Here is a 115,409-nt window from a genome sequence, read left to right on the forward strand (position 1 = left end):
CAGCAGCTAGGTGCGCTGCTTGCCTGCAGTAAATAGGATGTGTCCATCCATGGAACACTGTGATAGGAATCATGCCATTCATAGCACACAATGCTTGGATGTGTTCGACCACGTCTCACAATGGGACCACGTGTCACAATGGGCAGCCCACAGTCTGTAGCAGCTGCGCAGTAGTATTCAGCTTCAGTCTGCTGAGTGAGCCTGAGCAGACAGGTGGGCCATGCTCGCCTCCTGGTTACAATATCTGGCACCAGGAGAGTTAGGCCACGTTCACACGCTGCGGATTCCGCTGCGGATTAATCCGCACGGATTTAGCAAAAACCGCAGATAATCCGCAGGTCCAAAGACCTGCGGATTATCTGCGGTTTTGCCTGCGGTTTGGTCCTGCGGATTCACTATCTCCACAATGGTGGAGATAGGAACCCGCAGCGTTTTCCACAGAAAGAATTGACATGCAATTCTTTCTGCGGATTCAAAACCGCAGCAAATCCGCGCGGTTTTTTCCGCAGCGTCGGCACAGCGTTTTTTTTTTACCCATTCAAATGAATGGTACTGTACACCGCAGCTAAAACTGCTGCGTGTCTGTAGCGGCCAATCCGCAGCGTGTGCACACAGCCTTAAAGCAAGACCTTTCATTTAGGGAGGGTAGTAGAGGGGGCGGTGTAGGAGCAGTGCTCCTCTGGCCTCTTTCCTAGTACTGAAGCGCGTTTGACCGTGAGGGGAGGGTGGCCTAACAAAAAAGGGGTTGGCCTATGCAAATTAAAAGCGCGTGGAGTGGAATCCTGGGGGGAAAAAAAAAAAAAAAAAAACAGCCGCCTGCGCTTTTGTTATGCGCCCAGACTTGGTTTGAATGTCTTCCTCAGGGTGGTGTCTGTGTCATTCTCCACAATGGGTGCCTGTCTTAAGCCCTGTGGCCTTGCAAGCGGCAAACCATTTCTGGTTATCGCTTCTCGGCCTTTTGGCTAAGATCAAGTGTAGTATCTGTTCTTATCAGTTTAATATCTGATACGTCCCTATCTGGGGACCATATATTAAATGGATTTTTAGAACAGGGAGATGGAAAAAGAGCTTGCTCACTTCACTCCACGTATCAGCCCAGTATGGCAGTTTCTCTGGGAATGGTGCACTCACTCTCTTAAGCGGTTTCCAAAGACAGATTGAATTGAAATCGGGATAAGCAAGTAGTGTTTTCAAAGCATGATTTGAATGCTTTTTTCCAATGTCGCCGCTCTGCAATTAGTTTTTCTTGGTCCAAGTTGCACATTTCCAATTCCTTAGCCTTGATTTAACTTGACCAACTCTTCTACTACTACTACTACTACTACTACTCTTATTCACCGCTATATGGGAGGCATTGCACTGTATTCAATGTGTCCGTAAAATAACGATCTATCTTGGCCTTTGCTGTTTGGTAGGTATAGGTGTGACAAGCTGCAGTAATGTGTTTGGCTTTGGATAGCTACATTTCTGCACACCCACCTGCTACAAGGCCTGCAGCCCCTTCGCCTCAGAACTTCCCCAGTCTTAATTCAAGCATTCAATTCCTACCACATCCCTCATGCAATGATATGTCGCTTCATTTTTGAAACATTGTCCCCCTCTTGTGGCCTTCCAACTTTGAAATTTACTGTTCAATTTTGAATTAATTCATATATGAATAAAATGGAAAAGCAACGATTTATCTGGCGAGTTATTTGAATGTTCTGCCTACGTCCACCTGTCTGACAGACGGACGGTATTCTAGTGGCTTGTAGCAGCAGCAGCAGCAGCTAGGTGCGCTGCTTGCCTGCAGTAAATAGGATGTGTCCATCCATGGAACACTGTGATAGGAATCATGCCATTCATAGCACACAATGCTTGGATGTGTTCGACCACGTCTCACAATGGGACCACGTGTCACAATGGGCAGCCCACAGTCTGTAGCAGCTGCGCAGTAGTATTCAGCTTCAGTCTGCTGAGTGAGCCTGAGCAGACAGGTGGGCCATGCTCGCCTCCTGGTTACAATATCTGGCACCAGGAGAGTTAGGCCACGTTCACACGCTGCGGATTCCGCTGCGGATTAATCCGCACGGATTTAGCAAAAACCGCAGATAATCCGCAGGTCCAAAGACCTGCGGATTATCTGCGGTTTTGCCTGCGGTTTGGTCCTGCGGATTCACTATCTCCACAATGGTGGAGATAGGAACCCGCAGCGTTTTCCACAGAAAGAATTGACATGCAATTCTTTCTGCGGATTCAAAACCGCAGCAAATCCGCGCGGTTTTTTCCGCAGCGTCGGCACAGCGTTTTTTTTTACCCATTCAAATGAATGGTACTGTACACCGCAGCTAAAACTGCTGCGTGTCTGTAGCGGCCAATCCGCAGCGTGTGCACACAGCCTTAAAGCAAGACCTTTCATTTAGGGAGGGTAGTAGAGGGGGCGGTGTAGGAGCAGTGCTCCTCTGGCCTCTTTCCTAGTACTGAAGCGCGTTTGACCGTGAGGGGAGGGTGGCCTAACAAAAAAGGGGTTGGCCTATGCAAATTAAAAGCGCGTGGAGTGGAATCCTGGGGGGAAAAAAAAAAAAAAAAAAACAGCCGCCTGCGCTTTTGTTATGCGCCCAGACTTGGTTTGAATGTCTTCCTCAGGGTGGTGTCTGTGTCATTCTCCACAATGGGTGCCTGTCTTAAGCCCTGTGGCCTTGCAAGCGGCAAACCATTTCTGGTTATCGCTTCTCGGCCTTTTGGCTAAGATCAAGTGTAGTATCTGTTCTTATCAGTTTAATATCTGATACGTCCCCTATCTGGGGACCATATATTAAATGGATTTTTAGAACAGGGAGATGGAAAAAGAGCTTGCTCACTTCACTCCACGTATCAGCCCAGTATGGCAGTTTCTCTGGGAATGGTGCACTCACTCTCTTAAGCGGTTTCCAAAGACAGATTGAATTGAAATCGGGATAAGCAAGTAGTGTTTTCAAAGCATGATTTGAATGCTTTTTTCCAATGTCGCCGCTCTGCAATTAGTTTTTCTTGGTCCAAGTTGCACATTTCCAATTCCTTAGCCTTGATTTAACTTGACCAACTCTTCTACTACTACTACTACTACTACTACTCTTATTCACCGCTATATGGGAGGCATTGCACTGTATTCAATGTGTCCGTAAAATAACGATCTATCTTGGCCTTTGCTGTTTGGTAGGTATAGGTGTGACAAGCTGCAGTAATGTGTTTGGCTTTGGATAGCTACATTTCTGCACACCCACCTGCTACAAGGCCTGCAGCCCCTTCGCCTCAGAACTTCCCCAGTCTTAATTCAAGCATTCAATTCCTACCACATCCCTCATGCAATGATATGTCGCTTCATTTTTGAAACATTGTCCCCCTCTTGTGGCCTTCCAACTTTGAAATTTACTGTTCAATTTTGAATTAATTCATATATGAATAAAATGGAAAAGCAACGATTTATCTGGCGAGTTATTTGAATGTTCTGCCTACGTCCACCTGTCTGACAGACGGACGGTATTCTAGTGGCTTGTAGCAGCAGCAGCAGCAGCTAGGTGCGCTGCTTGCCTGCAGTAAATAGGATGTGTCCATCCATGGAACACTGTGATAGGAATCATGCCATTCATAGCACACAATGCTTGGATGTGTTCGACCACGTCTCACAATGGGACCACGTGTCACAATGGGCAGCCCACAGTCTGTAGCAGCTGCGCAGTAGTATTCAGCTTCAGTCTGCTGAGTGAGCCTGAGCAGACAGGTGGGCCATGCTCGCCTCCTGGTTACAATATCTGGCACCAGGAGAGTTAGGCCACGTTCACACGCTGCGGATTCCGCTGCGGATTAATCCGCACGGATTTAGCAAAAACCGCAGATAATCCGCAGGTCCAAAGACCTGCGGATTATCTGCGGTTTTGCCTGCGGTTTGGTCCTGCGGATTCACTATCTCCACAATGGTGGAGATAGGAACCCGCAGCGTTTTCCACAGAAAGAATTGACATGCAATTCTTTCTGCGGATTCAAAACCGCAGCAAATCCGCGCGGTTTTTTCCGCAGCGTCGGCACAGCGTTTTTTTTTACCCATTCAAATGAATGGTACTGTACACCGCAGCTAAAACTGCTGCGTGTCTGTAGCGGCCAATCCGCAGCGTGTGCACACAGCCTTAAAGCAAGACCTTTCATTTAGGGAGGGTAGTAGAGGGGGCGGTGTAGGAGCAGTGCTCCTCTGGCCTCTTTCCTAGTACTGAAGCGCGTTTGACCGTGAGGGGAGGGTGGCCTAACAAAAAAGGGGTTGGCCTATGCAAATTAAAAGCGCGTGGAGTGGAATCCTGGGGGGAAAAAAAAAAAAAAAAAAACAGCCGCCTGCGCTTTTGTTATGCGCCCAGACTTGGTTTGAATGTCTTCCTCAGGGTGGTGTCTGTGTCATTCTCCACAATGGGTGCCTGTCTTAAGCCCTGTGGCCTTGCAAGCGGCAAACCATTTCTGGTTATCGCTTCTCGGCCTTTTGGCTAAGATCAAGTGTAGTATCTGTTCTTATCAGTTTAATATCTGATACGTCCCCTATCTGGGGACCATATATTAAATGGATTTTTAGAACAGGGAGATGGAAAAAGAGCTTGCTCACTTCACTCCACGTATCAGCCCAGTATGGCAGTTTCTCTGGGAATGGTGCACTCACTCTCTTAAGCGGTTTCCAAAGACAGATTGAATTGAAATCGGGATAAGCAAGTAGTGTTTTCAAAGCATGATTTGAATGCTTTTTTCCAATGTCGCCGCTCTGCAATTAGTTTTTCTTGGTCCAAGTTGCACATTTCCAATTCCTTAGCCTTGATTTAACTTGACCAACTCTTCTACTACTACTACTACTACTACTACTCTTATTCACCGCTATATGGGAGGCATTGCACTGTATTCAATGTGTCCGTAAAATAACGATCTATCTTGGCCTTTGCTGTTTGGTAGGTATAGGTGTGACAAGCTGCAGTAATGTGTTTGGCTTTGGATAGCTACATTTCTGCACACCCACCTGCTACAAGGCCTGCAGCCCCTTCGCCTCAGAACTTCCCCAGTCTTAATTCAAGCATTCAATTCCTACCACATCCCTCATGCAATGATATGTCGCTTCATTTTTGAAACATTGTCCCCCTCTTGTGGCCTTCCAACTTTGAAATTTACTGTTCAATTTTGAATTAATTCATATATGAATAAAATGGAAAAGCAACGATTTATCTGGCGAGTTATTTGAATGTTCTGCCTACGTCCACCTGTCTGACAGACGGACGGTATTCTAGTGGCTTGTAGCAGCAGCAGCAGCAGCTAGGTGCGCTGCTTGCCTGCAGTAAATAGGATGTGTCCATCCATGGAACACTGTGATAGGAATCATGCCATTCATAGCACACAATGCTTGGATGTGTTCGACCACGTCTCACAATGGGACCACGTGTCACAATGGGCAGCCCACAGTCTGTAGCAGCTGCGCAGTAGTATTCAGCTTCAGTCTGCTGAGTGAGCCTGAGCAGACAGGTGGGCCATGCTCGCCTCCTGGTTACAATATCTGGCACCAGGAGAGTTAGGCCACGTTCACACGCTGCGGATTCCGCTGCGGATTAATCCGCACGGATTTAGCAAAAACCGCAGATAATCCGCAGGTCCAAAGACCTGCGGATTATCTGCGGTTTTGCCTGCGGTTTGGTCCTGCGGATTCACTATCTCCACAATGGTGGAGATAGGAACCCGCAGCGTTTTCCACAGAAAGAATTGACATGCAATTCTTTCTGCGGATTCAAAACCGCAGCAAATCCGCGCGGTTTTTTCCGCAGCGTCGGCACAGCGTTTTTTTTTACCCATTCAAATGAATGGTACTGTACACCGCAGCTAAAACTGCTGCGTGTCTGTAGCGGCCAATCCGCAGCGTGTGCACACAGCCTTAAAGCAAGACCTTTCATTTAGGGAGGGTAGTAGAGGGGGCGGTGTAGGAGCAGTGCTCCTCTGGCCTCTTTCCTAGTACTGAAGCGCGTTTGACCGTGAGGGGAGGGTGGCCTAACAAAAAAGGGGTTGGCCTATGCAAATTAAAAGCGCGTGGAGTGGAATCCTGGGGGGAAAAAAAAAAAAAAAAAAACAGCCGCCTGCGCTTTTGTTATGCGCCCAGACTTGGTTTGAATGTCTTCCTCAGGGTGGTGTCTGTGTCATTCTCCACAATGGGTGCCTGTCTTAAGCCCTGTGGCCTTGCAAGCGGCAAACCATTTCTGGTTATCGCTTCTCGGCCTTTTGGCTAAGATCAAGTGTAGTATCTGTTCTTATCAGTTTAATATCTGATACGTCCCCTATCTGGGGACCATATATTAAATGGATTTTTAGAACAGGGAGATGGAAAAAGAGCTTGCTCACTTCACTCCACGTATCAGCCCAGTATGGCAGTTTCTCTGGGAATGGTGCACTCACTCTCTTAAGCGGTTTCCAAAGACAGATTGAATTGAAATCGGGATAAGCAAGTAGTGTTTTCAAAGCATGATTTGAATGCTTTTTTCCAATGTCGCCGCTCTGCAATTAGTTTTTCTTGGTCCAAGTTGCACATTTCCAATTCCTTAGCCTTGATTTAACTTGACCAACTCTTCTACTACTACTACTACTACTACTACTCTTATTCACCGCTATATGGGAGGCATTGCACTGTATTCAATGTGTCCGTAAAATAACGATCTATCTTGGCCTTTGCTGTTTGGTAGGTATAGGTGTGACAAGCTGCAGTAATGTGTTTGGCTTTGGATAGCTACATTTCTGCACACCCACCTGCTACAAGGCCTGCAGCCCCTTCGCCTCAGAACTTCCCCAGTCTTAATTCAAGCATTCAATTCCTACCACATCCCTCATGCAATGATATGTCGCTTCATTTTTGAAACATTGTCCCCCTCTTGTGGCCTTCCAACTTTGAAATTTACTGTTCAATTTTGAATTAATTCATATATGAATAAAATGGAAAAGCAACGATTTATCTGGCGAGTTATTTGAATGTTCTGCCTACGTCCACCTGTCTGACAGACGGACGGTATTCTAGTGGCTTGTAGCAGCAGCAGCAGCAGCTAGGTGCGCTGCTTGCCTGCAGTAAATAGGATGTGTCCATCCATGGAACACTGTGATAGGAATCATGCCATTCATAGCACACAATGCTTGGATGTGTTCGACCACGTCTCACAATGGGACCACGTGTCACAATGGGCAGCCCACAGTCTGTAGCAGCTGCGCAGTAGTATTCAGCTTCAGTCTGCTGAGTGAGCCTGAGCAGACAGGTGGGCCATGCTCGCCTCCTGGTTACAATATCTGGCACCAGGAGAGTTAGGCCACGTTCACACGCTGCGGATTCCGCTGCGGATTAATCCGCACGGATTTAGCAAAAACCGCAGATAATCCGCAGGTCCAAAGACCTGCGGATTATCTGCGGTTTTGCCTGCGGTTTGGTCCTGCGGATTCACTATCTCCACAATGGTGGAGATAGGAACCCGCAGCGTTTTCCACAGAAAGAATTGACATGCAATTCTTTCTGCGGATTCAAAACCGCAGCAAATCCGCGCGGTTTTTTCCGCAGCGTCGGCACAGCGTTTTTTTTTTACCCATTCAAATGAATGGTACTGTACACCGCAGCTAAAACTGCTGCGTGTCTGTAGCGGCCAATCCGCAGCGTGTGCACACAGCCTTAAAGCAAGACCTTTCATTTAGGGAGGGTAGTAGAGGGGGCGGTGTAGGAGCAGTGCTCCTCTGGCCTCTTTCCTAGTACTGAAGCGCGTTTGACCGTGAGGGGAGGGTGGCCTAACAAAAAAGGGGTTGGCCTATGCAAATTAAAAGCGCGTGGAGTGGAATCCTGGGGGGAAAAAAAAAAAAAAAAAAACAGCCGCCTGCGCTTTTGTTATGCGCCCAGACTTGGTTTGAATGTCTTCCTCAGGGTGGTGTCTGTGTCATTCTCCACAATGGGTGCCTGTCTTAAGCCCTGTGGCCTTGCAAGCGGCAAACCATTTCTGGTTATCGCTTCTCGGCCTTTTGGCTAAGATCAAGTGTAGTATCTGTTCTTATCAGTTTAATATCTGATACGTCCCCTATCTGGGGACCATATATTAAATGGATTTTTAGAACAGGGAGATGGAAAAAGAGCTTGCTCACTTCACTCCACGTATCAGCCCAGTATGGCAGTTTCTCTGGGAATGGTGCACTCACTCTCTTAAGCGGTTTCCAAAGACAGATTGAATTGAAATCGGGATAAGCAAGTAGTGTTTTCAAAGCATGATTTGAATGCTTTTTTCCAATGTCGCCGCTCTGCAATTAGTTTTTCTTGGTCCAAGTTGCACATTTCCAATTCCTTAGCCTTGATTTAACTTGACCAACTCTTCTACTACTACTACTACTACTACTACTCTTATTCACCGCTATATGGGAGGCATTGCACTGTATTCAATGTGTCCGTAAAATAACGATCTATCTTGGCCTTTGCTGTTTGGTAGGTATAGGTGTGACAAGCTGCAGTAATGTGTTTGGCTTTGGATAGCTACATTTCTGCACACCCACCTGCTACAAGGCCTGCAGCCCCTTCGCCTCAGAACTTCCCCAGTCTTAATTCAAGCATTCAATTCCTACCACATCCCTCATGCAATGATATGTCGCTTCATTTTTGAAACATTGTCCCCCTCTTGTGGCCTTCCAACTTTGAAATTTACTGTTCAATTTTGAATTAATTCATATATGAATAAAATGGAAAAGCAACGATTTATCTGGCGAGTTATTTGAATGTTCTGCCTACGTCCACCTGTCTGACAGACGGACGGTATTCTAGTGGCTTGTAGCAGCAGCAGCAGCAGCTAGGTGCGCTGCTTGCCTGCAGTAAATAGGATGTGTCCATCCATGGAACACTGTGATAGGAATCATGCCATTCATAGCACACAATGCTTGGATGTGTTCGACCACGTCTCACAATGGGACCACGTGTCACAATGGGCAGCCCACAGTCTGTAGCAGCTGCGCAGTAGTATTCAGCTTCAGTCTGCTGAGTGAGCCTGAGCAGACAGGTGGGCCATGCTCGCCTCCTGGTTACAATATCTGGCACCAGGAGAGTTAGGCCACGTTCACACGCTGCGGATTCCGCTGCGGATTAATCCGCACGGATTTAGCAAAAACCGCAGATAATCCGCAGGTCCAAAGACCTGCGGATTATCTGCGGTTTTGCCTGCGGTTTGGTCCTGCGGATTCACTATCTCCACAATGGTGGAGATAGGAACCCGCAGCGTTTTCCACAGAAAGAATTGACATGCAATTCTTTCTGCGGATTCAAAACCGCAGCAAATCCGCGCGGTTTTTTCCGCAGCGTCGGCACAGCGTTTTTTTTTACCCATTCAAATGAATGGTACTGTACACCGCAGCTAAAACTGCTGCGTGTCTGTAGCGGCCAATCCGCAGCGTGTGCACACAGCCTTAAAGCAAGACCTTTCATTTAGGGAGGGTAGTAGAGGGGGCGGTGTAGGAGCAGTGCTCCTCTGGCCTCTTTCCTAGTACTGAAGCGCGTTTGACCGTGAGGGGAGGGTGGCCTAACAAAAAAGGGGTTGGCCTATGCAAATTAAAAGCGCGTGGAGTGGAATCCTGGGGGGAAAAAAAAAAAAAAAAAAACAGCCGCCTGCGCTTTTGTTATGCGCCCAGACTTGGTTTGAATGTCTTCCTCAGGGTGGTGTCTGTGTCATTCTCCACAATGGGTGCCTGTCTTAAGCCCTGTGGCCTTGCAAGCGGCAAACCATTTCTGGTTATCGCTTCTCGGCCTTTTGGCTAAGATCAAGTGTAGTATCTGTTCTTATCAGTTTAATATCTGATACGTCCCCTATCTGGGGACCATATATTAAATGGATTTTTAGAACAGGGAGATGGAAAAAGAGCTTGCTCACTTCACTCCACGTATCAGCCCAGTATGGCAGTTTCTCTGGGAATGGTGCACTCACTCTCTTAAGCGGTTTCCAAAGACAGATTGAATTGAAATCGGGATAAGCAAGTAGTGTTTTCAAAGCATGATTTGAATGCTTTTTTCCAATGTCGCCGCTCTGCAATTAGTTTTTCTTGGTCCAAGTTGCACATTTCCAATTCCTTAGCCTTGATTTAACTTGACCAACTCTTCTACTACTACTACTACTACTACTACTCTTATTCACCGCTATATGGGAGGCATTGCACTGTATTCAATGTGTCCGTAAAATAACGATCTATCTTGGCCTTTGCTGTTTGGTAGGTATAGGTGTGACAAGCTGCAGTAATGTGTTTGGCTTTGGATAGCTACATTTCTGCACACCCACCTGCTACAAGGCCTGCAGCCCCTTCGCCTCAGAACTTCCCCAGTCTTAATTCAAGCATTCAATTCCTACCACATCCCTCATGCAATGATATGTCGCTTCATTTTTGAAACATTGTCCCCCTCTTGTGGCCTTCCAACTTTGAAATTTACTGTTCAATTTTGAATTAATTCATATATGAATAAAATGGAAAAGCAACGATTTATCTGGCGAGTTATTTGAATGTTCTGCCTACGTCCACCTGTCTGACAGACGGACGGTATTCTAGTGGCTTGTAGCAGCAGCAGCAGCAGCTAGGTGCGCTGCTTGCCTGCAGTAAATAGGATGTGTCCATCCATGGAACACTGTGATAGGAATCATGCCATTCATAGCACACAATGCTTGGATGTGTTCGACCACGTCTCACAATGGGACCACGTGTCACAATGGGCAGCCCACAGTCTGTAGCAGCTGCGCAGTAGTATTCAGCTTCAGTCTGCTGAGTGAGCCTGAGCAGACAGGTGGGCCATGCTCGCCTCCTGGTTACAATATCTGGCACCAGGAGAGTTAGGCCACGTTCACACGCTGCGGATTCCGCTGCGGATTAATCCGCACGGATTTAGCAAAAACCGCAGATAATCCGCAGGTCCAAAGACCTGCGGATTATCTGCGGTTTTGCCTGCGGTTTGGTCCTGCGGATTCACTATCTCCACAATGGTGGAGATAGGAACCCGCAGCGTTTTCCACAGAAAGAATTGACATGCAATTCTTTCTGCGGATTCAAAACCGCAGCAAATCCGCGCGGTTTTTTCCGCAGCGTCGGCACAGCGTTTTTTTTTACCCATTCAAATGAATGGTACTGTACACCGCAGCTAAAACTGCTGCGTGTCTGTAGCGGCCAATCCGCAGCGTGTGCACACAGCCTTAAAGCAAGACCTTTCATTTAGGGAGGGTAGTAGAGGGGGCGGTGTAGGAGCAGTGCTCCTCTGGCCTCTTTCCTAGTACTGAAGCGCGTTTGACCGTGAGGGGAGGGTGGCCTAACAAAAAAGGGGTTGGCCTATGCAAATTAAAAGCGCGTGGAGTGGAATCCTGGGGGGAAAAAAAAAAAAAAAAAAACAGCCGCCTGCGCTTTTGTTATGCGCCCAGACTTGGTTTGAATGTCTTCCTCAGGGTGGTGTCTGTGTCATTCTCCACAATGGGTGCCTGTCTTAAGCCCTGTGGCCTTGCAAGCGGCAAACCATTTCTGGTTATCGCTTCTCGGCCTTTTGGCTAAGATCAAGTGTAGTATCTGTTCTTATCAGTTTAATATCTGATACGTCCCCTATCTGGGGACCATATATTAAATGGATTTTTAGAACAGGGAGATGGAAAAAGAGCTTGCTCACTTCACTCCACGTATCAGCCCAGTATGGCAGTTTCTCTGGGAATGGTGCACTCACTCTCTTAAGCGGTTTCCAAAGACAGATTGAATTGAAATCGGGATAAGCAAGTAGTGTTTTCAAAGCATGATTTGAATGCTTTTTTCCAATGTCGCCGCTCTGCAATTAGTTTTTCTTGGTCCAAGTTGCACATTTCCAATTCCTTAGCCTTGATTTAACTTGACCAACTCTTCTACTACTACTACTACTACTACTACTCTTATTCACCGCTATATGGGAGGCATTGCACTGTATTCAATGTGTCCGTAAAATAACGATCTATCTTGGCCTTTGCTGTTTGGTAGGTATAGGTGTGACAAGCTGCAGTAATGTGTTTGGCTTTGGATAGCTACATTTCTGCACACCCACCTGCTACAAGGCCTGCAGCCCCTTCGCCTCAGAACTTCCCCAGTCTTAATTCAAGCATTCAATTCCTACCACATCCCTCATGCAATGATATGTCGCTTCATTTTTGAAACATTGTCCCCCTCTTGTGGCCTTCCAACTTTGAAATTTACTGTTCAATTTTGAATTAATTCATATATGAATAAAATGGAAAAGCAACGATTTATCTGGCGAGTTATTTGAATGTTCTGCCTACGTCCACCTGTCTGACAGACGGACGGTATTCTAGTGGCTTGTAGCAGCAGCAGCAGCAGCTAGGTGCGCTGCTTGCCTGCAGTAAATAGGATGTGTCCATCCATGGAACACTGTGATAGGAATCATGCCATTCATAGCACACAATGCTTGGATGTGTTCGACCACGTCTCACAATGGGACCACGTGTCACAATGGGCAGCCCACAGTCTGTAGCAGCTGCGCAGTAGTATTCAGCTTCAGTCTGCTGAGTGAGCCTGAGCAGACAGGTGGGCCATGCTCGCCTCCTGGTTACAATATCTGGCACCAGGAGAGTTAGGCCACGTTCACACGCTGCGGATTCCGCTGCGGATTAATCCGCACGGATTTAGCAAAAACCGCAGATAATCCGCAGGTCCAAAGACCTGCGGATTATCTGCGGTTTTGCCTGCGGTTTGGTCCTGCGGATTCACTATCTCCACAATGGTGGAGATAGGAACCCGCAGCGTTTTCCACAGAAAGAATTGACATGCAATTCTTTCTGCGGATTCAAAACCGCAGCAAATCCGCGCGGTTTTTTCCGCAGCGTCGGCACAGCGTTTTTTTTTACCCATTCAAATGAATGGTACTGTACACCGCAGCTAAAACTGCTGCGTGTCTGTAGCGGCCAATCCGCAGCGTGTGCACACAGCCTTAAAGCAAGACCTTTCATTTAGGGAGGGTAGTAGAGGGGGCGGTGTAGGAGCAGTGCTCCTCTGGCCTCTTTCCTAGTACTGAAGCGCGTTTGACCGTGAGGGGAGGGTGGCCTAACAAAAAAGGGGTTGGCCTATGCAAATTAAAAGCGCGTGGAGTGGAATCCTGGGGGGAAAAAAAAAAAAAAAAAAACAGCCGCCTGCGCTTTTGTTATGCGCCCAGACTTGGTTTGAATGTCTTCCTCAGGGTGGTGTCTGTGTCATTCTCCACAATGGGTGCCTGTCTTAAGCCCTGTGGCCTTGCAAGCGGCAAACCATTTCTGGTTATCGCTTCTCGGCCTTTTGGCTAAGATCAAGTGTAGTATCTGTTCTTATCAGTTTAATATCTGATACGTCCCCTATCTGGGGACCATATATTAAATGGATTTTTAGAACAGGGAGATGGAAAAAGAGCTTGCTCACTTCACTCCACGTATCAGCCCAGTATGGCAGTTTCTCTGGGAATGGTGCACTCACTCTCTTAAGCGGTTTCCAAAGACAGATTGAATTGAAATCGGGATAAGCAAGTAGTGTTTTCAAAGCATGATTTGAATGCTTTTTTCCAATGTCGCCGCTCTGCAATTAGTTTTTCTTGGTCCAAGTTGCACATTTCCAATTCCTTAGCCTTGATTTAACTTGACCAACTCTTCTACTACTACTACTACTACTACTACTCTTATTCACCGCTATATGGGAGGCATTGCACTGTATTCAATGTGTCCGTAAAATAACGATCTATCTTGGCCTTTGCTGTTTGGTAGGTATAGGTGTGACAAGCTGCAGTAATGTGTTTGGCTTTGGATAGCTACATTTCTGCACACCCACCTGCTACAAGGCCTGCAGCCCCTTCGCCTCAGAACTTCCCCAGTCTTAATTCAAGCATTCAATTCCTACCACATCCCTCATGCAATGATATGTCGCTTCATTTTTGAAACATTGTCCCCCTCTTGTGGCCTTCCAACTTTGAAATTTACTGTTCAATTTTGAATTAATTCATATATGAATAAAATGGAAAAGCAACGATTTATCTGGCGAGTTATTTGAATGTTCTGCCTACGTCCACCTGTCTGACAGACGGACGGTATTCTAGTGGCTTGTAGCAGCAGCAGCAGCAGCTAGGTGCGCTGCTTGCCTGCAGTAAATAGGATGTGTCCATCCATGGAACACTGTGATAGGAATCATGCCATTCATAGCACACAATGCTTGGATGTGTTCGACCACGTCTCACAATGGGACCACGTGTCACAATGGGCAGCCCACAGTCTGTAGCAGCTGCGCAGTAGTATTCAGCTTCAGTCTGCTGAGTGAGCCTGAGCAGACAGGTGGGCCATGCTCGCCTCCTGGTTACAATATCTGGCACCAGGAGAGTTAGGCCACGTTCACACGCTGCGGATTCCGCTGCGGATTAATCCGCACGGATTTAGCAAAAACCGCAGATAATCCGCAGGTCCAAAGACCTGCGGATTATCTGCGGTTTTGCCTGCGGTTTGGTCCTGCGGATTCACTATCTCCACAATGGTGGAGATAGGAACCCGCAGCGTTTTCCACAGAAAGAATTGACATGCAATTCTTTCTGCGGATTCAAAACCGCAGCAAATCCGCGCGGTTTTTTCCGCAGCGTCGGCACAGCGTTTTTTTTTACCCATTCAAATGAATGGTACTGTACACCGCAGCTAAAACTGCTGCGTGTCTGTAGCGGCCAATCCGCAGCGTGTGCACACAGCCTTAAAGCAAGACCTTTCATTTAGGGAGGGTAGTAGAGGGGGCGGTGTAGGAGCAGTGCTCCTCTGGCCTCTTTCCTAGTACTGAAGCGCGTTTGACCGTGAGGGGAGGGTGGCCTAACAAAAAAGGGGTTGGCCTATGCAAATTAAAAGCGCGTGGAGTGGAATCCTGGGGGGAAAAAAAAAAAAAAAAAAACAGCCGCCTGCGCTTTTGTTATGCGCCCAGACTTGGTTTGAATGTCTTCCTCAGGGTGGTGTCTGTGTCATTCTCCACAATGGGTGCCTGTCTTAAGCCCTGTGGCCTTGCAAGCGGCAAACCATTTCTGGTTATCGCTTCTCGGCCTTTTGGCTAAGATCAAGTGTAGTATCTGTTCTTATCAGTTTAATATCTGATACGTCCCCTATCTGGGGACCATATATTAAATGGATTTTTAGAACAGGGAGATGGAAAAAGAGCTTGCTCACTTCACTCCACGTATCAGCCCAGTATGGCAGTTTCTCTGGGAATGGTGCACTCACTCTCTTAAGCGGTTTCCAAAGACAGATTGAATTGAAATCGGGATAAGCAAGTAGTGTTTTCAAAGCATGATTTGAATGCTTTTTTCCAATGTCGCCGCTCTGCAATTAGTTTTTCTTGGTCCAAGTTGCACATTTCCAATTCCTTAGCCTTGATTTAACTTGACCAACTCTTCTACTACTACTACTACTACTACTACTCTTATTCACCGCTATATGGGAGGCATTGCACTGTATTCAATGTGTCCGTAAAATAACGATCTATCTTGGCCTTTGCTGTTTGGTAGGTATAGGTGTGACAAGCTGCAGTAATGTGTTTGGCTTTGGATAGCTACATTTCTGCACACCCACCTGCTACAAGGCCTGCAGCCCCTTCGCCTCAGAACTTCCCCAGTCTTAATTCAAGCATTCAATTCCTACCACATCCCTCATGCAATGATATGTCGCTTCATTTTTGAAACATTGTCCCCCTCTTGTGGCCTTCCAACTTTGAAATTTACTGTTCAATTTTGAATTAATTCATATATGAATAAAATGGAAAAGCAACGATTTATCTGGCGAGTTATTTGAATGTTCTGCCTACGTCCACCTGTCTGACAGACGGACGGTATTCTAGTGGCTTGTAGCAGCAGCAGCAGCAGCTAGGTGCGCTGCTTGCCTGCAGTAAATAGGATGTGTCCATCCATGGAACACTGTGATAGGAATCATGCCATTCATAGCACACAATGCTTGGATGTGTTCGACCACGTCTCACAATGGGACCACGTGTCACAATGGGCAGCCCACAGTCTGTAGCAGCTGCGCAGTAGTATTCAGCTTCAGTCTGCTGAGTGAGCCTGAGCAGACAGGTGGGCCATGCTCGCCTCCTGGTTACAATATCTGGCACCAGGAGAGTTAGGCCACGTTCACACGCTGCGGATTCCGCTGCGGATTAATCCGCACGGATTTAGCAAAAACCGCAGATAATCCGCAGGTCCAAAGACCTGCGGATTATCTGCGGTTTTGCCTGCGGTTTGGTCCTGCGGATTCACTATCTCCACAATGGTGGAGATAGGAACCCGCAGCGTTTTCCACAGAAAGAATTGACATGCAATTCTTTCTGCGGATTCAAAACCGCAGCAAATCCGCGCGGTTTTTTCCGCAGCGTCGGCACAGCGTTTTTTTTTACCCATTCAAATGAATGGTACTGTACACCGCAGCTAAAACTGCTGCGTGTCTGTAGCGGCCAATCCGCAGCGTGTGCACACAGCCTTAAAGCAAGACCTTTCATTTAGGGAGGGTAGTAGAGGGGGCGGTGTAGGAGCAGTGCTCCTCTGGCCTCTTTCCTAGTACTGAAGCGCGTTTGACCGTGAGGGGAGGGTGGCCTAACAAAAAAGGGGTTGGCCTATGCAAATTAAAAGCGCGTGGAGTGGAATCCTGGGGGGAAAAAAAAAAAAAAAAAAACAGCCGCCTGCGCTTTTGTTATGCGCCCAGACTTGGTTTGAATGTCTTCCTCAGGGTGGTGTCTGTGTCATTCTCCACAATGGGTGCCTGTCTTAAGCCCTGTGGCCTTGCAAGCGGCAAACCATTTCTGGTTATCGCTTCTCGGCCTTTTGGCTAAGATCAAGTGTAGTATCTGTTCTTATCAGTTTAATATCTGATACGTCCCCTATCTGGGGACCATATATTAAATGGATTTTTAGAACAGGGAGATGGAAAAAGAGCTTGCTCACTTCACTCCACGTATCAGCCCAGTATGGCAGTTTCTCTGGGAATGGTGCACTCACTCTCTTAAGCGGTTTCCAAAGACAGATTGAATTGAAATCGGGATAAGCAAGTAGTGTTTTCAAAGCATGATTTGAATGCTTTTTTCCAATGTCGCCGCTCTGCAATTAGTTTTTCTTGGTCCAAGTTGCACATTTCCAATTCCTTAGCCTTGATTTAACTTGACCAACTCTTCTACTACTACTACTACTACTACTACTCTTATTCACCGCTATATGGGAGGCATTGCACTGTATTCAATGTGTCCGTAAAATAACGATCTATCTTGGCCTTTGCTGTTTGGTAGGTATAGGTGTGACAAGCTGCAGTAATGTGTTTGGCTTTGGATAGCTACATTTCTGCACACCCACCTGCTACAAGGCCTGCAGCCCCTTCGCCTCAGAACTTCCCCAGTCTTAATTCAAGCATTCAATTCCTACCACATCCCTCATGCAATGATATGTCGCTTCATTTTTGAAACATTGTCCCCCTCTTGTGGCCTTCCAACTTTGAAATTTACTGTTCAATTTTGAATTAATTCATATATGAATAAAATGGAAAAGCAACGATTTATCTGGCGAGTTATTTGAATGTTCTGCCTACGTCCACCTGTCTGACAGACGGACGGTATTCTAGTGGCTTGTAGCAGCAGCAGCAGCAGCTAGGTGCGCTGCTTGCCTGCAGTAAATAGGATGTGTCCATCCATGGAACACTGTGATAGGAATCATGCCATTCATAGCACACAATGCTTGGATGTGTTCGACCACGTCTCACAATGGGACCACGTGTCACAATGGGCAGCCCACAGTCTGTAGCAGCTGCGCAGTAGTATTCAGCTTCAGTCTGCTGAGTGAGCCTGAGCAGACAGGTGGGCCATGCTCGCCTCCTGGTTACAATATCTGGCACCAGGAGAGTTAGGCCACGTTCACACGCTGCGGATTCCGCTGCGGATTAATCCGCACGGATTTAGCAAAAACCGCAGATAATCCGCAGGTCCAAAGACCTGCGGATTATCTGCGGTTTTGCCTGCGGTTTGGTCCTGCGGATTCACTATCTCCACAATGGTGGAGATAGGAACCCGCAGCGTTTTCCACAGAAAGAATTGACATGCAATTCTTTCTGCGGATTCAAAACCGCAGCAAATCCGCGCGGTTTTTTCCGCAGCGTCGGCACAGCGTTTTTTTTTACCCATTCAAATGAATGGTACTGTACACCGCAGCTAAAACTGCTGCGTGTCTGTAGCGGCCAATCCGCAGCGTGTGCACACAGCCTTAAAGCAAGACCTTTCATTTAGGGAGGGTAGTAGAGGGGGCGGTGTAGGAGCAGTGCTCCTCTGGCCTCTTTCCTAGTACTGAAGCGCGTTTGACCGTGAGGGGAGGGTGGCCTAACAAAAAAGGGGTTGGCCTATGCAAATTAAAAGCGCGTGGAGTGGAATCCTGGGGGGAAAAAAAAAAAAAAAAAAACAGCCGCCTGCGCTTTTGTTATGCGCCCAGACTTGGTTTGAATGTCTTCCTCAGGGTGGTGTCTGTGTCATTCTCCACAATGGGTGCCTGTCTTAAGCCCTGTGGCCTTGCAAGCGGCAAACCATTTCTGGTTATCGCTTCTCGGCCTTTTGGCTAAGATCAAGTGTAGTATCTGTTCTTATCAGTTTAATATCTGATACGTCCCCTATCTGGGGACCATATATTAAATGGATTTTTAGAACAGGGAGATGGAAAAAGAGCTTGCTCACTTCACTCCACGTATCAGCCCAGTATGGCAGTTTCTCTGGGAATGGTGCACTCACTCTCTTAAGCGGTTTCCAAAGACAGATTGAATTGAAATCGGGATAAGCAAGTAGTGTTTTCAAAGCATGATTTGAATGCTTTTTTCCAATGTCGCCGCTCTGCAATTAGTTTTTCTTGGTCCAAGTTGCACATTTCCAATTCCTTAGCCTTGATTTAACTTGACCAACTCTTCTACTACTACTACTACTACTACTACTCTTATTCACCGCTATATGGGAGGCATTGCACTGTATTCAATGTGTCCGTAAAATAACGATCTATCTTGGCCTTTGCTGTTTGGTAGGTATAGGTGTGACAAGCTGCAGTAATGTGTTTGGCTTTGGATAGCTACATTTCTGCACACCCACCTGCTACAAGGCCTGCAGCCCCTTCGCCTCAGAACTTCCCCAGTCTTAATTCAAGCATTCAATTCCTACCACATCCCTCATGCAATGATATGTCGCTTCATTTTTGAAACATTGTCCCCCTCTTGTGGCCTTCCAACTTTGAAATTTACTGTTCAATTTTGAATTAATTCATATATGAATAAAATGGAAAAGCAACGATTTATCTGGCGAGTTATTTGAATGTTCTGCCTACGTCCACCTGTCTGACAGACGGACGGTATTCTAGTGGCTTGTAGCAGCAGCAGCAGCAGCTAGGTGCGCTGCTTGCCTGCAGTAAATAGGATGTGTCCATCCATGGAACACTGTGATAGGAATCATGCCATTCATAGCACACAATGCTTGGATGTGTTCGACCACGTCTCACAATGGGACCACGTGTCACAATGGGCAGCCCACAGTCTGTAGCAGCTGCGCAGTAGTATTCAGCTTCAGTCTGCTGAGTGAGCCTGAGCAGACAGGTGGGCCATGCTCGCCTCCTGGTTACAATATCTGGCACCAGGAGAGTTAGGCCACGTTCACACGCTGCGGATTCCGCTGCGGATTAATCCGCACGGATTTAGCAAAAACCGCAGATAATCCGCAGGTCCAAAGACCTGCGGATTATCTGCGGTTTTGCCTGCGGTTTGGTCCTGCGGATTCACTATCTCCACAATGGTGGAGATAGGAACCCGCAGCGTTTTCCACAGAAAGAATTGACATGCAATTCTTTCTGCGGATTCAAAACCGCAGCAAATCCGCGCGGTTTTTTCCGCAGCGTCGGCACAGCGTTTTTTTTTACCCATTCAAATGAATGGTACTGTACACCGCAGCTAAAACTGCTGCGTGTCTGTAGCGGCCAATCCGCAGCGTGTGCACACAGCCTTAAAGCAAGACCTTTCATTTAGGGAGGGTAGTAGAGGGGGCGGTGTAGGAGCAGTGCTCCTCTGGCCTCTTTCCTAGTACTGAAGCGCGTTTGACCGTGAGGGGAGGGTGGCCTAACAAAAAAGGGGTTGGCCTATGCAAATTAAAAGCGCGTGGAGTGGAATCCTGGGGGGAAAAAAAAAAAAAAAAAAACAGCCGCCTGCGCTTTTGTTATGCGCCCAGACTTGGTTTGAATGTCTTCCTCAGGGTGGTGTCTGTGTCATTCTCCACAATGGGTGCCTGTCTTAAGCCCTGTGGCCTTGCAAGCGGCAAACCATTTCTGGTTATCGCTTCTCGGCCTTTTGGCTAAGATCAAGTGTAGTATCTGTTCTTATCAGTTTAATATCTGATACGTCCCCTATCTGGGGACCATATATTAAATGGATTTTTAGAACAGGGAGATGGAAAAAGAGCTTGCTCACTTCACTCCACGTATCAGCCCAGTATGGCAGTTTCTCTGGGAATGGTGCACTCACTCTCTTAAGCGGTTTCCAAAGACAGATTGAATTGAAATCGGGATAAGCAAGTAGTGTTTTCAAAGCATGATTTGAATGCTTTTTTCCAATGTCGCCGCTCTGCAATTAGTTTTTCTTGGTCCAAGTTGCACATTTCCAATTCCTTAGCCTTGATTTAACTTGACCAACTCTTCTACTACTACTACTACTACTACTACTCTTATTCACCGCTATATGGGAGGCATTGCACTGTATTCAATGTGTCCGTAAAATAACGATCTATCTTGGCCTTTGCTGTTTGGTAGGTATAGGTGTGACAAGCTGCAGTAATGTGTTTGGCTTTGGATAGCTACATTTCTGCACACCCACCTGCTACAAGGCCTGCAGCCCCTTCGCCTCAGAACTTCCCCAGTCTTAATTCAAGCATTCAATTCCTACCACATCCCTCATGCAATGATATGTCGCTTCATTTTTGAAACATTGTCCCCCTCTTGTGGCCTTCCAACTTTGAAATTTACTGTTCAATTTTGAATTAATTCATATATGAATAAAATGGAAAAGCAACGATTTATCTGGCGAGTTATTTGAATGTTCTGCCTACGTCCACCTGTCTGACAGACGGACGGTATTCTAGTGGCTTGTAGCAGCAGCAGCAGCAGCTAGGTGCGCTGCTTGCCTGCAGTAAATAGGATGTGTCCATCCATGGAACACTGTGATAGGAATCATGCCATTCATAGCACACAATGCTTGGATGTGTTCGACCACGTCTCACAATGGGACCACGTGTCACAATGGGCAGCCCACAGTCTGTAGCAGCTGCGCAGTAGTATTCAGCTTCAGTCTGCTGAGTGAGCCTGAGCAGACAGGTGGGCCATGCTCGCCTCCTGGTTACAATATCTGGCACCAGGAGAGTTAGGCCACGTTCACACGCTGCGGATTCCGCTGCGGATTAATCCGCACGGATTTAGCAAAAACCGCAGATAATCCGCAGGTCCAAAGACCTGCGGATTATCTGCGGTTTTGCCTGCGGTTTGGTCCTGCGGATTCACTATCTCCACAATGGTGGAGATAGGAACCCGCAGCGTTTTCCACAGAAAGAATTGACATGCAATTCTTTCTGCGGATTCAAAACCGCAGCAAATCCGCGCGGTTTTTTCCGCAGCGTCGGCACAGCGTTTTTTTTTACCCATTCAAATGAATGGTACTGTACACCGCAGCTAAAACTGCTGCGTGTCTGTAGCGGCCAATCCGCAGCGTGTGCACACAGCCTTAAAGCAAGACCTTTCATTTAGGGAGGGTAGTAGAGGGGGCGGTGTAGGAGCAGTGCTCCTCTGGCCTCTTTCCTAGTACTGAAGCGCGTTTGACCGTGAGGGGAGGGTGGCCTAACAAAAAAGGGGTTGGCCTATGCAAATTAAAAGCGCGTGGAGTGGAATCCTGGGGGGAAAAAAAAAAAAAAAAAAACAGCCGCCTGCGCTTTTGTTATGCGCCCAGACTTGGTTTGAATGTCTTCCTCAGGGTGGTGTCTGTGTCATTCTCCACAATGGGTGCCTGTCTTAAGCCCTGTGGCCTTGCAAGCGGCAAACCATTTCTGGTTATCGCTTCTCGGCCTTTTGGCTAAGATCAAGTGTAGTATCTGTTCTTATCAGTTTAATATCTGATACGTCCCCTATCTGGGGACCATATATTAAATGGATTTTTAGAACAGGGAGATGGAAAAAGAGCTTGCTCACTTCACTCCACGTATCAGCCCAGTATGGCAGTTTCTCTGGGAATGGTGCACTCACTCTCTTAAGCGGTTTCCAAAGACAGATTGAATTGAAATCGGGATAAGCAAGTAGTGTTTTCAAAGCATGATTTGAATGCTTTTTTCCAATGTCGCCGCTCTGCAATTAGTTTTTCTTGGTCCAAGTTGCACATTTCCAATTCCTTAGCCTTGATTTAACTTGACCAACTCTTCTACTACTACTACTACTACTACTCTTATTCACCGCTATATGGGAGGCATTGCACTGTATTCAATGTGTCCGTAAAATAACGATCTATCTTGGCCTTTGCTGTTTGGTAGGTATAGGTGTGACAAGCTGCAGTAATGTGTTTGGCTTTGGATAGCTACATTTCTGCACACCCACCTGCTACAAGGCCTGCAGCCCCTTCGCCTCAGAACTTCCCCAGTCTTAATTCAAGCATTCAATTCCTACCACATCCCTCATGCAATGATATGTCGCTTCATTTTTGAAACATTGTCCCCCTCTTGTGGCCTTCCAACTTTGAAATTTACTGTTCAATTTTGAATTAATTCATATATGAATAAAATGGAAAAGCAACGATTTATCTGGCGAGTTATTTGAATGTTCTGCCTACGTCCACCTGTCTGACAGACGGACGGTATTCTAGTGGCTTGTAGCAGCAGCAGCAGCAGCTAGGTGCGCTGCTTGCCTGCAGTAAATAGGATGTGTCCATCCATGGAACACTGTGATAGGAATCATGCCATTCATAGCACACAATGCTTGGATGTGTTCGACCACGTCTCACAATGGGACCACGTGTCACAATGGGCAGCCCACAGTCTGTAGCAGCTGCGCAGTAGTATTCAGCTTCAGTCTGCTGAGTGAGCCTGAGCAGACAGGTGGGCCATGCTCGCCTCCTGGTTACAATATCTGGCACCAGGAGAGTTAGGCCACGTTCACACGCTGCGGAGTCCGCTGCGGATTAATCCGCACGGATTTAGCAAAAACCGCAGATAATCCGCAGGTCCAAAGACCTGCGGATTATCTGCGGTTTTGCCTGCGGTTTGGTCCTGCGGATTCACTATCTCCACAATGGTGGAGATAGGAACCCGCAGCGTTTTCCACAGAAAGAATTGACATGCAATTCTTTCTGCGGATTCAAAACCGCAGCAAATCCGCGCGGTTTTTTCCGCAGCGTCGGCACAGCGTTTTTTTTTACCCATTCAAATGAATGGTACTGTACACCGCAGCTAAAACTGCTGCGTGTCTGTAGCGGCCAATCCGCAGCGTGTGCACACAGCCTTAAAGCAAGACCTTTCATTTAGGGAGGGTAGTAGAGGGGGCGGTGTAGGAGCAGTGCTCCTCTGGCCTCTTTCCTAGTACTGAAGCGCGTTTGACCGTGAGGGGAGGGTGGCCTAACAAAAAAGGGGTTGGCCTATGCAAATTAAAAGCGCGTGGAGTGGAATCCTGGGGGGAAAAAAAAACAGCCGCCTGCGCTTTTGTTATGCGCCCAGACTTGGTTTGAATGTCTTCCTCAGGGTGGTGTCTGTGTCATTCTCCACAATGGGTGCCTGTCTTAAGCCCTGTGGCCTTGCAAGCGGCAAACCATTTCTGGTTATCGCTTCTCGGCCTTTTGGCTAAGATCTGTAATGGATCCTGTCAATTGGCCAAGGTGATCTGGGTGGACCTCATACACTCGGCCTTTTGGACTTTGGTCTGATTGTTGCTATTGGGTGCAGAGTAAGCCTGAATTACCTTTTTTTCCTGGATATCGTGTTTCGAGGTCCGTGGAGTGGTGGTCGTTGGACGGTGGAAAGCGGAATCTGGGAGGAACTGCGATCAATTTGCGTATTTTCCTTTTGGCATCGTTGAGAAGGAGAAGAATCATGGAGGAAAGGAGGAACTTTGGAGGAAGGAGGGAAAACCAGGAGAGCAACCCGAATGACTATTTTTCGGAACATTATGCGCTGAAGGATACCATCAGGTTCGTGGTTAGTCCTGCTTTTCGGCAGGTGAAGGACTCTCAGTATATTTTTGAAGTTGTGTGCAAGCTCTTGGAGATAGAGAAAGAGCAGCTATTTTGTTTTCAATCCTTTTTTACACGAGGAATGTATGATGTTACACTATACAGTTCCTCACAATGTGAAAAGGCCTTCTTTCTCTATGGAGCTAATAGAGAAAAGGAGGAACTGGAGGGAGTGAGGGTGATCCCCTCTTTCCAGTTAACAATGAAACTGTTGACCATTCATGTTTTTAATCCTTTTGTCACAGACTCTGAGATAGAAACTTACCTTGAGAGATATTGTGAAAAGGTTATCCCTAGAAAACGTGTGGAAACAAGTTTCGGAGTTTGGAATGGGAAACGAGTGTACCTGGTGCAATTTAGGAGAGACTTGGACGAGGAGGGCGGGGTGAGCAGACCGCCGCAACAAGTCTACATTAATCATAGTCGTGGATACTTGTTTTTTCAAGGGATGCCGGATTATTGCCGCAGGTGCAAGAAGTATGGACATCGAGATGAGCAATGTAAAAAATGCCATAGTTGCGTCGGAGCTACGCATCAGGCAAGTGAGTGTCCAAAAAATAAAAGGGACGAAGAAAGGATGGACACATCGTCAGAAGAAAAACAGCAAGAAGCTAATGAAGATGTGGAAGTAGGAATGGCTGCAGAGGAAGGAGAAGAAAATGAGGGAAGTGAAAATAGAGAAAAGGAGGAGACAGAGAGGAAGAAGAAGAGGAAAAAGGAAGAGAAGATGATGGAAGCATTGAAGAAGAAAGAGGAAAGGGTGAGGAAGGCACAGGAAGAAGAGGAGAGGAAGATGCAAGAGAGAAAAATGAGGAGGGAACAGGAACAACAAAGGAGAGAAATAGGAAAAGAAGGGGAAAAGGAACAGAAGAAGGAAGAGAAGAAAGAAGAATGGAAGACAGAAGAACTGGAGAAAGAGGAAAAGGAAACGGAAGGGCAGAAAGAAACAGTAATAAAGACGTTGAGGCAAGTGGCGAGGAGAAATAATCCATCTGGTAAAGGAAGTAATATAGGGGGTGTAGGGGAGAGGAAGGAAGGAAAAAGTGATACCCCTACAATGGTGGAGCCCACTCCATCTAGTTCCCTGTCACAAAGTTTACCATGTGCACAAGAGGAAATGGACTGCTCAGGGAAGTCCCTGAAAAGAAGTGTTGGGAAAAATGAGGAAGGTGAGGGTTTTCCTTGTGGTGGGAAAGTCAAAGCGATGGAAGCAACGGAAATACTGGGGGTTATTTCAGAGTCAGACACGTCAGATTTGGAGATGGGACCATCCTCTCCAGAGCAAAAAAATGAGGGCAGGGGGAGTTGCCCTAAAATAAATGGTGATAAATGATCCGCTTAATGTCCCTGAATGTTCAGGGGTTTAATGATTTGTATAAGAGAACAGCCTTTTATGATTATTTAAATAATGAAAACGTTGACTTTATTTTTTTACAAGAATGTAATTTAACCAAAAAATTAAGTTATGAGTATCTACAGGGGATATGGAAGGGGAATTTTTGTTTTTCTGGTGGGAATGAGTCAAAAAGTGATGGGGTGGGCTTTTTGTGTTCAAAGGACTGGGAAATCATAAGTTATGAAGAAATATACCCTGGGAGAATATTAAGAGTGGATGTGGAGAAAGATGGGAAAAAAGTGAGGTGTTTTAATGTGTATGCAAATACAGAGAAAGCCTTGAGATTGCATCTGTTTGAATTGTTGAGTTTGTTTCTACCTGGAGTAGGTCCATTAATTTTAGGTGGGGATTTTAACTGCCACTTGAAGAGTGTAAAAGATGGTTCAGCCTCATGTCTTAGGAGTGTTTTAGCGGCTTTTAATCTTAAAGATGCATGGTTCTTAGGTGGACAAAAAAAGGAACATGAAATCACCTGGGTAGGGAGGGGTTTGTCTTCCAGAATAGATTATTTTTTTATATCCCAATCACTAACATGTTCAGTTTTTAAAACGTATGCGACACCTTTCTCGGACCATAAAATAATAGAATGTACAGTAGTGATGGAGTTAGGTGAGGAAAAAAGGCCTTCACATTGGAAACTAAATGTATCACTTCTACAAGATGAGGATGTTATGGAAGGTTTCAAAAAAGTATATGCAAAATTAAAACGCCAAAAACTGGGCTTTCAGTCTATTTTTAAATGGTGGGATTTTGTGAAGGTGGAGGTAAAGAAATTTTTTTTAAGAGAGGGAAAAAGGAAAGCTGCTGCAAAACGTCGGTTTTATAGTGATCTTAATGCCAGTCTTCAATGTTTTTATCATCTCATGGATAATGGATGCAATATGGATGAGGAGATCAGAACAACAAAAGAGAAGATCCAAAAATGCCTGAAAGAAAAAGGTAAAGAAATTATTTTTAATTCACGTGTTAAAGTTTTAGATGAGGATGAGAAATGTACAAAATTCTTTTTTAAGAAAATGTGTGACAAAAAGGATTTTATAAAGATTTTGGAAGGGGAAAGAAGTTTGGAGGGAAAGAAGAAAAAAGCGATGGAGTTTTACGATAACTTATTTTCGGTTAAAAACATAGATATATCACTAAAAGGGCATTTTTTGGAAGGATTGGGAAAGTTTTTTGATACAGATGATAAGTCATGGTTATTAGAGAATTTTTCGAAAGAAGAAGTTTTTAACACGATCAATTCATTACAAAATGGTAAAACACCGGGGGCGGATGGACTACCGATTGAATTTTACAAGTGTCTGTGGGGGATCTTGGGTGATGATTTTTATGAAGTTGTTGTGGAAGCAGAGGCATCTGTTAGTGTCCCAGAGTCTTGGTGGGAGGGTCTGATTGTTTTACTTTTTAAGAAAGGGAATAAAGAAGAAATTAAGAACTGGAGACCAATTACACTTTTAAATGCCGATTATAAAATATACGCAAAATTACTGGCCAACAGGCTGAAGAAGGTGATTAGTTCGGTAATAGACATGGATCAGACGTGTGCAGTGCCGAATAGGAGAATCAGTGACTCGCTGATTTTAATCAGGGACATCTTATGGGATGTTTCAGACAGAAAGCAGAAACTTGCATTGATAACTTTAGATTTTGAAAAAGCGTACGACAGAGTTGCTCATGATTTTTTATTTGCAGTTTTAGAAAAAATGGGATGCCCGGATGTTTTTAGTAAACGTATTAAATCCTTATATAGATCGTGTTTTAGCAAAATTTCTATCAATGGTTTTTTATCTGAGAAAGTGGGAATAAATTGTGGTGTTAAACAGGGGTGTCCTTTATCCCCTATTTTATTTATTTGTGCAATCGAGCCACTTTTAGCAGCTCTAAGGAGAGATAAGGTGATCAGCGGCTTCTTTATCCCGGGGAGTTGCAATGAACAAGTAAAAGTGGTGGCATATATGGATGATGTGACAGTGTTGGTGAAAGACACCAGAAGTATGAATAGAGCCATAAGAACGGTGGAGTGGTTTGGGGGAGCATCAGGTTTTAAAATTAATATGGAGAAATCTGGTATTTTAACTATTGGTGATTTTATTTTAAATTCAGAGTGTAAACTGGGAAAAGCCAATGAAGTTAAAATCTTAGGTATTTACTTCTCTGAATCAGGAGGTAATGTGAAAAATTGGGAGTCTCTGTTGGAAAGAGTAAAAAAAAAGATTTGTTTTTGGCAGATGAGAGAGCTAACCATGGAAGGAAAAATCTTAATTATAAAACAAGTCCTACTTCCAATGTTTTTATATGTGGCAATAGTTTTTTTTCCTTCAAATAATATGATGAAGAAGATTATTAAGGTATGTTTTAATTTTTTGTGGAATTCCAAGATGGAGAGAGTAAAGAGAGAGGAGATGTATAAGCCGAAGAACAAAGGTGGGAAAGGGTTTCCAGATATTAGGGCCTTTTTATATTCAAAATATATGGCTAACTGTGTAAGCACTTTGCTTGGATCAGATTCAAAGCTGAAACAATTCTCTATATATAACTTAGGTTTTTATATTAGAAATTATAAATGGTTGGTGATGGTTCTAAATAGGCCCTACAGTTTTTTGCCCCCAGAAAATTACATTGTTTTGGAAAAAATTTTAAGAGATTTCAAATTAAAAACAGTCGAGTTAAATGTTCTTAAATGCCATAAGAAAATCCTAAAAATTCTGGAAGACAGAATAGGCACTAGCCCTGTGGAACGTTTTTCGTGGAAAATTGTAGAAGAAGTTTGGAAAAATGTAAATTTTAGCTTTTTATCTAATGAACACAGAGATCTACTGTGGTGTATTGTGAAAGATTGTCTGCCAACTCGTGAGTTCCAATATAGGAGAGGTTTGGTGAGATTTGAAGTGTGTCCAAGGTCTAGGTGTGGTGACAGTGAAACACCCATGCATGTGTTCTGGAATTGCAAGTTTGCACAGGTAGTGTGGCGGAATGTGTGTTCTTTGGTGAAGGCTGTAAGTGATGTTAATTTTTTAGATTTTAATAGAATTTTTTATGGGATGGGCATAAAAAAAGAAGATTTTAAAAAGGTATGGGTAATTATAACATGTGTGAAAATGGCGTTATGGAAAGCAAGAAATATTCTGATATTTAAGCATAAGGAGATAACAATTGACCAATGTATCAAACTCTTTTTAAGTTATTTGTATGTGTATTTTTGGAAGGATAAAATGTTATTTGGTATGGAGAAAGCAAGTGAAATATGGAAACAGTCTGAATGGAATGTACTTACTGTGTAAACTTTGTCTTGATAAAAGCTGTTGCAGAGATATTGAAAAAAAAAAAAAAAAAAAAAAATATATATATTTATGTATACATATATATACATATATATGACAAATGGAAAGTTTTAAAGGAAACGAGGCAATGGGAACAAAAAATGTAACAACCTACATGATTAGAAATACACAATGATGGATTTGGGTCTTTTATTCTTCTTTATGGAATCTGAGACTTTGTAATCTGAGTGGAAAAAAAAAAAAAAAAAAAAAAAAAAAAAAAAAAAAAAAAAAAAAAAAAAAAAAAAAAAAAAAAAATCTGTTCTTATCAGTTTAATATCTGATACGTCCCCTATCTGGGGACCATATATTAAATGGATTTTTAGAACAGGGAGATGGAAAAAGAGCTTGCTCACTTCACTCCACGTATCAGCCCAGTATGGCAGTTTCTCTGGGAATGGTGCACTCACTCTCTTAAGCGGTTTCCAAAGACAGATTGAATTGAAATCGGGATAAGCAAGTAGTGTTTTCAAAGCATGATTTGAATGCTTTTTTCCAATGTCGCCGCTCTGCAATTAGTTTTTCTTGGTCCAAGTTGCACATTTCCAATTCCTTAGCCTTGATTTAACTTGACCAACTCTTCTACTACTACTACTACTACTACTACTCTTATTCACCGCTATATGGGAGGCATTGCACTGTATTCAATGTGTCCGTAAAATAACGATCTATCTTGGCCTTTGCTGTTTGGTAGGTATAGGTGTGACAAGCTGCAGTAATGTGTTTGGCTTTGGATAGCTACATTTCTGCACACCCACCTGCTACAAGGCCTGCAGCCCCTTCGCCTCAGAACTTCCCCAGTCTTAATTCAAGCATTCAATTCCTACCACATCCCTCATGCAATGATATGTCGCTTCATTTTTGAAACATTGTCCCCCTCTTGTGGCCTTCCAACTTTGAAATTTACTGTTCAATTTTGAATTAATTCATATATGAATAAAATGGAAAAGCAACGATTTATCTGGCGAGTTATTTGAATGTTCTGCCTACGTCCACCTGTCTGACAGACGGACGGTATTCTAGTGGCTTGTAGCAGCAGCAGCAGCAGCTAGGTGCGCTGCTTGCCTGCAGTAAATAGGATGTGTCCATCCATGGAACACTGTGATAGGAATCATGCCATTCATAGCACACAATGCTTGGATGTGTTCGACCACGTCTCACAATGGGACCACGTGTCACAATGGGCAGCCCACAGTCTGTAGCAGCTGCGCAGTAGTATTCAGCTTCAGTCTGCTGAGTGAGCCTGAGCAGACAGGTGGGCCATGCTCGCCTCCTGGTTACAATATCTGGCACCAGGAGAGTTAGGCCACGTTCACACGCTGCGGATTCCGCTGCGGATTAATCCGCACGGATTTAGCAAAAACCGCAGATAATCCGCAGGTCCAAAGACCTGCGGATTATCTGCGGTTTTGCCTGCGGTTTGGTCCTGCGGATTCACTATCTCCACAATGGTGGAGATAGGAACCCGCAGCGTTTTCCACAGAAAGAATTGACATGCAATTCTTTCTGCGGATTCAAAACCGCAGCAAATCCGCGCGGTTTTTTCCGCAGCGTCGGCACAGCGTTTTTTTTTACCCATTCAAATGAATGGTACTGTACACCGCAGCTAAAACTGCTGCGTGTCTGTAGCGGCCAATCCGCAGCGTGTGCACACAGCCTTAAAGCAAGACCTTTCATTTAGGGAGGGTAGTAGAGGGGGCGGTGTAGGAGCAGTGCTCCTCTGGCCTCTTTCCTAGTACTGAAGCGCGTTTGACCGTGAGGGGAGGGTGGCCTAACAAAAAAGGGGTTGGCCTATGCAAATTAAAAGCGCGTGGAGTGGAATCCTGGGGGGAAAAAAAAAAAAAAAAAAACAGCCGCCTGCGCTTTTGTTATGCGCCCAGACTTGGTTTGAATGTCTTCCTCAGGGTGGTGTCTGTGTCATTCTCCACAATGGGTGCCTGTCTTAAGCCCTGTGGCCTTGCAAGCGGCAAACCATTTCTGGTTATCGCTTCTCGGCCTTTTGGCTAAGATCAAGTGTAGTATCTGTTCTTATCAGTTTAATATCTGATACGTCCCCTATCTGGGGACCATATATTAAATGGATTTTTAGAACAGGGAGATGGAAAAAGAGCTTGCTCACTTCACTCCACGTATCAGCCCAGTATGGCAGTTTCTCTGGGAATGGTGCACTCACTCTCTTAAGCGGTTTCCAAAGACAGATTGAATTGAAATCGGGATAAGCAAGTAGTGTTTTCAAAGCATGATTTGAATGCTTTTTTCCAATGTCGCCGCTCTGCAATTAGTTTTTCTTGGTCCAAGTTGCACATTTCCAATTCCTTAGCCTTGATTTAACTTGACCAACTCTTCTACTACTACTACTACTACTACTACTCTTATTCACCGCTATATGGGAGGCATTGCACTGTATTCAATGTGTCCGTAAAATAACGATCTATCTTGGCCTTTGCTGTTTGGTAGGTATAGGTGTGACAAGCTGCAGTAATGTGTTTGGCTTTGGATAGCTACATTTCTGCACACCCACCTGCTACAAGGCCTGCAGCCCCTTCGCCTCAGAACTTCCCCAGTCTTAATTCAAGCATTCAATTCCTACCACATCCCTCATGCAATGATATGTCGCTTCATTTTTGAAACATTGTCCCCCTCTTGTGGCCTTCCAACTTTGAAATTTACTGTTCAATTTTGAATTAATTCATATATGAATAAAATGGAAAAGCAACGATTTATCTGGCGAGTTATTTGAATGTTCTGCCTACGTCCACCTGTCTGACAGACGGACGGTATTCTAGTGGCTTGTAGCAGCAGCAGCAGCAGCTAGGTGCGCTGCTTGCCTGCAGTAAATAGGATGTGTCCATCCATGGAACACTGTGATAGGAATCATGCCATTCATAGCACACAATGCTTGGATGTGTTCGACCACGTCTCACAATGGGACCACGTGTCACAATGGGCAGCCCACAGTCTGTAGCAGCTGCGCAGTAGTATTCAGCTTCAGTCTGCTGAGTGAGCCTGAGCAGACAGGTGGGCCATGCTCGCCTCCTGGTTACAATATCTGGCACCAGGAGAGTTAGGCCACGTTCACACGCTGCGGATTCCGCTGCGGATTAATCCGCACGGATTTAGCAAAAACCGCAGATAATCCGCAGGTCCAAAGACCTGCGGATTATCTGCGGTTTTGCCTGCGGTTTGGTCCTGCGGATTCACTATCTCCACAATGGTGGAGATAGGAACCCGCAGCGTTTTCCACAGAAAGAATTGACATGCAATTCTTTCTGCGGATTCAAAACCGCAGCAAATCCGCGCGGTTTTTTCCGCAGCGTCGGCACAGCGTTTTTTTTTACCCATTCAAATGAATGGTACTGTACACCGCAGCTAAAACTGCTGCGTGTCTGTAGCGGCCAATCCGCAGCGTGTGCACACAGCCTTAAAGCAAGACCTTTCATTTAGGGAGGGTAGTAGAGGGGGCGGTGTAGGAGCAGTGCTCCTCTGGCCTCTTTCCTAGTACTGAAGCGCGTTTGACCGTGAGGGGAGGGTGGCCTAACAAAAAAGGGGTTGGCCTATGCAAATTAAAAGCGCGTGGAGTGGAATCCTGGGGGGAAAAAAAAAAAAAAAAAAACAGCCGCCTGCGCTTTTGTTATGCGCCCAGACTTGGTTTGAATGTCTTCCTCAGGGTGGTGTCTGTGTCATTCTCCACAATGGGTGCCTGTCTTAAGCCCTGTGGCCTTGCAAGCGGCAAACCATTTCTGGTTATCGCTTCTCGGCCTTTTGGCTAAGATCAAGTGTAGTATCTGTTCTTATCAGTTTAATATCTGATACGTCCCCTATCTGGGGACCATATATTAAATGGATTTTTAGAACAGGGAGATGGAAAAAGAGCTTGCTCACTTCACTCCACGTATCAGCCCAGTATGGCAGTTTCTCTGGGAATGGTGCACTCACTCTCTTAAGCGGTTTCCAAAGACAGATTGAATTGAAATCGGGATAAGCAAGTAGTGTTTTCAAAGCATGATTTGAATGCTTTTTTCCAATGTCGCCGCTCTGCAATTAGTTTTTCTTGGTCCAAGTTGCACATTTCCAATTCCTTAGCCTTGATTTAACTTGACCAACTCTTCTACTACTACTACTACTACTACTACTCTTATTCACCGCTATATGGGAGGCATTGCACTGTATTCAATGTGTCCGTAAAATAACGATCTATCTTGGCCTTTGCTGTTTGGTAGGTATAGGTGTGACAAGCTGCAGTAATGTGTTTGGCTTTGGATAGCTACATTTCTGCACACCCACCTGCTACAAGGCCTGCAGCCCCTTCGCCTCAGAACTTCCCCAGTCTTAATTCAAGCATTCAATTCCTACCACATCCCTCATGCAATGATATGTCGCTTCATTTTTGAAACATTGTCCCCCTCTTGTGGCCTTCCAACTTTGAAATTTACTGTTCAATTTTGAATTAATTCATATATGAATAAAATGGAAAAGCAACGATTTATCTGGCGAGTTATTTGAATGTTCTGCCTACGTCCACCTGTCTGACAGACGGACGGTATTCTAGTGGCTTGTAGCAGCAGCAGCAGCAGCTAGGTGCGCTGCTTGCCTGCAGTAAATAGGATGTGTCCATCCATGGAACACTGTGATAGGAATCATGCCATTCATAGCACACAATGCTTGGATGTGTTCGACCACGTCTCACAATGGGACCACGTGTCACAATGGGCAGCCCACAGTCTGTAGCAGCTGCGCAGTAGTATTCAGCTTCAGTCTGCTGAGTGAGCCTGAGCAGACAGGTGGGCCATGCTCGCCTCCTGGTTACAATATCTGGCACCAGGAGAGTTAGGCCACGTTCACACGCTGCGGATTCCGCTGCGGATTAATCCGCACGGATTTAGCAAAAACCGCAGATAATCCGCAGGTCCAAAGACCTGCGGATTATCTGCGGTTTTGCCTGCGGTTTGGTCCTGCGGATTCACTATCTCCACAATGGTGGAGATAGGAACCCGCAGCGTTTTCCACAGAAAGAATTGACATGCAATTCTTTCTGCGGATTCAAAACCGCAGCAAATCCGCGCGGTTTTTTCCGCAGCGTCGGCACAGCGTTTTTTTTTACCCATTCAAATGAATGGTACTGTACACCGCAGCTAAAACTGCTGCGTGTCTGTAGCGGCCAATCCGCAGCGTGTGCACACAGCCTTAAAGCAAGACCTTTCATTTAGGGAGGGTAGTAGAGGGGGCGGTGTAGGAGCAGTGCTCCTCTGGCCTCTTTCCTAGTACTGAAGCGCGTTTGACCGTGAGGGGAGGGTGGCCTAACAAAAAAGGGGTTGGCCTATGCAAATTAAAAGCGCGTGGAGTGGAATCCTGGGGGGAAAAAAAAAAAAAAAAAAACAGCCGCCTGCGCTTTTGTTATGCGCCCAGACTTGGTTTGAATGTCTTCCTCAGGGTGGTGTCTGTGTCATTCTCCACAATGGGTGCCTGTCTTAAGCCCTGTGGCCTTGCAAGCGGCAAACCATTTCTGGTTATCGCTTCTCGGCCTTTTGGCTAAGATCAAGTGTAGTATCTGTTCTTATCAGTTTAATATCTGATACGTCCCCTATCTGGGGACCATATATTAAATGGATTTTTAGAACAGGGAGATGGAAAAAGAGCTTGCTCACTTCACTCCACGTATCAGCCCAGTATGGCAGTTTCTCTGGGAATGGTGCACTCACTCTCTTAAGCGGTTTCCAAAGACAGATTGAATTGAAATCGGGATAAGCAAGTAGTGTTTTCAAAGCATGATTTGAATGCTTTTTTCCAATGTCGCCGCTCTGCAATTAGTTTTTCTTGGTCCAAGTTGCACATTTCCAATTCCTTAGCCTTGATTTAACTTGACCAACTCTTCTACTACTACTACTACTACTACTACTCTTATTCACCGCTATATGGGAGGCATTGCACTGTATTCAATGTGTCCGTAAAATAACGATCTATCTTGGCCTTTGCTGTTTGGTAGGTATAGGTGTGACAAGCTGCAGTAATGTGTTTGGCTTTGGATAGCTACATTTCTGCACACCCACCTGCTACAAGGCCTGCAGCCCCTTCGCCTCAGAACTTCCCCAGTCTTAATTCAAGCATTCAATTCCTACCACATCCCTCATGCAATGATATGTCGCTTCATTTTTGAAACATTGTCCCCCTCTTGTGGCCTTCCAACTTTGAAATTTACTGTTCAATTTTGAATTAATTCATATATGAATAAAATGGAAAAGCAACGATTTATCTGGCGAGTTATTTGAATGTTCTGCCTACGTCCACCTGTCTGACAGACGGACGGTATTCTAGTGGCTTGTAGCAGCAGCAGCAGCAGCTAGGTGCGCTGCTTGCCTGCAGTAAATAGGATGTGTCCATCCATGGAACACTGTGATAGGAATCATGCCATTCATAGCACACAATGCTTGGATGTGTTCGACCACGTCTCACAATGGGACCACGTGTCACAATGGGCAGCCCACAGTCTGTAGCAGCTGCGCAGTAGTATTCAGCTTCAGTCTGCTGAGTGAGCCTGAGCAGACAGGTGGGCCATGCTCGCCTCCTGGTTACAATATCTGGCACCAGGAGAGTTAGGCCACGTTCACACGCTGCGGATTCCGCTGCGGATTAATCCGCACGGATTTAGCAAAAACCGCAGATAATCCGCAGGTCCAAAGACCTGCGGATTATCTGCGGTTTTGCCTGCGGTTTGGTCCTGCGGATTCACTATCTCCACAATGGTGGAGATAGGAACCCGCAGCGTTTTCCACAGAAAGAATTGACATGCAATTCTTTCTGCGGATTCAAAACCGCAGCAAATCCGCGCGGTTTTTTCCGCAGCGTCGGCACAGCGTTTTTTTTTACCCATTCAAATGAATGGTACTGTACACCGCAGCTAAAACTGCTGCGTGTCTGTAGCGGCCAATCCGCAGCGTGTGCACACAGCCTTAAAGCAAGACCTTTCATTTAGGGAGGGTAGTAGAGGGGGCGGTGTAGGAGCAGTGCTCCTCTGGCCTCTTTCCTAGTACTGAAGCGCGTTTGACCGTGAGGGGAGGGTGGCCTAACAAAAAAGGGGTTGGCCTATGCAAATTAAAAGCGCGTGGAGTGGAATCCTGGGGGGAAAAAAAAAAAAAAAAAAACAGCCGCCTGCGCTTTTGTTATGCGCCCAGACTTGGTTTGAATGTCTTCCTCAGGGTGGTGTCTGTGTCATTCTCCACAATGGGTGCCTGTCTTAAGCCCTGTGGCCTTGCAAGCGGCAAACCATTTCTGGTTATCGCTTCTCGGCCTTTTGGCTAAGATCAAGTGTAGTATCTGTTCTTATCAGTTTAATATCTGATACGTCCCCTATCTGGGGACCATATATTAAATGGATTTTTAGAACAGGGAGATGGAAAAAGAGCTTGCTCACTTCACTCCACGTATCAGCCCAGTATGGCAGTTTCTCTGGGAATGGTGCACTCACTCTCTTAAGCGGTTTCCAAAGACAGATTGAATTGAAATCGGGATAAGCAAGTAGTGTTTTCAAAGCATGATTTGAATGCTTTTTTCCAATGTCGCCGCTCTGCAATTAGTTTTTCTTGGTCCAAGTTGCACATTTCCAATTCCTTAGCCTTGATTTAACTTGACCAACTCTTCTACTACTACTACTACTACTACTACTCTTATTCACCGCTATATGGGAGGCATTGCACTGTATTCAATGTGTCCGTAAAATAACGATCTATCTTGGCCTTTGCTGTTTGGTAGGTATAGGTGTGACAAGCTGCAGTAATGTGTTTGGCTTTGGATAGCTACATTTCTGCACACCCACCTGCTACAAGGCCTGCAGCCCCTTCGCCTCAGAACTTCCCCAGTCTTAATTCAAGCATTCAATTCCTACCACATCCCTCATGCAATGATATGTCGCTTCATTTTTGAAACATTGTCCCCCTCTTGTGGCCTTCCAACTTTGAAATTTACTGTTCAATTTTGAATTAATTCATATATGAATAAAATGGAAAAGCAACGATTTATCTGGCGAGTTATTTGAATGTTCTGCCTACGTCCACCTGTCTGACAGACGGACGGTATTCTAGTGGCTTGTAGCAGCAGCAGCAGCAGCTAGGTGCGCTGCTTGCCTGCAGTAAATAGGATGTGTCCATCCATGGAACACTGTGATAGGAATCATGCCATTCATAGCACACAATGCTTGGATGTGTTCGACCACGTCTCACAATGGGACCACGTGTCACAATGGGCAGCCCACAGTCTGTAGCAGCTGCGCAGTAGTATTCAGCTTCAGTCTGCTGAGTGAGCCTGAGCAGACAGGTGGGCCATGCTCGCCTCCTGGTTACAATATCTGGCACCAGGAGAGTTAGGCCACGTTCACACGCTGCGGATTCCGCTGCGGATTAATCCGCACGGATTTAGCAAAAACCGCAGATAATCCGCAGGTCCAAAGACCTGCGGATTATCTGCGGTTTTGCCTGCGGTTTGGTCCTGCGGATTCACTATCTCCACAATGGTGGAGATAGGAACCCGCAGCGTTTTCCACAGAAAGAATTGACATGCAATTCTTTCTGCGGATTCAAAACCGCAGCAAATCCGCGCGGTTTTTTCCGCAGCGTCGGCACAGCGTTTTTTTTTACCCATTCAAATGAATGGTACTGTACACCGCAGCTAAAACTGCTGCGTGTCTGTAGCGGCCAATCCGCAGCGTGTGCACACAGCCTTAAAGCAAGACCTTTCATTTAGGGAGGGTAGTAGAGGGGGCGGTGTAGGAGCAGTGCTCCTCTGGCCTCTTTCCTAGTACTGAAGCGCGTTTGACCGTGAGGGGAGGGTGGCCTAACAAAAAAGGGGTTGGCCTATGCAAATTAAAAGCGCGTGGAGTGGAATCCTGGGGGGAAAAAAAAAAAAAAAAAAACAGCCGCCTGCGCTTTTGTTATGCGCCCAGACTTGGTTTGAATGTCTTCCTCAGGGTGGTGTCTGTGTCATTCTCCACAATGGGTGCCTGTCTTAAGCCCTGTGGCCTTGCAAGCGGCAAACCATTTCTGGTTATCGCTTCTCGGCCTTTTGGCTAAGATCAAGTGTAGTATCTGTTCTTATCAGTTTAATATCTGATACGTCCCCTATCTGGGGACCATATATTAAATGGATTTTTAGAACAGGGAGATGGAAAAAGAGCTTGCTCACTTCACTCCACGTATCAGCCCAGTATGGCAGTTTCTCTGGGAATGGTGCACTCACTCTCTTAAGCGGTTTCCAAAGACAGATTGAATTGAAATCGGGATAAGCAAGTAGTGTTTTCAAAGCATGATTTGAATGCTTTTTTCCAATGTCGCCGCTCTGCAATTAGTTTTTCTTGGTCCAAGTTGCACATTTCCAATTCCTTAGCCTTGATTTAACTTGACCAACTCTTCTACTACTACTACTACTACTACTACTCTTATTCACCGCTATATGGGAGGCATTGCACTGTATTCAATGTGTCCGTAAAATAACGATCTATCTTGGCCTTTGCTGTTTGGTAGGTATAGGTGTGACAAGCTGCAGTAATGTGTTTGGCTTTGGATAGCTACATTTCTGCACACCCACCTGCTACAAGGCCTGCAGCCCCTTCGCCTCAGAACTTCCCCAGTCTTAATTCAAGCATTCAATTCCTACCACATCCCTCATGCAATGATATGTCGCTTCATTTTTGAAACATTGTCCCCCTCTTGTGGCCTTCCAACTTTGAAATTTACTGTTCAATTTTGAATTAATTCATATATGAATAAAATGGAAAAGCAACGATTTATCTGGCGAGTTATTTGAATGTTCTGCCTACGTCCACCTGTCTGACAGACGGACGGTATTCTAGTGGCTTGTAGCAGCAGCAGCAGCAGCTAGGTGCGCTGCTTGCCTGCAGTAAATAGGATGTGTCCATCCATGGAACACTGTGATAGGAATCATGCCATTCATAGCACACAATGCTTGGATGTGTTCGACCACGTCTCACAATGGGACCACGTGTCACAATGGGCAGCCCACAGTCTGTAGCAGCTGCGCAGTAGTATTCAGCTTCAGTCTGCTGAGTGAGCCTGAGCAGACAGGTGGGCCATGCTCGCCTCCTGGTTACAATATCTGGCACCAGGAGAGTTAGGCCACGTTCACACGCTGCGGATTCCGCTGCGGATTAATCCGCACGGATTTAGCAAAAACCGCAGATAATCCGCAGGTCCAAAGACCTGCGGATTATCTGCGGTTTTGCCTGCGGTTTGGTCCTGCGGATTCACTATCTCCACAATGGTGGAGATAGGAACCCGCAGCGTTTTCCACAGAAAGAATTGACATGCAATTCTTTCTGCGGATTCAAAACCGCAGCAAATCCGCGCGGTTTTTTCCGCAGCGTCGGCACAGCGTTTTTTTTTACCCATTCAAATGAATGGTACTGTACACCGCAGCTAAAACTGCTGCGTGTCTGTAGCGGCCAATCCGCAGCGTGTGCACACAGCCTTAAAGCAAGACCTTTCATTTAGGGAGGGTAGTAGAGGGGGCGGTGTAGGAGCAGTGCTCCTCTGGCCTCTTTCCTAGTACTGAAGCGCGTTTGACCGTGAGGGGAGGGTGGCCTAACAAAAAAGGGGTTGGCCTATGCAAATTAAAAGCGCGTGGAGTGGAATCCTGGGGGGAAAAAAAAAAAAAAAAAAACAGCCGCCTGCGCTTTTGTTATGCGCCCAGACTTGGTTTGAATGTCTTCCTCAGGGTGGTGTCTGTGTCATTCTCCACAATGGGTGCCTGTCTTAAGCCCTGTGGCCTTGCAAGCGGCAAACCATTTCTGGTTATCGCTTCTCGGCCTTTTGGCTAAGATCAAGTGTAGTATCTGTTCTTATCAGTTTAATATCTGATACGTCCCCTATCTGGGGACCATATATTAAATGGATTTTTAGAACAGGGAGATGGAAAAAGAGCTTGCTCACTTCACTCCACGTATCAGCCCAGTATGGCAGTTTCTCTGGGAATGGTGCACTCACTCTCTTAAGCGGTTTCCAAAGACAGATTGAATTGAAATCGGGATAAGCAAGTAGTGTTTTCAAAGCATGATTTGAATGCTTTTTTCCAATGTCGCCGCTCTGCAATTAGTTTTTCTTGGTCCAAGTTGCACATTTCCAATTCCTTAGCCTTGATTTAACTTGACCAACTCTTCTACTACTACTACTACTACTACTACTCTTATTCACCGCTATATGGGAGGCATTGCACTGTATTCAATGTGTCCGTAAAATAACGATCTATCTTGGCCTTTGCTGTTTGGTAGGTATAGGTGTGACAAGCTGCAGTAATGTGTTTGGCTTTGGATAGCTACATTTCTGCACACCCACCTGCTACAAGGCCTGCAGCCCCTTCGCCTCAGAACTTCCCCAGTCTTAATTCAAGCATTCAATTCCTACCACATCCCTCATGCAATGATATGTCGCTTCATTTTTGAAACATTGTCCCCCTCTTGTGGCCTTCCAACTTTGAAATTTACTGTTCAATTTTGAATTAATTCATATATGAATAAAATGGAAAAGCAACGATTTATCTGGCGAGTTATTTGAATGTTCTGCCTACGTCCACCTGTCTGACAGACGGACGGTATTCTAGTGGCTTGTAGCAGCAGCAGCAGCAGCTAGGTGCGCTGCTTGCCTGCAGTAAATAGGATGTGTCCATCCATGGAACACTGTGATAGGAATCATGCCATTCATAGCACACAATGCTTGGATGTGTTCGACCACGTCTCACAATGGGACCACGTGTCACAATGGGCAGCCCACAGTCTGTAGCAGCTGCGCAGTAGTATTCAGCTTCAGTCTGCTGAGTGAGCCTGAGCAGACAGGTGGGCCATGCTCGCCTCCTGGTTACAATATCTGGCACCAGGAGAGTTAGGCCACGTTCACACGCTGCGGATTCCGCTGCGGATTAATCCGCACGGATTTAGCAAAAACCGCAGATAATCCGCAGGTCCAAAGACCTGCGGATTATCTGCGGTTTTGCCTGCGGTTTGGTCCTGCGGATTCACTATCTCCACAATGGTGGAGATAGGAACCCGCAGCGTTTTCCACAGAAAGAATTGACATGCAATTCTTTCTGCGGATTCAAAACCGCAGCAAATCCGCGCGGTTTTTTCCGCAGCGTCGGCACAGCGTTTTTTTTTACCCATTCAAATGAATGGTACTGTACACCGCAGCTAAAACTGCTGCGTGTCTGTAGCGGCCAATCCGCAGCGTGTGCACACAGCCTTAAAGCAAGACCTTTCATTTAGGGAGGGTAGTAGAGGGGGCGGTGTAGGAGCAGTGCTCCTCTGGCCTCTTTCCTAGTACTGAAGCGCGTTTGACCGTGAGGGGAGGGTGGCCTAACAAAAAAGGGGTTGGCCTATGCAAATTAAAAGCGCGTGGAGTGGAATCCTGGGGGGAAAAAAAAAAAAAAAAAAACAGCCGCCTGCGCTTTTGTTATGCGCCCAGACTTGGTTTGAATGTCTTCCTCAGGGTGGTGTCTGTGTCATTCTCCACAATGGGTGCCTGTCTTAAGCCCTGTGGCCTTGCAAGCGGCAAACCATTTCTGGTTATCGCTTCTCGGCCTTTTGGCTAAGATCAAGTGTAGTATCTGTTCTTATCAGTTTAATATCTGATACGTCCCCTATCTGGGGACCATATATTAAATGGATTTTTAGAACAGGGAGATGGAAAAAGAGCTTGCTCACTTCACTCCACGTATCAGCCCAGTATGGCAGTTTCTCTGGGAATGGTGCACTCACTCTCTTAAGCGGTTTCCAAAGACAGATTGAATTGAAATCGGGATAAGCAAGTAGTGTTTTCAAAGCATGATTTGAATGCTTTTTTCCAATGTCGCCGCTCTGCAATTAGTTTTTCTTGGTCCAAGTTGCACATTTCCAATTCCTTAGCCTTGATTTAACTTGACCAACTCTTCTACTACTACTACTACTACTACTACTCTTATTCACCGCTATATGGGAGGCATTGCACTGTATTCAATGTGTCCGTAAAATAACGATCTATCTTGGCCTTTGCTGTTTGGTAGGTATAGGTGTGACAAGCTGCAGTAATGTGTTTGGCTTTGGATAGCTACATTTCTGCACACCCACCTGCTACAAGGCCTGCAGCCCCTTCGCCTCAGAACTTCCCCAGTCTTAATTCAAGCATTCAATTCCTACCACATCCCTCATGCAATGATATGTCGCTTCATTTTTGAAACATTGTCCCCCTCTTGTGGCCTTCCAACTTTGAAATTTACTGTTCAATTTTGAATTAATTCATATATGAATAAAATGGAAAAGCAACGATTTATCTGGCGAGTTATTTGAATGTTCTGCCTACGTCCACCTGTCTGACAGACGGACGGTATTCTAGTGGCTTGTAGCAGCAGCAGCAGCAGCTAGGTGCGCTGCTTGCCTGCAGTAAATAGGATGTGTCCATCCATGGAACACTGTGATAGGAATCATGCCATTCATAGCACACAATGCTTGGATGTGTTCGACCACGTCTCACAATGGGACCACGTGTCACAATGGGCAGCCCACAGTCTGTAGCAGCTGCGCAGTAGTATTCAGCTTCAGTCTGCTGAGTGAGCCTGAGCAGACAGGTGGGCCATGCTCGCCTCCTGGTTACAATATCTGGCACCAGGAGAGTTAGGCCACGTTCACACGCTGCGGATTCCGCTGCGGATTAATCCGCACGGATTTAGCAAAAACCGCAGATAATCCGCAGGTCCAAAGACCTGCGGATTATCTGCGGTTTTGCCTGCGGTTTGGTCCTGCGGATTCACTATCTCCACAATGGTGGAGATAGGAACCCGCAGCGTTTTCCACAGAAAGAATTGACATGCAATTCTTTCTGCGGATTCAAAACCGCAGCAAATCCGCGCGGTTTTTTCCGCAGCGTCGGCACAGCGTTTTTTTTTACCCATTCAAATGAATGGTACTGTACACCGCAGCTAAAACTGCTGCGTGTCTGTAGCGGCCAATCCGCAGCGTGTGCACACAGCCTTAAAGCAAGACCTTTCATTTAGGGAGGGTAGTAGAGGGGGCGGTGTAGGAGCAGTGCTCCTCTGGCCTCTTTCCTAGTACTGAAGCGCGTTTGACCGTGAGGGGAGGGTGGCCTAACAAAAAAGGGGTTGGCCTATGCAAATTAAAAGCGCGTGGAGTGGAATCCTGGGGGGAAAAAAAAAAAAAAAAAAACAGCCGCCTGCGCTTTTGTTATGCGCCCAGACTTGGTTTGAATGTCTTCCTCAGGGTGGTGTCTGTGTCATTCTCCACAATGGGTGCCTGTCTTAAGCCCTGTGGCCTTGCAAGCGGCAAACCATTTCTGGTTATCGCTTCTCGGCCTTTTGGCTAAGATCAAGTGTAGTATCTGTTCTTATCAGTTTAATATCTGATACGTCCCCTATCTGGGGACCATATATTAAATGGATTTTTAGAACAGGGAGATGGAAAAAGAGCTTGCTCACTTCACTCCACGTATCAGCCCAGTATGGCAGTTTCTCTGGGAATGGTGCACTCACTCTCTTAAGCGGTTTCCAAAGACAGATTGAATTGAAATCGGGATAAGCAAGTAGTGTTTTCAAAGCATGATTTGAATGCTTTTTTCCAATGTCGCCGCTCTGCAATTAGTTTTTCTTGGTCCAAGTTGCACATTTCCAATTCCTTAGCCTTGATTTAACTTGACCAACTCTTCTACTACTACTACTACTACTACTACTCTTATTCACCGCTATATGGGAGGCATTGCACTGTATTCAATGTGTCCGTAAAATAACGATCTATCTTGGCCTTTGCTGTTTGGTAGGTATAGGTGTGACAAGCTGCAGTAATGTGTTTGGCTTTGGATAGCTACATTTCTGCACACCCACCTGCTACAAGGCCTGCAGCCCCTTCGCCTCAGAACTTCCCCAGTCTTAATTCAAGCATTCAATTCCTACCACATCCCTCATGCAATGATATGTCGCTTCATTTTTGAAACATTGTCCCCCTCTTGTGGCCTTCCAACTTTGAAATTTACTGTTCAATTTTGAATTAATTCATATATGAATAAAATGGAAAAGCAACGATTTATCTGGCGAGTTATTTGAATGTTCTGCCTACGTCCACCTGTCTGACAGACGGACGGTATTCTAGTGGCTTGTAGCAGCAGCAGCAGCAGCTAGGTGCGCTGCTTGCCTGCAGTAAATAGGATGTGTCCATCCATGGAACACTGTGATAGGAATCATGCCATTCATAGCACACAATGCTTGGATGTGTTCGACCACGTCTCACAATGGGACCACGTGTCACAATGGGCAGCCCACAGTCTGTAGCAGCTGCGCAGTAGTATTCAGCTTCAGTCTGCTGAGTGAGCCTGAGCAGACAGGTGGGCCATGCTCGCCTCCTGGTTACAATATCTGGCACCAGGAGAGTTAGGCCACGTTCACACGCTGCGGATTCCGCTGCGGATTAATCCGCACGGATTTAGCAAAAACCGCAGATAATCCGCAGGTCCAAAGACCTGCGGATTATCTGCGGTTTTGCCTGCGGTTTGGTCCTGCGGATTCACTATCTCCACAATGGTGGAGATAGGAACCCGCAGCGTTTTCCACAGAAAGAATTGACATGCAATTCTTTCTGCGGATTCAAAACCGCAGCAAATCCGCGCGGTTTTTTCCGCAGCGTCGGCACAGCGTTTTTTTTTACCCATTCAAATGAATGGTACTGTACACCGCAGCTAAAACTGCTGCGTGTCTGTAGCGGCCAATCCGCAGCGTGTGCACACAGCCTTAAAGCAAGACCTTTCATTTAGGGAGGGTAGTAGAGGGGGCGGTGTAGGAGCAGTGCTCCTCTGGCCTCTTTCCTAGTACTGAAGCGCGTTTGACCGTGAGGGGAGGGTGGCCTAACAAAAAAGGGGTTGGCCTATGCAAATTAAAAGCGCGTGGAGTGGAATCCTGGGGGGAAAAAAAAAAAAAAAAAAACAGCCGCCTGCGCTTTTGTTATGCGCCCAGACTTGGTTTGAATGTCTTCCTCAGGGTGGTGTCTGTGTCATTCTCCACAATGGGTGCCTGTCTTAAGCCCTGTGGCCTTGCAAGCGGCAAACCATTTCTGGTTATCGCTTCTCGGCCTTTTGGCTAAGATCAAGTGTAGTATCTGTTCTTATCAGTTTAATATCTGATACGTCCCCTATCTGGGGACCATATATTAAATGGATTTTTAGAACAGGGAGATGGAAAAAGAGCTTGCTCACTTCACTCCACGTATCAGCCCAGTATGGCAGTTTCTCTGGGAATGGTGCACTCACTCTCTTAAGCGGTTTCCAAAGACAGATTGAATTGAAATCGGGATAAGCAAGTAGTGTTTTCAAAGCATGATTTGAATGCTTTTTTCCAATGTCGCCGCTCTGCAATTAGTTTTTCTTGGTCCAAGTTGCACATTTCCAATTCCTTAGCCTTGATTTAACTTGACCAACTCTTCTACTACTACTACTACTACTACTACTCTTATTCACCGCTATATGGGAGGCATTGCACTGTATTCAATGTGTCCGTAAAATAACGATCTATCTTGGCCTTTGCTGTTTGGTAGGTATAGGTGTGACAAGCTGCAGTAATGTGTTTGGCTTTGGATAGCTACATTTCTGCACACCCACCTGCTACAAGGCCTGCAGCCCCTTCGCCTCAGAACTTCCCCAGTCTTAATTCAAGCATTCAATTCCTACCACATCCCTCATGCAATGATATGTCGCTTCATTTTTGAAACATTGTCCCCCTCTTGTGGCCTTCCAACTTTGAAATTTACTGTTCAATTTTGAATTAATTCATATATGAATAAAATGGAAAAGCAACGATTTATCTGGCGAGTTATTTGAATGTTCTGCCTACGTCCACCTGTCTGACAGACGGACGGTATTCTAGTGGCTTGTAGCAGCAGCAGCAGCAGCTAGGTGCGCTGCTTGCCTGCAGTAAATAGGATGTGTCCATCCATGGAACACTGTGATAGGAATCATGCCATTCATAGCACACAATGCTTGGATGTGTTCGACCACGTCTCACAATGGGACCACGTGTCACAATGGGCAGCCCACAGTCTGTAGCAGCTGCGCAGTAGTATTCAGCTTCAGTCTGCTGAGTGAGCCTGAGCAGACAGGTGGGCCATGCTCGCCTCCTGGTTACAATATCTGGCACCAGGAGAGTTAGGCCACGTTCACACGCTGCGGATTCCGCTGCGGATTAATCCGCACGGATTTAGCAAAAACCGCAGATAATCCGCAGGTCCAAAGACCTGCGGATTATCTGCGGTTTTGCCTGCGGTTTGGTCCTGCGGATTCACTATCTCCACAATGGTGGAGATAGGAACCCGCAGCGTTTTCCACAGAAAGAATTGACATGCAATTCTTTCTGCGGATTCAAAACCGCAGCAAATCCGCGCGGTTTTTTCCGCAGCGTCGGCACAGCGTTTTTTTTTACCCATTCAAATGAATGGTACTGTACACCGCAGCTAAAACTGCTGCGTGTCTGTAGCGGCCAATCCGCAGCGTGTGCACACAGCCTTAAAGCAAGACCTTTCATTTAGGGAGGGTAGTAGAGGGGGCGGTGTAGGAGCAGTGCTCCTCTGGCCTCTTTCCTAGTACTGAAGCGCGTTTGACCGTGAGGGGAGGGTGGCCTAACAAAAAAGGGGTTGGCCTATGCAAATTAAAAGCGCGTGGAGTGGAATCCTGGGGGGAAAAAAAAAAAAAAAAAAACAGCCGCCTGCGCTTTTGTTATGCGCCCAGACTTGGTTTGAATGTCTTCCTCAGGGTGGTGTCTGTGTCATTCTCCACAATGGGTGCCTGTCTTAAGCCCTGTGGCCTTGCAAGCGGCAAACCATTTCTGGTTATCGCTTCTCGGCCTTTTGGCTAAGATCAAGTGTAGTATCTGTTCTTATCAGTTTAATATCTGATACGTCCCCTATCTGGGGACCATATATTAAATGGATTTTTAGAACAGGGAGATGGAAAAAGAGCTTGCTCACTTCACTCCACGTATCAGCCCAGTATGGCAGTTTCTCTGGGAATGGTGCACTCACTCTCTTAAGCGGTTTCCAAAGACAGATTGAATTGAAATCGGGATAAGCAAGTAGTGTTTTCAAAGCATGATTTGAATGCTTTTTTCCAATGTCGCCGCTCTGCAATTAGTTTTTCTTGGTCCAAGTTGCACATTTCCAATTCCTTAGCCTTGATTTAACTTGACCAACTCTTCTACTACTACTACTACTACTACTACTCTTATTCACCGCTATATGGGAGGCATTGCACTGTATTCAATGTGTCCGTAAAATAACGATCTATCTTGGCCTTTGCTGTTTGGTAGGTATAGGTGTGACAAGCTGCAGTAATGTGTTTGGCTTTGGATAGCTACATTTCTGCACACCCACCTGCTACAAGGCCTGCAGCCCCTTCGCCTCAGAACTTCCCCAGTCTTAATTCAAGCATTCAATTCCTACCACATCCCTCATGCAATGATATGTCGCTTCATTTTTGAAACATTGTCCCCCTCTTGTGGCCTTCCAACTTTGAAATTTACTGTTCAATTTTGAATTAATTCATATATGAATAAAATGGAAAAGCAACGATTTATCTGGCGAGTTATTTGAATGTTCTGCCTACGTCCACCTGTCTGACAGACGGACGGTATTCTAGTGGCTTGTAGCAGCAGCAGCAGCAGCTAGGTGCGCTGCTTGCCTGCAGTAAATAGGATGTGTCCATCCATGGAACACTGTGATAGGAATCATGCCATTCATAGCACACAATGCTTGGATGTGTTCGACCACGTCTCACAATGGGACCACGTGTCACAATGGGCAGCCCACAGTCTGTAGCAGCTGCGCAGTAGTATTCAGCTTCAGTCTGCTGAGTGAGCCTGAGCAGACAGGTGGGCCATGCTCGCCTCCTGGTTACAATATCTGGCACCAGGAGAGTTAGGCCACGTTCACACGCTGCGGATTCCGCTGCGGATTAATCCGCACGGATTTAGCAAAAACCGCAGATAATCCGCAGGTCCAAAGACCTGCGGATTATCTGCGGTTTTGCCTGCGGTTTGGTCCTGCGGATTCACTATCTCCACAATGGTGGAGATAGGAACCCGCAGCGTTTTCCACAGAAAGAATTGACATGCAATTCTTTCTGCGGATTCAAAACCGCAGCAAATCCGCGCGTTTTTTTCCGCAGCGTCGGCACAGCGTTTTTTTTTACCCATTCAAATGAATGGTACTGTACACCGCAGCTAAAACTGCTGCGTGTCTGTAGCGGCCAATCCGCAGCGTGTGCACACAGCCTTAAAGCAAGACCTTTCATTTAGGGAGGGTAGTAGAGGGGGCGGTGTAGGAGCAGTGCTCCTCTGGCCTCTTTCCTAGTACTGAAGCGCGTTTGACCGTGAGGGGAGGGTGGCCTAACAAAAAAGGGGTTGGCCTATGCAAATTAAAAGCGCGTGGAGTGGAATCCTGGGGGGAAAAAAAAAAAAAAAAAAACAGCCGCCTGCGCTTTTGTTATGCGCCCAGACTTGGTTTGAATGTCTTCCTCAGGGTGGTGTCTGTGTCATTCTCCACAATGGGTGCCTGTCTTAAGCCCTGTGGCCTTGCAAGCGGCAAACCATTTCTGGTTATCGCTTCTCGGCCTTTTGGCTAAGATCAAGTGTAGTATCTGTTCTTATCAGTTTAATATCTGATACGTCCCCTATCTGGGGACCATATATTAAATGGATTTTTAGAACAGGGAGATGGAAAAAGAGCTTGCTCACTTCACTCCACGTATCAGCCCAGTATGGCAGTTTCTCTGGGAATGGTGCACTCACTCTCTTAAGCGGTTTCCAAAGACAGATTGAATTGAAATCGGGATAAGCAAGTAGTGTTTTCAAAGCATGATTTGAATGCTTTTTTCCAATGTCGCCGCTCTGCAATTAGTTTTTCTTGGTCCAAGTTGCACATTTCCAATTCCTTAGCCTTGATTTAACTTGACCAACTCTTCTACTACTACTACTACTACTACTACTCTTATTCACCGCTATATGGGAGGCATTGCACTGTATTCAATGTGTCCGTAAAATAACGATCTATCTTGGCCTTTGCTGTTTGGTAGGTATAGGTGTGACAAGCTGCAGTAATGTGTTTGGCTTTGGATAGCTACATTTCTGCACACCCACCTGCTACAAGGCCTGCAGCCCCTTCGCCTCAGAACTTCCCCAGTCTTAATTCAAGCATTCAATTCCTACCACATCCCTCATGCAATGATATGTCGCTTCATTTTTGAAACATTGTCCCCCTCTTGTGGCCTTCCAACTTTGAAATTTACTGTTCAATTTTGAATTAATTCATATATGAATAAAATGGAAAAGCAACGATTTATCTGGCGAGTTATTTGAATGTTCTGCCTACGTCCACCTGTCTGACAGACGGACGGTATTCTAGTGGCTTGTAGCAGCAGCAGCAGCAGCTAGGTGCGCTGCTTGCCTGCAGTAAATAGGATGTGTCCATCCATGGAACACTGTGATAGGAATCATGCCATTCATAGCACACAATGCTTGGATGTGTTCGACCACGTCTCACAATGGGACCACGTGTCACAATGGGCAGCCCACAGTCTGTAGCAGCTGCGCAGTAGTATTCAGCTTCAGTCTGCTGAGTGAGCCTGAGCAGACAGGTGGGCCATGCTCGCCTCCTGGTTACAATATCTGGCACCAGGAGAGTTAGGCCACGTTCACACGCTGCGGATTCCGCTGCGGATTAATCCGCACGGATTTAGCAAAAACCGCAGATAATCCGCAGGTCCAAAGACCTGCGGATTATCTGCGGTTTTGCCTGCGGTTTGGTCCTGCGGATTCACTATCTCCACAATGGTGGAGATAGGAACCCGCAGCGTTTTCCACAGAAAGAATTGACATGCAATTCTTTCTGCGGATTCAAAACCGCAGCAAATCCGCGCGGTTTTTTCCGCAGCGTCGGCACAGCGTTTTTTTTTACCCATTCAAATGAATGGTACTGTACACCGCAGCTAAAACTGCTGCGTGTCTGTAGCGGCCAATCCGCAGCGTGTGCACACAGCCTTAAAGCAAGACCTTTCATTTAGGGAGGGTAGTAGAGGGGGCGGTGTAGGAGCAGTGCTCCTCTGGCCTCTTTCCTAGTACTGAAGCGCGTTTGACCGTGAGGGGAGGGTGGCCTAACAAAAAAGGGGTTGGCCTATGCAAATTAAAAGCGCGTGGAGTGGAATCCTGGGGGGAAAAAAAAAAAAAAAAAAACAGCCGCCTGCGCTTTTGTTATGCGCCCAGACTTGGTTTGAATGTCTTCCTCAGGGTGGTGTCTGTGTCATTCTCCACAATGGGTGCCTGTCTTAAGCCCTGTGGCCTTGCAAGCGGCAAACCATTTCTGGTTATCGCTTCTCGGCCTTTTGGCTAAGATCAAGTGTAGATCTTGGCTAGGAGAGTCTGTGTTTTTTGTCCTTCTCAGCACTGCAGCTTTTGCTGCTTTTGCTTTGAGAGGGGACTTTGCAGACACGAGCAGCGATGGTTAGAATTCGCTTTGCTGAGCCTGGGGAAACCCGGGTAAAGCATGGTATCCGGATCGATATAGATGCCGGACATGAAGATGATTTTCCCTTGGGATTTTTTGTGAACAACGTTCTTTTTGGAGTTCTGAAGCTGAGAAAAGAGGAGATTCTGTGTTTGCAGCAGTTCAGATCCAAATTTACTCTTGTTCTTTCTTGTATTTCAGCTTGCAACAATCTCTATGGGACACTGAAGCAGAACGTGGAGAACACTGTGCTGGATGGGCTGACCTTCACCATCCTGTATTCAGATGAGGAGCTGCCTCTCACCCTGATGATGTATAACCCTCATGTGCCTCTGGAGCTGATCTGCATATTTTTGAATAAACATTGTAAGGTATGTAGACCTCCTACCAAGGTCATGAATGAGGTTGGGCTGTGGACAGGAAAGTATAGATTTATGGTAAAGTTCTCAGAAAGCATGGATGAGCCAGGAGGAATTCATTATCCCCCCTGTAACTTTTCCATAGGGAAGGAGAGAGGTTTTCTCTTCTTCCCTAATGCTCCCAGGTTCTGCAGGCACTGCTGGGTGTATGGCCATACACAGGCAGACTGCCCTGCTGGAAGCCAGGTGGTGTGTAGAAAGTGTGGTGAGGTCGGTCATCCTAGTAGCCAGTGCACAAATGAGATTGTGTGTAACCTGTGTGGGGTAGGGGGTCATGCCTTTAAGGACTGTAACCTTAGACCCAGCACATATGCAGGAGCTGCTAGGAGGAATTTTGTAATGCCTGACCCAGATCACCTTGTGGATTTTGTGGAGGAAATGACTGAAGAGGAGAAGGCTGAGAGAAAGCAGCTGGAAGCTGAATATAAGGAGCAGAGAGAGAAGTTTCAGAAAGAGCACAAGGAGAGATTAGAGCAACGTGTCAGAGACAGGATAGTGAATAGGATTCTGGCTGAGGAGAAAAGTGCTGAGTCACTACCTGTGAGAACACACAAGCCTGAAGCCGTTCAGAGAGAGATTCCACAGACAGCTAGTGAAGAAAAGGTGGGGGCCCCTGGCAGGAGCAGTGTGTCTGCTGAGGAGAGAAGTGCTGAGTCATTGCCCGTGATTACACACAAGCCTGCAGCCGAGCAGAGAGAAGTTTCCACTGAAAAAAAGGTGGGGGCTGCTAGCAGGAGCGAGGCAAGCTCTGAGAGGAGAGTTCAGGAAGAGGTCACAGACACTGACGGCGCCACCTGGACTACAGTGCAGAGGCAGACCAGGAAGAGCAGACTGAGCTCTGTGCAGAAAGTACATGGAAAGGAAAAAAGGCAGGACTATGCAAAGCAGGAAGCAAAGACTTCTGGGATGAGCAGAAGCACAAGATCTAGTGCAAGAAAGAAGCCCAGCTTTGAAGTGCTGCAGCAGCTGTCTGAAGACCAGGAGAATGTGGATGACAATAAGGAAGAGGTGACAGAAGATATCCCTGACATGACTGTCACATTGCAAGGGGAAGAAGGGGAGTCAGCCAGCCTGTCTAAAACCCCCAAGATGGAATGGAGTGAAGACTCCTCGGAGTCTGAAGATGAAGGTGGTCAGGGTGACTTTGACCAGAGTGAGGAAGAATCTGCAGATGACACAATTGTCAAACTGGTGAAACTGAGCCCCTCATCATCCTGTACCAGCGCTGGTAGCCGCAGCTCCACAAGAAGCTACCCAACAGTCACAGAACCCCAAGGTGTCCGTTTTTTAGGGGAAGACTTGGGGTACACCGTCTGCACATCCGGTGTTACCCCTCAAGACGGGAAAGGCTGAAGACCAGATGGGGCTGTGGTCGTGATCTTCCTAAAAACCTGGAGAGATGGGTTCCCAACCTGCTCAGTTGGCAATATCGTCACTGAACGTGCGACTCATAAAGTCGGCACAAAGGAGGGCCTTTATTTTAGATTATTTGGGAACCCTTAAGGACGATGTTTACTGCATTCAGGAATGCGGAATTTCTGACTCCCTGGATGACAGTGTGTGGCCACATGGCCAATGTATTTGGTCTGGTTCAGTTATTAATAAAAATAGTGGTGTTGGAATTTTAATTGCTAATAAAAGTATTAAAATTGAATGTTATACAGTTATAGAGCCAGGAAGGTGTGTTATGTGTGAGATTACTTGTAGAGGGTGGAGGGTTAAGATTGTGAATGTGTATGCTTCGGTTGATAAAGAAGAGCGATTGGAACTTTTTGAGAAATTGTCTTTTTTTCTGCATGGGAGAATACCTGTTGTTTTTGTTGGTGATTTTAATTGTGTCACTGAAGGTGTGCATGTGGATGTCACTGGGAAAAAGTTGAGGGGTCTGATTGAGGATTTTTCGTTTGTTGATGCTGCAGAGTTTTTCTTGGGAAAACCTCCTCCCGTCACTTACAAAGCTGATAGGGGGGGCATTGAATCGAGAATTGACCGTGTTTTGTTGTCAACTAACATTGTCTGTAAGCATTTTCAACAGGAAGATGTTCCTTTTTCTGATCATGTTATTTTGCGTGCGCGTTTGGAAGGTAAGGTGTCTTTTGCGCATGGTCGTGGTGTATGGAAGCTAAATGTACGTCTGTTAGATGATGAACGGATCATGATTGCCTTTAGAAGGATGTATGCGAAGTGGAAACATAGAAAAAAAGATTTTGTGAATGTGTTGGAATGGTGGGACTGGATGAAGAAGGAAATAGGTTTTTTCTTTAAGAAGTGGGGAAGGAAAAAAGGTATATATAATAGAGAAAAATTTAACGAATTGGGTATGAGATTAGAATGGCTGAGAAAACTGAGTATGATTGGAGTTGAGGTGGATGATTTGATGTGTCAGGTCAAGAATGAGATTAAGAAGTTTATGAATGAGAAAGGTAAGGAGATGATATATAGGTCTAAGATTGAGCATTTGGAAAAGAATGAGAAGTGTACTAGGTTTTTCTTTAAAAAAACTTTTGGTAAGAAAGTTGATATGGATGAGGTGATGAATGGGAATGGTGTGTGTGTGTATGGTGAGGATGTGATGAATGTGGTTGAATTGTTTTATAAGGAGTTGTATGGTGCCAAATGGTTGGATGAAGGTTTGATGGCTGAAATGTTGGGTAAATTGGAAGGTCGGCTAACTGAGGATGAGAGTGAGTTGATGGATGATGAAATTGTGTTGGATGAAGTGAAGAAGGTCGTAATGTCTGCAGGTAAGAATAAAACGCCTGGGAAAGATGGGTTGCCTATAGAGCTGTATGTGAAAGAGTGGGATACTATGGGAAATGATTTGTTGGAAGTATGTAAGTATATGTTTGATAACAATGTACTGTGTGAATCAATGAGAGAAGGAGTGGTTGTATTGATTCACAAGAAGGGAGACCGGAAGGACTTGGGAAATTGGAGGCCGATCACCCTTCTGAATGCTGATTATAAGGTTTTCAGTAAGTTGTTAGCAAACAGGATGAGAGATATGATTGGGAAAGTAATTGGTGAGGATCAGGTGTGTGCCATACCTGGAAGAACGATGAATGAAAATTTAGTGTTGTTAAGGGATGTGATTGGTGATTGTTTGGGCCGCAAGCTGAAATGTATGGTTTTTTCTGTGGATTTTGAAAAAGCATTTGATAGGGTGTCGCACATCTTTATGTTTAATGTCTTAGCGAAAATGGGTTTTTCTAGGAATTTTGTGAGTTGTGTGAGAAGCCTGTATTGCAATGTATCAAGTGAAATTTTGGTGAATGGATTTTTGAGTAACAAGGTTAAGGTAACGTCTGGTGTGAGACAAGGGTGTCCTATGTCACCCATTTTATTTATAAGTGTGATTGAGGTTCTTTTGTGTATGATAAGGAGTGACAAGTTTATGAAAGGTGTTTTGATTCCTGGAAGTGGTGGGAAAGATCTGAGAATATTGGGATATATGGATGATGTGGTCATTGTGAGTGAAAATATGGCTGCAATGAATAGGGCAAAGTACTTATTGAATATGTTTTCCAGGGCCTCAGCCTTTAAAATTAATTGGGCTAAATGCTCCTTTAAATGCTTTGGTGATAACAGCATTAAATTGGATGAGGTTAAATGTGAAGATGGAGCTATTAAGGTACTGGGAATTAAATTCAATAACAACTTAAAGGGGAATGAAAGTTGGGACGACTGCGGAAAGAGAATAGCACAAAAATTAAATTTCTGGAAGTTGAGGGAGCTGACATTGACAGGGAAGATTTTGATTATCAAAGCAGTGGTGCTTCCGATTTTGCTTTTTGTTGCCAATGTGTACCCCTCGGCTTCTAGAAAAATTAAAAAAACTGAAAAAATTATTTTTACTTTCCTCTGGGGGAGTCGAATGGAAAAGTTAAAAAGAGAGCATGTGTATAAGATGTGTGTGAATGGTGGTTTAGATTTTCCAAATATTGATTTTTTTCTAGGGGTAAGTTATATCAAAATGCTGGTGATTTGTATGGGTAAGGGGAACAAATGTGCTTGTATGGTAAGATACTCCGCTGGTTGGATGTTTTACAAGTTGAATTGGATCAAAAGAGATGCTACAGTACCTGTTGCTTTCAGGTGCCCGCTGTGGTATGAAAGAGTGGAGAAAGTCATTAGGAAGTACGATCTGATGGATCAGAGTATGATTGACTTTGTAAACAAGAAAAAGATCATTAAAATGGTGAGACATAGAGAGATGGTGTGTAATATTGATGGCTTGAGAGGGGAGGATGTGCCAAATATGTGGAAAAAGTTGGGAACGCAAGGTATGTCCAATAGACAGAAAGATATTGCATGGATGGTTCTGCATGACATACTACCTATAAGGGATGTGCAGAAGAGGAGAGATCTGATTAAGACTGATGTGTGTCCAAGAGATGGATGTGGTTCAAGAGAGATTGTCAGACATATGCTGTGGGATTGTGAATTTGCTTATGATGTGTGGAGAGGAATGAGCACGCTGTGTAATGGATTGGCAGGTGTGACTTTTGTCAATTGGAAGGTTGCAATGTTTGGAATGGGAGCCTGTAATAGCTTGAAAGATAGAGTGTTATGGTTATTGACTGTGTGTGTAATGGAAAGCCTATGGGACGCAAGGAATCTGCTAGTTTTCAAAAGGAAAAAGATGACAGTTAATGAAGTTTTAAAACTGATTTTGTCTCGTATGTATGTCATCTACCTATGGGACAAGAAACGTGGTGCCATCGATGCGGAAGGGGTATGGAAGTTTAAGAAATGGAGATTCCTGGTAAAGTATAGATAAATAGAGGTTTTTGGTAAGGTATTAATAAATGGTTTAACATGTTTTTTTTCCTTTAGCTTAAATTGTTAATTATGTGTTGTATTGCTTGGTTTCAATTCAATCTTTTTAACCTGAGGTTAAAATTAAAAAACTTTTTATATAAAACGCCATGATATGATGAGAGGTTACATACCGGAAAGAGCTTTAAGTAGCTAACTTGATGGTGGAAATTACAACCGATCTGACATGGTAAAAAAAAAAAAAAAAAAAAAAAAAAAAAAAAAAAAAAAAAAAAAAAAAAAAAAAAAAAATCTGTTCTTATCAGTTTAATATCTGATACGTCCCCTATCTGGGGACCATATATTAAATGGATTTTTAGAACAGGGAGATGGAAAAAGAGCTTGCTCACTTCACTCCACGTATCAGCCCAGTATGGCAGTTTCTCTGGGAATGGTGCACTCACTCTCTTAAGCGGTTTCCAAAGACAGATTGAATTGAAATCGGGATAAGCAAGTAGTGTTTTCAAAGCATGATTTGAATGCTTTTTTCCAATGTCGCCGCTCTGCAATTAGTTTTTCTTGGTCCAAGTTGCACATTTCCAATTCCTTAGCCTTGATTTAACTTGACCAACTCTTCTACTACTACTACTACTACTACTACTCTTATTCACCGCTATATGGGAGGCATTGCACTGTATTCAATGTGTCCGTAAAATAACGATCTATCTTGGCCTTTGCTGTTTGGTAGGTATAGGTGTGACAAGCTGCAGTAATGTGTTTGGCTTTGGATAGCTACATTTCTGCACACCCACCTGCTACAAGGCCTGCAGCCCCTTCGCCTCAGAACTTCCCCAGTCTTAATTCAAGCATTCAATTCCTACCACATCCCTCATGCAATGATATGTCGCTTCATTTTTGAAACATTGTCCCCCTCTTGTGGCCTTCCAACTTTGAAATTTACTGTTCAATTTTGAATTAATTCATATATGAATAAAATGGAAAAGCAACGATTTATCTGGCGAGTTATTTGAATGTTCTGCCTACGTCCACCTGTCTGACAGACGGACGGTATTCTAGTGGCTTGTAGCAGCAGCAGCAGCAGCTAGGTGCGCTGCTTGCCTGCAGTAAATAGGATGTGTCCATCCATGGAACACTGTGATAGGAATCATGCCATTCATAGCACACAATGCTTGGATGTGTTCGACCACGTCTCACAATGGGACCACGTGTCACAATGGGCAGCCCACAGTCTGTAGCAGCTGCGCAGTAGTATTCAGCTTCAGTCTGCTGAGTGAGCCTGAGCAGACAGGTGGGCCATGCTCGCCTCCTGGTTACAATATCTGGCACCAGGAGAGTTAGGCCACGTTCACACGCTGCGGATTCCGCTGCGGATTAATCCGCACGGATTTAGCAAAAACCGCAGATAATCCGCAGGTCCAAAGACCTGCGGATTATCTGCGGTTTTGCCTGCGGTTTGGTCCTGCGGATTCACTATCTCCACAATGGTGGAGATAGGAACCCGCAGCGTTTTCCACAGAAAGAATTGACATGCAATTCTTTCTGCGGATTCAAAACCGCAGCAAATCCGCGCGGTTTTTTCCGCAGCGTCGGCACAGCGTTTTTTTTTACCCATTCAAATGAATGGTACTGTACACCGCAGCTAAAACTGCTGCGTGTCTGTAGCGGCCAATCCGCAGCGTGTGCACACAGCCTTAAAGCAAGACCTTTCATTTAGGGAGGGTAGTAGAGGGGGCGGTGTAGGAGCAGTGCTCCTCTGGCCTCTTTCCTAGTACTGAAGCGCGTTTGACCGTGAGGGGAGGGTGGCCTAACAAAAAAGGGGTTGGCCTATGCAAATTAAAAGCGCGTGGAGTGGAATCCTGGGGGGAAAAAAAAAAAAAAAAAAACAGCCGCCTGCGCTTTTGTTATGCGCCCAGACTTGGTTTGAATGTCTTCCTCAGGGTGGTGTCTGTGTCATTCTCCACAATGGGTGCCTGTCTTAAGCCCTGTGGCCTTGCAAGCGGCAAACCATTTCTGGTTATCGCTTCTCGGCCTTTTGGCTAAGATCAAGTGTAGTATCTGTTCTTATCAGTTTAATATCTGATACGTCCCCTATCTGGGGACCATATATTAAATGGATTTTTAGAACAGGGAGATGGAAAAAGAGCTTGCTCACTTCACTCCACGTATCAGCCCAGTATGGCAGTTTCTCTGGGAATGGTGCACTCACTCTCTTAAGCGGTTTCCAAAGACAGATTCGGGATAAGCAAGTAGTGTTTTCAAAGCATGATTTGAATGCTTTTTTCCAATGTCGCCGCTCTGCAATTAGTTTTTCTTGGTCCAAGTTGCACATTTCCAATTCCTTAGCCTTGATTTAACTTGACCAACTCTTCTACTACTACTACTACTACTACTACTCTTATTCACCGCTATATGGGAGGCATTGCACTGTATTCAATGTGTCCGTAAAATAACGATCTATCTTGGCCTTTGCTGTTTGGTAGGTATAGGTGTGACAAGCTGCAGTAATGTGTTTGGCTTTGGATAGCTACATTTCTGCACACCCACCTGCTACAAGGCCTGCAGCCCCTTCGCCTCAGAACTTCCCCAGTCTTAATTCAAGCATTCAATTCCTACCACATCCCTCATGCAATGATATGTCGCTTCATTTTTGAAACATTGTCCCCCTCTTGTGGCCTTCCAACTTTGAAATTTACTGTTCAATTTTGAATTAATTCATATATGAATAAAATGGAAAAGCAACGATTTATCTGGCGAGTTATTTGAATGTTCTGCCTACGTCCACCTGTCTGACAGACGGACGGTATTCTAGTGGCTTGTAGCAGCAGCAGCAGCAGCTAGGTGCGCTGCTTGCCTGCAGTAAATAGGATGTGTCCATCCATGGAACACTGTGATAGGAATCATGCCATTCATAGCACACAATGCTTGGATGTGTTCGACCACGTCTCACAATGGGACCACGTGTCACAATGGGCAGCCCACAGTCTGTAGCAGCTGCGCAGTAGTATTCAGCTTCAGTCTGCTGAGTGAGCCTGAGCAGACAGGTGGGCCATGCTCGCCTCCTGGTTACAATATCTGGCACCAGGAGAGTTAGGCCACGTTCACACGCTGCGGATTCCGCTGCGGATTAATCCGCACGGATTTAGCAAAAACCGCAGATAATCCGCAGGTCCAAAGACCTGCGGATTATCTGCGGTTTTGCCTGCGGTTTGGTCCTGCGGATTCACTATCTCCACAATGGTGGAGATAGGAACCCGCAGCGTTTTCCACAGAAAGAATTGACATGCAATTCTTTCTGCGGATTCAAAACCGCAGCAAATCCGCGCGGTTTTTTCCGCAGCGTCGGCACAGCGTTTTTTTTTACCCATTCAAATGAATGGTACTGTACACCGCAGCTAAAACTGCTGCGTGTCTGTAGCGGCCAATCCGCAGCGTGTGCACACAGCCTTAAAGCAAGACCTTTCATTTAGGGAGGGTAGTAGAGGGGGCGGTGTAGGAGCAGTGCTCCTCTGGCCTCTTTCCTAGTACTGAAGCGCGTTTGACCGTGAGGGGAGGGTGGCCTAACAAAAAAGGGGTTGGCCTATGCAAATTAAAAGCGCGTGGAGTGGAATCCTGGGGGGAAAAAAAAAAAAAAAAAAACAGCCGCCTGCGCTTTTGTTATGCGCCCAGACTTGGTTTGAATGTCTTCCTCAGGGTGGTGTCTGTGTCATTCTCCACAATGGGTGCCTGTCTTAAGCCCTGTGGCCTTGCAAGCGGCAAACCATTTCTGGTTATCGCTTCTCGGCCTTTTGGCTAAGATCAAGTGTAGTATCTGTTCTTATCAGTTTAATATCTGATACGTCCCCTATCTGGGGACCATATATTAAATGGATTTTTAGAACAGGGAGATGGAAAAAGAGCTTGCTCACTTCACTCCACGTATCAGCCCAGTATGGCAGTTTCTCTGGGAATGGTGCACTCACTCTCTTAAGCGGTTTCCAAAGACAGATTGAATTGAAATCGGGATAAGCAAGTAGTGTTTTCAAAGCATGATTTGAATGCTTTTTTCCAATGTCGCCGCTCTGCAATTAGTTTTTCTTGGTCCAAGTTGCACATTTCCAATTCCTTAGCCTTGATTTAACTTGACCAACTCTTCTACTACTACTACTACTACTACTACTCTTATTCACCGCTATATGGGAGGCATTGCACTGTATTCAATGTGTCCGTAAAATAACGATCTATCTTGGCCTTTGCTGTTTGGTAGGTATAGGTGTGACAAGCTGCAGTAATGTGTTTGGCTTTGGATAGCTACATTTCTGCACACCCACCTGCTACAAGGCCTGCAGCCCCTTCGCCTCAGAACTTCCCCAGTCTTAATTCAAGCATTCAATTCCTACCACATCCCTCATGCAATGATATGTCGCTTCATTTTTGAAACATTGTCCCCCTCTTGTGGCCTTCCAACTTTGAAATTTACTGTTCAATTTTGAATTAATTCATATATGAATAAAATGGAAAAGCAACGATTTATCTGGCGAGTTATTTGAATGTTCTGCCTACGTCCACCTGTCTGACAGACGGACGGTATTCTAGTGGCTTGTAGCAGCAGCAGCAGCAGCTAGGTGCGCTGCTTGCCTGCAGTAAATAGGATGTGTCCATCCATGGAACACTGTGATAGGAATCATGCCATTCATAGCACACAATGCTTGGATGTGTTCGACCACGTCTCACAATGGGACCACGTGTCACAATGGGCAGCCCACAGTCTGTAGCAGCTGCGCAGTAGTATTCAGCTTCAGTCTGCTGAGTGAGCCTGAGCAGACAGGTGGGCCATGCTCGCCTCCTGGTTACAATATCTGGCACCAGGAGAGTTAGGCCACGTTCACACGCTGCGGATTCCGCTGCGGATTAATCCGCACGGATTTAGCAAAAACCGCAGATAATCCGCAGGTCCAAAGACCTGCGGATTATCTGCGGTTTTGCCTGCGGTTTGGTCCTGCGGATTCACTATCTCCACAATGGTGGAGATAGGAACCCGCAGCGTTTTCCACAGAAAGAATTGACATGCAATTCTTTCTGCGGATTCAAAACCGCAGCAAATCCGCGCGGTTTTTTCCGCAGCGTCGGCACAGCGTTTTTTTTTACCCATTCAAATGAATGGTACTGTACACCGCAGCTAAAACTGCTGCGTGTCTGTAGCGGCCAATCCGCAGCGTGTGCACACAGCCTTAAAGCAAGACCTTTCATTTAGGGAGGGTAGTAGAGGGGGCGGTGTAGGAGCAGTGCTCCTCTGGCCTCTTTCCTAGTACTGAAGCGCGTTTGACCGTGAGGGGAGGGTGGCCTAACAAAAAAGGGGTTGGCCTATGCAAATTAAAAGCGCGTGGAGTGGAATCCTGGGGGGAAAAAAAAAAAAAAAAAAACAGCCGCCTGCGCTTTTGTTATGCGCCCAGACTTGGTTTGAATGTCTTCCTCAGGGTGGTGTCTGTGTCATTCTCCACAATGGGTGCCTGTCTTAAGCCCTGTGGCCTTGCAAGCGGCAAACCATTTCTGGTTATCGCTTCTCGGCCTTTTGGCTAAGATCAAGTGTAGTATCTGTTCTTATCAGTTTAATATCTGATACGTCCCCTATCTGGGGACCATATATTAAATGGATTTTTAGAACAGGGAGATGGAAAAAGAGCTTGCTCACTTCACTCCACGTATCAGCCCAGTATGGCAGTTTCTCTGGGAATGGTGCACTCACTCTCTTAAGCGGTTTCCAAAGACAGATTGAATTGAAATCGGGATAAGCAAGTAGTGTTTTCAAAGCATGATTTGAATGCTTTTTTCCAATGTCGCCGCTCTGCAATTAGTTTTTCTTGGTCCAAGTTGCACATTTCCAATTCCTTAGCCTTGATTTAACTTGACCAACTCTTCTACTACTACTACTACTACTACTACTCTTATTCACCGCTATATGGGAGGCATTGCACTGTATTCAATGTGTCCGTAAAATAACGATCTATCTTGGCCTTTGCTGTTTGGTAGGTATAGGTGTGACAAGCTGCAGTAATGTGTTTGGCTTTGGATAGCTACATTTCTGCACACCCACCTGCTACAAGGCCTGCAGCCCCTTCGCCTCAGAACTTCCCCAGTCTTAATTCAAGCATTCAATTCCTACCACATCCCTCATGCAATGATATGTCGCTTCATTTTTGAAACATTGTCCCCCTCTTGTGGCCTTCCAACTTTGAAATTTACTGTTCAATTTTGAATTAATTCATATATGAATAAAATGGAAAAGCAACGATTTATCTGGCGAGTTATTTGAATGTTCTGCCTACGTCCACCTGTCTGACAGACGGACGGTATTCTAGTGGCTTGTAGCAGCAGCAGCAGCAGCAGCTAGGTGCGCTGCTTGCCTGCAGTAAATAGGATGTGTCCATCCATGGAACACTGTGATAGGAATCATGCCATTCATAGCACACAATGCTTGGATGTGTTCGACCACGTCTCACAATGGGACCACGTGTCACAATGGGCAGCCCACAGTCTGTAGCAGCTGCGCAGTAGTATTCAGCTTCAGTCTGCTGAGTGAGCCTGAGCAGACAGGTGGGCCATGCTCGCCTCCTGGTTACAATATCTGGCACCAGGAGAGTTAGGCCACGTTCACACGCTGCGGATTCCGCTGCGGATTAATCCGCACGGATTTAGCAAAAACCGCAGATAATCCGCAGGTCCAAAGACCTGCGGATTATCTGCGGTTTTGCCTGCGGTTTGGTCCTGCGGATTCACTATCTCCACAATGGTGGAGATAGGAACCCGCAGCGTTTTCCACAGAAAGAATTGACATGCAATTCTTTCTGCGGATTCAAAACCGCAGCAAATCCGCGCGGTTTTTTCCGCAGCGTCGGCACAGCGTTTTTTTTTACCCATTCAAATGAATGGTACTGTACACCGCAGCTAAAACTGCTGCGTGTCTGTAGCGGCCAATCCGCAGCGTGTGCACACAGCCTTAAAGCAAGACCTTTCATTTAGGGAGGGTAGTAGAGGGGGCGGTGTAGGAGCAGTGCTCCTCTGGCCTCTTTCCTAGTACTGAAGCGCGTTTGACCGTGAGGGGAGGGTGGCCTAACAAAAAAGGGGTTGGCCTATGCAAATTAAAAGCGCGTGGAGTGGAATCCTGGGGGGAAAAAAAAAAAAAAAAAAACAGCCGCCTGCGCTTTTGTTATGCGCCCAGACTTGGTTTGAATGTCTTCCTCAGGGTGGTGTCTGTGTCATTCTCCACAATGGGTGCCTGTCTTAAGCCCTGTGGCCTTGCAAGCGGCAAACCATTTCTGGTTATCGCTTCTCGGCCTTTTGGCTAAGATCAAGTGTAGTATCTGTTCTTATCAGTTTAATATCTGATACGTCCCCTATCTGGGGACCATATATTAAATGGATTTTTAGAACAGGGAGATGGAAAAAGAGCTTGCTCACTTCACTCCACGTATCAGCCCAGTATGGCAGTTTCTCTGGGAATGGTGCACTCACTCTCTTAAGCGGTTTCCAAAGACAGATTGAATTGAAATCGGGATAAGCAAGTAGTGTTTTCAAAGCATGATTTGAATGCTTTTTTCCAATGTCGCCGCTCTGCAATTAGTTTTTCTTGGTCCAAGTTGCACATTTCCAATTCCTTAGCCTTGATTTAACTTGACCAACTCTTCTACTACTACTACTACTACTACTACTCTTATTCACCGCTATATGGGAGGCATTGCACTGTATTCAATGTGTCCGTAAAATAACGATCTATCTTGGCCTTTGCTGTTTGGTAGGTATAGGTGTGACAAGCTGCAGTAATGTGTTTGGCTTTGGATAGCTACATTTCTGCACACCCACCTGCTACAAGGCCTGCAGCCCCTTCGCCTCAGAACTTCCCCAGTCTTAATTCAAGCATTCAATTCCTACCACATCCCTCATGCAATGATATGTCGCTTCATTTTTGAAACATTGTCCCCCTCTTGTGGCCTTCCAACTTTGAAATTTACTGTTCAATTTTGAATTAATTCATATATGAATAAAATGGAAAAGCAACGATTTATCTGGCGAGTTATTTGAATGTTCTGCCTACGTCCACCTGTCTGACAGACGGACGGTATTCTAGTGGCTTGTAGCAGCAGCAGCAGCAGCAGCTAGGTGCGCTGCTTGCCTGCAGTAAATAGGATGTGTCCATCCATGGAACACTGTGATAGGAATCATGCCATTCATAGCACACAATGCTTGGATGTGTTCGACCACGTCTCACAATGGGACCACGTGTCACAATGGGCAGCCCACAGTCTGTAGCAGCTGCGCAGTAGTATTCAGCTTCAGTCTGCTGAGTGAGCCTGAGCAGACAGGTGGGCCATGCTCGCCTCCTGGTTACAATATCTGGCACCAGGAGAGTTAGGCCACGTTCACACGCTGCGGATTCCGCTGCGGATTAATCCGCACGGATTTAGCAAAAACCGCAGATAATCCGCAGGTCCAAAGACCTGCGGATTATCTGCGGTTTTGCCTGCGGTTTGGTCCTGCGGATTCACTATCTCCACAATGGTGGAGATAGGAACCCGCAGCGTTTTCCACAGAAAGAATTGACATGCAATTCTTTCTGCGGATTCAAAACCGCAGCAAATCCGCGCGGTTTTTTCCGCAGCGTCGGCACAGCGTTTTTTTTTACCCATTCAAATGAATGGTACTGTACACCGCAGCTAAAACTGCTGCGTGTCTGTAGCGGCCAATCCGCAGCGTGTGCACACAGCCTTAAAGCAAGACCTTTCATTTAGGGAGGGTAGTAGAGGGGGCGGTGTAGGAGCAGTGCTCCTCTGGCCTCTTTCCTAGTACTGAAGCGCGTTTGACCGTGAGGGGAGGGTGGCCTAACAAAAAAGGGGTTGGCCTATGCAAATTAAAAGCGCGTGGAGTGGAATCCTGGGGGGAAAAAAAAAAAAAAAAAAACAGCCGCCTGCGCTTTTGTTATGCGCCCAGACTTGGTTTGAATGTCTTCCTCAGGGTGGTGTCTGTGTCATTCTCCACAATGGGTGCCTGTCTTAAGCCCTGTGGCCTTGCAAGCGGCAAACCATTTCTGGTTATCGCTTCTCGGCCTTTTGGCTAAGATCAAGTGTAGTATCTGTTCTTATCAGTTTAATATCTGATACGTCCCCTATCTGGGGACCATATATTAAATGGATTTTTAGAACAGGGAGATGGAAAAAGAGCTTGCTCACTTCACTCCACGTATCAGCCCAGTATGGCAGTTTCTCTGGGAATGGTGCACTCACTCTCTTAAGCGGTTTCCAAAGACAGATTGAATTGAAATCGGGATAAGCAAGTAGTGTTTTCAAAGCATGATTTGAATGCTTTTTTCCAATGTCGCCGCTCTGCAATTAGTTTTTCTTGGTCCAAGTTGCACATTTCCAATTCCTTAGCCTTGATTTAACTTGACCAACTCTTCTACTACTACTACTACTACTACTACTCTTATTCACCGCTATATGGGAGGCATTGCACTGTATTCAATGTGTCCGTAAAATAACGATCTATCTTGGCCTTTGCTGTTTGGTAGGTATAGGTGTGACAAGCTGCAGTAATGTGTTTGGCTTTGGATAGCTACATTTCTGCACACCCACCTGCTACAAGGCCTGCAGCCCCTTCGCCTCAGAACTTCCCCAGTCTTAATTCAAGCATTCAATTCCTACCACATCCCTCATGCAATGATATGTCGCTTCATTTTTGAAACATTGTCCCCCTCTTGTGGCCTTCCAACTTTGAAATTTACTGTTCAATTTTGAATTAATTCATATATGAATAAAATGGAAAAGCAACGATTTATCTGGCGAGTTATTTGAATGTTCTGCCTACGTCCACCTGTCTGACAGACGGACGGTATTCTAGTGGCTTGTAGCAGCAGCAGCAGCAGCTAGGTGCGCTGCTTGCCTGCAGTAAATAGGATGTGTCCATCCATGGAACACTGTGATAGGAATCATGCCATTCATAGCACACAATGCTTGGATGTGTTCGACCACGTCTCACAATGGGACCACGTGTCACAATGGGCAGCCCACAGTCTGTAGCAGCTGCGCAGTAGTATTCAGCTTCAGTCTGCTGAGTGAGCCTGAGCAGACAGGTGGGCCATGCTCGCCTCCTGGTTACAATATCTGGCACCAGGAGAGTTAGGCCACGTTCACACGCTGCGGATTCCGCTGCGGATTAATCCGCACGGATTTAGCAAAAACCGCAGATAATCCGCAGGTCCAAAGACCTGCGGATTATCTGCGGTTTTGCCTGCGGTTTGGTCCTGCGGATTCACTATCTCCACAATGGTGGAGATAGGAACCCGCAGCGTTTTCCACAGAAAGAATTGACATGCAATTCTTTCTGCGGATTCAAAACCGCAGCAAATCCGCGCGGTTTTTTCCGCAGCGTCGGCACAGCGTTTTTTTTTACCCATTCAAATGAATGGTACTGTACACCGCAGCTAAAACTGCTGCGTGTCTGTAGCGGCCAATCCGCAGCGTGTGCACACAGCCTTAAAGCAAGACCTTTCATTTAGGGAGGGTAGTAGAGGGGGCGGTGTAGGAGCAGTGCTCCTCTGGCCTCTTTCCTAGTACTGAAGCGCGTTTGACCGTGAGGGGAGGGTGGCCTAACAAAAAAGGGGTTGGCCTATGCAAATTAAAAGCGCGTGGAGTGGAATCCTGGGGGGAAAAAAAAAAAAAAAAAAACAGCCGCCTGCGCTTTTGTTATGCGCCCAGACTTGGTTTGAATGTCTTCCTCAGGGTGGTGTCTGTGTCATTCTCCACAATGGGTGCCTGTCTTAAGCCCTGTGGCCTTGCAAGCGGCAAACCATTTCTGGTTATCGCTTCTCGGCCTTTTGGCTAAGATCAAGTGTAGTATCTGTTCTTATCAGTTTAATATCTGATACGTCCCCTATCTGGGGACCATATATTAAATGGATTTTTAGAACAGGGAGATGGAAAAAGAGCTTGCTCACTTCACTCCACGTATCAGCCCAGTATGGCAGTTTCTCTGGGAATGGTGCACTCACTCTCTTAAGCGGTTTCCAAAGACAGATTGAATTGAAATCGGGATAAGCAAGTAGTGTTTTCAAAGCATGATTTGAATGCTTTTTTCCAATGTCGCCGCTCTGCAATTAGTTTTTCTTGGTCCAAGTTGCACATTTCCAATTCCTTAGCCTTGATTTAACTTGACCAACTCTTCTACTACTACTACTACTACTACTACTCTTATTCACCGCTATATGGGAGGCATTGCACTGTATTCAATGTGTCCGTAAAATAACGATCTATCTTGGCCTTTGCTGTTTGGTAGGTATAGGTGTGACAAGCTGCAGTAATGTGTTTGGCTTTGGATAGCTACATTTCTGCACACCCACCTGCTACAAGGCCTGCAGCCCCTTCGCCTCAGAACTTCCCCAGTCTTAATTCAAGCATTCAATTCCTACCACATCCCTCATGCAATGATATGTCGCTTCATTTTTGAAACATTGTCCCCCTCTTGTGGCCTTCCAACTTTGAAATTTACTGTTCAATTTTGAATTAATTCATATATGAATAAAATGGAAAAGCAACGATTTATCTGGCGAGTTATTTGAATGTTCTGCCTACGTCCACCTGTCTGACAGACGGACGGTATTCTAGTGGCTTGTAGCAGCAGCAGCAGCAGCTAGGTGCGCTGCTTGCCTGCAGTAAATAGGATGTGTCCATCCATGGAACACTGTGATAGGAATCATGCCATTCATAGCACACAATGCTTGGATGTGTTCGACCACGTCTCACAATGGGACCACGTGTCACAATGGGCAGCCCACAGTCTGTAGCAGCTGCGCAGTAGTATTCAGCTTCAGTCTGCTGAGTGAGCCTGAGCAGACAGGTGGGCCATGCTCGCCTCCTGGTTACAATATCTGGCACCAGGAGAGTTAGGCCACGTTCACACGCTGCGGATTCCGCTGCGGATTAATCCGCACGGATTTAGCAAAAACCGCAGATAATCCGCAGGTCCAAAGACCTGCGGATTATCTGCGGTTTTGCCTGCGGTTTGGTCCTGCGGATTCACTATCTCCACAATGGTGGAGATAGGAACCCGCAGCGTTTTCCACAGAAAGAATTGACATGCAATTCTTTCTGCGGATTCAAAACCGCAGCAAATCCGCGCGGTTTTTTCCGCAGCGTCGGCACAGCGTTTTTTTTTACCCATTCAAATGAATGGTACTGTACACCGCAGCTAAAACTGCTGCGTGTCTGTAGCGGCCAATCCGCAGCGTGTGCACACAGCCTTAAAGCAAGACCTTTCATTTAGGGAGGGTAGTAGAGGGGGCGGTGTAGGAGCAGTGCTCCTCTGGCCTCTTTCCTAGTACTGAAGCGCGTTTGACCGTGAGGGGAGGGTGGCCTAACAAAAAAGGGGTTGGCCTATGCAAATTAAAAGCGCGTGGAGTGGAATCCTGGGGGGAAAAAAAAAAAAAAAAAAACAGCCGCCTGCGCTTTTGTTATGCGCCCAGACTTGGTTTGAATGTCTTCCTCAGGGTGGTGTCTGTGTCATTCTCCACAATGGGTGCCTGTCTTAAGCCCTGTGGCCTTGCAAGCGGCAAACCATTTCTGGTTATCGCTTCTCGGCCTTTTGGCTAAGATCAAGTGTAGTATCTGTTCTTATCAGTTTAATATCTGATACGTCCCCTATCTGGGGACCATATATTAAATGGATTTTTAGAACAGGGAGATGGAAAAAGAGCTTGCTCACTTCACTCCACGTATCAGCCCAGTATGGCAGTTTCTCTGGGAATGGTGCACTCACTCTCTTAAGCGGTTTCCAAAGACAGATTGAATTGAAATCGGGATAAGCAAGTAGTGTTTTCAAAGCATGATTTGAATGCTTTTTTCCAATGTCGCCGCTCTGCAATTAGTTTTTCTTGGTCCAAGTTGCACATTTCCAATTCCTTAGCCTTGATTTAACTTGACCAACTCTTCTACTACTACTACTACTACTACTACTCTTATTCACCGCTATATGGGAGGCATTGCACTGTATTCAATGTGTCCGTAAAATAACGATCTATCTTGGCCTTTGCTGTTTGGTAGGTATAGGTGTGACAAGCTGCAGTAATGTGTTTGGCTTTGGATAGCTACATTTCTGCACACCCACCTGCTACAAGGCCTGCAGCCCCTTCGCCTCAGAACTTCCCCAGTCTTAATTCAAGCATTCAATTCCTACCACATCCCTCATGCAATGATATGTCGCTTCATTTTTGAAACATTGTCCCCCTCTTGTGGCCTTCCAACTTTGAAATTTACTGTTCAATTTTGAATTAATTCATATATGAATAAAATGGAAAAGCAACGATTTATCTGGCGAGTTATTTGAATGTTCTGCCTACGTCCACCTGTCTGACAGACGGACGGTATTCTAGTGGCTTGTAGCAGCAGCAGCAGCAGCTAGGTGCGCTGCTTGCCTGCAGTAAATAGGATGTGTCCATCCATGGAACACTGTGATAGGAATCATGCCATTCATAGCACACAATGCTTGGATGTGTTCGACCACGTCTCACAATGGGACCACGTGTCACAATGGGCAGCCCACAGTCTGTAGCAGCTGCGCAGTAGTATTCAGCTTCAGTCTGCTGAGTGAGCCTGAGCAGACAGGTGGGCCATGCTCGCCTCCTGGTTACAATATCTGGCACCAGGAGAGTTAGGCCACGTTCACACGCTGCGGATTCCGCTGCGGATTAATCCGCACGGATTTAGCAAAAACCGCAGATAATCCGCAGGTCCAAAGACCTGCGGATTATCTGCGGTTTTGCCTGCGGTTTGGTCCTGCGGATTCACTATCTCCACAATGGTGGAGATAGGAACCCGCAGCGTTTTCCACAGAAAGAATTGACATGCAATTCTTTCTGCGGATTCAAAACCGCAGCAAATCCGCGCGGTTTTTTCCGCAGCGTCGGCACAGCGTTTTTTTTTACCCATTCAAATGAATGGTACTGTACACCGCAGCTAAAACTGCTGCGTGTCTGTAGCGGCCAATCCGCAGCGTGTGCACACAGCCTTAAAGCAAGACCTTTCATTTAGGGAGGGTAGTAGAGGGGGCGGTGTAGGAGCAGTGCTCCTCTGGCCTCTTTCCTAGTACTGAAGCGCGTTTGACCGTGAGGGGAGGGTGGCCTAACAAAAAAGGGGTTGGCCTATGCAAATTAAAAGCGCGTGGAGTGGAATCCTGGGGGGAAAAAAAAAAAAAAAAAAACAGCCGCCTGCGCTTTTGTTATGCGCCCAGACTTGGTTTGAATGTCTTCCTCAGGGTGGTGTCTGTGTCATTCTCCACAATGGGTGCCTGTCTTAAGCCCTGTGGCCTTGCAAGCGGCAAACCATTTCTGGTTATCGCTTCTCGGCCTTTTGGCTAAGATCAAGTGTAGTATCTGTTCTTATCAGTTTAATATCTGATACGTCCCCTATCTGGGGACCATATATTAAATGGATTTTTAGAACAGGGAGATGGAAAAAGAGCTTGCTCACTTCACTCCACGTATCAGCCCAGTATGGCAGTTTCTCTGGGAATGGTGCACTCACTCTCTTAAGCGGTTTCCAAAGACAGATTGAATTGAAATCGGGATAAGCAAGTAGTGTTTTCAAAGCATGATTTGAATGCTTTTTTCCAATGTCGCCGCTCTGCAATTAGTTTTTCTTGGTCCAAGTTGCACATTTCCAATTCCTTAGCCTTGATTTAACTTGACCAACTCTTCTACTACTACTACTACTACTACTACTCTTATTCACCGCTATATGGGAGGCATTGCACTGTATTCAATGTGTCCGTAAAATAACGATCTATCTTGGCCTTTGCTGTTTGGTAGGTATAGGTGTGACAAGCTGCAGTAATGTGTTTGGCTTTGGATAGCTACATTTCTGCACACCCACCTGCTACAAGGCCTGCAGCCCCTTCGCCTCAGAACTTCCCCAGTCTTAATTCAAGCATTCAATTCCTACCACATCCCTCATGCAATGATATGTCGCTTCATTTTTGAAACATTGTCCCCCTCTTGTGGCCTTCCAACTTTGAAATTTACTGTTCAATTTTGAATTAATTCATATATGAATAAAATGGAAAAGCAACGATTTATCTGGCGAGTTATTTGAATGTTCTGCCTACGTCCACCTGTCTGACAGACGGACGGTATTCTAGTGGCTTGTAGCAGCAGCAGCAGCAGCTAGGTGCGCTGCTTGCCTGCAGTAAATAGGATGTGTCCATCCATGGAACACTGTGATAGGAATCATGCCATTCATAGCACACAATGCTTGGATGTGTTCGACCACGTCTCACAATGGGACCACGTGTCACAATGGGCAGCCCACAGTCTGTAGCAGCTGCGCAGTAGTATTCAGCTTCAGTCTGCTGAGTGAGCCTGAGCAGACAGGTGGGCCATGCTCGCCTCCTGGTTACAATATCTGGCACCAGGAGAGTTAGGCCACGTTCACACGCTGCGGATTCCGCTGCGGATTAATCCGCACGGATTTAGCAAAAACCGCAGATAATCCGCAGGTCCAAAGACCTGCGGATTATCTGCGGTTTTGCCTGCGGTTTGGTCCTGCGGATTCACTATCTCCACAATGGTGGAGATAGGAACCCGCAGCGTTTTCCACAGAAAGAATTGACATGCAATTCTTTCTGCGGATTCAAAACCGCAGCAAATCCGCGCGGTTTTTTCCGCAGCGTCGGCACAGCGTTTTTTTTTACCCATTCAAATGAATGGTACTGTACACCGCAGCTAAAACTGCTGCGTGTCTGTAGCGGCCAATCCGCAGCGTGTGCACACAGCCTTAAAGCAAGACCTTTCATTTAGGGAGGGTAGTAGAGGGGGCGGTGTAGGAGCAGTGCTCCTCTGGCCTCTTTCCTAGTACTGAAGCGCGTTTGACCGTGAGGGGAGGGTGGCCTAACAAAAAAGGGGTTGGCCTATGCAAATTAAAAGCGCGTGGAGTGGAATCCTGGGGGGAAAAAAAAAAAAAAAAAAACAGCCGCCTGCGCTTTTGTTATGCGCCCAGACTTGGTTTGAATGTCTTCCTCAGGGTGGTGTCTGTGTCATTCTCCACAATGGGTGCCTGTCTTAAGCCCTGTGGCCTTGCAAGCGGCAAACCATTTCTGGTTATCGCTTCTCGGCCTTTTGGCTAAGATCAAGTGTAGTATCTGTTCTTATCAGTTTAATATCTGATACGTCCCCTATCTGGGGACCATATATTAAATGGATTTTTAGAACAGGGAGATGGAAAAAGAGCTTGCTCACTTCACTCCACGTATCAGCCCAGTATGGCAGTTTCTCTGGGAATGGTGCACTCACTCTCTTAAGCGGTTTCCAAAGACAGATTGAATTGAAATCGGGATAAGCAAGTAGTGTTTTCAAAGCATGATTTGAATGCTTTTTTCCAATGTCGCCGCTCTGCAATTAGTTTTTCTTGGTCCAAGTTGCACATTTCCAATTCCTTAGCCTTGATTTAACTTGACCAACTCTTCTACTACTACTACTACTACTACTACTACTCTTATTCACCGCTATATGGGAGGCATTGCACTGTATTCAATGTGTCCGTAAAATAACGATCTATCTTGGCCTTTGCTGTTTGGTAGGTATAGGTGTGACAAGCTGCAGTAATGTGTTTGGCTTTGGATAGCTACATTTCTGCACACCCACCTGCTACAAGGCCTGCAGCCCCTTCGCCTCAGAACTTCCCCAGTCTTAATTCAAGCATTCAATTCCTACCACATCCCTCATGCAATGATATGTCGCTTCATTTTTGAAACATTGTCCCCCTCTTGTGGCCTTCCAACTTTGAAATTTACTGTTCAATTTTGAATTAATTCATATATGAATAAAATGGAAAAGCAACGATTTATCTGGCGAGTTATTTGAATGTTCTGCCTACGTCCACCTGTCTGACAGACGGACGGTATTCTAGTGGCTTGTAGCAGCAGCAGCAGCAGCTAGGTGCGCTGCTTGCCTGCAGTAAATAGGATGTGTCCATCCATGGAACACTGTGATAGGAATCATGCCATTCATAGCACACAATGCTTGGATGTGTTCGACCACGTCTCACAATGGGACCACGTGTCACAATGGGCAGCCCACAGTCTGTAGCAGCTGCGCAGTAGTATTCAGCTTCAGTCTGCTGAGTGAGCCTGAGCAGACAGGTGGGCCATGCTCGCCTCCTGGTTACAATATCTGGCACCAGGAGAGTTAGGCCACGTTCACACGCTGCGGATTCCGCTGCGGATTAATCCGCACGGATTTAGCAAAAACCGCAGATAATCCGCAGGTCCAAAGACCTGCGGATTATCTGCGGTTTTGCCTGCGGTTTGGTCCTGCGGATTCACTATCTCCACAATGGTGGAGATAGGAACCCGCAGCGTTTTCCACAGAAAGAATTGACATGCAATTCTTTCTGCGGATTCAAAACCGCAGCAAATCCGCGCGGTTTTTTCCGCAGCGTCGGCACAGCGTTTTTTTTTACCCATTCAAATGAATGGTACTGTACACCGCAGCTAAAACTGCTGCGTGTCTGTAGCGGCCAATCCGCAGCGTGTGCACACAGCCTTAAAGCAAGACCTTTCATTTAGGGAGGGTAGTAGAGGGGGCGGTGTAGGAGCAGTGCTCCTCTGGCCTCTTTCCTAGTACTGAAGCGCGTTTGACCGTGAGGGGAGGGTGGCCTAACAAAAAAGGGGTTGGCCTATGCAAATTAAAAGCGCGTGGAGTGGAATCCTGGGGGGAAAAAAAAAAAAAAAAAAACAGCCGCCTGCGCTTTTGTTATGCGCCCAGACTTGGTTTGAATGTCTTCCTCAGGGTGGTGTCTGTGTCATTCTCCACAATGGGTGCCTGTCTTAAGCCCTGTGGCCTTGCAAGCGGCAAACCATTTCTGGTTATCGCTTCTCGGCCTTTTGGCTAAGATCAAGTGTAGTATCTGTTCTTATCAGTTTAATATCTGATACGTCCCCTATCTGGGGACCATATATTAAATGGATTTTTAGAACAGGGAGATGGAAAAAGAGCTTGCTCACTTCACTCCACGTATCAGCCCAGTATGGCAGTTTCTCTGGGAATGGTGCACTCACTCTCTTAAGCGGTTTCCAAAGACAGATTGAATTGAAATCGGGATAAGCAAGTAGTGTTTTCAAAGCATGATTTGAATGCTTTTTTCCAATGTCGCCGCTCTGCAATTAGTTTTTCTTGGTCCAAGTTGCACATTTCCAATTCCTTAGCCTTGATTTAACTTGACCAACTCTTCTACTACTACTACTACTACTACTACTCTTATTCACCGCTATATGGGAGGCATTGCACTGTATTCAATGTGTCCGTAAAATAACGATCTATCTTGGCCTTTGCTGTTTGGTAGGTATAGGTGTGACAAGCTGCAGTAATGTGTTTGGCTTTGGATAGCTACATTTCTGCACACCCACCTGCTACAAGGCCTGCAGCCCCTTCGCCTCAGAACTTCCCCAGTCTTAATTCAAGCATTCAATTCCTACCACATCCCTCATGCAATGATATGTCGCTTCATTTTTGAAACATTGTCCCCCTCTTGTGGCCTTCCAACTTTGAAATTTACTGTTCAATTTTGAATTAATTCATATATGAATAAAATGGAAAAGCAACGATTTATCTGGCGAGTTATTTGAATGTTCTGCCTACGTCCACCTGTCTGACAGACGGACGGTATTCTAGTGGCTTGTAGCAGCAGCAGCAGCAGCTAGGTGCGCTGCTTGCCTGCAGTAAATAGGATGTGTCCATCCATGGAACACTGTGATAGGAATCATGCCATTCATAGCACACAATGCTTGGATGTGTTCGACCACGTCTCACAATGGGACCACGTGTCACAATGGGCAGCCCACAGTCTGTAGCAGCTGCGCAGTAGTATTCAGCTTCAGTCTGCTGAGTGAGCCTGAGCAGACAGGTGGGCCATGCTCGCCTCCTGGTTACAATATCTGGCACCAGGAGAGTTAGGCCACGTTCACACGCTGCGGATTCCGCTGCGGATTAATCCGCACGGATTTAGCAAAAACCGCAGATAATCCGCAGGTCCAAAGACCTGCGGATTATCTGCGGTTTTGCCTGCGGTTTGGTCCTGCGGATTCACTATCTCCACAATGGTGGAGATAGGAACCCGCAGCGTTTTCCACAGAAAGAATTGACATGCAATTCTTTCTGCGGATTCAAAACCGCAGCAAATCCGCGCGGTTTTTTCCGCAGCGTCGGCACAGCGTTTTTTTTTACCCATTCAAATGAATGGTACTGTACACCGCAGCTAAAACTGCTGCGTGTCTGTAGCGGCCAATCCGCAGCGTGTGCACACAGCCTTAAAGCAAGACCTTTCATTTAGGGAGGGTAGTAGAGGGGGCGGTGTAGGAGCAGTGCTCCTCTGGCCTCTTTCCTAGTACTGAAGCGCGTTTGACCGTGAGGGGAGGGTGGCCTAACAAAAAAGGGGTTGGCCTATGCAAATTAAAAGCGCGTGGAGTGGAATCCTGGGGGGAAAAAAAAAAAAAAAAAAACAGCCGCCTGCGCTTTTGTTATGCGCCCAGACTTGGTTTGAATGTCTTCCTCAGGGTGGTGTCTGTGTCATTCTCCACAATGGGTGCCTGTCTTAAGCCCTGTGGCCTTGCAAGCGGCAAACCATTTCTGGTTATCGCTTCTCGGCCTTTTGGCTAAGATCAAGTGTAGTATCTGTTCTTATCAGTTTAATATCTGATACGTCCCCTATCTGGGGACCATATATTAAATGGATTTTTAGAACAGGGAGATGGAAAAAGAGCTTGCTCACTTCACTCCACGTATCAGCCCAGTATGGCAGTTTCTCTGGGAATGGTGCACTCACTCTCTTAAGCGGTTTCCAAAGACAGATTGAATTGAAATCGGGATAAGCAAGTAGTGTTTTCAAAGCATGATTTGAATGCTTTTTTCCAATGTCGCCGCTCTGCAATTAGTTTTTCTTGGTCCAAGTTGCACATTTCCAATTCCTTAGCCTTGATTTAACTTGACCAACTCTTCTACTACTACTACTACTACTACTACTCTTATTCACCGCTATATGGGAGGCATTGCACTGTATTCAATGTGTCCGTAAAATAACGATCTATCTTGGCCTTTGCTGTTTGGTAGGTATAGGTGTGACAAGCTGCAGTAATGTGTTTGGCTTTGGATAGCTACATTTCTGCACACCCACCTGCTACAAGGCCTGCAGCCCCTTCGCCTCAGAACTTCCCCAGTCTTAATTCAAGCATTCAATTCCTACCACATCCCTCATGCAATGATATGTCGCTTCATTTTTGAAACATTGTCCCCCTCTTGTGGCCTTCCAACTTTGAAATTTACTGTTCAATTTTGAATTAATTCATATATGAATAAAATGGAAAAGCAACGATTTATCTGGCGAGTTATTTGAATGTTCTGCCTACGTCCACCTGTCTGACAGACGGACGGTATTCTAGTGGCTTGTAGCAGCAGCAGCAGCAGCTAGGTGCGCTGCTTGCCTGCAGTAAATAGGATGTGTCCATCCATGGAACACTGTGATAGGAATCATGCCATTCATAGCACACAATGCTTGGATGTGTTCGACCACGTCTCACAATGGGACCACGTGTCACAATGGGCAGCCCACAGTCTGTAGCAGCTGCGCAGTAGTATTCAGCTTCAGTCTGCTGAGTGAGCCTGAGCAGACAGGTGGGCCATGCTCGCCTCCTGGTTACAATATCTGGCACCAGGAGAGTTAGGCCACGTTCACACGCTGCGGATTCCGCTGCGGATTAATCCGCACGGATTTAGCAAAAACCGCAGATAATCCGCAGGTCCAAAGACCTGCGGATTATCTGCGGTTTTGCCTGCGGTTTGGTCCTGCGGATTCACTATCTCCACAATGGTGGAGATAGGAACCCGCAGCGTTTTCCACAGAAAGAATTGACATGCAATTCTTTCTGCGGATTCAAAACCGCAGCAAATCCGCGCGGTTTTTTCCGCAGCGTCGGCACAGCGTTTTTTTTTACCCATTCAAATGAATGGTACTGTACACCGCAGCTAAAACTGCTGCGTGTCTGTAGCGGCCAATCCGCAGCGTGTGCACACAGCCTTAAAGCAAGACCTTTCATTTAGGGAGGGTAGTAGAGGGGGCGGTGTAGGAGCAGTGCTCCTCTGGCCTCTTTCCTAGTACTGAAGCGCGTTTGACCGTGAGGGGAGGGTGGCCTAACAAAAAAGGGGTTGGCCTATGCAAATTAAAAGTGCGTGGAGTGGAATCCTGGGGGGAAAAAAAAAAAAAAAAAAACAGCCGCCTGCGCTTTTGTTATGCGCCCAGACTTGGTTTGAATGTCTTCCTCAGGGTGGTGTCTGTGTCATTCTCCACAATGGGTGCCTGTCTTAAGCCCTGTGGCCTTGCAAGCGGCAAACCATTTCTGGTTATCGCTTCTCGGCCTTTTGGCTAAGATCAAGTGTAGTATCTGTTCTTATCAGTTTAATATCTGATACGTCCCCTATCTGGGGACCATATATTAAATGGATTTTTAGAACAGGGAGATGGAAAAAGAGCTTGCTCACTTCACTCCACGTATCAGCCCAGTATGGCAGTTTCTCTGGGAATGGTGCACTCACTCTCTTAAGCGGTTTCCAAAGACAGATTGAATTGAAATCGGGATAAGCAAGTAGTGTTTTCAAAGCATGATTTGAATGCTTTTTTCCAATGTCGCCGCTCTGCAATTAGTTTTTCTTGGTCCAAGTTGCACATTTCCAATTCCTTAGCCTTGATTTAACTTGACCAACTCTTCTACTACTACTACTACTACTACTACTCTTATTCACCGCTATATGGGAGGCATTGCACTGTATTCAATGTGTCCGTAAAATAACGATCTATCTTGGCCTTTGCTGTTTGGTAGGTATAGGTGTGACAAGCTGCAGTAATGTGTTTGGCTTTGGATAGCTACATTTCTGCACACCCACCTGCTACAAGGCCTGCAGCCCCTTCGCCTCAGAACTTCCCCAGTCTTAATTCAAGCATTCAATTCCTACCACATCCCTCATGCAATGATATGTCGCTTCATTTTTGAAACATTGTCCCCCTCTTGTGGCCTTCCAACTTTGAAATTTACTGTTCAATTTTGAATTAATTCATATATGAATAAAATGGAAAAGCAACGATTTATCTGGCGAGTTATTTGAATGTTCTGCCTACGTCCACCTGTCTGACAGACGGACGGTATTCTAGTGGCTTGTAGCAGCAGCAGCAGCAGCTAGGTGCGCTGCTTGCCTGCAGTAAATAGGATGTGTCCATCCATGGAACACTGTGATAGGAATCATGCCATTCATAGCACACAATGCTTGGATGTGTTCGACCACGTCTCACAATGGGACCACGTGTCACAATGGGCAGCCCACAGTCTGTAGCAGCTGCGCAGTAGTATTCAGCTTCAGTCTGCTGAGTGAGCCTGAGCAGACAGGTGGGCCATGCTCGCCTCCTGGTTACAATATCTGGCACCAGGAGAGTTAGGCCACGTTCACACGCTGCGGATTCCGCTGCGGATTAATCCGCACGGATTTAGCAAAAACCGCAGATAATCCGCAGGTCCAAAGACCTGCGGATTATCTGCGGTTTTGCCTGCGGTTTGGTCCTGCGGATTCACTATCTCCACAATGGTGGAGATAGGAACCCGCAGCGTTTTCCACAGAAAGAATTGACATGCAATTCTTTCTGCGGATTCAAAACCGCAGCAAATCCGCGCGGTTTTTTCCGCAGCGTCGGCACAGCGTTTTTTTTTACCCATTCAAATGAATGGTACTGTACACCGCAGCTAAAACTGCTGCGTGTCTGTAGCGGCCAATCCGCAGCGTGTGCACACAGCCTTAAAGCAAGACCTTTCATTTAGGGAGGGTAGTAGAGGGGGCGGTGTAGGAGCAGTGCTCCTCTGGCCTCTTTCCTAGTACTGAAGCGCGTTTGACCGTGAGGGGAGGGTGGCCTAACAAAAAAGGGGTTGGCCTATGCAAATTAAAAGCGCGTGGAGTGGAATCCTGGGGGGAAAAAAAAAAAAAAAAAAACAGCCGCCTGCGCTTTTGTTATGCGCCCAGACTTGGTTTGAATGTCTTCCTCAGGGTGGTGTCTGTGTCATTCTCCACAATGGGTGCCTGTCTTAAGCCCTGTGGCCTTGCAAGCGGCAAACCATTTCTGGTTATCGCTTCTCGGCCTTTTGGCTAAGATCAAGTGTAGTATCTGTTCTTATCAGTTTAATATCTGATACGTCCCCTATCTGGGGACCATATATTAAATGGATTTTTAGAACAGGGAGATGGAAAAAGAGCTTGCTCACTTCACTCCACGTATCAGCCCAGTATGGCAGTTTCTCTGGGAATGGTGCACTCACTCTCTTAAGCGGTTTCCAAAGACAGATTGAATTGAAATCGGGATAAGCAAGTAGTGTTTTCAAAGCATGATTTGAATGCTTTTTTCCAATGTCGCCGCTCTGCAATTAGTTTTTCTTGGTCCAAGTTGCACATTTCCAATTCCTTAGCCTTGATTTAACTTGACCAACTCTTCTACTACTACTACTACTACTACTACTCTTATTCACCGCTATATGGGAGGCATTGCACTGTATTCAATGTGTCCGTAAAATAACGATCTATCTTGGCCTTTGCTGTTTGGTAGGTATAGGTGTGACAAGCTGCAGTAATGTGTTTGGCTTTGGATAGCTACATTTCTGCACACCCACCTGCTACAAGGCCTGCAGCCCCTTCGCCTCAGAACTTCCCCAGTCTTAATTCAAGCATTCAATTCCTACCACATCCCTCATGCAATGATATGTCGCTTCATTTTTGAAACATTGTCCCCCTCTTGTGGCCTTCCAACTTTGAAATTTACTGTTCAATTTTGAATTAATTCATATATGAATAAAATGGAAAAGCAACGATTTATCTGGCGAGTTATTTGAATGTTCTGCCTACGTCCACCTGTCTGACAGACGGACGGTATTCTAGTGGCTTGTAGCAGCAGCAGCAGCAGCTAGGTGCGCTGCTTGCCTGCAGTAAATAGGATGTGTCCATCCATGGAACACTGTGATAGGAATCATGCCATTCATAGCACACAATGCTTGGATGTGTTCGACCACGTCTCACAATGGGACCACGTGTCACAATGGGCAGCCCACAGTCTGTAGCAGCTGCGCAGTAGTATTCAGCTTCAGTCTGCTGAGTGAGCCTGAGCAGACAGGTGGGCCATGCTCGCCTCCTGGTTACAATATCTGGCACCAGGAGAGTTAGGCCACGTTCACACGCTGCGGATTCCGCTGCGGATTAATCCGCACGGATTTAGCAAAAACCGCAGATAATCCGCAGGTCCAAAGACCTGCGGATTATCTGCGGTTTTGCCTGCGGTTTGGTCCTGCGGATTCACTATCTCCACAATGGTGGAGATAGGAACCCGCAGCGTTTTCCACAGAAAGAATTGACATGCAATTCTTTCTGCGGATTCAAAACCGCAGCAAATCCGCGCGGTTTTTTCCGCAGCGTCGGCACAGCGTTTTTTTTTACCCATTCAAATGAATGGTACTGTACACCGCAGCTAAAACTGCTGCGTGTCTGTAGCGGCCAATCCGCAGCGTGTGCACACAGCCTTAAAGCAAGACCTTTCATTTAGGGAGGGTAGTAGAGGGGGCGGTGTAGGAGCAGTGCTCCTCTGGCCTCTTTCCTAGTACTGAAGCGCGTTTGACCGTGAGGGGAGGGTGGCCTAACAAAAAAGGGGTTGGCCTATGCAAATTAAAAGCGCGTGGAGTGGAATCCTGGGGGGAAAAAAAAAAAAAAAAAAACAGCCGCCTGCGCTTTTGTTATGCGCCCAGACTTGGTTTGAATGTCTTCCTCAGGGTGGTGTCTGTGTCATTCTCCACAATGGGTGCCTGTCTTAAGCCCTGTGGCCTTGCAAGCGGCAAACCATTTCTGGTTATCGCTTCTCGGCCTTTTGGCTAAGATCAAGTGTAGTATCTGTTCTTATCAGTTTAATATCTGATACGTCCCCTATCTGGGGACCATATATTAAATGGATTTTTAGAACAGGGAGATGGAAAAAGAGCTTGCTCACTTCACTCCACGTATCAGCCCAGTATGGCAGTTTCTCTGGGAATGGTGCACTCACTCTCTTAAGCGGTTTCCAAAGACAGATTGAATTGAAATCGGGATAAGCAAGTAGTGTTTTCAAAGCATGATTTGAATGCTTTTTTCCAATGTCGCCGCTCTGCAATTAGTTTTTCTTGGTCCAAGTTGCACATTTCCAATTCCTTAGCCTTGATTTAACTTGACCAACTCTTCTACTACTACTACTACTACTACTACTCTTATTCACCGCTATATGGGAGGCATTGCACTGTATTCAATGTGTCCGTAAAATAACGATCTATCTTGGCCTTTGCTGTTTGGTAGGTATAGGTGTGACAAGCTGCAGTAATGTGTTTGGCTTTGGATAGCTACATTTCTGCACACCCACCTGCTACAAGGCCTGCAGCCCCTTCGCCTCAGAACTTCCCCAGTCTTAATTCAAGCATTCAATTCCTACCACATCCCTCATGCAATGATATGTCGCTTCATTTTTGAAACATTGTCCCCCTCTTGTGGCCTTCCAACTTTGAAATTTACTGTTCAATTTTGAATTAATTCATATATGAATAAAATGGAAAAGCAACGATTTATCTGGCGAGTTATTTGAATGTTCTGCCTACGTCCACCTGTCTGACAGACGGACGGTATTCTAGTGGCTTGTAGCAGCAGCAGCAGCAGCTAGGTGCGCTGCTTGCCTGCAGTAAATAGGATGTGTCCATCCATGGAACACTGTGATAGGAATCATGCCATTCATAGCACACAATGCTTGGATGTGTTCGACCACGTCTCACAATGGGACCACGTGTCACAATGGGCAGCCCACAGTCTGTAGCAGCTGCGCAGTAGTATTCAGCTTCAGTCTGCTGAGTGAGCCTGAGCAGACAGGTGGGCCATGCTCGCCTCCTGGTTACAATATCTGGCACCAGGAGAGTTAGGCCACGTTCACACGCTGCGGATTCCGCTGCGGATTAATCCGCACGGATTTAGCAAAAACCGCAGATAATCCGCAGGTCCAAAGACCTGCGGATTATCTGCGGTTTTGCCTGCGGTTTGGTCCTGCGGATTCACTATCTCCACAATGGTGGAGATAGGAACCCGCAGCGTTTTCCACAGAAAGAATTGACATGCAATTCTTTCTGCGGATTCAAAACCGCAGCAAATCCGCGCGGTTTTTTCCGCAGCGTCGGCACAGCGTTTTTTTTTACCCATTCAAATGAATGGTACTGTACACCGCAGCTAAAACTGCTGCGTGTCTGTAGCGGCCAATCCGCAGCGTGTGCACACAGCCTTAAAGCAAGACCTTTCATTTAGGGAGGGTAGTAGAGGGGGCGGTGTAGGAGCAGTGCTCCTCTGGCCTCTTTCCTAGTACTGAAGCGCGTTTGACCGTGAGGGGAGGGTGGCCTAACAAAAAAGGGGTTGGCCTATGCAAATTAAAAGCGCGTGGAGTGGAATCCTGGGGGGAAAAAAAAAAAAAAAAAAACAGCCGCCTGCGCTTTTGTTATGCGCCCAGACTTGGTTTGAATGTCTTCCTCAGGGTGGTGTCTGTGTCATTCTCCACAATGGGTGCCTGTCTTAAGCCCTGTGGCCTTGCAAGCGGCAAACCATTTCTGGTTATCGCTTCTCGGCCTTTTGGCTAAGATCAAGTGTAGTATCTGTTCTTATCAGTTTAATATCTGATACGTCCCCTATCTGGGGACCATATATTAAATGGATTTTTAGAACAGGGAGATGGAAAAAGAGCTTGCTCACTTCACTCCACGTATCAGCCCAGTATGGCAGTTTCTCTGGGAATGGTGCACTCACTCTCTTAAGCGGTTTCCAAAGACAGATTGAATTGAAATCGGGATAAGCAAGTAGTGTTTTCAAAGCATGATTTGAATGCTTTTTTCCAATGTCGCCGCTCTGCAATTAGTTTTTCTTGGTCCAAGTTGCACATTTCCAATTCCTTAGCCTTGATTTAACTTGACCAACTCTTCTACTACTACTACTACTACTACTACTCTTATTCACCGCTATATGGGAGGCATTGCACTGTATTCAATGTGTCCGTAAAATAACGATCTATCTTGGCCTTTGCTGTTTGGTAGGTATAGGTGTGACAAGCTGCAGTAATGTGTTTGGCTTTGGATAGCTACATTTCTGCACACCCACCTGCTACAAGGCCTGCAGCCCCTTCGCCTCAGAACTTCCCCAGTCTTAATTCAAGCATTCAATTCCTACCACATCCCTCATGCAATGATATGTCGCTTCATTTTTGAAACATTGTCCCCCTCTTGTGGCCTTCCAACTTTGAAATTTACTGTTCAATTTTGAATTAATTCATATATGAATAAAATGGAAAAGCAACGATTTATCTGGCGAGTTATTTGAATGTTCTGCCTACGTCCACCTGTCTGACAGACGGACGGTATTCTAGTGGCTTGTAGCAGCAGCAGCAGCAGCTAGGTGCGCTGCTTGCCTGCAGTAAATAGGATGTGTCCATCCATGGAACACTGTGATAGGAATCATGCCATTCATAGCACACAATGCTTGGATGTGTTCGACCACGTCTCACAATGGGACCACGTGTCACAATGGGCAGCCCACAGTCTGTAGCAGCTGCGCAGTAGTATTCAGCTTCAGTCTGCTGAGTGAGCCTGAGCAGACAGGTGGGCCATGCTCGCCTCCTGGTTACAATATCTGGCACCAGGAGAGTTAGGCCACGTTCACACGCTGCGGATTCCGCTGCGGATTAATCCGCACGGATTTAGCAAAAACCGCAGATAATCCGCAGGTCCAAAGACCTGCGGATTATCTGCGGTTTTGCCTGCGGTTTGGTCCTGCGGATTCACTATCTCCACAATGGTGGAGATAGGAACCCGCAGCGTTTTCCACAGAAAGAATTGACATGCAATTCTTTCTGCGGATTCAAAACCGCAGCAAATCCGCGCGGTTTTTTCCGCAGCGTCGGCACAGCGTTTTTTTTTACCCATTCAAATGAATGGTACTGTACACCGCAGCTAAAACTGCTGCGTGTCTGTAGCGGCCAATCCGCAGCGTGTGCACACAGCCTTAAAGCAAGACCTTTCATTTAGGGAGGGTAGTAGAGGGGGCGGTGTAGGAGCAGTGCTCCTCTGGCCTCTTTCCTAGTACTGAAGCGCGTTTGACCGTGAGGGGAGGGTGGCCTAACAAAAAAGGGGTTGGCCTATGCAAATTAAAAGCGCGTGGAGTGGAATCCTGGGGGGAAAAAAAAAAAAAAAAAAACAGCCGCCTGCGCTTTTGTTATGCGCCCAGACTTGGTTTGAATGTCTTCCTCAGGGTGGTGTCTGTGTCATTCTCCACAATGGGTGCCTGTCTTAAGCCCTGTGGCCTTGCAAGCGGCAAACCATTTCTGGTTATCGCTTCTCGGCCTTTTGGCTAAGATCAAGTGTAGTATCTGTTCTTATCAGTTTAATATCTGATACGTCCCCTATCTGGGGACCATATATTAAATGGATTTTTAGAACAGGGAGATGGAAAAAGAGCTTGCTCACTTCACTCCACGTATCAGCCCAGTATGGCAGTTTCTCTGGGAATGGTGCACTCACTCTCTTAAGCGGTTTCCAAAGACAGATTGAATTGAAATCGGGATAAGCAAGTAGTGTTTTCAAAGCATGATTTGAATGCTTTTTTCCAATGTCGCCGCTCTGCAATTAGTTTTTCTTGGTCCAAGTTGCACATTTCCAATTCCTTAGCCTTGATTTAACTTGACCAACTCTTCTACTACTACTACTACTACTACTACTCTTATTCACCGCTATATGGGAGGCATTGCACTGTATTCAATGTGTCCGTAAAATAACGATCTATCTTGGCCTTTGCTGTTTGGTAGGTATAGGTGTGACAAGCTGCAGTAATGTGTTTGGCTTTGGATAGCTACATTTCTGCACACCCACCTGCTACAAGGCCTGCAGCCCCTTCGCCTCAGAACTTCCCCAGTCTTAATTCAAGCATTCAATTCCTACCACATCCCTCATGCAATGATATGTCGCTTCATTTTTGAAACATTGTCCCCCTCTTGTGGCCTTCCAACTTTGAAATTTACTGTTCAATTTTGAATTAATTCATATATGAATAAAATGGAAAAGCAACGATTTATCTGGCGAGTTATTTGAATGTTCTGCCTACGTCCACCTGTCTGACAGACGGACGGTATTCTAGTGGCTTGTAGCAGCAGCAGCAGCAGCTAGGTGCGCTGCTTGCCTGCAGTAAATAGGATGTGTCCATCCATGGAACACTGTGATAGGAATCATGCCATTCATAGCACACAATGCTTGGATGTGTTCGACCACGTCTCACAATGGGACCACGTGTCACAATGGGCAGCCCACAGTCTGTAGCAGCTGCGCAGTAGTATTCAGCTTCAGTCTGCTGAGTGAGCCTGAGCAGACAGGTGGGCCATGCTCGCCTCCTGGTTACAATATCTGGCACCAGGAGAGTTAGGCCACGTTCACACGCTGCGGATTCCGCTGCGGATTAATCCGCACGGATTTAGCAAAAACCGCAGATAATCCGCAGGTCCAAAGACCTGCGGATTATCTGCGGTTTTGCCTGCGGTTTGGTCCTGCGGATTCACTATCTCCACAATGGTGGAGATAGGAACCCGCAGCGTTTTCCACAGAAAGAATTGACATGCAATTCTTTCTGCGGATTCAAAACCGCAGCAAATCCGCGCGGTTTTTTCCGCAGCGTCGGCACAGCGTTTTTTTTTACCCATTCAAATGAATGGTACTGTACACCGCAGCTAAAACTGCTGCGTGTCTGTAGCGGCCAATCCGCAGCGTGTGCACACAGCCTTAAAGCAAGACCTTTCATTTAGGGAGGGTAGTAGAGGGGGCGGTGTAGGAGCAGTGCTCCTCTGGCCTCTTTCCTAGTACTGAAGCGCGTTTGACCGTGAGGGGAGGGTGGCCTAACAAAAAAGGGGTTGGCCTATGCAAATTAAAAGCGCGTGGAGTGGAATCCTGGGGGGAAAAAAAAAAAAAAAAAAACAGCCGCCTGCGCTTTTGTTATGCGCCCAGACTTGGTTTGAATGTCTTCCTCAGGGTGGTGTCTGTGTCATTCTCCACAATGGGTGCCTGTCTTAAGCCCTGTGGCCTTGCAAGCGGCAAACCATTTCTGGTTATCGCTTCTCGGCCTTTTGGCTAAGATCAAGTGTAGTATCTGTTCTTATCAGTTTAATATCTGATACGTCCCCTATCTGGGGACCATATATTAAATGGATTTTTAGAACAGGGAGATGGAAAAAGAGCTTGCTCACTTCACTCCACGTATCAGCCCAGTATGGCAGTTTCTCTGGGAATGGTGCACTCACTCTCTTAAGCGGTTTCCAAAGACAGATTGAATTGAAATCGGGATAAGCAAGTAGTGTTTTCAAAGCATGATTTGAATGCTTTTTTCCAATGTCGCCGCTCTGCAATTAGTTTTTCTTGGTCCAAGTTGCACATTTCCAATTCCTTAGCCTTGATTTAACTTGACCAACTCTTCTACTACTACTACTACTACTACTACTCTTATTCACCGCTATATGGGAGGCATTGCACTGTATTCAATGTGTCCGTAAAATAACGATCTATCTTGGCCTTTGCTGTTTGGTAGGTATAGGTGTGACAAGCTGCAGTAATGTGTTTGGCTTTGGATAGCTACATTTCTGCACACCCACCTGCTACAAGGCCTGCAGCCCCTTCGCCTCAGAACTTCCCCAGTCTTAATTCAAGCATTCAATTCCTACCACATCCCTCATGCAATGATATGTCGCTTCATTTTTGAAACATTGTCCCCCTCTTGTGGCCTTCCAACTTTGAAATTTACTGTTCAATTTTGAATTAATTCATATATGAATAAAATGGAAAAGCAACGATTTATCTGGCGAGTTATTTGAATGTTCTGCCTACGTCCACCTGTCTGACAGACGGACGGTATTCTAGTGGCTTGTAGCAGCAGCAGCAGCAGCTAGGTGCGCTGCTTGCCTGCAGTAAATAGGATGTGTCCATCCATGGAACACTGTGATAGGAATCATGCCATTCATAGCACACAATGCTTGGATGTGTTCGACCACGTCTCACAATGGGACCACGTGTCACAATGGGCAGCCCACAGTCTGTAGCAGCTGCGCAGTAGTATTCAGCTTCAGTCTGCTGAGTGAGCCTGAGCAGACAGGTGGGCCATGCTCGCCTCCTGGTTACAATATCTGGCACCAGGAGAGTTAGGCCACGTTCACACGCTGCGGATTCCGCTGCGGATTAATCCGCACGGATTTAGCAAAAACCGCAGATAATCCGCAGGTCCAAAGACCTGCGGATTATCTGCGGTTTTGCCTGCGGTTTGGTCCTGCGGATTCACTATCTCCACAATGGTGGAGATAGGAACCCGCAGCGTTTTCCACAGAAAGAATTGACATGCAATTCTTTCTGCGGATTCAAAACCGCAGCAAATCCGCGCGGTTTTTTCCGCAGCGTCGGCACAGCGTTTTTTTTTACCCATTCAAATGAATGGTACTGTACACCGCAGCTAAAACTGCTGCGTGTCTGTAGCGGCCAATCCGCAGCGTGTGCACACAGCCTTAAAGCAAGACCTTTCATTTAGGGAGGGTAGTAGAGGGGGCGGTGTAGGAGCAGTGCTCCTCTGGCCTCTTTCCTAGTACTGAAGCGCGTTTGACCGTGAGGGGAGGGTGGCCTAACAAAAAAGGGGTTGGCCTATGCAAATTAAAAGCGCGTGGAGTGGAATCCTGGGGGGAAAAAAAAAAAAAAAAAAACAGCCGCCTGCGCTTTTGTTATGCGCCCAGACTTGGTTTGAATGTCTTCCTCAGGGTGGTGTCTGTGTCATTCTCCACAATGGGTGCCTGTCTTAAGCCCTGTGGCCTTGCAAGCGGCAAACCATTTCTGGTTATCGCTTCTCGGCCTTTTGGCTAAGATCAAGTGTAGTATCTGTTCTTATCAGTTTAATATCTGATACGTCCCCTATCTGGGGACCATATATTAAATGGATTTTTAGAACAGGGAGATGGAAAAAGAGCTTGCTCACTTCACTCCACGTATCAGCCCAGTATGGCAGTTTCTCTGGGAATGGTGCACTCACTCTCTTAAGCGGTTTCCAAAGACAGATTGAATTGAAATCGGGATAAGCAAGTAGTGTTTTCAAAGCATGATTTGAATGCTTTTTTCCAATGTCGCCGCTCTGCAATTAGTTTTTCTTGGTCCAAGTTGCACATTTCCAATTCCTTAGCCTTGATTTAACTTGACCAACTCTTCTACTACTACTACTACTACTACTACTCTTATTCACCGCTATATGGGAGGCATTGCACTGTATTCAATGTGTCCGTAAAATAACGATCTATCTTGGCCTTTGCTGTTTGGTAGGTATAGGTGTGACAAGCTGCAGTAATGTGTTTGGCTTTGGATAGCTACATTTCTGCACACCCACCTGCTACAAGGCCTGCAGCCCCTTCGCCTCAGAACTTCCCCAGTCTTAATTCAAGCATTCAATTCCTACCACATCCCTCATGCAATGATATGTCGCTTCATTTTTGAAACATTGTCCCCCTCTTGTGGCCTTCCAACTTTGAAATTTACTGTTCAATTTTGAATTAATTCATATATGAATAAAATGGAAAAGCAACGATTTATCTGGCGAGTTATTTGAATGTTCTGCCTACGTCCACCTGTCTGACAGACGGACGGTATTCTAGTGGCTTGTAGCAGCAGCAGCAGCAGCTAGGTGCGCTGCTTGCCTGCAGTAAATAGGATGTGTCCATCCATGGAACACTGTGATAGGAATCATGCCATTCATAGCACACAATGCTTGGATGTGTTCGACCACGTCTCACAATGGGACCACGTGTCACAATGGGCAGCCCACAGTCTGTAGCAGCTGCGCAGTAGTATTCAGCTTCAGTCTGCTGAGTGAGCCTGAGCAGACAGGTGGGCCATGCTCGCCTCCTGGTTACAATATCTGGCACCAGGAGAGTTAGGCCACGTTCACACGCTGCGGATTCCGCTGCGGATTAATCCGCACGGATTTAGCAAAAACCGCAGATAATCCGCAGGTCCAAAGACCTGCGGATTATCTGCGGTTTTGCCTGCGGTTTGGTCCTGCGGATTCACTATCTCCACAATGGTGGAGATAGGAACCCGCAGCGTTTTCCACAGAAAGAATTGACATGCAATTCTTTCTGCGGATTCAAAACCGCAGCAAATCCGCGCGGTTTTTTCCGCAGCGTCGGCACAGCGTTTTTTTTTACCCATTCAAATGAATGGTACTGTACACCGCAGCTAAAACTGCTGCGTGTCTGTAGCGGCCAATCCGCAGCGTGTGCACACAGCCTTAAAGCAAGACCTTTCATTTAGGGAGGGTAGTAGAGGGGGCGGTGTAGGAGCAGTGCTCCTCTGGCCTCTTTCCTAGTACTGAAGCGCGTTTGACCGTGAGGGGAGGGTGGCCTAACAAAAAAGGGGTTGGCCTATGCAAATTAAAAGCGCGTGGAGTGGAATCCTGGGGGGAAAAAAAAAAAAAAAAAAACAGCCGCCTGCGCTTTTGTTATGCGCCCAGACTTGGTTTGAATGTCTTCCTCAGGGTGGTGTCTGTGTCATTCTCCACAATGGGTGCCTGTCTTAAGCCCTGTGGCCTTGCAAGCGGCAAACCATTTCTGGTTATCGCTTCTCGGCCTTTTGGCTAAGATCAAGTGTAGTATCTGTTCTTATCAGTTTAATATCTGATACGTCCCCTATCTGGGGACCATATATTAAATGGATTTTTAGAACAGGGAGATGGAAAAAGAGCTTGCTCACTTCACTCCACGTATCAGCCCAGTATGGCAGTTTCTCTGGGAATGGTGCACTCACTCTCTTAAGCGGTTTCCAAAGACAGATTGAATTGAAATCGGGATAAGCAAGTAGTGTTTTCAAAGCATGATTTGAATGCTTTTTTCCAATGTCGCCGCTCTGCAATTAGTTTTTCTTGGTCCAAGTTGCACATTTCCAATTCCTTAGCCTTGATTTAACTTGACCAACTCTTCTACTACTACTACTACTACTACTACTCTTATTCACCGCTATATGGGAGGCATTGCACTGTATTCAATGTGTCCGTAAAATAACGATCTATCTTGGCCTTTGCTGTTTGGTAGGTATAGGTGTGACAAGCTGCAGTAATGTGTTTGGCTTTGGATAGCTACATTTCTGCACACCCACCTGCTACAAGGCCTGCAGCCCCTTCGCCTCAGAACTTCCCCAGTCTTAATTCAAGCATTCAATTCCTACCACATCCCTCATGCAATGATATGTCGCTTCATTTTTGAAACATTGTCCCCCTCTTGTGGCCTTCCAACTTTGAAATTTACTGTTCAATTTTGAATTAATTCATATATGAATAAAATGGAAAAGCAACGATTTATCTGGCGAGTTATTTGAATGTTCTGCCTACGTCCACCTGTCTGACAGACGGACGGTATTCTAGTGGCTTGTAGCAGCAGCAGCAGCAGCTAGGTGCGCTGCTTGCCTGCAGTAAATAGGATGTGTCCATCCATGGAACACTGTGATAGGAATCATGCCATTCATAGCACACAATGCTTGGATGTGTTCGACCACGTCTCACAATGGGACCACGTGTCACAATGGGCAGCCCACAGTCTGTAGCAGCTGCGCAGTAGTATTCAGCTTCAGTCTGCTGAGTGAGCCTGAGCAGACAGGTGGGCCATGCTCGCCTCCTGGTTACAATATCTGGCACCAGGAGAGTTAGGCCACGTTCACACGCTGCGGATTCCGCTGCGGATTAATCCGCACGGATTTAGCAAAAACCGCAGATAATCCGCAGGTCCAAAGACCTGCGGATTATCTGCGGTTTTGCCTGCGGTTTGGTCCTGCGGATTCACTATCTCCACAATGGTGGAGATAGGAACCCGCAGCGTTTTCCACAGAAAGAATTGACATGCAATTCTTTCTGCGGATTCAAAACCGCAGCAAATCCGCGCGGTTTTTTCCGCAGCGTCGGCACAGCGTTTTTTTTTACCCATTCAAATGAATGGTACTGTACACCGCAGCTAAAACTGCTGCGTGTCTGTAGCGGCCAATCCGCAGCGTGTGCACACAGCCTTAAAGCAAGACCTTTCATTTAGGGAGGGTAGTAGAGGGGGCGGTGTAGGAGCAGTGCTCCTCTGGCCTCTTTCCTAGTACTGAAGCGCGTTTGACCGTGAGGGGAGGGTGGCCTAACAAAAAAGGGGTTGGCCTATGCAAATTAAAAGCGCGTGGAGTGGAATCCTGGGGGGAAAAAAAAAAAAAAAAAAACAGCCGCCTGCGCTTTTGTTATGCGCCCAGACTTGGTTTGAATGTCTTCCTCAGGGTGGTGTCTGTGTCATTCTCCACAATGGGTGCCTGTCTTAAGCCCTGTGGCCTTGCAAGCGGCAAACCATTTCTGGTTATCGCTTCTCGGCCTTTTGGCTAAGATCAAGTGTAGTATCTGTTCTTATCAGTTTAATATCTGATACGTCCCCTATCTGGGGACCATATATTAAATGGATTTTTAGAACAGGGAGATGGAAAAAGAGCTTGCTCACTTCACTCCACGTATCAGCCCAGTATGGCAGTTTCTCTGGGAATGGTGCACTCACTCTCTTAAGCGGTTTCCAAAGACAGATTGAATTGAAATCGGGATAAGCAAGTAGTGTTTTCAAAGCATGATTTGAATGCTTTTTTCCAATGTCGCCGCTCTGCAATTAGTTTTTCTTGGTCCAAGTTGCACATTTCCAATTCCTTAGCCTTGATTTAACTTGACCAACTCTTCTACTACTACTACTACTACTACTACTCTTATTCACCGCTATATGGGAGGCATTGCACTGTATTCAATGTGTCCGTAAAATAACGATCTATCTTGGCCTTTGCTGTTTGGTAGGTATAGGTGTGACAAGCTGCAGTAATGTGTTTGGCTTTGGATAGCTACATTTCTGCACACCCACCTGCTACAAGGCCTGCAGCCCCTTCGCCTCAGAACTTCCCCAGTCTTAATTCAAGCATTCAATTCCTACCACATCCCTCATGCAATGATATGTCGCTTCATTTTTGAAACATTGTCCCCCTCTTGTGGCCTTCCAACTTTGAAATTTACTGTTCAATTTTGAATTAATTCATATATGAATAAAATGGAAAAGCAACGATTTATCTGGCGAGTTATTTGAATGTTCTGCCTACGTCCACCTGTCTGACAGACGGACGGTATTCTAGTGGCTTGTAGCAGCAGCAGCAGCAGCTAGGTGCGCTGCTTGCCTGCAGTAAATAGGATGTGTCCATCCATGGAACACTGTGATAGGAATCATGCCATTCATAGCACACAATGCTTGGATGTGTTCGACCACGTCTCACAATGGGACCACGTGTCACAATGGGCAGCCCACAGTCTGTAGCAGCTGCGCAGTAGTATTCAGCTTCAGTCTGCTGAGTGAGCCTGAGCAGACAGGTGGGCCATGCTCGCCTCCTGGTTACAATATCTGGCACCAGGAGAGTTAGGCCACGTTCACACGCTGCGGATTCCGCTGCGGATTAATCCGCACGGATTTAGCAAAAACCGCAGATAATCCGCAGGTCCAAAGACCTGCGGATTATCTGCGGTTTTGCCTGCGGTTTGGTCCTGCGGATTCACTATCTCCACAATGGTGGAGATAGGAACCCGCAGCGTTTTCCACAGAAAGAATTGACATGCAATTCTTTCTGCGGATTCAAAACCGCAGCAAATCCGCGCGGTTTTTTCCGCAGCGTCGGCACAGCGTTTTTTTTTACCCATTCAAATGAATGGTACTGTACACCGCAGCTAAAACTGCTGCGTGTCTGTAGCGGCCAATCCGCAGCGTGTGCACACAGCCTTAAAGCAAGACCTTTCATTTAGGGAGGGTAGTAGAGGGGGCGGTGTAGGAGCAGTGCTCCTCTGGCCTCTTTCCTAGTACTGAAGCGCGTTTGACCGTGAGGGGAGGGTGGCCTAACAAAAAAGGGGTTGGCCTATGCAAATTAAAAGCGCGTGGAGTGGAATCCTGGGGGGAAAAAAAAAAAAAAAAAAACAGCCGCCTGCGCTTTTGTTATGCGCCCAGACTTGGTTTGAATGTCTTCCTCAGGGTGGTGTCTGTGTCATTCTCCACAATGGGTGCCTGTCTTAAGCCCTGTGGCCTTGCAAGCGGCAAACCATTTCTGGTTATCGCTTCTCGGCCTTTTGGCTAAGATCAAGTGTAGTATCTGTTCTTATCAGTTTAATATCTGATACGTCCCCTATCTGGGGACCATATATTAAATGGATTTTTAGAACAGGGAGATGGAAAAAGAGCTTGCTCACTTCACTCCACGTATCAGCCCAGTATGGCAGTTTCTCTGGGAATGGTGCACTCACTCTCTTAAGCGGTTTCCAAAGACAGATTGAATTGAAATCGGGATAAGCAAGTAGTGTTTTCAAAGCATGATTTGAATGCTTTTTTCCAATGTCGCCGCTCTGCAATTAGTTTTTCTTGGTCCAAGTTGCACATTTCCAATTCCTTAGCCTTGATTTAACTTGACCAACTCTTCTACTACTACTACTACTACTACTACTCTTATTCACCGCTATATGGGAGGCATTGCACTGTATTCAATGTGTCCGTAAAATAACGATCTATCTTGGCCTTTGCTGTTTGGTAGGTATAGGTGTGACAAGCTGCAGTAATGTGTTTGGCTTTGGATAGCTACATTTCTGCACACCCACCTGCTACAAGGCCTGCAGCCCCTTCGCCTCAGAACTTCCCCAGTCTTAATTCAAGCATTCAATTCCTACCACATCCCTCATGCAATGATATGTCGCTTCATTTTTGAAACATTGTCCCCCTCTTGTGGCCTTCCAACTTTGAAATTTACTGTTCAATTTTGAATTAATTCATATATGAATAAAATGGAAAAGCAACGATTTATCTGGCGAGTTATTTGAATGTTCTGCCTACGTCCACCTGTCTGACAGACGGACGGTATTCTAGTGGCTTGTAGCAGCAGCAGCAGCAGCTAGGTGCGCTGCTTGCCTGCAGTAAATAGGATGTGTCCATCCATGGAACACTGTGATAGGAATCATGCCATTCATAGCACACAATGCTTGGATGTGTTCGACCACGTCTCACAATGGGACCACGTGTCACAATGGGCAGCCCACAGTCTGTAGCAGCTGCGCAGTAGTATTCAGCTTCAGTCTGCTGAGTGAGCCTGAGCAGACAGGTGGGCCATGCTCGCCTCCTGGTTACAATATCTGGCACCAGGAGAGTTAGGCCACGTTCACACGCTGCGGATTCCGCTGCGGATTAATCCGCACGGATTTAGCAAAAACCGCAGATAATCCGCAGGTCCAAAGACCTGCGGATTATCTGCGGTTTTGCCTGCGGTTTGGTCCTGCGGATTCACTATCTCCACAATGGTGGAGATAGGAACCCGCAGCGTTTTCCACAGAAAGAATTGACATGCAATTCTTTCTGCGGATTCAAAACCGCAGCAAATCCGCGCGGTTTTTTCCGCAGCGTCGGCACAGCGTTTTTTTTTACCCATTCAAATGAATGGTACTGTACACCGCAGCTAAAACTGCTGCGTGTCTGTAGCGGCCAATCCGCAGCGTGTGCACACAGCCTTAAAGCAAGACCTTTCATTTAGGGAGGGTAGTAGAGGGGGCGGTGTAGGAGCAGTGCTCCTCTGGCCTCTTTCCTAGTACTGAAGCGCGTTTGACCGTGAGGGGAGGGTGGCCTAACAAAAAAGGGGTTGGCCTATGCAAATTAAAAGCGCGTGGAGTGGAATCCTGGGGGGAAAAAAAAAAAAAAAAAAACAGCCGCCTGCGCTTTTGTTATGCGCCCAGACTTGGTTTGAATGTCTTCCTCAGGGTGGTGTCTGTGTCATTCTCCACAATGGGTGCCTGTCTTAAGCCCTGTGGCCTTGCAAGCGGCAAACCATTTCTGGTTATCGCTTCTCGGCCTTTTGGCTAAGATCAAGTGTAGTATCTGTTCTTATCAGTTTAATATCTGATACGTCCCCTATCTGGGGACCATATATTAAATGGATTTTTAGAACAGGGAGATGGAAAAAGAGCTTGCTCACTTCACTCCACGTATCAGCCCAGTATGGCAGTTTCTCTGGGAATGGTGCACTCACTCTCTTAAGCGGTTTCCAAAGACAGATTGAATTGAAATCGGGATAAGCAAGTAGTGTTTTCAAAGCATGATTTGAATGCTTTTTTCCAATGTCGCCGCTCTGCAATTAGTTTTTCTTGGTCCAAGTTGCACATTTCCAATTCCTTAGCCTTGATTTAACTTGACCAACTCTTCTACTACTACTACTACTACTACTACTCTTATTCACCGCTATATGGGAGGCATTGCACTGTATTCAATGTGTCCGTAAAATAACGATCTATCTTGGCCTTTGCTGTTTGGTAGGTATAGGTGTGACAAGCTGCAGTAATGTGTTTGGCTTTGGATAGCTACATTTCTGCACACCCACCTGCTACAAGGCCTGCAGCCCCTTCGCCTCAGAACTTCCCCAGTCTTAATTCAAGCATTCAATTCCTACCACATCCCTCATGCAATGATATGTCGCTTCATTTTTGAAACATTGTCCCCCTCTTGTGGCCTTCCAACTTTGAAATTTACTGTTCAATTTTGAATTAATTCATATATGAATAAAATGGAAAAGCAACGATTTATCTGGCGAGTTATTTGAATGTTCTGCCTACGTCCACCTGTCTGACAGACGGACGGTATTCTAGTGGCTTGTAGCAGCAGCAGCAGCAGCTAGGTGCGCTGCTTGCCTGCAGTAAATAGGATGTGTCCATCCATGGAACACTGTGATAGGAATCATGCCATTCATAGCACACAATGCTTGGATGTGTTCGACCACGTCTCACAATGGGACCACGTGTCACAATGGGCAGCCCACAGTCTGTAGCAGCTGCGCAGTAGTATTCAGCTTCAGTCTGCTGAGTGAGCCTGAGCAGACAGGTGGGCCATGCTCGCCTCCTGGTTACAATATCTGGCACCAGGAGAGTTAGGCCACGTTCACACGCTGCGGATTCCGCTGCGGATTAATCCGCACGGATTTAGCAAAAACCGCAGATAATCCGCAGGTCCAAAGACCTGCGGATTATCTGCGGTTTTGCCTGCGGTTTGGTCCTGCGGATTCACTATCTCCACAATGGTGGAGATAGGAACCCGCAGCGTTTTCCACAGAAAGAATTGACATGCAATTCTTTCTGCGGATTCAAAACCGCAGCAAATCCGCGCGGTTTTTTCCGCAGCGTCGGCACAGCGTTTTTTTTTACCCATTCAAATGAATGGTACTGTACACCGCAGCTAAAACTGCTGCGTGTCTGTAGCGGCCAATCCGCAGCGTGTGCACACAGCCTTAAAGCAAGACCTTTCATTTAGGGAGGGTAGTAGAGGGGGCGGTGTAGGAGCAGTGCTCCTCTGGCCTCTTTCCTAGTACTGAAGCGCGTTTGACCGTGAGGGGAGGGTGGCCTAACAAAAAAGGGGTTGGCCTATGCAAATTAAAAGCGCGTGGAGTGGAATCCTGGGGGGAAAAAAAAAAAAAAAAAAACAGCCGCCTGCGCTTTTGTTATGCGCCCAGACTTGGTTTGAATGTCTTCCTCAGGGTGGTGTCTGTGTCATTCTCCACAATGGGTGCCTGTCTTAAGCCCTGTGGCCTTGCAAGCGGCAAACCATTTCTGGTTATCGCTTCTCGGCCTTTTGGCTAAGATCAAGTGCTTTATTGCAGGAGATCTTGGTCGAAGGGCACTCGGGTACCCCTCTCCTTGGCCTGGCGGGATCGTCCACTTCGGTGGGCTTCACCCGCCTGTTGCTATTGGGGGGAGGGCTTAGTCCCAGGGTAACGAGTTGCGATCCCCCAGCTCCCAGTTGGTTTTTGTCTACAAAACACTGGGAGCGCAGATTGCAAACGCTTGCAATTTGCAAACCCTGTTGCGTACCATGGAGGTTGACCCCAACCTCGTGCCTCCTTATGCGAGGCTAAAAAATACCATTAGGGTCCACTTTAATGCAGGTGGCTCAGACACCAGGAATTTGGGATATGTAGTCCAGGACGTGCTCGGAACCCTCCTCCACGTCCAGAGGAAAGAGATTTTATCCATACAGGACTATCCCCGACGAGGGGATTATGATATAACATTCACGGAAGAAGGTATTTTTAGAGATGTATTGGCGAGAGTTAGACGTGTGGAGGATAGTTCTGTTCTGAAAGGAATACAAATTGTAGAGCACGTCCTGGATGAGGTAAAGCTGGTAATTGTTAAAGTTTTTTCACCATTTGTATCTGCCCCAGAAATTATGTCTTTTTTAGCAGTATACTTTAAGAGCGTAAAATGTATTGGCAAAATACTTAATGAATTCAATATATGGACATCGAAATGGAAATTCTTGGTAACATGTATCAGAGATCCAAATATTCCAGGTGGTGTGCGGCTCCCCCCAGCCCGTTTTAAAATTGGACAAACAAATGGGGATTTTTTCTTTTCTGGGATGCCGGTATACTGCAGAAATTGTGGACGCTACGGCCATTCAAAAGAGAATTGTCTTGTCTCCTGTAGGAACTGTGCTAGCGAAAACCATGAGACGAAGGAATGCCCAAAGGAAAAAAAATGTAGTTTCTGCCAGACTCCAGGTCATTTTTATTTTTCTTGCCCCCACAGGTTTCGGGAAGACGAGCAGAAGGAGAAGTCCAAGACATCCTGGCAAAAACCAAAAGATCAGACCACCCCTCAGGAGGAGGAACAACAACCTGGAGCCTCTGGAGGGACGAAGGGCGCAACACAGAGTGACAACTCTCCAGAGTCTATGACAGGTAACCCACCAGTTTCCAAATCTTGGCTGCAGGAGCAGCGGCAGTCCAAGAGGATGGCTGAGAAAGAACAGAGGGGTATGGTTGCTAAGACCAAGAGGGACAGGCCAAAGGTCGACACCGAGGCACATACCCAGCCTGGGTCTCCTAAGGCAGAGGGCGCGGAGTGGACAGTGGTGGTTTCGCAGAAAAAGAAAAAAAAGGGTGAGTCTGAGGAGGTGGCAGGTGGGGACCGGATGGACACATCTCCGGAAGGGGGTGTGGACACTGGGCCCCCAGAGGTCTTGGTCCCTGCTGTAACGGCGGTTGGGGGCCGGGATCTTGCTGCCTCTGAAGACTCAGAGGCTCTGCCTTGTGCGCAACCTCCCCCTATAAGACGACCTTCTAAAGGTCAAACAGGGGCGGCGGAGCCCCTTGGAGACCCACCTGATGAGGATTTAAATGGCCAGCCAATGGAGACCCAGCAGGTTCTGCCAGTACCCTCCCCGAGCTATGTGGCTGTAGCGTCGGGTCTTTCTAAAAGTGGTAATCTTTCCTCCTCCTCGGATACACTGCTGACGGTATCATCGGATGAAGAGGGAGGCGAAAGCCCAGTGGTCTGATCAGGTTTGTTGGATAGGTAACTCCGTTGCTCTAGAAAATTTAAACAAACTTCCTATACTTTTAATGATGGCTGAACTCAAAGGCATTTCCTTCAATGTGAGAGGCATAAAATCTAAAACAAGGAGAATTGCTCTTTTTAATTTTCTTACATGTTTTACTGCATCTGTTTTATTTTTGCAGGAATGCAATATCCCACACGAAATTTCATACAAAAAATATAAGGATGAGTGGAAGTGTGGGCCATCTGTCTGGTCCGGATCTAATGCTACGGGATCAGCAGGGGTCGCCATACTTTTTAAAGGGAACGTTTTAATAGATTTTATTCAAGAAATTTTACCAGGTCGTATTTTATTAGTTAAGGCTTTTATTAATGGTATTAAATGGCAGTTTTTAAATTTTTATGGCTCTCCAGAAAAAAATGAAAGAGCCGAAATGCTTGATCTTTTACCATTATTTATTAATAACTCTGAACCTTTTATCTTAGCAGGCGATTTTAATTGTATTTTTAAAGGTGAAAACCGGCGTTCCAGCTCTGTCAGCAGGAACTACGATAAAACCTCAGGTATGCTGCATGATATAGTGACAGATGCTAAGCTAATTGATATATATAAAGAGTGTAATAGAGGCAGCCCGGAGGAAGCCGGTTTCACCTGGAGCAATTCTAATTGTAGCTCTAGAATTGATTTTATCTTCGGTTCAGATAAAACAATACCTGCAAAATGTGAAGTTTTAACTAATTTATTTTCAGACCATAAACTTTTATCTTTTAGCATAAAAGTAAATGAAAACAAAAAATGTGGTAAGAAAAGCTGGAAAATGAACGTGTCCCTTTTAACTGACCCGCAGATTTTATCAGATTTTACCGAGTTTTATAGAAAATGTAAAAAAGAAAGAAGTCCAAATATTTCTATAAGTGTATGGTGGGACAGAATGAAAGTTAAAATAAGGAATTTTTTTATTAAAAAGGGTCTTTTTAAAGCCAAAGAAAAATATGAAGAATATAGAATTTTAAATACCCGCTTACAAATGTTATTTAAACTTAGAGATAATGGGATAGATGTGCAACATGATGTTTCAACCTTAAAAGAAGAGATTTCAAAATGGCTAGAACAAAAAGGGAAAGAGATAATTTTCCGTTCTAGAATACAGCACATAGAAGAAAATGAAAAATGTTCTAGATATTTTTTTAGGAAAAATAAAAAAGAAAAAGTAATAATTGACTATATAGATGGAGAAAATAATATAAAACAGATGTTGGGGAAAGTTGAGGTTTTTTTTACTACTCTTTTTAATGAAAAAATTATAGATGAAAAACTAATGGAAGACTCCCTGCAAGAAATAACAGCTGTTTTAGATCCCTCATCACAAGAGTTTTTATTACACCCATTAACAGAACAAGAGATTTTAAAAACCATAAAAAGTTTTAAAAAAGGCAAAGTCCCCGGTTCTGATGGTATCCCAATTGAATTTTATGTATGTTTTTATGATATTTTAAAAGATGATTTGTTTTATTTGTTTACTGAAGTTTTTACCAGTAAGGTTTTATTAAATTCTTGGAAGAAAGGTGAAGTCTCCCTTTTGTATAAAAAAGGCGATAAATCAAAATTAGAAAACTGGAGACCGATAACACTCCTAAATTGTGATTATAAAATAATGGCTAAAATCTGTGCAAATCGTCTAAAAGGAGTCATCAGTAACATTATACATTCTAATCAAGTGTGTGGGGTGCCGGGGCGTAGTATATGGGATAATCTGAATTTAGTGAAAGACTGTATTGAGGATGTGAAAGATCGAAAGGGGAAAATGGCGATTTTATCTATCGACTTTGAAAAAGCATTTGATCGTGTCTCACATTTTTATCTTTTTAAAGTTTTAGAAAAAATGGGCATACCGGAAGGTTTTTTATTTTCTCTTAAAGCATTTTACAAAGATTGTACAAGTAAGATTTTAGTTAATGGTTTTAAGACACAAGATATACCCTTAAAGTCTGGGGTAAAGCAGGGATGCCCCCTGTCCCCCCTACTTTTTATTTGTGCGCTGGAACCGATGTTATGTGCATTACGCCGAAATAACCAGATATGTGGAATACCTTTGCCTGGAAGCGGTGGTTTGGAGGCTAAGGTCGTAGGTTACATGGATGATGTAGCAGTTTTATGTCGTGATGCTCCATCCCTGACGAAAGCCCTCCATCAAGTGCAAACTTTCTGCTCAGCCTCTGGTTTTAAAATTAATTTTAACAAATGTAATATTTTAAGTGTTGGGGGGATGGTTTTACATGATGTACCCGTTGACATAACTGAATCCATTACCATTTTAGGTGTATTATTCACGGAAAAAAATGATGGATATAATAGTTGGGAAGCAATTACACAGAAAGTAAATACGAAAATATGTATGTGGAACATGAGAAAACTTACGATGGAGGGTAAAGTATTGATTTTAAAAATGGTGATTTTACCACTGTTACTGTATCTCAGTATGGTTTTCCCCCCACCGGTTAATGTTTTGAAAAAGATAACTAAAACTTGTTTTACTTTCTTTTGGAACTCAAAAATGGAGAAGCTGAAAAGAGAAATTGTGATGAAAGCAAAACCGAAAGGTGGTAAAGATTTCCCAGATTTTAATAGGTTTCTTTTAATCCATTTTTTCGTTTACTGTTTTAATGCCTTTTTTAAGACCCACTATTGGTCCTTTTTTATGCGTTTTAATACTGGTTTTTTTATGAGGAATCTTGGATGGTATAAAGTTAATTTATCTGCTCCCTATGCTTTTAACTTGCCAGCGCATTATATGATTTTAAGGAAAATAGTGTCGGATTTTAATTTAGGGAATAAGAAAATAGAGGAATTAAAAGACAGTAAAAAACTAATTAAAGAGATACGAAAAAATGAGGAAATATGCAATATTGAAAGATATGATGATGAAGAATCTACATCTATCTGGAAAATGATTAATGGTTTTAATCTTTTTAATATACAGAGAGATCTGGCTTGGAGTTGCGCGCACAGCTGTCTTCCTTGCCGGGCATTCCAATACAGAAGAGGATTTGTGAGGTCTGCCATCTGCCCAAGAGTCGGATGCCAGGATGAGGAAACAGTGGAACATCTATTGTGGTCATGTAAATTTGCTAAAGACCTCTGGAGAAGACTGCTCCCCCTGCTGGAAAGAGTGGCAGACCTCAAGGACTTTAATTATAAAACGGTGCTATATGGACTTATGGAATGCCCCACCATGGACCAGCAAATAATGGCTTGGAAGACAGTCAACTGCGCCAAGTCAGCTCTCTGGAAAGCACGAAATATTGCTGTTTTTAATCAAGATGTTTTTTCAGTGGACAATGTTTTAGAACTTTGCTTATGTGATATGTACACCTACTATTTAATGGACAAAAAACAAAATGTACATGTATCCAAAAAATGGCTTGTCGACCAATGGAACCTGATAATTTGATATGATCTCCTTTTTGAATTGTATAAGTTTCATTGATTTATTTTGAATTATATTTGTTTTAATCTTTGTAATCTGTTAAAATTTTAAATAAACGGTTTTATCCCTATGTTGGGGATAGCCAAATTAAAAAAATCTGTTCTTATCAGTTTAATATCTGATACGTCCCCTATCTGGGGACCATATATTAAATGGATTTTTAGAACAGGGAGATGGAAAAAGAGCTTGCTCACTTCACTCCACGTATCAGCCCAGTATGGCAGTTTCTCTGGGAATGGTGCACTCACTCTCTTAAGCGGTTTCCAAAGACAGATTGAATTGAAATCGGGATAAGCAAGTAGTGTTTTCAAAGCATGATTTGAATGCTTTTTTCCAATGTCGCCGCTCTGCAATTAGTTTTTCTTGGTCCAAGTTGCACATTTCCAATTCCTTAGCCTTGATTTAACTTGACCAACTCTTCTACTACTACTACTACTACTACTACTCTTATTCACCGCTATATGGGAGGCATTGCACTGTATTCAATGTGTCCGTAAAATAACGATCTATCTTGGCCTTTGCTGTTTGGTAGGTATAGGTGTGACAAGCTGCAGTAATGTGTTTGGCTTTGGATAGCTACATTTCTGCACACCCACCTGCTACAAGGCCTGCAGCCCCTTCGCCTCAGAACTTCCCCAGTCTTAATTCAAGCATTCAATTCCTACCACATCCCTCATGCAATGATATGTCGCTTCATTTTTGAAACATTGTCCCCCTCTTGTGGCCTTCCAACTTTGAAATTTACTGTTCAATTTTGAATTAATTCATATATGAATAAAATGGAAAAGCAACGATTTATCTGGCGAGTTATTTGAATGTTCTGCCTACGTCCACCTGTCTGACAGACGGACGGTATTCTAGTGGCTTGTAGCAGCAGCAGCAGCAGCTAGGTGCGCTGCTTGCCTGCAGTAAATAGGATGTGTCCATCCATGGAACACTGTGATAGGAATCATGCCATTCATAGCACACAATGCTTGGATGTGTTCGACCACGTCTCACAATGGGACCACGTGTCACAATGGGCAGCCCACAGTCTGTAGCAGCTGCGCAGTAGTATTCAGCTTCAGTCTGCTGAGTGAGCCTGAGCAGACAGGTGGGCCATGCTCGCCTCCTGGTTACAATATCTGGCACCAGGAGAGTTAGGCCACGTTCACACGCTGCGGATTCCGCTGCGGATTAATCCGCACGGATTTAGCAAAAACCGCAGATAATCCGCAGGTCCAAAGACCTGCGGATTATCTGCGGTTTTGCCTGCGGTTTGGTCCTGCGGATTCACTATCTCCACAATGGTGGAGATAGGAACCCGCAGCGTTTTCCGCAGAAAGAATTGACATGCAATTCTTTCTGCGGATTCAAAACCGCAGCAAATCCGCGCGGTTTTTTCCGCAGCGTCGGCACAGCGTTTTTTTTGACCCATTCAAATGAATGGTACTGTACACCGCAGCTAAAACTGCTGCGTGTCTGTAGCGGCCAATCCGCAGCGTGTGCACACAGCCTTAAAGCAAGACCTTTCATTTAGGGAGGGTAGTAGAGGGGGCGGTGTAGGAGCAGTGCTCCTCTGGCCTCTTTCCTAGTACTGAAGCGCGTTTGACCGTGAGGGGAGGGTGGCCTAACAAAAAAGGGGTTGGCCTATGCAAATTAAAAGCGCGTGGAGTGGAATCCTGGGGGAAAAAAAAAAAAAAAAAAATCAGCCGCCTGCGCTTTTGTTATGCGCCCAGACTTGGTTTGAATGTCTTCCTCAGGGTGGTGTCTGTGTCATTCTCCACAATGGGTGCCTGTCTTAAGCCCTGTGGCCTTGCAAGCGGCAAACCATTTCTGGTTATCGCTTCTCGGCCTTTTGGCTAAGATCAAGTGTAGTATCTGTTCTTATCAGTTTAATATCTGATACGTCCCCTATCTGGGGACCATATATTAAATGGATTTTTAGAACAGGGAGATGGAAAAAGAGCTTGCTCACTTCACTCCATGTATCAGCCCAGTATGGCAGTTTCTCTGGGAATGGTGCACTCACTCTCTTAAGCGGTTTCCAAAGACAGATTGAATTGAAATCGGGATAAGCAAGTAGTGTTTTCAAAGCATGATTTGAATGCTTTTTTCCAATGTCGCTGCTCTGCAATTAGTTTTTCTTGGTCCAAGTTGCACATTTCCAATTCCTTAGCCTTGATTTAACTTGACCAACTCTTCTACTACTACTACTACTACTACTACTACTACTACTACTACTCTTATTCACCGCTATATGGGAGGCATTGCACTGTATTCAATGTGTCCGTAAAATAACGATCTATCTTGGCCTTTGCTGTTTGGTAGGTATAGGTGTGACAAGCTGCAGTAATGTGTTTGGCTTTGGATAGCTACATTTCTGCACACCCACCTGCTACAAGGCCTGCAGCCCCTTCGCCTCAGAACTTCCCCAGTCTTAATTCAAGCATTCAATTCCTACCACATCCCTCATGCAATGATATGTCGCTTCATTTTTGAAACATTGTCCCCCTCTTGTGGCCTTCCAACTTTGAAATTTACTGTTCAATTTTGAATTAATTCATATATGAATAAAATGGAAAAGCAACGATTTATCTGGCGAGTTATTTGAATGTTCTGCCTACGTCCACCTGTCTGACAGACGGACGGTATTCTAGTGGCTTGTAGCAGCAGCAGCAGCAGCAGCAGCTAGGTGCGCTGCTTGCCTGCAGTAAATAGGATGTGTCCATCCATGGAACACTGTGATAGGAATCATGCCATTCATAGCACACAATGCTTGGATGTGTTCGACCACGTGTCACAATGGGACCACGTGTCACAATGGGCAGCCCACAGTCTGTAGCAGCTGCGCAGTAGTATTCAGCTTCAGTCTGCTGAGTGAGCCTGAGCAGACAGGTGGGCCATGCTCGCCTCCTGGTTACAATATCTGGCACCAGGAGAGTTAGGCCACGTTCACACGCTGCGGATTCCGCTGCGGATTAATCCGCACGGATTTTGCAAAAACCGCAGATAATCCGCAGGTCCAAAGACCTGCGGATTATCTGCGGTTTTGCCTGCGGTTTGGTCCTGCGGATTCACTATCTCCACAATGGTGGAGATAGGAACCCGCAGCGTTTTCCGCAGAAAGAATTGACATGCAATTCTTTCTGCGGATTCAAAACCGCAGCAAATCGGCGCGGTTTTTTCCGCAGCGTCGGCACAGCGGTTTTTTTTACCCATTCAAATGAATGGTACTGTACACCGCAGCTAAAACTGCTGCGTGTCTGTAGCGGCCAATCCGCAGCGTGTGCACACAGCCCTAAAGCAAGACCTTTCATTTAGGGAGGGTAGTAGAGGGGGCGGTGTAGGAGCAGTGCTCCTCTGGCCTCTTTCCTAGTACTGAAGCGCGTTTGACCGTGAGGGGAGGGTGGCCTAACAAAAAAGGGGTTGGGCTATGCAAATTAAAAGCGCGTGGAGTGGAATCCTGGGGAAAAAAAAAAAAAAAAATCAGCCGCCTGCGCTTTTGTTATGCGCCCAGACTTGGTTTGAATGTCTTCCTCAGGGTGGTGTCTGTGTCATTCTCCACAATGGGTGCCTGTCTTAAGCCCTGTGGCCTTGCAAGCGGCAAACCATTTCTGGTTATCGCTTCTCGGCCTTTTGGCTAAGATCAAGTGTAGTAACTTAACTGTTGCTGCCTTGGTCTTGGCTGAGAGGTGCTTGGGGTACCCGGCTCCTTGGCCTGGGGGGATCGTCTCACTTATGGTGGGACTTCACCCCCCTGCTGCTATAGGGGAGCTGGATTAGTCCCCTTGCAACGAGTTGCGATCGCCCGGTGAAAGGCCGAGTCCGTGGAAACGGTAAAGCCTTTAGCCTACTGAGATGCCGTGCACATTTCAGTTTTCGTCTGGCGCCGGCCAGATTCGGAACTCGATTAAGATCGAGGTTCCAGCTAACCATGTGGGATATGATAACCCTCGAGAGTTTTATCTGCAGATTCTGAGGGATCTGCTGGGCGTGAAGGAGAGCGAGGTGTACTGTCTGCAGGAAAAGGGACAGAACACGTACGTATTAACGCTTACCACCAAGGTGGTCTGTCAAAACTTTTATGAGCGTGTCAAGGGCGAGCGATACAGCAAGCTGTTGGATGGAGTGGTGTTCACGGGTTTGTATGGCGAACTGGACGTTCCCCTCGTGGTGCATATGTTCAACCCTCATGTCTCCGTAGAGGATATTGAACTGTTCCTGAACAGATACTGTACATCTGTAAGGCACACAGGGAATGTCAAAGGGCGAAGCGGTTTCTGGAACGGAAAGAGACGCTTTATGGTGCGCTTTAAACCTGACCCAGGGGGTGTAGAAGGCCTTATGCACCCCCCCTCCACAGTGGTGCTGGGGAAAGATCACGGCTACCTGTTCTATAACGGACAGCCGTTCAGATGTCGGAAATGTGGCGACCTTGGTCACATGCAGAGTGACTGCAAAAATGAGCGGATGAGTCAATGCCACAACTGTGGTAAATGGGGTCATGCCTCAAAGGACTGCAAGGGCGAAAAAACCTGCAGTGGTTGCGGACAGTCTTCTCACCTGTTCAGCAATTGTCCAATGCGAACAAGGTCTCGTGGTGGCTCTAGAGCATCTGCGGCTAGTTCCCCAGGGCCCCCTGCTGGTGCCAGCAGGACAAGCTCAGTAGTCACTGGTGTGAGCTTTGCGGACATAACTGCGGGTCTGATACAGTCTGACTCAGCTGAAGCTTGTACGGTACCCATGCCAGATGGCCCGGCTCCCACAGCCGAGGCTGCACCCTTGCCTACTCCTGCAGGTGTCCAGGTTCCGCCTGGCGAGGAGATGGCACTTCCACAGAGGAGATCCGAAAAGGATCCAAAAAAGAGGCGGAAATCCAGAGCGGTTGGTGCCATTCCAGATATCCATCCAGATGTCGATCCAGACGACCATACGGAGGCCCCTGTTGATGACCACGCTGATGTTGGATCCAAGGTCTGCCCAGAAACCTGTCCGGAGGACCGTCCTGATGCCTATCCAGAGGGATGTCCTGATGTCTGTCCGGAGGGTGAAGGTCGCACGCCAGATGGTGACCCTAGTGCCGAACCTGTTGGTCATCTCGTCCCAGAGAGAGTGTCTGTAGGTGTCCCTGGTGAGGTTGTGGACGTTCCTTCTGCAGCAGAACCTGGAGGAGTCTTGGTGGCCCTGGAGGACCAGATGGATACCAGTGCCAGTGGTAAGCGGAGCCGTGAGGAGGCTCAGGGAGAGCAGAGTTCGCCTGAGTCAACCCGTAAATTCTTTCTGGCTACTACAGTCAATCTTCTCAGCCCAGAAGGGACAAATTTAATCGAGGAATACACGGACTCCGATGATACTGCTAGCCTACGGACTGTGTCTTCACTTTCACCTGCCATATCACATCTATATGAGTCTGATTCAGAGAGTCTGGAATCATTAAAAAAGACTTAATATGGCAGAGATCCGGGTTGCCTCACTAAATGTGAGAAGTTTAAAGAGCCCCGTTAGGAGGGCTGCTTTGTTTGCGTGGTTAATGACTTTGAACTTTGAGATTTTTTTCCTGCAGGAATGCAGTATTGATCATGGACTATCATATCCCAACCTAAATAAAGACTGGACAGCAGGACCCTCTGTCTGGTCAGGGTCCAATGATAATAAAGCTGCAGGGGTTGGAATTTTATTTAAAACCCAGAATGCAAATGTTTTATCAGTTACTGAAATTGTTCCAGGCCGTGCCTTATTAACCCATGTTGTTTTAAATGGTTTTACATGTCGTTTTATGAATATTTATGCATCCCCAGAGAAAAATGAGCGGGCTTCCCTTTTTAATGACATATCTTTGTTTTTAACAGGTCCATCCCCAGTAATAGTGGGAGGGGATTTTAATTGTGTCATGTTGGGAGAAAGGCGGAGTGGAGGTGATGGTGTTAGAGGAACAGACAAAACCTCAAGTCTGTTAAAACACCTGGTGACAGACTTTAAGTTATTAGATGTATGGAGGAAGTCCCACCCTTCTGATCCAGGATATACATGGAAGGGTAGAGGGCTGTCCTCGCGTATTGATTTTATTTTATGCTCCAATGATGGTTTTAAATCTAGGAACGCAGGCTTAATGGAAAACATCTTTTCCGACCATGCACTGTTACATGCTAGCTTGCATGTTCCTGGGGATGCAAAAGTGGGTAGGGGTATATGGAAATTAAATGTACTCCTATTAGAAGACGAATTGGTAAGAGCGGATTTTGTTGCAAAATATGAATCTTGGAGGAGGAAGAAACATCCAAAACAGAGCATGCTGGGGTGGTGGGAATGTGTAAAAACTCGGATTAAAGAATTTTTTATTAAAGTGGGTAAAAGAAAGGCACGTGAAAAAAGGAAATGTTTTAGAGATTTTAATATTAGGCTGCAGACTCTCCATAAGCTTAAGGAGTGGGGAGTGCCTGATGTGGATGGTGAGATGGCCAGAATTCAAACTGAAATCTACCAATTCCTGGAACAAAAAGGTAAAGAGGTGATATTTAATGCTCGTGTGAAATACTTGGAGGAGGGTGAGTCATGTTCAAGGTTTTTCTTTAAAAAAGTAAATGACAAAAAACAAGTAATTGTGGAATTGGAAGGAGAAACCTCCACTAAGGGTATTTTAGACAAAACTTTTAATTTTTATAGTGATCTTTTTAATACCAAAAAGATTGACGAAACTACCCTTGTAGGAAATCTTAATGTTTTATCTCAGTTTTTAAATAAAGATGACCAGGTGTTTTTAGAAAAAGATGTTTTACCAACTGAGATTGAAGAGGCCCTAAGAAGTTTTGGTAAAGGCAAGGCTCCAGGGTCTGATGGTCTCCCTATTGAATTTTATCTTTGTTTTTGGGATTCCATTAAAACGGACTTCCTACAAGTGATCAGTGAAGCCTTTATGGCAGACTCTTTACCAAACTCATGGCGCAAAAGTATGATCACCCTCATTTTTAAGAAAGGCGATAAAACACAACTGGAGAATTGGAGGCCTATCTCATTGCTTAATATGGACTATAAAATCCTTGCTAAAATTATTGCCAGTCGTCTGAAAACAGTCATTAAACATGTGATCCATCCAGATCAGGTGTGTGGTGTCCCCGGGAGATCAATCTGGGAACACTTAAACTTGATACGGGATCTGATCTGGTATCAGAAAGACAGAAAGCAGCCATTAGCTATTTTATCCTTGGATTTTATGAAGGCTTTTGATAGGGTTTCCCACTTTTATCTTTTTAAAGTTTTAGAAAAGATGGGGTTCCCTAATTCTTTTATCCAGAAAATATCGCTTTTATATAAACAGTCATGTGCACAGGTTTTAATTAATGGGCTTTTAACTAAGGAAGTGGAGCTTCTTTCTGGAGTAAAACAAGGTTGTCCCATGTCTCCACTTTTATTTGTGTGCGCCATTGAACCACTGTTGTGCCTAATACGTCAGGACAAGGTGGTTAGAGGGATTTTCATTCCAGGTGGGGGTGGGCACCAAGTTAAAGTTCTCGGTTACATGGATGATATATCAGTGTATGGCACTAGCTCAGCATCTATTAACAGAGCAATTTTAATTACTGAAATTTTTAGTGCTGGATCTGGTTTTAAGTTAAATATTAATAAATGTGACTGTTTGATAATGGGCCAATGGGAATCAGACCCCCCTCGGATCTCTACGCAAACAACTGGAATCAAGATTCTGGGCATCTTGTTCAATCCAGAAAATGATGGAAAAGAAAATTGGGATTTGGTACTAAATAAATTAAACCAAAAAATTTCCCTGTGGCAAATTCGTAAGCTGTCAATGGAGGGTAGGATTCTTGTAATTAAGATGGTCTTACTTCCCATTATTCTGTATGCTGCTATGGTTTTTCCCCCAAACTCCATATATTTAAAAAGGCTCATGAAACCCATGTTTTATTTCTTATGGGGATCCAAAATGGAGAAATTGAGGAGGGAGGTGGTTTGTAAAAATAAGAGGAATGGTGGCAAGGCATTCCCCAACTTGAAACTGTTTATTTTTATAAAATTTTTCGTGTTTTGTTGCAAAAGTCTAAACAATGAAGGGGCCTTCTCATGTTTCCTGAGGTATGCAACAGGATTCATGTTTAGGAAATTGAATTTCACCATGAATGTTAACTGCCCTTTTCTTTTGTCACCCCCGGAGCAATACAGGGCCCTGGAGAGCACCATTACAGAGTATGATTTAGCTCATGTGGATCACCAGTTTCTCCATGACCAGCGAAAACTAACAATTATGTGTAAAGGTCATGAAGAGATGGAGGATGTATCTAATTTCTCCATCTCTAGATGCCGGCTAATATGGAACAACGTTGCCTGCCCGGCTCTTAGTAATCCACAAAAGGATCTTGCCTGGCAGGTAGTTCACCAATGCCTCCCGACAAGAGCTTTTCAGCATCATAGGGGGCTGGTGGCCAGTGCTAGATGCCCAAGGGATAGGTGTGCACCGGATGAGTCAGTGTTCCACCTAATGTGGGACTGCCCCTATGCGCAGGAGCTTTGGCAAATAGTGGGTACCCTACTGAAATGGATATGTGGGTTACAAATACTATCCTGTGATGTAATTATATATGGGATCATTAATCGTCCTACCATGAAGCAGGCACGAGTGGCATGGCTTATGATAAATTGTTTTAAAGAAGCTCTATGGAAAGTGCGAAACATATTACTATTTAAACGTGATTTTATTTCTGTAAATGATTGCATTGGAATGGCTCTGAGTGAAATGTACACTTATTATTTGAGAGATTGTAATAAAATGGGAGTCAAAGAAGCAAAAAAGCTATGGTGTTTACAAATCTGGAATTCGTATTTGCATATGTAAATTACATGTATATTGATTATTTTTTATGCTCTTAATTGTCTTTTAATCAGATTTGTTTTAAGCCATATTTTATGTATATTTTATATTATGGGGGATGACTATTTTACTCTGACAGAAATGTTTTCTTTCTGATGTATGGTAAAATAAGACGCAACAAGTTAAAAGGATTCAGTTTTATATATGTATGTATTACACTCATTTTAAAGACTTTTTAACTTGTTTTAAAATCAGATTCTGTTTGTTTTATGTCATATTTTTATTCAAGTCCTTGTTGATTTGTTTGATTTTTATGATGTATGTCTGATTTTAATAAAGCTTATTTGAAACGTGATCTGTTCTTATCAGTTTAATATCTGATACGTCCCCTATCTGGGGACCATATATTAAATGGATTTTTAGAACAGGGAGATGGAAAAAGAGCTTGCTCACTTCACTCCACGTATCAGCCCAGTATGGCAGTTTCTCTGGGAATGGTGCACTCACTCTCTTAAGCGGTTTCCAAAGACAGATTGAATTGAAATCGGGATAAGCAAGTAGTGTTTTCAAAGCATGATTTGAATGCTTTTTTCCAATGTCGCTGCTCTGCAATTAGTTTTTCTTGGTCCAAGTTGCACATTTCCAATTCCTTAGCCTTGATTTAACTTGACCAACTCTTCTACTACTACTACTACTACTACTACTCTTATTCACCGCTATATGGGAGGCATTGCACTGTATTCAATGTGTCCGTAAAATAACGATCTATCTTGGCCTTTGCTGTTTGGTAGGTATAGGTGTGACAAGCTGCAGTAATGTGTTTGGCTTTGGATAGCTACATTTCTGCACACCCACCTGCTACAAGGCCTGCAGCCCCTTCGCCTCAGAACTTCCCCAGTCTTAATTCAAGCATTCAATTCCTACCACATCCCTCATGCAATGATATGTCGCTTCATTTTTGAAACATTGTCCCCCTCTTGTGGCCTTCCAACTTTGAAATTTACTGTTCAATTTTGAATTAATTCATATATGAATAAAATGGAAAAGCAACGATTTATCTGGCGAGTTATTTGAATGTTCTGCCTACGTCCACCTGTCTGACAGACGGACGGTATTCTAGTGGCTTGTAGCAGCAGCAGCAGCAGCAGCTAGGTGCGCTGCTTGCCTGCAGTAAATAGGATGTGTCCATCCATGGAACACTGTGATAGGAATCATGCCATTCATAGCACACAATGCTTGGATGTGTTCGACCACGTGTCACAATGGGACCACGTGTCACAATGGGCAGCCCACAGTCTGTAGCAGCTGCGCAGTAGTATTCAGCTTCAGTCTGCTGAGTGAGCCTGAGCAGACAGGTGGGCCATGCTCGCCTCCTGGTTACAATATCTGGCACCAGGAGAGTTAGGCCACGTTCACACGCTGCGGATTCCGCTGCGGATTAATCCGCACGGATTTAGCAAAAACCGCAGATAATCCGCAGGTCCAAAGACCTGCGGATTATCTGCGGTTTTGCCTGCGGTTTGGTCCTGCGGATTCACTATCTCCACAATGGTGGAGATAGGAACCCGCAGCGTTTTCCGCAGAAAGAATTGACATGCAATTCTTTCTGCGGATTCAAAACCGCAGCAAATCCGCGCGGTTTTTTCCGCAGCGTCGGCACAGCGTTTTTTTTGACCCATTCAAATGAATGGTACTGTACACCGCAGCTAAAACTGCTGCGTGTCTGTAGCGGCCAATCCGCAGCGTGTGCACACAGCCTTAAAGCAAGACCTTTCATTTAGGGAGGGTAGTAGAGGGGGCGGTGTAGGAGCAGTGCTCCTCTGGCCTCTTTCCTAGTACTGAAGCGCGTTTGACCGTGAGGGGAGGGTGGCCTAACAAAAAAGGGGTTGGCCTATGCAAATTAAAAGCGCGTGGAGTGGAATCCTGGGGGAAAAAAAAAAAAAAAAAAATCAGCCGCCTGCGCTTTTGTTATGCGCCCAGACTTGGTTTGAATGTCTTCCTCAGGGTGGTGTCTGTGTCATTCTCCACAATGGGTGCCTGTCTTAAGCCCTGTGGCCTTGCAAGCGGCAAACCATTTCTGGTTATCGCTTCTCGGCCTTTTGGCTAAGATCAAGTGTAGTATCTGTTCTTATCAGTTTAATATCTGATACGTCCCCTATCTGGGGACCATATATTAAATGGATTTTTAGAACAGGGAGATGGAAAAAGAGCTTGCTCACTTCACTCCATGTATCAGCCCAGTATGGCAGTTTCTCTGGGAATGGTGCACTCACTCTCTTAAGCGGTTTCCAAAGACAGATTGAATTGAAATCGGGATAAGCAAGTAGTGTTTTCAAAGCATGATTTGAATGCTTTTTTCCAATGTCGCTGCTCTGCAATTAGTTTTTCTTGGTCCAAGTTGCACATTTCCAATTCCTTAGCCTTGATTTAACTTGACCAACTCTTCTACTACTACTACTACTACTACTACTACTACTACTACTCTTATTCACCGCTATATGGGAGGCATTGCACTGTATTCAATGTGTCCGTAAAATAACGATCTATCTTGGCCTTTGCTGTTTGGTAGGTATAGGTGTGACAAGCTGCAGTAATGTGTTTGGCTTTGGATAGCTACATTTCTGCACACCCACCTGCTACAAGGCCTGCAGCCCCTTCGCCTCAGAACTTCCCCAGTCTTAATTCAAGCATTCAATTCCTACCACATCCCTCATGCAATGATATGTCGCTTCATTTTTGAAACATTGTCCCCCTCTTGTGGCCTTCCAACTTTGAAATTTACTGTTCAATTTTGAATTAATTCATATATGAATAAAATGGAAAAGCAACGATTTATCTGGCGAGTTATTTGAATGTTCTGCCTACGTCCACCTGTCTGACAGACGGACGGTATTCTAGTGGCTTGTAGCAGCAGCAGCAGCAGCAGCAGCAGCAGCAGCTAGGTGCGCTGCTTGCCTGCAGTAAATAGGATGTGTCCATCCATGGAACACTGTGATAGGAATCATGCCATTCATAGCACACAATGCTTGGATGTGTTCGACCACGTGTCACAATGGGACCACGTGTCACAATGGGCAGCCCACAGTCTGTAGCAGCTGCGCAGTAGTATTCAGCTTCAGTCTGCTGAGTGAGCCTGAGCAGACAGGTGGGCCATGCTCGCCTCCTGGTTACAATATCTGGCACCAGGAGAGTTAGGCCACGTTCACACGCTGCGGATTCCGCTGCGGATTAATCCGCACGGATTTTGCAAAAACCGCAGATAATCCGCAAGTCCAAAGACCTGTGGATTATCTGCGGTTTTGCCTGCGGTTTGGTCCTGCGGATTCACTATCTCCACAATGGTGGAGATAGGAACCCGCAGCGTTTTCCGCAGAAAGAATTGACATGCAATTCTTTCTGCGGATTCAAAACCGCAGCAAATCCGCGCGGTTTTTTCCGCAGCGTCGGCACAGCGTTTTTTTTTCCCCATTCAAATGAATAGTACTGTACACCGCAGCTAAAACTGCTGCGTGTCCGCAGCGGCCATCCACAGCGTGTGCACACAGCCTTAAAGCAAGACCTTTCATTTAGGGAGGGTAGTAGAGGGGGCGGTGTAGGAGCAGTGCTCCTCTGGCCTCTTTCCTAGTACTGAAGCGCGTTTGACCGTGAGGGGAGGGTGGCCTAACAAAAAAGGGGTTGGCCTATGCAAATTAAAAGCGCGTGGAGTGGAATCCTGGGGGAAAAAAAAAAAAAAAAAAATCAGCCGCCTGCGCTTTTGTTATGCGCCCAGACTTGGTTTGAATGTCTTCCTCAGGGTGGTGTCTGTGTCATTCTCCACAATGGGTGCCTGTCTTAAGCCCTGTGGCCTTGCAAGCGGCAAACCATTTCTGGTTATCGCTTCTCGGCCTTTTGGCTAAGATCTGTAATGGATCCTGTCAATTGGCCAAGGTGATCTGGGTGGACCTCATACACTCGGCCTTTTGGACTTTGGTCTGATTGTTGTTATTGGGTGCAGAGTAAGCCTGAATTACCTTTTTTTCCTGGATATCGTGTTTCGAGGTCCGTGGAGTGGTGGTCGTTGGACGGTGGAAAGCGGAATCTGGGAGGAACTGCGATCAATTTGCGTATTTTCCTTTTGGCATCGTTGAGAAGGAGAAGAATCATGGAGGAAAGGAGGAACTTTGGAGGAAGGAGGGAAAACCAGGAGAGCAACCCGAATGACTATTTTTCGGAACATTATGCGCTGAAGGATACCATCAGGTTCGTGGTTAGTCCTGCTTTTCGGCAGGTGAAGGACTCTCAGTATATTTTTTAAGTTGTGTGCAAGCTCTTGGAGATAGAGAAAGAGCAGCTATTTTGTTTTCAATCCTTTTTTACACGAGGAATGTATGATGTTACACTATACAGTTCCTCACAATGTGAAAAGGCCTTCTTTCTCTATGGAGCTAATAGAGAAAAGGAGGAACTGGAGGGAGTGAGGGTGATCCCCTCTTTCCAGTTAACAATGAAACTGTTGACCATTCATGTTTTTAATCCTTTTGTCACAGACTCTGAGATAGAAACTTACCTTGAGAGATATTGTGAAAAGGTTATCCCTAGAAAACGTGTGGAAACAAGTTTCGGAGTTTGGAATGGGAAACGAGTGTACCTGGTGCAATTTAGGAGAGACTTGGACGAGGAGGGCGGGGTGAGCAGACCGCCGCAACAAGTCTACATTAATCATAGTCGTGGATACTTGTTTTTTCAAGGGATGCCGGATTATTGCCGCAGGTGCAAGAAGTATGGACATCGAGATGAGCAATGTAAAAAATGCCATAGTTGCGTCGGAGCTACGCATCAGGCAAGTGAGTGTCCAAAAAATAAAAGGGACGAAGAAAGGATGGACACATTGTCAGAAGAAAAACAGCAAGAAACTAATGATGATGTGT

General features: G+C 45.7%; 1 protein-coding gene, 50 non-coding genes and 3 pseudogenes across 51 annotated transcripts; all 54 read left to right on the forward strand.

The window, feature by feature from the left end:
• The first annotated feature begins 942 nt into the window (after positions 1–942).
• On the forward strand, positions 943–1,132 carry LOC141095085 (U2 spliceosomal RNA). Its single transcript, XR_012233304.1, has one exon. It is a non-coding gene; the product is annotated as a U2 spliceosomal RNA (small nuclear RNA).
• Positions 1,133–2,704: 1,572 nt separating this feature from the next.
• On the forward strand, positions 2,705–2,895 carry LOC141094951 (U2 spliceosomal RNA). Its single transcript, XR_012233219.1, has one exon. It is a non-coding gene; the product is annotated as a U2 spliceosomal RNA (small nuclear RNA).
• A 1,572-nt stretch (positions 2,896–4,467) lies between these two features.
• LOC141095045 (U2 spliceosomal RNA) lies at positions 4,468–4,658 on the forward strand. The gene has a single exon (XR_012233268.1). It is a non-coding gene; the product is annotated as a U2 spliceosomal RNA (small nuclear RNA).
• Positions 4,659–6,230: 1,572 nt separating this feature from the next.
• Positions 6,231–6,421, forward strand: LOC141095057 (U2 spliceosomal RNA). Its single transcript, XR_012233279.1, has one exon. It is a non-coding gene; the product is annotated as a U2 spliceosomal RNA (small nuclear RNA).
• A 1,573-nt stretch (positions 6,422–7,994) lies between these two features.
• On the forward strand, positions 7,995–8,185 carry LOC141095069 (U2 spliceosomal RNA). The gene has a single exon (XR_012233290.1). It is a non-coding gene; the product is annotated as a U2 spliceosomal RNA (small nuclear RNA).
• A 1,572-nt stretch (positions 8,186–9,757) lies between these two features.
• On the forward strand, positions 9,758–9,948 carry LOC141095081 (U2 spliceosomal RNA). The gene has a single exon (XR_012233301.1). It is a non-coding gene; the product is annotated as a U2 spliceosomal RNA (small nuclear RNA).
• A 1,572-nt stretch (positions 9,949–11,520) lies between these two features.
• On the forward strand, positions 11,521–11,711 carry LOC141094957 (U2 spliceosomal RNA). Its single transcript, XR_012233223.1, has one exon. It is a non-coding gene; the product is annotated as a U2 spliceosomal RNA (small nuclear RNA).
• Positions 11,712–13,283: 1,572 nt separating this feature from the next.
• On the forward strand, positions 13,284–13,474 carry LOC141094969 (U2 spliceosomal RNA). Its single transcript, XR_012233230.1, has one exon. It is a non-coding gene; the product is annotated as a U2 spliceosomal RNA (small nuclear RNA).
• Positions 13,475–15,046: 1,572 nt separating this feature from the next.
• On the forward strand, positions 15,047–15,237 carry LOC141094981 (U2 spliceosomal RNA). Its single transcript, XR_012233238.1, has one exon. It is a non-coding gene; the product is annotated as a U2 spliceosomal RNA (small nuclear RNA).
• A 1,572-nt stretch (positions 15,238–16,809) lies between these two features.
• On the forward strand, positions 16,810–17,000 carry LOC141094994 (U2 spliceosomal RNA). Its single transcript, XR_012233243.1, has one exon. It is a non-coding gene; the product is annotated as a U2 spliceosomal RNA (small nuclear RNA).
• Positions 17,001–18,572: 1,572 nt separating this feature from the next.
• On the forward strand, positions 18,573–18,763 carry LOC141095006 (U2 spliceosomal RNA). The gene has a single exon (XR_012233251.1). It is a non-coding gene; the product is annotated as a U2 spliceosomal RNA (small nuclear RNA).
• Positions 18,764–20,335: 1,572 nt separating this feature from the next.
• On the forward strand, positions 20,336–20,526 carry LOC141095018 (U2 spliceosomal RNA). Its single transcript, XR_012233255.1, has one exon. It is a non-coding gene; the product is annotated as a U2 spliceosomal RNA (small nuclear RNA).
• Positions 20,527–22,098: 1,572 nt separating this feature from the next.
• Positions 22,099–22,289, forward strand: LOC141095030 (U2 spliceosomal RNA). The gene has a single exon (XR_012233258.1). It is a non-coding gene; the product is annotated as a U2 spliceosomal RNA (small nuclear RNA).
• A 6,924-nt stretch (positions 22,290–29,213) lies between these two features.
• Positions 29,214–29,384, forward strand: LOC141094989 (U2 spliceosomal RNA; annotated as a pseudogene).
• A 1,572-nt stretch (positions 29,385–30,956) lies between these two features.
• Positions 30,957–31,147, forward strand: LOC141095042 (U2 spliceosomal RNA). The gene has a single exon (XR_012233265.1). It is a non-coding gene; the product is annotated as a U2 spliceosomal RNA (small nuclear RNA).
• Positions 31,148–32,719: 1,572 nt separating this feature from the next.
• LOC141095043 (U2 spliceosomal RNA) lies at positions 32,720–32,910 on the forward strand. The gene has a single exon (XR_012233266.1). It is a non-coding gene; the product is annotated as a U2 spliceosomal RNA (small nuclear RNA).
• A 1,572-nt stretch (positions 32,911–34,482) lies between these two features.
• LOC141095044 (U2 spliceosomal RNA) lies at positions 34,483–34,673 on the forward strand. Its single transcript, XR_012233267.1, has one exon. It is a non-coding gene; the product is annotated as a U2 spliceosomal RNA (small nuclear RNA).
• A 1,572-nt stretch (positions 34,674–36,245) lies between these two features.
• Positions 36,246–36,436, forward strand: LOC141095046 (U2 spliceosomal RNA). The gene has a single exon (XR_012233269.1). It is a non-coding gene; the product is annotated as a U2 spliceosomal RNA (small nuclear RNA).
• A 1,572-nt stretch (positions 36,437–38,008) lies between these two features.
• On the forward strand, positions 38,009–38,199 carry LOC141095047 (U2 spliceosomal RNA). Its single transcript, XR_012233270.1, has one exon. It is a non-coding gene; the product is annotated as a U2 spliceosomal RNA (small nuclear RNA).
• A 1,572-nt stretch (positions 38,200–39,771) lies between these two features.
• On the forward strand, positions 39,772–39,962 carry LOC141095048 (U2 spliceosomal RNA). Its single transcript, XR_012233271.1, has one exon. It is a non-coding gene; the product is annotated as a U2 spliceosomal RNA (small nuclear RNA).
• Positions 39,963–41,534: 1,572 nt separating this feature from the next.
• Positions 41,535–41,725, forward strand: LOC141095050 (U2 spliceosomal RNA). Its single transcript, XR_012233272.1, has one exon. It is a non-coding gene; the product is annotated as a U2 spliceosomal RNA (small nuclear RNA).
• A 1,572-nt stretch (positions 41,726–43,297) lies between these two features.
• On the forward strand, positions 43,298–43,488 carry LOC141095051 (U2 spliceosomal RNA). Its single transcript, XR_012233273.1, has one exon. It is a non-coding gene; the product is annotated as a U2 spliceosomal RNA (small nuclear RNA).
• A 1,572-nt stretch (positions 43,489–45,060) lies between these two features.
• On the forward strand, positions 45,061–45,251 carry LOC141095052 (U2 spliceosomal RNA). Its single transcript, XR_012233274.1, has one exon. It is a non-coding gene; the product is annotated as a U2 spliceosomal RNA (small nuclear RNA).
• A 1,572-nt stretch (positions 45,252–46,823) lies between these two features.
• On the forward strand, positions 46,824–47,014 carry LOC141095053 (U2 spliceosomal RNA). The gene has a single exon (XR_012233275.1). It is a non-coding gene; the product is annotated as a U2 spliceosomal RNA (small nuclear RNA).
• A 1,572-nt stretch (positions 47,015–48,586) lies between these two features.
• LOC141095054 (U2 spliceosomal RNA) lies at positions 48,587–48,777 on the forward strand. Its single transcript, XR_012233276.1, has one exon. It is a non-coding gene; the product is annotated as a U2 spliceosomal RNA (small nuclear RNA).
• A 7,181-nt stretch (positions 48,778–55,958) lies between these two features.
• On the forward strand, positions 55,959–56,129 carry LOC141094990 (U2 spliceosomal RNA; annotated as a pseudogene).
• A 1,572-nt stretch (positions 56,130–57,701) lies between these two features.
• Positions 57,702–57,892, forward strand: LOC141095055 (U2 spliceosomal RNA). Its single transcript, XR_012233277.1, has one exon. It is a non-coding gene; the product is annotated as a U2 spliceosomal RNA (small nuclear RNA).
• A 1,562-nt stretch (positions 57,893–59,454) lies between these two features.
• Positions 59,455–59,645, forward strand: LOC141095056 (U2 spliceosomal RNA). The gene has a single exon (XR_012233278.1). It is a non-coding gene; the product is annotated as a U2 spliceosomal RNA (small nuclear RNA).
• A 1,572-nt stretch (positions 59,646–61,217) lies between these two features.
• On the forward strand, positions 61,218–61,408 carry LOC141095058 (U2 spliceosomal RNA). Its single transcript, XR_012233280.1, has one exon. It is a non-coding gene; the product is annotated as a U2 spliceosomal RNA (small nuclear RNA).
• A 1,575-nt stretch (positions 61,409–62,983) lies between these two features.
• On the forward strand, positions 62,984–63,174 carry LOC141095059 (U2 spliceosomal RNA). The gene has a single exon (XR_012233281.1). It is a non-coding gene; the product is annotated as a U2 spliceosomal RNA (small nuclear RNA).
• Positions 63,175–64,749: 1,575 nt separating this feature from the next.
• LOC141095061 (U2 spliceosomal RNA) lies at positions 64,750–64,940 on the forward strand. The gene has a single exon (XR_012233282.1). It is a non-coding gene; the product is annotated as a U2 spliceosomal RNA (small nuclear RNA).
• Positions 64,941–66,512: 1,572 nt separating this feature from the next.
• LOC141095062 (U2 spliceosomal RNA) lies at positions 66,513–66,703 on the forward strand. The gene has a single exon (XR_012233283.1). It is a non-coding gene; the product is annotated as a U2 spliceosomal RNA (small nuclear RNA).
• A 1,572-nt stretch (positions 66,704–68,275) lies between these two features.
• Positions 68,276–68,466, forward strand: LOC141095063 (U2 spliceosomal RNA). The gene has a single exon (XR_012233284.1). It is a non-coding gene; the product is annotated as a U2 spliceosomal RNA (small nuclear RNA).
• Positions 68,467–70,038: 1,572 nt separating this feature from the next.
• On the forward strand, positions 70,039–70,229 carry LOC141095064 (U2 spliceosomal RNA). Its single transcript, XR_012233285.1, has one exon. It is a non-coding gene; the product is annotated as a U2 spliceosomal RNA (small nuclear RNA).
• Positions 70,230–71,801: 1,572 nt separating this feature from the next.
• Positions 71,802–71,992, forward strand: LOC141095065 (U2 spliceosomal RNA). The gene has a single exon (XR_012233286.1). It is a non-coding gene; the product is annotated as a U2 spliceosomal RNA (small nuclear RNA).
• Positions 71,993–73,567: 1,575 nt separating this feature from the next.
• On the forward strand, positions 73,568–73,758 carry LOC141095066 (U2 spliceosomal RNA). The gene has a single exon (XR_012233287.1). It is a non-coding gene; the product is annotated as a U2 spliceosomal RNA (small nuclear RNA).
• Positions 73,759–75,330: 1,572 nt separating this feature from the next.
• On the forward strand, positions 75,331–75,521 carry LOC141095067 (U2 spliceosomal RNA). Its single transcript, XR_012233288.1, has one exon. It is a non-coding gene; the product is annotated as a U2 spliceosomal RNA (small nuclear RNA).
• A 1,572-nt stretch (positions 75,522–77,093) lies between these two features.
• Positions 77,094–77,284, forward strand: LOC141095068 (U2 spliceosomal RNA). Its single transcript, XR_012233289.1, has one exon. It is a non-coding gene; the product is annotated as a U2 spliceosomal RNA (small nuclear RNA).
• A 1,572-nt stretch (positions 77,285–78,856) lies between these two features.
• LOC141095070 (U2 spliceosomal RNA) lies at positions 78,857–79,047 on the forward strand. Its single transcript, XR_012233291.1, has one exon. It is a non-coding gene; the product is annotated as a U2 spliceosomal RNA (small nuclear RNA).
• A 1,572-nt stretch (positions 79,048–80,619) lies between these two features.
• Positions 80,620–80,810, forward strand: LOC141095072 (U2 spliceosomal RNA). Its single transcript, XR_012233292.1, has one exon. It is a non-coding gene; the product is annotated as a U2 spliceosomal RNA (small nuclear RNA).
• A 1,572-nt stretch (positions 80,811–82,382) lies between these two features.
• LOC141095073 (U2 spliceosomal RNA) lies at positions 82,383–82,573 on the forward strand. Its single transcript, XR_012233293.1, has one exon. It is a non-coding gene; the product is annotated as a U2 spliceosomal RNA (small nuclear RNA).
• A 1,572-nt stretch (positions 82,574–84,145) lies between these two features.
• On the forward strand, positions 84,146–84,336 carry LOC141095074 (U2 spliceosomal RNA). The gene has a single exon (XR_012233294.1). It is a non-coding gene; the product is annotated as a U2 spliceosomal RNA (small nuclear RNA).
• Positions 84,337–85,908: 1,572 nt separating this feature from the next.
• LOC141095075 (U2 spliceosomal RNA) lies at positions 85,909–86,099 on the forward strand. Its single transcript, XR_012233295.1, has one exon. It is a non-coding gene; the product is annotated as a U2 spliceosomal RNA (small nuclear RNA).
• A 1,572-nt stretch (positions 86,100–87,671) lies between these two features.
• On the forward strand, positions 87,672–87,862 carry LOC141095076 (U2 spliceosomal RNA). The gene has a single exon (XR_012233296.1). It is a non-coding gene; the product is annotated as a U2 spliceosomal RNA (small nuclear RNA).
• Positions 87,863–89,434: 1,572 nt separating this feature from the next.
• Positions 89,435–89,625, forward strand: LOC141095077 (U2 spliceosomal RNA). Its single transcript, XR_012233297.1, has one exon. It is a non-coding gene; the product is annotated as a U2 spliceosomal RNA (small nuclear RNA).
• A 1,572-nt stretch (positions 89,626–91,197) lies between these two features.
• On the forward strand, positions 91,198–91,388 carry LOC141095078 (U2 spliceosomal RNA). The gene has a single exon (XR_012233298.1). It is a non-coding gene; the product is annotated as a U2 spliceosomal RNA (small nuclear RNA).
• A 1,572-nt stretch (positions 91,389–92,960) lies between these two features.
• Positions 92,961–93,151, forward strand: LOC141095079 (U2 spliceosomal RNA). Its single transcript, XR_012233299.1, has one exon. It is a non-coding gene; the product is annotated as a U2 spliceosomal RNA (small nuclear RNA).
• A 1,572-nt stretch (positions 93,152–94,723) lies between these two features.
• Positions 94,724–94,914, forward strand: LOC141095080 (U2 spliceosomal RNA). The gene has a single exon (XR_012233300.1). It is a non-coding gene; the product is annotated as a U2 spliceosomal RNA (small nuclear RNA).
• A 1,480-nt stretch (positions 94,915–96,394) lies between these two features.
• On the forward strand, positions 96,395–101,787 carry LOC141094648 (uncharacterized). Its single transcript, XM_073580479.1, has 2 exons — positions 96,395–98,775; positions 100,531–101,787. Exons 1-2 carry the CDS (start codon positions 98,181–98,183, stop codon positions 101,661–101,663), a joined length of 1,728 nt encoding a protein of 575 aa, XP_073436580.1. The 5' UTR covers positions 96,395–98,180; the 3' UTR covers positions 101,664–101,787.
• Positions 101,763–101,948, forward strand: LOC141094953 (U2 spliceosomal RNA). The gene has a single exon (XR_012233220.1). It is a non-coding gene; the product is annotated as a U2 spliceosomal RNA (small nuclear RNA).
• Positions 101,949–103,520: 1,572 nt separating this feature from the next.
• Positions 103,521–103,711, forward strand: LOC141095083 (U2 spliceosomal RNA). Its single transcript, XR_012233302.1, has one exon. It is a non-coding gene; the product is annotated as a U2 spliceosomal RNA (small nuclear RNA).
• A 1,590-nt stretch (positions 103,712–105,301) lies between these two features.
• On the forward strand, positions 105,302–105,446 carry LOC141095027 (U2 spliceosomal RNA; annotated as a pseudogene).
• A 5,376-nt stretch (positions 105,447–110,822) lies between these two features.
• LOC141094959 (U2 spliceosomal RNA) lies at positions 110,823–111,010 on the forward strand. The gene has a single exon (XR_012233224.1). It is a non-coding gene; the product is annotated as a U2 spliceosomal RNA (small nuclear RNA).
• Positions 111,011–112,585: 1,575 nt separating this feature from the next.
• Positions 112,586–112,776, forward strand: LOC141095084 (U2 spliceosomal RNA). The gene has a single exon (XR_012233303.1). It is a non-coding gene; the product is annotated as a U2 spliceosomal RNA (small nuclear RNA).
• The last annotated feature ends 2,633 nt before the right edge of the window (positions 112,777–115,409 follow it).

This window comes from Dendrobates tinctorius, unplaced genomic scaffold (assembly GCF_039654945.1).
Source record: "Dendrobates tinctorius isolate UK_male_01 unplaced genomic scaffold, ASM3965494v1 ptg000065l, whole genome shotgun sequence".
Taxonomy (NCBI): domain Eukaryota; kingdom Metazoa; phylum Chordata; class Amphibia; order Anura; family Dendrobatidae; genus Dendrobates; species Dendrobates tinctorius.

Bases quoted from the DNA above. Each gene is read 5' to 3' on its own strand.
- LOC141094648 (XM_073580479.1), top strand. From the start codon at position 98,181: ATGAAGAGGGAGGCGAAAGCCCAGTGGTCTGATCAGGTTTGTTGGATA. The intron at 98,776-100,530 runs GTATGCTGCATG...TTACCATTTTAG, and splicing joins GAACTACGATAAAACCTCAG to GTGTATTATTCACGGAAAAA.